This window comes from Plectropomus leopardus, chromosome 13 (assembly GCF_026936395.1).
Source record: "Plectropomus leopardus strain MGB_pleo_1.0 chromosome 13, ASM2693639v1, whole genome shotgun sequence".
In the NCBI taxonomy this organism is placed as follows: domain Eukaryota; kingdom Metazoa; phylum Chordata; class Actinopteri; order Perciformes; family Serranidae; genus Plectropomus; species Plectropomus leopardus.
In genome coordinates, this window is record NC_142188.1 from 29,744,318 (window position 1) to 29,888,496 (window position 144,179).

At 39.4% G+C, this 144,179-nt stretch overlaps 6 protein-coding genes and 2 non-coding genes across 11 annotated transcripts in view; 5 read left to right on the forward strand and 3 right to left on the reverse strand.

Annotated features, from left to right (window-relative positions):
• Window positions 1–6,299: 6,299 nt before the first annotated feature.
• pcgf6 (polycomb group ring finger 6) lies at window positions 6,300–13,789 on the forward strand. Its single transcript, XM_042502346.2, has 10 exons — window positions 6,300–6,778; window positions 7,074–7,173; window positions 8,247–8,343; window positions 8,619–8,674; window positions 8,777–8,836; window positions 9,847–9,964; window positions 10,899–10,926; window positions 11,014–11,112; window positions 12,741–12,827; window positions 12,934–13,789. The coding sequence occupies exons 1-10, from the start codon at window positions 6,701–6,703 to the stop codon at window positions 12,976–12,978; spliced, it is 768 nt and encodes a 255-aa protein (XP_042358280.1). The 5' UTR covers window positions 6,300–6,700; the 3' UTR covers window positions 12,979–13,789.
• A 260-nt stretch (window positions 13,790–14,049) lies between these two features.
• Window positions 14,050–23,183, reverse strand: inaa (internexin neuronal intermediate filament protein, alpha a). The gene is made up of 5 exons (XM_042502347.2): window positions 22,864–23,183; window positions 20,967–21,197; window positions 20,343–20,870; window positions 14,983–15,107; window positions 14,050–14,850 (listed from the first exon to the last, which is right to left on the reverse strand). The coding sequence occupies exons 1-5, from the start codon at window positions 23,152–23,154 to the stop codon at window positions 14,652–14,654; spliced, it is 1,374 nt and encodes a 457-aa protein (XP_042358281.1). The 5' UTR covers window positions 23,155–23,183; the 3' UTR covers window positions 14,050–14,651.
• A 2,437-nt stretch (window positions 23,184–25,620) lies between these two features.
• On the reverse strand, window positions 25,621–25,919 carry LOC148187745 (signal recognition particle RNA). Its single transcript, XR_015778582.1, has one exon.
• A 723-nt stretch (window positions 25,920–26,642) lies between these two features.
• On the forward strand, window positions 26,643–30,036 carry LOC121964963 (E3 ubiquitin-protein ligase TRIM39-like). 3 transcript variants are annotated; one of them, XM_042515133.2, is made up of 2 exons: window positions 26,643–26,773; window positions 27,816–30,036. In XM_042515133.2, the coding sequence occupies exon 2, from the start codon at window positions 27,818–27,820 to the stop codon at window positions 29,495–29,497; it is 1,680 nt and encodes a 559-aa protein (XP_042371067.2). In that variant the 5' UTR covers window positions 26,643–26,773; window positions 27,816–27,817; the 3' UTR covers window positions 29,498–30,036. The 3 variants fall into 3 exon arrangements, with proteins under 3 accessions (XP_042371067.2, XP_042371069.2, XP_042371068.2); XM_042515135.2 differs by having other exon boundaries at window positions 26,734–26,832; XM_042515134.2 differs by lacking the exon at window positions 26,643–26,773 and adding an exon at window positions 27,680–27,738.
• A 2,733-nt stretch (window positions 30,037–32,769) lies between these two features.
• LOC148187746 (signal recognition particle RNA) lies at window positions 32,770–33,068 on the reverse strand. The gene has a single exon (XR_015778583.1).
• Window positions 33,069–36,485: 3,417 nt separating this feature from the next.
• Window positions 36,486–82,512, forward strand: sertad2b (SERTA domain containing 2b). 2 transcript variants are annotated; one of them, XM_088086611.1, is made up of 3 exons: window positions 36,486–36,559; window positions 36,661–36,689; window positions 76,388–82,512. In XM_088086611.1, exon 3 carries the CDS (start codon window positions 76,392–76,394, stop codon window positions 77,658–77,660), a length of 1,269 nt encoding a protein of 422 aa, XP_087942737.1. In that variant the 5' UTR covers window positions 36,486–36,559; window positions 36,661–36,689; window positions 76,388–76,391; the 3' UTR covers window positions 77,661–82,512. The 2 variants fall into 2 exon arrangements, with proteins under 2 accessions (XP_087942737.1, XP_042358030.1); XM_042502096.2 differs by lacking the exons at window positions 36,486–36,559; window positions 36,661–36,689 and adding an exon at window positions 62,612–62,745.
• Window positions 82,513–88,580: 6,068 nt separating this feature from the next.
• On the forward strand, window positions 88,581–108,523 carry slc1a4 (solute carrier family 1 member 4). The gene is made up of 8 exons (XM_042502046.2): window positions 88,581–89,252; window positions 96,825–96,867; window positions 98,220–98,285; window positions 102,121–102,287; window positions 102,514–102,747; window positions 103,634–103,828; window positions 104,015–104,149; window positions 104,779–108,523. The coding sequence occupies exons 1-8, from the start codon at window positions 88,732–88,734 to the stop codon at window positions 105,017–105,019; spliced, it is 1,602 nt and encodes a 533-aa protein (XP_042357980.2). The 5' UTR covers window positions 88,581–88,731; the 3' UTR covers window positions 105,020–108,523.
• A 2,228-nt stretch (window positions 108,524–110,751) lies between these two features.
• Window positions 110,752–144,179, forward strand: part of LOC121954897 (stromal membrane-associated protein 1-like) — a 162,295-nt gene continuing 128,867 nt past the window's right edge. The window contains exons 1-4 of the mRNA XM_088086534.1: window positions 110,752–111,211; window positions 131,238–131,371; window positions 134,656–134,741; window positions 139,924–139,999. Coding sequence (XP_087942660.1) covers window positions 111,094–111,211; window positions 131,238–131,371; window positions 134,656–134,741; window positions 139,924–139,999 — 414 coding nt within the window. The 5' untranslated portion in view covers window positions 110,752–111,093. The remainder of the gene's footprint in view (window positions 111,212–131,237; window positions 131,372–134,655; window positions 134,742–139,923; window positions 140,000–144,179) is intronic.

Sequence of the window (144,179 nt, forward strand, 5' to 3'; positions counted from 1 at the left end):
CAGAACTTTTTGGGGACAGAAGCTCCTTATTTCACACAGAAACCATGGAAAGGGTCTTCAAATGCCACGTGGTTAGCATTGGCCAGCCTTTGTTTATTTGAAACAGCTTAGTTAAAGTTAATGTTTTTTCAGTTGGGTGAGCTTTAACTACAAACCTTTGCTACAGTCAAGACTGATGTCAGTTTGTCAAAACCAAAATACGAAGACTAAATTGAACAGAAGACATGATAAGCTAACGTTTCAAAGCTGAAGTTGGCCATAACATTAGCGGACATTAGCTAACTTAACCTAACGTTACCTAGCAAAGTTTGTTGAAAGATGAAGTTTTTCACGATGTTGCCAACATCATGTGAGGTTATACTTGTCACTTTGCAGCAATTTTTGCTAAAACTAGGTTGCCTTACCTTAGAAAAAATGAAGACATCCTCGTTTATCTTCTTTATGTTGAGTTGCCACACAGCTTAATCCAAAGAAGACTCTTTGCTCTGTTTGTGTGAGTTTTAGGGAACAGGATAAAATATACCCCTCTCAGGATACCTCGTATCAGCGTTACATTTACCCCATGCAGATTCTTTGAATATTTTTTGAAGTTATAACTGCATACATTTAAATCAAACGACAGGAAAATCAATTTTTTCTGCTTTTCTATGGAGTTCTACCAGCAGGAAGTGTATTGTGTAGCATAACAAAATGTGATTAGCTTGTGGCGTTTGAGGGAAGGGCTTAACAATAGTTCAATTCAGAAATAGATTGTCCATCCTCTAACAAAATTCCAGCAGGCTATTTGCTGGGAAGTGTAATGCTGCAATCTGTAACCTTCTGTTTATGTTTTATACATACAGCAGTATCCCAGTGATGGCACCACCTATCTGTTGGTCCAGATTGACCAACAACTCCTTTCTCAGCCCAGTCGCCAGCAGAAAGTTCTTGCATTGCATATTTCTGTAACACATTACATGTGAATGTTGACATAGTGTATGAGCTCATTTTGTCATTGGGTGGTGAAGGGGATGGTGAGAAAATTAGGCCTACAATATGTTACACTGTGGGCTTAAGTGGCCTGAATTTAGTTAAACAATTCCCTTTTTTAGTAAAAATTTCTCTTTTGACTTTTGAATGGATTTGCATTACATATATATATATATATATATATATATCGCCATTCAGTTACCCCTCACCAATGATCACACCAAGTGAAAGCAGTTTTATGGGGTTCACTTTTTCTTCCTTCCTGTAAATTCCCACTAATCCCATAAAAGACACTTGACTGCAAAGCTGTATTTACCACATAAATTAAACCAACAGTGAATTCCCAATTCATCCAACCTAAGTCTCAATGGGGCTTCCCCAAGTTCCGCAATGTTAAACTAAAATGAAGCGTTTTGAATGTCTTAACTCTAAATGGTTCTATCATTCTAAAATGTGGCCTCTGATCTGTTCTACATGATTTCACCATAACAAGCAAACACAAAGTTATCGTCCAAGTATGACGATGCACATGAATGCAAAAATGTGCACCACACAGACAACACAAAGCTATTCCACACAGTGAGCAGATGGCTGGAAATCCCCTGTTCAGTCATGACATCAGGGTATTTGCACAATAACACAAGTGTGTCAACGAAAGGTTTCCAAGGATGCTGATCTTCCATTATTGATATTGAATAACTGTGTGACTTGCAAGGCACTTGAAACACTAAGAGGCGGAAATCTCACTTGACTCCCCAAAACACAACACTACAAATGTGGCAGGTTCTTTATATTTCCACAGACATCCTTCTTCACAAAGAAAACCTCTCCAAAGTAAATATTTAACCAAAAGAAGTCCCAGATATGAGTGAGCATTTGATGTTTTGCACATCAACTGTTTGATCACACCAAGTGGAGAGAAGGTTTAGAGGATAAAGAGGATTATCTTGAATTGAGATAATGGAGAAATTTAATATTTTAAGGATAAACCCCTTTGAGATGCACCATTTTATTCTTGAAGGGGATCCCGAGCCAACATTCACAAATCAAATGGAAAATGGAACAATACGAGACACAAAAGTGACAAAACAAACTATAGACATATAAACAACTAACTAATTAAAACAAGGAAGAAAAAGGAAGAAAAGAGTACAACCTTAGACTAAACACACAAAAAACAATGATCACTCTCTAAATAGAGAGAGGAACACTGCTGGCATTCTGTTATAATATGAGAAAACAAAACATTTTTAACCCACTGAAACCTGAGCAGATTGATTTGATTTCTGTCAAAAACATGGGGAGAAGTGAAACCTGTGAAAGTAATGTCTTGTATCAAGAGGGAGCCATCTGAGTGTGTCTAATATTATGCAATGGTGTGTTAAAAAAACTAGTATGAATCTGCAGAGTCTGTTAAATTTAACATGGATGGGAAGAAGATCAGTTTTAGAAACATTCTGGTAAATATGTCAGCACAGTCCATTTTTACTACACACGTTGTGAAAAAGATACTTGGTTGACCCAACCGTCTGGTACCTTAAAATGTATGCATTGTCCACACTGCAAAAACGTTGTGCATACTAAATATTTTTAATATTAAAACAGATTGAACTTGTAAATAGGATGATTTCATAAATTGTAATACCACTTTTTGTCATATATTGTCTGATTTGCCAATGCATGGAAGGGTTTTCCCTCATATTTATATATATATATATATATATATATATATATATATAGCTCTGGAAAAAAAACACTGCAAAATGATCAGTTTCTGAGGTTCATTATTTTATAGGGGCAAGTATTAGTGAACTGAATGGCTTTGCCTTATTTTTTGTGAACTGCTAACAATATTTCTCCTAATTTCCAAAGAAAACTATTGTTCTTTAGAGCATAACTTAAAAGGAAATGACCATACATCAAAATAAGAGAAATTGTGCAGTGTTTGCAGAAATCCCCTGGTCACTTTTAAACAGAATGGTAATAATGTCTTGACTAAAGACCATTCAGAAATCAGTATTTGGGGGAATAACCCCGATTTGCAATCACAGTTTTCATGCGTCTTGGCATGCTCTCCAGCAGTTTTTCACATTGCTGTTGGGTAACTTTATACCACTCTTTCTGCAAAAAATCAAATAGCTCAGCTTTGCTTGATTGTTTGTGACCATCCATCTTTGTCTTGATGTCATTCCAGAGGTTTTCAGTAGGGTTCAAATCTGGAGATTGGGCTGGTCATGACAGCCTCTTGATTTGGTGATCCTCCATTCAGACCTTGATTCCCCTGGCTATGTGGCATGGAGCATTGTCCTGCTAGAAATACCAATCCTCTGAGTTGGGGAACATAGTCTTAGCAGAAGAAAGCAATTGTTCTTTGAGGATAAACTTGTATGTGGCTTGATTCATGCATCCTTCACAAAGACACATCTGCCTGATTCCAGCCTTGCTGAAGAACCCCCAGATCATCACTGACCCTCCTCCATATTTTACAGTTGGTGCAAGACACTGTGGGTTGTAGGCCTCTCCAGGTCTATGTCTAACCATAAGACAACCAGGTGTTGGGCAAAGAGGAAAATTGGACTCATCAGAGAAGATGACCTTACTCTAATCCTCTACAGTCCAATTCCTGTGGTCTTTTGCAAGTCTCAGCCTGACACTTATTTGCTTCTCACTGATGAAGGGCTTTTTTCTGGCTTTGCATGTTTGAAGGTCACTTGATGTCAGCCTACGGTTCTTGAGTGACATTCATATGAGTTTGTGGTCATCCCTCTCAGTGCTGATACATTTTCACCCTCTGCCAGACTCTAGCTTTGTTGTCCCCAGTGTCTGTTGCTTGACTTTGTTCTTCTGTACTGCCGTCTTTGAAATTTTAAGGATAGAGGCCACCTGACGCTCACTATATCCTTGTTCCAAAAAAGCCAGGATTGAGCCTTTCTTTTTCTCACTCAAAACTTTTCTTTACACCTATTTTGGCATGGTCAATAGTTATTTCTAAATTTCCAATTACCTTTGACGTACTTTTAGCACTGTTTTTGCCATCCAACTGTCCAACTGGTCACATATCTAAAGGAGAGTGTTGATTAGAGCAGTGTTTTTGTTTTTTTTTAACTTTTCCTCATTAAATAAGATTTAATTCAGGTGATCACCTAATCAGTACCTTATAAAGCAGAATGAAGTGTGCTTGTGCAGGAATTTAACAGACACTGGCATGGAATGGTTGTCATACTCATAGAGATGCTGATTAAAGAATAAATTGCAGTGTACTCTTATTTTTTTCCAAAGCTATATATATATGTGTGTGTGTGTGTGTGTGTGTGTGTGTATTATCTTTGATTCAAGCAAGGAAAATCTCCCCAATACATTCTCTGCACACACATATAGTGACTGTTCTTGTGGGTTTGATTCAGCTGCTTGTACCTGCTCATGGTCCTCAGAAAATATGGTGCAAAGGTACACAAGGAAACAGCAAAACGGTGAGTACCTTCACACAATCACACTGTATGCAAAGCAGACGAAAGGTGAAGGTGCAATGCTGCAGGCGCTAGATCAACCCACTAAAACCTGAGCAAATTAGATAAAAAAAAAACATGAAAAAAAGGTACTGAGCAACGAAAGAAGCAATGAACCCAAAACTTAGCGAAAAATAAGTGAAAGCAGAAGAAAATTACCTGAAAACTAGTAAAAAATTTTAAAAAAGAAAAGAAAGTTTAAAGTGCTTAAAAATTATAACTTGGTAATTTTGATATTTAGAAATATAGTTTCTGCCTAACTTTTTTCCTTTTTTCCCTAGAATTTTTTTCCCAGCTTTTAAAAAATTTTTTTAAATCTGCTATTTTTTGCAATTTGTGGAACATTTTGTATCAATTTGCTCAGGCATTTCTGAAAGCAGTACAAGAAAATTGATGTTGCTCCAGGAATGAAAAAATATGATTACATCTGAGGACACTGTGAGAGTTCAACAGGTGGACAAAAAGAAGATTGACCTTGATCGTCTTTCTCAGATTATGTGATGTAGTTTAAAAAGTGGTAAACCTGATAAGGGCAGGAGTGTAGAAAATCCTGGTTTTATAATATAACATAAACATATATAATAAACATATATAATTGAACAGAATGGATTCAAACACATCAGATGCTTTGCTGAGGTTGCTAATATAAGGGATTAGTTGTGTTTAAAATGAAAAAACTGTCCGTCTACCTGGTGTAAAATGCACACGCAATGCACAACACCTATAACCTTGTAGTAACAGTCTTACATCCATTAAAACTCACGTTTTGTGGCCATAAGCACAACAGCAACCGTACTTTTTTGCAGCCAATGACCTGCAACAGGGGGAGAGAGGTTGGGATTTTGATGAGCTGAAGCATAAAATTCACAATAAACCTGAGATGGTGACGGGTTTCCCATCTCCCGTAAACAACACGATATAAATTGTGTTCGGAAGGAAGGTATGAGCTGCTTAGACATGTAGCTGGGGTTGACTATAAAGGGATGTCCTGACTCTGCATGTCGCTGCAACACTTAGCACCCAATTCAACGGGTTTGGCCCTTGAGCTCTTAATCCTAATATTATGAAGGCTTTATTGTGTTGGGTTTTTTTTTTATTTTTGGTTGCTCATAACTCTCTTTCTCTGTAACTCTTATTGCACAGAGCCATGTGTCATTGAAGGAAACATCTCTTTGATATAGGTTAGATGATTTGCAACTTGTGGTCTATTCGGTAAATGTAGTAAGTACCATTTTCAAAACATGCATTTTACTTGTAAGAGAGTATTTGCACAGCTTGGTAGTAGTACTTTTACTAGTTTTTCTAAAGTAAAGGATCTCAATACTACCACCACTGACCAGAGCTCTGTTATATCCCTGATTCAGTTAACAGTTCACGTGACCACCTCTGATCCCCAGGTGATTACCTATATGTCAAAGAAGTACCTCCTCATTATGACACCAACAAAACCGAAATATATTAAAAGAAAGGGGGGGAACAGAAGAAATAATAAAAAGGAAGTGATACAGGAAAAACACGAATTACCTGTCTTCTTCGAGAAAAAAATGACTTTCTGTACGTCTATTCACCATAATTATATGCTTCGGGCTCTCCCTTCTGGTAAGATTAGAGTTGCTTGCCGGAAATTACGTAATCATATTTTCAAAATATTTGTGTTGGAATTGATCTAAAAATATTGACCCTCTGTGTTGTCTTATATGTTTTGTACTGGATGTAATTACTGTTTATATTCGTTAAAATTACACGCCTCTGTTAAATTAAGTGACTCCGTTTTTCATGTCCTGTTCAGATCACGTTTACTCTGAAAGACCCAGACCGGAAGTTATCCTGTTGTTTGTCCTCGCGGAACACGCGCGAAGGAAATTGAGTCGCTAACGTGAGTGTGAAGAAAACAGCAAAGTAGACAAAGTTAGGAAGTCGTTTTATTTCGTCTGAAAGCTTTTTTTTATTGTAATAGCAAGCGCTGGGCCCTTTAACCGTGCCGGTTGAGGTCGCAGTAGCAACTAAGGTGTAACTTTTTATCTTTAAACGCCCATGTGTTTATGTTTTTAGTATTGTTAGCCAGCTAGCCAAGCACAGCTAACTTTACCGGTAACTACAAACAACGTCGAAGTCTGAAGCGAGGTTGTACTTTAAAAAACGGTGAGTTTGCCGTTTTGTTGTCGTTAGTTAGAGAGAAAGCGTAGGTTTGTTGCAACAGTTGGTGTTGGTAGCAGCCGGTGGGAATGTCAGCTCCTCTGGCGTTACATGGACGCAGAAGTCATGAAGGGTCAAACTTACCGGACAGCGACTCAGAGGAAGAGGTATGTTTACTTTCATGTTCCCAAAGCTTTCTTCAACTTCATTCAAAACGAAGACGTCTTTTTTAACTTAGTTCTCTTCCAGACAACTCAATACATCAATACCCTGCGTCTTTGAGCTGTCCTACTTATTTAAATGAAACATGTAATAACTGAAACCAACTCGGGGGCTTAGTTACACATAGTATTCCCTTTTATCCAGACTTTGAGGTAAACGTGAGTTTATGTCATGTAGATTCAGCTGTATGGCTTTTTTATATCTGTAATCACCGACTGTCATTTGTTGTTTTTCCTACAGCCCAAGCTCCCCCTCAATCAGTTTTATCCTTACATCCGCTGTGCCCTTTGCTGCGGCTTCCTCATCGATGCCACTACCATCACAGAGTGCCTGCACACATGTGAGTTATAACCTTCCCCCTACTGCTGTCCTCACAGGACCTGAGAGCTTTCAGTGAGTTTCTCATGAACTTTGTGGTCAGTTTGATACCTACTTTCGTGCCACTAAATGCAAAGTATCCCTTTGAAATCTGAGAAAATTGGCTAGATTTTTTTTTTCAAAAACATGGGAAGAATGTTATGACCAACAGAAGAAGTAATGATCAAAAAATAAATAAATAAATAAATAACAGCAAGAAACTGGTTTTTAAATAAAGGATGAAAAAAACCCAAAGAAATGACCTGTTAAACTACCCCAAAATGATAAAAATTCTGTAACAGATTGTTCTATATGCAATTATGTTAATTAGAAATATAGCGCCCCCCAAGTTTTTGCCTTTCCCCCCTAGCGTTTTAAAATGAATGTCTACTAATGGTCTACTAATGTCTTGCAAAATGTGGAAATATTTTGCCAAGTTGCTCCTTTCTTTTTTTTCCATGGGCTCTAACCTAGTCTGACATCAGTTTTCTTGTGCTGCTTCCAGACATCTTTTACAATCATTGAAATGTTTTGTATCAGTAAACTGGTTTGATTTTTTTCAAAACGTGGAAAAAAGGCAATCCATCTGGTAATGAAATGTACAGCAAATTGCAAAAAAAGTAAAAGGTGACCAGAAATTGACCTAAAATTAATCCAATAATAAATACAAAAAAGAGAGAGAAAATATCTACAGAATTATCAAATGAGTGGAAAATTATCAAGAAAATGAATGTTATGATTATTGTTATTATATATTTAAAATTAGGTTATATAAATATATATTTATTATTAATAGTTATTATTTTCAGTTAAGATCGCAAAACATACTGCTCAAGAAATGTTCACAGTGCTAAAATATTTTCATTCCATTTAATGGATTCTTACCAAAAAATGTGCATGTGTTTGTGTTATGAAAATAATTTTGGCGGGTAGTAAATAGTTATAAGGTGTCAGATATTAATATATTGGCCTTTAGAGTCCATATTAATTCTGCTATGTATCATACATAAGGTCCTGACTGTGTCTTACATTGTGGTGTGTTTTCTCTTCGCCAAGTTTGCAAAAGCTGCATCGTGAAGCACTTTTTCTACAGCAACAGGTGTCCCACTTGCAGCATTGTAGTCCACCAGACACAACCACTGTACAACATCAGGTAGGTTTCTTAATTCTTGATATGATATGTTTCCTGTTAGATGAATAGTTGGTTGTTAACCAAAGAGGAAAAAGTATTAACAAGTGTGGTAAAACATCACATAACTATAATGAAAAGTTGAAGAAATGCAACAACTTTCTTGTACATGTAGTCAGTTTATTGTCAAAACCCTGACATTTTGGGATGATCAGTTCCAAATTTGAGGTGTGAAAATTTCTGAATTTAGATCTATGATAAAGCAGTCATTTTTAACCTCTTCTTCTGATTTCCTGCAGACCTGACAGACAACTGCAGGATATCGTTTACAAAATGGTTCCTTTCCTGGAAGAGTGTAAGTAAAATATGCTCATATGTAGTTTAACATAGTCATGTGACATTTTCTGTTTGAACTCTAAGGTGACCTCATTTCTTTTTGTTTTGTCTTTTACCACAGTGGAAAGAGAACAAATGTGTAAATTCTACAAAGAGAGAGGGCTGGAGGTGCCGAAACCAGGTAACAGTTCAGTCAAAGGAGTTTGGGTAAACAGCCTTGAGGCAGTGCAGGTGGACGCTTGTGATCCAGTGTGTGTAATGTAACATATCATATTCAACAATCTTTCTGTGCACATACGCAGCATATTGAAATATTTAGCTAAAATATTTGCAGTGTTATTCGCACAGTGTAGATAAGCTATCAAATATTATATAACATGATCACATTTAACACAGTGTTTGGGACCTGAATGACTCTGCACCGTTCTTTGTTAATGAGTCACAAATTAGTCTTCTCTTAATGCTGTGTCACCTTTGGCCGGTCAGTATTTTTGACAACAAAACATAACAAAGTTGAATCATACTGTCATCGGGTCGATTTATATTGGTTTTTCACTGCCGATACCGATTATTAGTAGTTAACGAGACACGTACTGATTTGGAACTGATATGCATTTACATTTACAATAAAAATGAAAATCTTTCTATCATTATTTAGAATTTGGAATATAACAAACTCCAACACAAAACTTTATTTAAATGCCTTTACATAATGTTTAATTAAAACTGAAACTTTCAACATCAAATACAGCAAGTTCCCAACAACTTTTTTTTTTAATAAATTCAATTGAAAATTTAAATTAAAACAAATAAAAATAGCTGTCTGAGGTTTTACAAAGTAAAGGTTCCTTAGTTAATTCATTTTATTAGCAGTCATGCCACAAAATGCCAGATATCAGCCCCAATAATCGGCCAGTTCGATAATCTGTCGACCTCTAGTCAGCGGTGCGTGCATTTGAGGACTGGACAAAAGAACAAATTACACTTTTCCCTCTTTTTTTGAATAAGAGGAAAAAAAACACTAACTAACCCACAACGTTCAGTTTTCGGTTTGTATATGCAGAATGTTTTTGACATTTTAACTTCAGTTTTTTCATTTTGAAGTTATTCAACTGGAGGTTCAAATTTTGGGATTTTCTACAGAGATTGAGATTTTGTCACTCAAGCAGTTTCCTCTTACTGGCTTTGCAGTGGTGGCCTCCCCTCCGGGTCCAGCTGTATTAAAGAGACAGAGGAAGGAAAACATTCCTCAGTCTGTCTTCACCATTCCTCCTGAGCTGGATGTGTCTCTGCTGCTGGAGTTTGTGGGGTAAGGATCTGATGCTGATGCTGATGCTGATGCTGGGCAGTTCTTTGTCCAGCCATAGTTAGAGATGTATTGGCTATGGATAGGCATTCTTGGACTCTTCATTAGTTAATTAGCCACACCTTGTGACAGGTTGATATGGAGAAGGTTCAGCCTCTGGTGTTTTGAGACAGAGTCATACAACAGAGCATTTGGCTTCTTTTCTTTTCTTATTTCTCAGTGTGATGTTGAAATGCAAACATTTTGCCGACTTTGGAAGGAGAACAGCCAACATGTTCTCGCTGTGTATTTTTGTTGTCTCTTCCCTTGAAACGGTGGTCTATCAGGCAATATTCACAGCAGACATTGCAGTAAAAGCACAGGTGTAAATAATAAGAATAGCTCTGCACCTACTAGTCATACTTCTAAGTCAGCATGCACAATACCAGGACCTTTGAACTCTCCTGAAATGGAACACAGCCATTATTAATGACACCTGTGCATTTGCAGCTGTGACATGTTCCAAAATCTTTTCAGAAAACACGACATGTTGTGTACTCTATGTCCCAAGTTCAGTATGAAGTAGCTGCACCGTTACAGTCAGGATAAAACAAAAACCTGCAGGTTAACTGCTGTTATTTGGCTTTGTGTCTCAGGTGTAAATCATTTTCTAAGTAGCAGTCAGTGAACCACTGCTGTACTCCAGTGTCTAAAGAGAGGTAACCAACTCTCGTTAAGAGAAAGGGACTTTGATTTTGGTCTGTAGACATAAATAGGACACTCCTGGTGACTGTGTCTTCTGCTTTGGGGAAAATGTGCAACGCAGTTTGAAGCAGTGAATGAATTTACAATGTAGTTACACAGATGTGCCACTAGATGGCCCCACTGTCCTAAATTAACTGTTTCCTGCTACCAAACAGTTCTCCTAACTTTATATTAACTTCTGTTCTGTTTGCAGGGCTGAAGAGGGCATCAACAACTATAAGGTAATTACTTCACATGTTTATTTGTAGATATTTAGATCATTGTATTAAAGAAATGTGATACAGTATGTTCCACTCTGTGCTGCTCAGCCGTTAGAGAGGCGCTACGTTCGTGTGTCGGGTGAGGCCACTGTCCGCCACGTGGAGCTGTTCATCAGGAGGAAGATGGAGCTGAGCTCGACCTGCCAGGTGAGTCTGCGAGGCTTACAGCTAATGAGTCCACAAGGTGACATGACCATAGTCTTGATCCTGATTGTTGCTTTAGACAGACTTGGCAGCAGGACAGCAAAGGAAGCTGGCATGGCAGCACAGTGTAGGCGTGCACGGTGATCAGGGTCATGCTGGTGTATGTAAGTGAGTGGGTGCCTTTACGGATTAGAAGAGAGCACTTTTGTAATGGTCAAGAGTTTTTCAAACTGGTGTGCAGCCACGAAGCATATGTGAAATATATACCTTAATGCACACTAATGTCCAAACTTTTGGGAAACACAGTTATTTCCCGGTGTTTGTGCACATCAGCTCTTACAAATCAACAATAGATTTTGCGATTTAAAACTTTTAAATTCATTTGAAAAGATGATTATATCCTTGTCATGATACCTTGCATAAAATCAAATGGATTATGTGTTAGTCACATGATTAATGAATTGCAAAGCGACTGCTGAGGTGACAGCTGACATATTGCGGTGCCACTAGATTCAGTGTGGACCCAGCATTGTGAAGAAGCAAAAGTATTCACGCACATTCAGTATAAACTTGGAGCAGCAGCTGAACCAAACAAGTGAAACGTTTAAAAAAATGGCTCCCTTGCAGCAGCGTTACGGCTTATTCAATGCACCAAAGTGACGCTTTGAGCAAAGTGACATTTCGAGTCATCAGCCTGATGATTGTGCATTAAATAAATGGTAATTGGAACCTGGTGTTATGTCAAAGTCAGCCCTATCCAAAAGATGCAGCATAAAAAATACTTACAAAAACATGAGCAGAGCACCAAGCAGCAAGTGAGGAATGCACATGTGTAAATAAGAGACACAAAACAACAGCTTATTGACTACAAGCAGAGCCCAACATAGAGGGGTCAGCTGCTCGGGTCAAAACTCAGCAGGGTGTCTGCATCTAGAGGACAACAGACAACCTTAATCTGATTATAATCAAATAATCGGTGATGATAGCACATGTTGGTCACAGAGCAGTAAACATGCTGGACGAGAAGGCTCATCATTCAAAGTCGTAGTGTTACAATCTGAAGTGTCAGAGCGCAGACGAACAAATATTAAAGCACGGTCAGTTTGACAGTGTTCAGGTGTTAATGTGTTTTGTGTTTACTAACACTTGAACAAGGATTAGTAGCTTATGTTGATTTCCTGGCTTCACTCTGCTGTGGGCTGTCTGGGGAGGACAGAGAGGGCTGATGAAGGCCCACTGTCCATTGTAGCAGAGGTCACAACAGTTGTGTAACGCATACCTTCAAGTTAGGAATGTCAGTTTTGTTTGATTTCGCTTTTGTACCTATTAACTCGTAACCAACTGTTTTTTTTTTTTTTAAAGAAAAAACTAGAAATACCGCCACGCCTCTGCGCACCACTCATGCTGCACTTACATTACAACCGTTTGTGAAAACATAATGCATCCAGAAGTTTTAAATCTGCCATTCTTCTTTGAAACCGTGGCCAATCACCTCCCAGAAATCCCTCATATGTGGCTGCTCTCACGTATAATGGGGTGGAAACCTGCCTGTTGTACTCGTGGGCTGCTCAGCTCTGTCTTATTGAATCTGGGCTGCAGTTGTTTTTGAAGTGTTTGTGTGTGTCCCACAGGTGGATGTGGTTTGTGGAGATCACCTCCTGGATCACTACCAGTCCCTCAAAGACATACAGAACTCAGTGGGTGAAGAGGCGCTACAGGTAAACTCCACACAAACACTGAAAGGAACAATCTACAATTTCAGTGATGAGAATTTGGTTGAAGGATTGCTCTAGAGTGATCCTGTTGGTTTCTGTGTTGCTTCAGGATGGTCTGCTGGTGCTCCACTTCGGCCTGGTCCTGCCCTCATAGTCTTGAAACGTGGATGTTACAAACTCCTGAGGAGATGGACTGTATTTTCGGACTTTGTTTCTCTTCATGGGACTCATAATGTGGAGTCAAATTTTTAACAGGTACTCCACAGCTGTCTCGGCTGGGATTTTGCTGGATCTGCTTACATTTGATAAAAGTTCAAACTGTTCACACTGTCAACCTCCAGGATCACCATTTTTTATTCAGGACATCCCATGTGTCTGCTGTAATGCTGGACACAGGTGACATATATTTGAGTGAAAATGACAAACACCTAGTCTTACTGCCAAGATGTTCCACGTGCTTCCACTGCACACAAGAATGTGACTGCTGCTGTAGATAAAACTTATAAAACGTCTCAAACTTTGTAGCCGTATGTCTGTGAAGCTGCATCAGTCTAGTTTACCCATCTTTATGGAAACCAGGGACTGATATCTTAATTTGTTTTCTATTTATGATCTCAAGGGCTGGGTGCGATTTTAGTTTAAACAGCTTCAAACAAAAATACTACCAAAGGTCTGTGTGTGTGTGTGTGTGTGTGTGTTTTATGGAGCTTAAGATTAACACCCTGTTTTTAAGTACAGCTTGCTTCTTCTCTGATTTACACGTTTAATTTAAGAGTGTTTGTAAAGACTGTCTGCTGGTGTAAATTCATGCGTTTGACTTAATTAAACCCGCTTTCAGTACAACTCAGAGGAGTAATTTAACGGGAGTTTTATGAATATGTTTTGATAGGGTTTGTTAAAAATACTGTTCTTACTTGCTTTGTCAGAAAGAATAAAAAAAATGACTGCACAACTGAAATAATTCATCCATTTTTTCCTGTTTTTTATTCAAGTGACCTAGATTAAATATAAAAAAAATATGAAAATATAATTAAACTGGAAACAGCTATCAACCTCTGGTTTAAATGCTCTAAGGATTAAAATGCTCCCATGTTGTTCCCACTTTACAACCTCAAAGCACATGATCACAACAAAAGTCGGACTTTCCAACTCGTAAACTACGACCCTTTGATATCAGGAATGCAGCATAAACTGACATGCATATGAAATCAGAAGAAACAGTTGGTCACTTATGTCATTTTATTTATTGCATTATTTGAACCAACAGTCTTCCAGTAATGTATACCTTGAGACTAAAGCCAGGTGTTCAGTGCAAACACTCGGATTACACGTATTATTTGATGCATTTTCATAACTAAAGCATTGTGTACATGGTAATACTCCATGATCTAGAATCTATCTGGTTATTTTATTGAGGGAAAACAAAAATTAGACAGGTGATACAGTTTTGACTAACTTCACAGGTTGTTGAAAACAAGCTGAAACAACAGAGAAATGGAACTACGCTAACATTTGGTGTCTTTCTCTAAAGAAAAGTAAATTGATTCCCAGACCCTTCAACACCTGGTGACATATTTACTACAATATTTGCAACATGTTTATTTCCTCTGGAGATGTACAAAACATTTGATTAAGATTTTTCAGGGTAGTTGGTTTGGTGTTGACGATTAAACTTTTTATTGTAAGAAAATGTGATCATTTTAGAGATCATCTATATACTGAGACTTCAAGCTCTAATTTTAAAATATACTCTTGGAGTTTCCCTCAAACACAGTATGTGACTATAAACTCAATATATGGTCTCCGGATTTCCCTGCCTGTCTTCCTTCAGTTGTTGGAGTTGATGTCTGCCTCGTCTTTGTCCTCACCGCTCTCCTTGAAGCTTTCCTTCGTGGCCCCATCTTTCTCCCTCTTGCTGCTCCTGGAGGAGCCGGGGGAGGCTCGAGTCTGGTAGCTGATGCTGGAGGCACCAGCACTGAACGACATCCCTGAGTTAAAGTGAGTCTCCTCGCCCTCCAGCAGTTTCCTCATAGGACCAAAGGAAACATATGTCAGACTGGACACAGACTAAAAACACCTCACAAAGCTTAAATACTGTATGTTTAATGAGTCTACTTCTCAAGAAATTGTTCAGTTTGTCCTTTAATGCAATCAGCACCTGTAGGCGGCTATCTCAATGTCCAGGGCCATCTTGACGTTGAGCAGGTCTTGATACTCTCTCAGGTGTTGAGCCATCTCACCCTTCAGGTTCCTCAGCTCGGTATCCAGGTGGCCAATAGTGTCCTGGTATATTGAAAATAAGAAAAAAGAGTATATTAAGAAAGTATTTGAGTATAACAGTTTCTTGAGTAAATTAGCTTAATTAGCATTTATTTGGTTCAGGCACAGTTCATCCCCAAATCAAAAATACATGTTTTTACTCCTACCCGTAGTGGTATTTATTAGTCTGTTAGTGTTGGAGATATCAGCCGTAGAGATGTCTGCCTTCCCTCCAATTTATCTATCGCTAAATCCTGCCCTCGAACGCCACGAGCCAGTCACATTTCACACAATGTACTCGGACATCCTGCTCGAAAACAAACCTCCACAGAAAAGCATCAGAAATTTTGATTTTCCTGCAGTTTTATTTAAATGTATGCTTTAAAACTGGTAAAATGATGTGCATGAGGTAAACGCAACACTGATACAAGGTATGCTTTAGAGGCTAGAGAACGGAGTGTGTTTTATCCCTTTCCATGTCTCATTTGAATTAAGCAGCTCAACATAAAGATGATAAACAAGGATGTCTACATTTGTTATAAGGTAAGGCAACATATTGTTAGCAAAATTTCCTGTAAAGCGACAACAATATATAACCTAATACATTATGTTGGCAAACTTTGCGAGGTAACGTTAGCTTAAGTTACGTAATAGCCGCTAACGTTATGGCTAACTTTAGCTTTGTAACGTTAGCTCATCATGTCATCTGTTCAACTAAGTCTGAGTATTTTTGTTTTTTGACAATTGAACATCAGTGTTAAGTGTAGCAAAAGTTTGTAGTTAAAGCTAACTCAACTGAAAAACCATTAACGTTGGCTATTACAAAGAAAGCAAAGGCTTCCTAACACCACGGCATAGTGAAGACCCTTTTGATGGCTTCTGTTTGAAATAAGGAGCTTCTGTCCTCAAAAGTTCTGTATAGCATCTTAGGGTACGTCACTGATACCGACAGCCGCCATTGTTAGTTTAGGCAGCGTGCAGATTGTTTTGACTGAGTGAGCTGAGGGGGCGAGGCCCTCGAATTGTGGTTCTCAAATCGCCAGAAAAAAACATTTTAATAACTCAACAGCAATGCCTTTTTTTTCCAGGAATCATGACCTGTTTCCTCAAGATAATCTAAAGACCTTGTTGATTAGGAAACTATTTTTTCATTCTATCAAACTACAACCGTATCACAGCGCAGAAGGAAGGTGCATCTACTGCTAGCTCACCTAGCACCACTGAGCTAGCTAACATCCACGAGGGCTGAACTGTAATGTTAGCTAGCACAGGGGTGTGAGGTGAGCTAGTAACAAAGTTGTTCCCTCATGAAACTGCTCATAAGGCCTGTGGATTATCTTAAGTAACCAAGTCACAATTTCTGGTAAGAGACTTTGCTGTTGAGTTTATAAAAATGTATTTTTTGGGGGTTGCCTAGTAGCTCGGTGGATGGAGTAGGTGCCCCATGACTACTAGCCCCAGTGGCTGCGGGTTCACTTCTGGCTCATGGCCCTTTGCTGCATGTCATCTCTCCCCATTTCATTCTGTCCTATTACAGAAAGGCAAAAAGCCAAAAAATATATAAAAAAAACAACAAACATTTGAGCGATTTGAGCACCACAAGTCAAGTGCCGTAATTGGAGAGAAGGTAAACATCCCTATGGCTGATATCGTCAACACTCGGCAACTCACACCAAAACAGTCTAAAGTGGTAAATAGCACTACGAGTGAGAGAAAAAATATGAATGATTGATTTTGGGGTGAACTGTCCCCTTAAATGTGAACAGAATCATAGAGTACATGAAGCTATTTGCTGCATGAAATGGTAGGAAGTCTTTAAGTCTAAATGTATGCAAATTTGCTTTTGCAACTTTGGTTACCATTTTAGCATGTTTCCTATTTTACCTCTAAAACCTTTTTAACAGGTTGCCCATTAAAATGAATATTTAACTCGTTATCTTCAAAGCCCTGGATGTAGCCTGTTTTAATGGTACAGGCTTTTCTTTCCTCAAAGGAATACAATAGCCTTTGGGCTTAGCTGTATGTTCTCTAAAAAGCCAGTGAAAGCAGATGGCCTTCCGGTATCCAATTTAGCAGGTTAGAGGTTAATCTAATCGGCACGCAGGGCCAATTCACTAAGAACTATTTCAGTAAGTCTCACAGTCGGGGAGCCTTGTTAAAGTGACTGGCACACACGAAAGGTCATGTTTTGACTTTAGACAGTCAACCTAAATTAGACGATCTTGACACGAAATTTTCAAACTTGCTTAAAGAAAGACCTAAAGAAAGTCTTTTGAGACGGGACAATAACAGGCAGGATTTCTTTATCGCCACTATTTCAAATGTAGATTTTGTCCTTGCAGCCATTTTTTGTGTGAATTTGCTGATTCTGCTTTTTGCTGTTAAATCAAACAGCTTTGACATTTTGGGAAATATGTTTAGTCCCCTTGTTGCTGCAAATTAGATGAGAAGATTGGTACAATTCTCATATCTGTCTAGAGAAAATGAAGCTACAACCAGCAGTCGGTTAGCATAGCTTAGCACAAAAACTGGAAACCAGGCTCACAGGAAGTGCGCCAATCTTTGAAGCTAATGCTCTTAGTGACCAAATAGTGGAATTACAACTTCCGGATACATAACATGAGGCTATTGGGCCTACAAAGGCTTTTTCACATTGACTTACATTTGGAAAGAGATGTCTGTAAATATGTAGGTACATTTCTTTGAGTGTCACAACAATCACAAAATGACTTGTTTCACTGTTGGGATTTGGACTATTTGGTCCGATAACGTTTCAAAAGTCTAAAGGAATGATTTTATCCCCAATCAAGTTAGCAGAGGGCTAAACTGTTAGTTGGCCCTTTGGCTTGTGATAATCTGTAGTGTGCTTGCTCCATGTACCAAATGATGCAGAAAATATGATATAAGATATAAGTGGAACTATTTTGGCTTCATGCACCATTGATCAACTTTTGAGGGAATGAAGGGGGTCTCGTCCCCAACGCTGTATCCACTTGTCCTTACACATCCACACAGGGAGCAAGGAAACTGCTAGCCTGACTCTATCCAAAGGTAATGCCTGCTGATCAGCCCCTCTAAAGCTCACCCAGTAACATGATGGATAGCCAATTTTGTTTGAGAACTTACTTCGTAGCCAAACTTGGGCCCATATAGGGACCTCTAAAATGGCGGGAGAATTTCACTCAAAGAGCGTATGACTTATTGTTTTAAATTCTAAGATGCTTAGTTTGCTGGATTCTTTGCGTCGACTCTGTCCTTGACATATAAAGGTTGGGGGTTCCCTGCTGTGGACAGTTAGCTAACAGCTTTACTCAAGCTGTGACATAATTCAAGAGGAACTTGACCCTAAGATCTGCTCCCATCAAATCCTATTATTCCACTGAGTTGTAGACAGAAATGACCTCCACACATACTGTGCCAGCAGGTCTGCAGCAGGTGACTGGGCATTTTTCCAGCACACTTGAACAGTAGTTGTTTCAGCTTGGTCCATTAACAATTCTCGTGCGTAATGTCTTCATTTCCAAGGACTGTATCTTTTAATGTATTACTGCCTGTTCAATAATTTGCTTTTGACCTTTCTCTGCCGGCCTATTTATCAATTATTAGGTCTACATCATTAATTTTGTATAAAGTTATATGCTGTTCAAATAGTGTTAGTGTATTTCCACAGAATAATTTTGTCACCACAACTTTGTATGCTATGACATTTTGGTGTATTTCTATGTAAAATATTAGTTCATACATTCTTGGAAGTTTGCTCACAAAATGATCATACATATATCAGTTACTTATCCTGTGTTATGCTGAATTTGTAAGAAACACATGCCTCCACAGTTAACAAAGAATCCAAAAGTTGAGAAACTTGGAGTAAAAGGGGTCCACGTTTACCAAAAGCAAAACTATATCAAAAAGTGTACAAACTCTAACACAACTTGTGCAGTATAATCAAAGTGTCCAACTTTACTGTTAGATATGAATGTGTTAACCGCCTGGTACAAAAAACAAAACAAGCGGTTTTAGTTTCTAAAGCAACTGAATTTGTGTATAATCCACCCGTTTAAGTGTTTTTAAGGCTTAAAGGGGTGGGGCCACTTTGAGTGACAATTGGGTGCCGTTTGCTGACAAGCTGCTACCACAGTGACAGCTTTTGTAAGGTAATGCAAATGTGGCGTAACCCCAGATCGACTGAATTCACGCATAGCCAAAGCTGTCAGTAGTTAAGTGTGTTTTCAGTTCATGAAAGTGAACTGTAAGGTTTGCTTACCAGAAAAGGCTTTTGTTTGGTTGTAAAATACCCTCTATGGATTCTAATATTAACTTTTTTCTGCCAAATACATTTTGTTTCAATAGTTTTAAACCTGTTTTCACTTGTGAAAATTAATGTTAGCATTATCGATGTTAACCATAGCTATAGGCTAAATAAAACTGTGCTAACCATCCTAGCAGCTAGCATTAGGGTTATCTCCACCCTCCTGTCCAAATATGGTCACTTCTTGTTTAAGATGCTAATGGCCAAAATGCCAAACTTAAGACATCAAAATGGTCCAGTGAAATGAGTCCCCAAAGAAATGAGTGATGTGATAGTGGCTACATCCATTGTTTTATAGAGTCTATGGATGTTCATTTCAGCTCGACTCAATGGAATGGACAAGAAGAGTTCAAATGCTTGCCCAGGCGCAATACTTGTATGCACGGCCACCTTTAACCCCGGTTCATAATTTTTAAAAATGTTTTTCTTCTGTTTTTGAATCTGTTCAACTTGATGGAAAAATAAGGTTTTCTTCACAAATTTAATGTTATTTAAGTAACTGATATACAAATGATCTTTTAGTGGAAAAAGAAAACCTTTAAAAGGTTACATCACCCAAAGAGCTGTATCTAAAATAGCATTCTATTGCCACTTGTTGTATCTGGCAGTGGGGATAGCAATGTTTGTTTTGTTTTTTTTTATTAGGGCCAATGCTACCACTAAGGACACCGGAATCACTGTCCTTGTTTATTTTCCTCTGGGAAATTGGAGGTTTTCAGTAACATTGAGGGAAATAATATTCTACAATTACAACTTTTGCATATTTTAGGGTGATTCAAGTATTTATAGACCCAGTATTTTTCCACTATGATTCAGTATTTCTCCAGAAGTTATTTCCTAGTGGCGTCTGGCTTTGAAATAGCACACAGATGTTAATATTTAGAACAGTAAGGCTTTATTTGATCCAAATTAGTGAAGACAATTCTTCATAAATTAATCTGAATACTTGCCTGCAGGGCTGCTACTTCAGCATTGTGTCCGTCCTCCATCTCTGCGATCTGCCTCTCCAGAGACTCGTTGGCGCCCCTCAGGGTCTCTATCTCAATGGTCTTGGACTGCAGCTGCCTCCTGAACTCACTGATCTCCTCCCTGCTGGCCCTCATGGCCTCGTTGCTCCTGGTGGCTTGCTCGCTGAGGCTGGCAAATTTGCTCTTGTACCACTCCTCGGCCGACTGCAGGTTTTTGGAGGCGATGGACTCGTACTGGTTGCGGATCTCCTTCAAAGCCGAGGTGAGGTCCGGCTTGGCAAGCTCAAGCTCCACGGAAACCTGCTGCTCCTCCATCATGCTGCTCAGCTCCTGGATCTCCTCATCGTGCACTTTCCTCAGGAAGGAGATTTCGTCCATCAGCGACTCCACGCGGCGCTCCAGGTCCAGGCGAACGGCTGTAGCGTCATCCACATCCTTCCTAAAGGATCTCAAGGTCTGCTCGGCTTCCTCGCGTGCCCTCGCCTCCTCATCATACTTCACACTGAGCTTCTGAAATGAGACATGGGAGGACGGGAGACGAGGGGCGTCACCAAGGTAAAAAAAATTACACCTCCTTATCCCTTTCAAACTATCCAGTTGTTTTACCTGCAGCTCGTCCTCCATATTGTTCCTCTGGATCAGGATGCGGTTCTTGTCTCTGCTCAGCTCCTCCACCTGAGACCGCAGGTCCCTCAGCTCCTGCTGGTAGAGATGAGCGACACGGGAGGGCTCGCCCTGCTTCTGCCGCAGCGTCACCAGTTCCATCTCTAACATCTTATTCTGTTGCTCCAGGTGCCGGACTTTATCAATGAACATGGCAAAGCGATCATTCAGACCCTATACAACAGGATAACACAAAATCCTCTATTAGGTTTCAATGTCAGACGGGCAGACAGGCAGCAAACAAGAGGCGCTGATTCACTTAATCCATAGTTGCTCAAAGTGCGGCCTGCAGGCCAGTGATCATCCACAGTCCATTTCAGTACTTTCACTTTCACAAGCTTACATTAAATACACTACTTGGAACGGCTGGTGGCACCTTGTGAGTGTTTTGGGAATTGCTCCCAGTCATTAGTGCTTGTGCTGTTAGCGTAAGTTAGTGAATTTGGTGCACAACTTGGCACTTAAATGTTGCCATGAGTTGTTGTGTGCAAATTTCCCATGCGGCCCACAATCATATTTCAGCTTCAACTACACTTAAAATCGAAGAAACTCTTAGAACTGAAGAAAGGCATCATATTTCACCTAAATGACAGCCTGATGATTTCTTTTAATACCTGCTGGCATTGCTGTGATGTTAACTGTAGGTCTTCTTCTCTAGTCAAAATTTCAGGGTAAACTCAAATCTGTTTCCTAAACAGCAGACAGCCATATTTGCAAGAGAGCTATTTTTGTCTGCCTCCTCTCTTTGGTATTCTTTGGTCTCAAACATCAAATGTTACTGACGTCAGCTTACAAGCTTTAATGTTATTAATAACACCTGTGCGTTTCCTACCACGACAGGTCAAAAAGAGGCCCATATCTTATGATGGCTCTGTTCCACTCAGCCTTTACGGTTGAGTTATTTAATAGTATGTTTTTGAAGGGCCATTATATTGGTTAAAGGCTTTATAACCACCGACCCAAATAAGACACAAAATTACCTCAAAGCAACACAAAACCACAAAAAGATGCAGAATGACTGCAAAGAGACACAAAATGTCAATAAAAACAGGTTAAAACAAACGAAGAGACAAAAAAAGACTACAATAATACAATAAGACACAAAAGAATTAAGAGACTTAAAATTACCAAGAAAGATGCAAAATGACCTCAAAGAGACGCAAAACCACAATAAGATGCATAACTATTACAAAGAGATACAAAATTACCTTGTAGAGACATGAAATTACCATAAAAGATGCAAAATTGCCACAAAAGGATGCAAAACAACTGCAAACAGATATGAAAGTACAAAAAAGACACAAAGTTGCCTCAAATAGATACAAAACTCCCAAAAGATGCATAACAACTACAAACAGATATGAAATGACAAAAAAAGACACAAAATTACTGCAAAGAGACACAAAACCAAAAAAGGATGCAAAATGGCCACAAAGAGATGCTAAGGAACTACTACTAAGAGGTCTGCTACTACTACTACTACTACTAAGAGATGCAAAACTACCTCAGAGACACAAAACCACAGAAAGATGCATAGAAGAGTCCAATATCAGTCTTCATCTCAGATTAACTGATTTAGTCCTACTCTGTCCAGTTACCTACAAAAACGGGACACTAGAATCAGTAAAAATGTGGACCGTACAAGTTGTTTCAGTGTTGTGAAAATTATAGCTATGGGATAAAATATCCTGGTTGCTGTTGTTGAACCTGAGTTTATCAAAATTTTAATCTAAAATGACAACAGACTCTATAGACCAATCATTTGAAATATTATATATAATTATATAAAGTTTTGGAGTAACTCAAGAGTGAATCATTTGTTCCAACCCGTCACACCCACCTGCAGCTGCTCCTTCTCGTTAGTTCTTATCACTTTCAGTTCATTGTTGACCACGGAGGTCTGGGTCAGGTCGAGGGAGTCGGTGGGCACCGGAGAGTAGGAGGCGGAGCGGCCGACCCGTCGGTACAGGCTCAGGGAGGACGCGCTGTTGCGGGACACAGCCATGGACCGAAGCCCGGGGGAGCCCCGAGGAGAGGAGCTGCCCATGCGAGAGGCCGAGACGGGGAACTTTGGAGAATCCCCGAAAATCTTCCGGTAGGATGACGAGGTGTAACGGTCTCCGTGGCTCATCTTTGCCGTGAGTCAGAGATAAAACTGAGGAGCTTAAAGAGCTTTGCGGGGAGTTTATAGCCCGCAGACTGCAGGTGGAGCGAACCATTTTACGCACGAGGGGATACGACATTTTACGCACGAAGGGACACATCTGTGCAACATTTGTACAGTGGGGTGAAGATGTTAAGTTAGGTTTTGATAGTTTAAGTGTTAAAATAAACAACAATTTATTTTGTTCTCGGATTTCATACATGTTTCTGGTTCATTTCGCGTGCGTAAAATGATGGAACAGTCCACCGAGGAGCGTCACCACATTCTGCGTCCGGTGTTTAATTTTTTCATACGAACAGGTAGAGCCAGATGGATAACAGAGTGGGTTCTATATGCAGTAATTCAATTCCCAGTTGTATGTATGCATCTCTGTGTCTTTATCACACCCAAAAAGGGAATGTACTTTGTCTATGGGAGAAGGTGGGTGGCTGGGGTGCGACCTCATTTTTTTTTATACCATGAGACTCCCCGGAGTTACAAATATTTTTTTGAGCAATTAGAAACCAAAAAAGATACAAAATAATAAGTAGAAAATACCTGAAAATTAGATTTTTGTTTTTAAAAAAGTAAAACCAACAACAACAACAAAAGAAATAACCTGGGAAAAAAATATATAATTTAAGCTACGTAAAAAATATAATAATTCTGAAACATAATTTAAAATATGTAATTGCGATAGAAATAAATACAGTTATAGTACTTTCATTATTATCTAAAACTTACCATTTCTAGCATTTGTAAATTATTACCACGTTGCTCATTGCACCTTCTACATTTGTTGAAAGGAATCTAATTGCCCGCGGTTTAAAGGTTTAAATGCCTGTTAAAACTGTCTGAAAGCAGCACAAGAAAAGCAATGCTTGCTCTAGGTATAAAAGCGTTAAATGCAACTCTCCCTCCACCATAAGTCACATTTCACAATTTCTGGCTATGATAAATGTTGCGATTTGGTAGAATTTTGAAGAAAACAGGTCTTTCAAACACATTTTGGGGTTCTGAGGGTATTCAATTAATATGAAACACGACCATTTAAAGTTGAATGTCCCCTCCCGAAATCAAATAAGAAAACACAACTGTCTCATTAGTGCTTCAAAAATATGTTCCTCCGCCGTTTTGCACCGCCCCTCTCCTCTCATAAATAACGAACAGTACCTTAATGTGTCTCATTTCTCTGTGATGTCTGCCATAGCGTTACGAAACGCAAGTTCAAATTGCGAGAACTTGCTATTAACAAAAACAGTTCGACAGATTTGATAGTTTAATATGCCTTTAAAATATTTCTGCCTTTGTGAAAACATTTTAACCCTTAATATACAAATTCTTAAATGATAACTAAATGATGTATCAGTTTGGGACTGTTTTCACTGATGGAGGATTCTGGTCTGTCTGCATCCTGCAGGAGATTAACTGTCCCAAATTCACCTGCACAGGACGCAGCTGATGCCACTGTAGTCCGACAGCTCCTCCACTCTGCTGCTATGAGCTCTGCATCTCGTGGAAACAGTGGGAGCATTTCATTTTCCTTCTATCGCATTAATAACAATACATTAAAACTTTCACCAAAGGAGTGAAAACAAGACGTTCTGGGAAAATGTATTTATACACTTCAATTTATTCTGACTAAAATCTTTCTTAATAACTTGATTTAATTGATTTGAGTGTGAACAACTCATAATCTCTAATGTAAAATAATATGAGTTTGTAATTTTAACATAGCGCATTAATGCTTATAACCTACATTTAAACCTCTCAATCACAGTACCTTCCTGATCCATTTGAGCATCTCTTGGCTGATAATAACAGACAGTTGAATAAATAAATAAAGAAATAAATAAATATTTATTTAAAGTGTCTGATGAGAACAAAAGTGCTAAAAAATATATTATTATGGCATATATTTGGGTAGGAATGAGGAATTTCACTTCAAGTTTTTTTTAGATAAAAAGAAAATAGTTTAGGGACAGTTCGCTGTTTATGAGAGGGGATGATGAACTAGGGAGGCACTTATTTTTTTTAAGCATTGAGGAGGGAGTTATGCCTTTTTTAACTGGCTTTAAATGGTCGTATTTTGTATTTATTTTAAATAACGTTAATGGCTTTTAACGATATGTTTTTTTTAATCTCATAACCACACCATAGATCACCAGCAAATGTGATATATGAGTATTTATGGTGGAGAGAGGGTCATACATTTACCCCAGTCCTCCAGGGAGGCTCATGGAAAAATATTTGTATCTCCACAGAGGGTCATGATGTCATTGCTCCTCTTGTCCAGGGGGAGGCGCTGCAGCACAAACAAACAACCTGTTTCTGAAGGTTTCCATTGGAACAAAATCATAACGAGTCAGTGAAGAAGCTGCAGTAGCACATAAAAACACTGTGGTTGAGTGTGTGTGTTGTCTCAGCTGTGTGTTGGACAGAGGACAGAGAATAAAAAGACTGGGTCCCGCTGTGTCACTCAGGCTGAACTACAGCGTCTATTCACGGGCGCGATCCCACTACTGAGCGGCACGGGGGCTTTGACCTGCTCCGTCTCCGACCTGGGCCGGTACACCCCTCCTTAGGCGACCTGGTGATCCCGGGCTCCCCCAGGAGCACCATATCGATACCGAACTTAGTGCGGACACCCGATCGGCACAGCCCGCTGCAGTTCAGAGCTCCTGAGCTCAACCGATTCGCCAGCCTCAGCCTCCCGGTGACTTGGATTACAGGCGCGCGCCACCGCACCCGGCGGAGAACTTTGTCATTCATAAGGATTTGGGGCTTTTACAAACATGACGTCATCAGAGCGCTCGCTCCAGTGGCATCTAGTGACGAAAATGAAATCTGCAGCTGCAGGGTTTAAAATCAACCTTTTAATGCGAGTAAAGTTTAAAATAGTTGAAATGCGCGTCTCCAAATTGAGAGGTACTGAGATACTGTGCGCATTTAACGCATGCCGCACAGCACCATTAATTTAATGAATTACTACTAATATATATATATATATATATATATATATATATATATATATATATATATATATATATATATATATATATATATATATATTAGCTTACTTATACATCAGACACTACTGCCATATTCCATGCCTCTACATACTGAACCATGTTAACCTCAACTCAACTTAAAGACCACACGAAATGGCCAAATATAAGGTACAGGGTATATTTATAAGTCAGTTAAAAAAAAAAAAAGTTTAAAAATTAAATTTTTATCACTTATTAAAATATGTATAATCATAATTTTCATATCATTAGAGACAGGGAATTGTTTTCCCTCAAAAAACAACAAGCATTTAACCAAACATATACATTAACGTCTGTTATTTAAAGAAAAATTTGCGGGTCGCATAAAAAACAAACATAATCTTTCCTCAAACAATAAATAATACAGTGCACACTAAGACGTTTAACTCCAAAGAAACAACCGTCAATAGTAAACAGACCTCAAAAAGCCTCTGATATTATAGACAAAAACGGTGTATCTGTCCCTTTAAGACACATGACTCGGAAGGAGGCATCCGGATCCCATTTCGCCTGCACCCGCCAACCACGGACTCACTCAGAGATCCGCTTTAGCAGATGTAAGTAGTCTCTACTGAGCTGAACTATCATATAACAGAAGGAGTGAAAACTGTCGTGCGTAAGTTTGTAGTTTCATCCCACGCGCTGCTTTCTGAACAGTTTTGATGGGAAATGCTGGACTGTTATTTCTGTTTCCGGTTCATTTCGCGGGTGTTTGGGAGTGATTTTTTTTTTTTTAGATAGCAAGACGTTTGCTGAGGCTACAAATGTTTTTCTGAGTGTATGGTTAAAATCCATGACCCTCCCTGCACCATTAATTACTTGTTAGTTTTTAAAAAGTAGCAAACTTTCAAATGAAACATGTAAAATAAAGTGATTTTGATGAAATACCACTATTTTAAGCTTAGATTTGGCTATTTATTTAACAAAAAAACTTAAAACACTGAAAAATGAAGGTGATGCTGAAGTGCTGAATTTATTTTAAGAGTTCACCAGTTTACATGTTATTAAGGCCCAAAAGCATGTTTAAGGGTGGCTACTTTAAATGACAGGCTGTCTGTGAGGCTTCATAATAAGTGTTGACAGATTATGGGCCTGGCCAATATTTGGCATTTTGCAGATTTTCTGTATTATTTTAATGATCGGCAATATAATTAATTAATTAAAAAGTGAAAAGAAAGTGTCAGCATGGGAGGAACTTTAACTTTATAAGACTTTAAGGAGCTATTTTTATTTTAATTTTCATTTGACTTTTTAAGAGCAGTTTCTGGGGACTTGCTGTATTTGATGTTGAAAGTTTCAGTTGGATTTAACATTTGCTAAAGGCATTTAAACAAAATTTTGTGTAGGAGGAGTTTGTTCTTTTCTAAATTCTAAATATTGACAGAAAGATTTTCATTTCTAGTGTAAATGAAGTACCATTGTCAGTCAACTCCTAATTTTAACATCTTGTAATTCCACGACAGCTGTACAAACTCCATCTGCTGATTCAGATCATGTAAAACTCCACAACAGCCATTCCAAGGTCAAGAACGAACTTCGAATATCTTTGTTTTTATGCAAAGTTTAGGCCCCGGTTTAACCGTTTTTGTTTGTTTTCAGAAATGGCCTCCATCAACAGTCTCTTATCTGAGGAGCAGCTTTGTTGTCACATCTGCCTGGATGTGTTCACTCAGCCGGTTTCCACTCCATGTGGACACAACTTCTGCATGTCCTGTATCACGTCTTACTGGGACGACACGCAAGTCAGCCGCTGTCCGGTCTGTAAGGACACATTTGAAAGAAGACCGGAGCTTAAGGTCAACACTTTCATCTCTGAGCTGGCGTCACAGTTCAAGTCGCTTCAAGTGACAGACGCTCCTATCATGAGCTCGGACCAGCAGTCAGCTTGCAGTGTTGGGTCCGTGCTGTGCGATATTTGCACTGATACTCAGCAAGAGGCGGTCAAATCCTGTCTGGAGTGTCTGACGTCTTACTGCGACGTCCATGTGGAGCCTCATCACAGAGCCGTCGGCCTGAAGAGACACACACTGATTAACCCCTTGGCGAATCTCGAGGACAGGATCTGCACGGAGCACACCCGACTCCTGACCCTGTTCTGTGGAGACGATGAGGTTTTGCTGTGCGACGTCTGCGCCGGTTTGCATCACGCAAATCATGACGTTGTTCCTGTGCAGCGAGCGTACTACCAAATGACGGCTCTCCTCGGGGACACTGAGGTTAAAGTGCAGCGGATGATCCAGGAGAGGCTGCAGAAGGTGCAAACCATGAAGGAGTCAGTAGCTGAAAGCAAGAAAGAAAGCAAAGATGTGATCACAAACTGCGTGCGGGAGTTGACGGCGCTGGTCTCTGAGATCCAGATGAGCCAGACGGAGCTCGTTAAAGTCATCAAGGAGAAGCAGGAGGCAGCAGAAAAACAGGCGGATGGGGTTATCGACAGCATGGAGCGAGAGATCAGCGAGCTGCAGAAGACAATGACGAAGATCAGGGAAGTGAAACAGACTGAGGACCAGCTTTGTTTCCTCCAAAGCCTGCCAAAACCATCCACCATACCACATACAAACGATCTGTCCACAATCAGGTTTAACAGACCGAAAGACATACACCACATGCAGCAATCTATGAAAAAATCCGTGTCTCAACTGCAAATGTTTCTGAGTAGAATGAACACAGAAATACAAAAACTCTCTGATGGCACATACGACACTACGTTGAGTTACGTGCAGCAGTACGAGGAGAACATTCTGCTCGATCCTGAAACAGCTCACCTCCGCCTGATCATATCCAGTGACAGGAAACGGGTGAGATTCGGGATGGACGCAGGTTTCAGGGGAAACCAGATCCCGAGCTTGAACAAGTTCACCGTAAATCTCGCAGTTTTGGGACAGAGAGGCTTTGTGAAAAGGTTTTACTTTGAAGTGTTCGTGGGTGGAAAAACAGAGTGGTGTCTGGGCGTGGCCAAGGCGTCGGTCCAAAGGTGGGACCGTGTTCCTCAGAGTCATGGTGTAGGACTCTGGGCCATCTGGTATCTAAAAGGTAAGGTTGAGGCCTACAGTTCTCCAAACGTGCCGGTGCACTTTGGGAAAGTGGAGCGGGTCGGCGTGTTTGTGGATTATGACGGAGGGAAAATTTCTTTCTATGACGTACAGACCGCAGCACTCATTCACTCGTTCGCTGAGTGCGTCTTCACCGAAAAACTGTACCCGTACTTTAATCCTTGCGACAATGAATACGGGTCAAACCTAGGGCCGATGGTAATTGTTCCTGTCAATCGCACGGAGTGAATGGAAGACTGTAAATGCATAAAAGGAGAAATTCGGAGAGAAACGATAACAACATGACTGCTAAGTGTGCAGATTGTCTCTGATTAACCCTTAGGGCCTGCTTTAACATTACACACACTCGTATCGCTCCACACATAAAATGTGCTTTTCAAAAATCAAGCTTTAAAAAATATTATACATTAATATTATTTTCTACTGTCATTGAGTTTATTTTTTTTTGAACATCAGTTCTAATCATAAATAGAATTTTAACCCTTAAAATGCAAGGTTTTTGTCATTATGCCACTATGTTTTTGGATTTTAAAAAATACAGAAAAAATGAATTATTCTCAATATACTACATACAAAGTAGATTTTTTATTGGGTGGGGGAATTGTCACAGCCTGGGATAATGATTTGCATCAACATTGTGACACTGCGACTAGTGGAAATAGCATGTATTGTCTCTGTAGGCCTGCATAGAAGTTGTTTTCACGATGAGTTTCCCTCCACTGGAGCTGTCCGAACACTTTTACCAATAAAGATTTAATCAAACTGTTTTTATGTCCAGTTGAATTTATTGTTACAGGGAGTTTTTAATTTTGCAGCAGAAATGTAAGGTGTCGCAGTATTCGCAGCAACTTCGTACACACAGAAGTGCACCATCTATATTCCAGATATCTACATACACATACAAAACTGCAGCTGTGTCATTAAACATATATATATATATATATATATATATATATAGTTTGGGGGGTGTTTCCTATTGTTTTTAAATAATTTCCAGTTTTTAGATTTTCCTGCATTGGGAATTGGGAACTTTTACATTGAATACTTAAAGTACTTTTTTTGAATGTACATTGAATTTTCAACGCAGGACCTTTACATGTTAAAAGTATTTTTGCAGAGTGGTATTAATACTTTTACTACAGGGGCTTTACCCCAGATATTTTTTTCTTTAGCCCCGAATAGTACTGTGGCCACAGCTGGGAGCACTTGCTGTACGCCATGGGCTGTCCCGGGGTGAAAAACACACAGACAGACTTAGGAACACGTTCCCTGCGTTCCAATACCCATACTACCATATGATTTAGTATGCCAGAAAAAGATTTAATATGTCCTAATACAAAGTATGTGAAATGCAGTATGCCAAAAATACCAGGATGTCCTTCTACATCAGGCCGTATGCAAAAAAAGCATACTTTTCTGGCTATTCTTACCCACAATCCTCTGCACAGCTGCAGATTCTTCACATCTTGACAGCTGGTTGACAGCTGACAGAAGCCGCAATGATGAATGACATGCATCAGTGCATTCAAGGGACTAAAGACCAGTCACATGGTAATAATAGCAATATATATCGTTTAAGTGAACAAAAACAATCATACAGATAACCACCAACAAAAATAAATGAAAATGACAATGATAAAAAAATGCATATGTAGGCTAATAAAATGAATATATAATTTTTGAATCCACAATGTATGCAGTTTTAACTTAAAAGTTACACCTTGTTAAGTAACAATAGCAGAGCTCTCCGGGTTAACCTCCGGCTCTGTTGAGTTTGGTGAACGGTGATTTGTTTTATGTCCATGATAACAGTTATATGAGAAAGAGGGTCAAAGTTTAGGGTGCAGTGTTATGAAGAAGTAGTATGTCCTGATTGTGTGCATAGTGCATGCAACAGTACATACTTTGCAAGGGCAGCCATAGTACCTACTATGTGATACAGAAGCACCCTTTATCTTGTAGCCAGCAAGGTAACGAAAACAAGCACTCCCAATAAACACCACAGAGAAAGAAGACGTGAAAGCTGCGGTTAGCATGCTGTTAGCAATGGACTTCACACGACAACATCCATAACCTGGATTAAAAGTCATTTTTATTCTTTTTGGGGGAGCCTTACGGAAGAAAGGAATACAAATACCGGGGGAAAGGACACACTATGACAGCTTCAGTCACAGGTAGGGAGTTAGCACTTTTTGTCTCGCTTGTTGTAAATTTAAATTCATTTTAGGCTATTTGGTGCTTATGGCTAAATTGAACCGGACGATTCAGTTACAGAGAACCAGCCACGCTAACATTTTTGTAGCCTGTCCATACCATACTGACAAAAGTAACCTTAAGCTAACATGATAATGTTTTGGTGCGCAATGCTAATCCGCTCAACCTCACAATTAGCATTAGCTTAAACATAATTGGGTCACGAAATTTGATTTATTTCATTTAATTTGAAGAAACAATGATTATGCAACATGCTAAAATATGTAAATGTAATGTACTGAAACCCTTGCTCATCGAATAAAATAAATAATTATTTAATAAAATAAAAAGATAAGTGATGTCATTGCTCCTCTTGTCCAGAAGGAGGCGCTGTAGCAGAAACAAACGCTACTGTTTCTGAAGAGTCAGTGAAGAAGCTGCAGTAATATAAAAACACTGTTGTTGAGTCTGTGTGTTGAACAGTAGAAAGAGAGCACAAACTCGTGATTTTTAATGTCAAAAGAATATGATTTGGTCATTTTGTGTGGTGCGTTAGTCCTTAACCGTAACCTAAATTTAAACATATCAATCACAGTAATTTGAGCATTTCTCAACTATGAATAACAGACAGCCGTATATATATATGTGTGTGTGTGTGTGTGTGTGTGTGTGTGTGTGTGTGTGTTTATAGATAGATTGAGTACCTGGTGAGAAAATTGTATTAAAAATATATTGTATTAAAAATGTATTATTTTGTCATATAATTGGGTATGTCTTAACCCTATGCTCACATTTCATGGTTATTATGATTCTTGGAGGAATTCCTGTTCTCCATGAGGTTTTCTAAAAGTTTAAAAGAAAACGGTTATTTTAGTTAGTTAGTTGTTAGTTTAGGGACTATTTGCTATTTATGAAAGGGGATTGTGTGGTGCAGAACTGAGGAGGCCCTTCAATTTTTTATTATTATTTTTTTTTTATCATGCATTTACCCTAGTCCTCCAGGGAGGCTCATGGAAAAAATATTTCTTGCTCTGGGGAGGGTCATGATATATATGTAAAGTACTTTTCCTAAATATAGTCCCTAACTGTATCCTATCTGTGGTGCTGCACTGACTGCTGTGGTTGATGGCCATTGCTCCTCTTGTCCAGGGGGAGGCGCTGCAGCACAAACAAACAACCTGTTTCTGAAGGTTTCCATTGGAACAAAATCATAACGAGTCAGTGAAGAAGCTGCAGTAACACATAAAAACACTGTGGTTGAGTGTGTGTGTTGTCTCAGCTGTGTGTTGGACAGAGGACAGAGAATAAAAAGACTGGGTCCCGCTGTGTCACTCAGGCTGAACTACAGCGTCTATTCACGGGCGCGATCCCACTACTGAGCGGCACGGGGGCTTTGACCTGCTCCGTCTCCGACCTGGGCCGGTACACCCCTCCTTAGGCGACCTGGTGATCCCGGGCTCCCCCAGGAGCACCATATCGATACCGAACTTAGTGCGGACACCCGATCGGCACAGCCCGCTGCAGCTCAGAGCTCCTGAGCTCAACCGATCCGCCAGCCTCAGCCTCCCGGTGACTTGGATTACAGGCGCGCGCCACCGCACCCGGCGAGGGTTGCTCGTTTTCACAGAGGTTTTGGGCTTTTACAGTTGGGACGTCGTCAGGGAGCACGCTCTACCGGTGGCTGGTGACGACAAAACGTAGTTGAGGACATTAGAATTTGCTTAATTTCCCGAAAGCTGCGACAAAAACAAGCTAGTTCATCCACAGCTGCTTTCACATGTCGCCTATAATGTTGTCAGAACTGTGGATGGATACAGACAGCTCCAGCTGTTTCTAAAAACACCCTCTGACTCTTGTTTTTTAAAGTAGTATAGCTCACGTCTTTAAGATTTTTTTTTTTTAATTGTCTATTTTATTATTTCTTTAAAACAGCAACATTTAATCATGACTCGCCAGAAATTCAGAAAGATGAAGAAACAAAATAATTACAAACACACTACATTTAACAGCTTTTGCTTGTTGGTGTTTTATTTACAAACTGGAATTTTGATCTTTCTTCGATAAACACATGTTTTGCTTTCTAAAGCAAGCACTTGTATTATGCAAGCACTTGTATTGCAAGCACTGGTAATAATAATAATAATAATAATAATAATAATAATAATAATAATAATAATAACAACCTTTCAAAATTTGTAAGAAATTAGTCGACTTAGAAAATGATTTTCTAAAAAGTATGAAAAAATTTCCAGGGGAAAAAAACCTATGGAAAACTGTTTTTATAATTAAAGTAAATATGTATTTGAAATTATGTTACAATAACATAATAATTATTAAGCACTTTTTCCAGGTCTTTTTAAAAAAATATTTATTTATTTTTAATTTTTTAATTTTTTTTTTTGTTTTTACTTTTTTCAGTAATTGTGTTGTAGTTCTTATTGATTTCTTGCTTATTTTGGAATCATTTCTTCATTCACGACTCATTTCCATCCTTTGTTTTTCAAAGAAATCAAGCCAATTTGTGCAAGTTTTAAAGGGTTAAACTCCTGAGTGCCTATTTTGTTCCAGTCTGTGATGATTTATATGAAGGCTTGTGCCAGGTGATGCAGAGTCCAGGACGTTTTGCAGTAGTATGGACTGGTGAGGTTTTTCAGCGATCTCTTTCACTTACAAAAAGGTTTTACAGCCTGGGATGCTGTCATGTTTCCTTCCACTTTATTCTCCTCTCCTCAACCCCACAGAGGAACTCTTTTCCTCATGGAGGTGCCACGTGATCACACGTCTCTCCTGGATGCTGTAAATGGATGTCTTGACGTGTACAGCATCTGCAGAAGACTGACGGACATTGATGAGGTGTGCACAAAGCTTCTCTCCCAGGTCTGTTAGAAGAGAAGAGAGGTGTGAGGTGTGGAGGAGAACATGTGGCTAAATGCAGAGACGGGGTTGGCTAGCTGCTGTACCTCTGTTAGCTCTATTGAAGATGTACACATATTGTGTTGCATAACTGGAATGACTAGTTTAGGAGGGAAAAAAGCCTCCTGACGTAACATTTCTGACTCTATACAGCACACTGCCAGGTAGAACAATCTATGCATTACAAGAGGTGACGATATTTTCCAGAGAATCCAGAGAATTTGTATGGAATTGTGTTGCAATTTGCACTGATTGCCAGCAGAGGTCGATGCAAATTAAGGATTATTTAATCTCCCAATTTATTAGTGTATAACCACTTTAAATCAATCCAAAACTAATCCATAGGGTGCTGCTGGAGCTGTGATTTTGACAGAAGTGACTGCAAGGCTGTAAGGAAACAGAAGGGAGGCAGTTGTGGCAAAATACTGCCTCCCATGTCATTATTATTAATGATGTATTTTGTCATGATTATTATTAAAATCCTTGAATAATTGGGGTTCAAAAACATGATGTTGCATTTTTTTCATTATGCGTATGACCCAATTCATATTACATATTTCACTCTCTGACACCTGGATCGACAACAGTTTTTTTTGTTTTTTTTTTGTTTTATTTTGTTTTGTCTGTTTGTTTTGCGCTGCAATCCTTTCACAAGTATTTAAACTTTTAAACCTGAGCACACTGGTGGGATTTCTTGCAAAAACATGGGGAAAAGGCAATGAGCAACCTGGCAAGAAATGCTCTGCAAATTGCAAAAAAAAGTAGATGTAGACATATAAGTAAAAAAAAAAAGCTAGGTAAAATGTAAAAACAAAGAAAAAACAAAACAAAACACACATTTATAATTAACATAATAATATATTTTAAATTATTTTGTAGAGCTTTTGTTATTTTTTTGCGTTTTTTCCCAGTGATTTCCTTTTTGTTTATTTTATTTTGTTTTATTTTATTTTATTTCTATTCTCATTTTGTTTTGTTGTTATTTTTGGGGCCATTTCCACCTATGTTACTCATTACCTTCCTCCCATGTTTTAAAATAAATCAAGCAATTTTACTCAGGTTTCGAAGGGTTAAATATCTCTTCTTATCGCATATAGCTCTACCCGCCCAGCTGTCCTCAGTGGTCACTGGGACTGATCTCCGGACATGCACCGGGAGTGTGCGTCCCTTTAAACCGCACACAGCGGGACTGCGGAGGGCTGCGTGACTGTACCCGCTTCCGCACGAGCGCCATTGGCCGCCACCGCGGTGTAGGCGGGACACGCGCTCTGACTCACCTCTGAGTCACTGCACGACACGCCTGTCACACACTGTTGCTGAGGCGTTCACTGACTGTGGGAATACATACCGTTTTTAAATTCGTGTCAAATAAATATCTTTACGGAGAGGGGAAATAAATCACAGAATAACCAAATGCCCCCAGGAGCAGCCTAAATGCACGTGTCAATATATCGTAGCTTACTATAATACGTATTAATAGTACATTTTACAGGCTTTGTATAGAATTGCCAAATGTTTATTTTAACACTCCCACACCTGCGGTAAAACATTTTCCCCATGCCTAAACCCTGCATATTAACCGAATTGTGTGAGTTTTTAAAGGACCTGTTCTTTTTTTTTAATCATAGGAAGGGGTGGATGAGGTGTGACTTCTTTGTTTTTGTTTATTTTTTTTACCCTCCGTTATTTTAAGATTATATTTGGTTACATTTTCGTCTGATGGAAGCATCTGTCTAACCTTAATCTGTTCATAGACCATCACATTAAAAAAAAAATCAATTGATAATTTTTGTTTTTACACTTGTGGCTTTTATAAATGGTGAAATTGAAAAATTTGGCAGTCCCTTTGTTTTTCTTTGATTGCTGCTTTTAATGTAGTTTTCCAGTTTTCATGTTGTTCTCCGTTCCTTTATTTGCCTTGAATTTCAATCATACATTTGGGAATGAAGAGTAGCTGCTACTCGGGTAGTGGATAACAAACAAGACCCCCCCAGTCCCAGTCCCAGTCCCAGTCCCAGTCCCAGTCCCTAACCACCTCCGGACTGAGTGCTAGGTTCACCGTATTTACTATCTGTCCCATGGCACATAAACGCAGCACCAGACTGGCTGTTCTTACATGACTTCGCATTGGCCGCGGTCTGTGACATTGGAGGCGTTGGATTCAGCCTGTCCATCAGTTTTTGGGTAAAATACAAATTAGACATCTTAACATTAACGACGTGATCTTTCTGCCAGAACCAAAAATCCCGAAAGCCATTTCTTTCAAATCTATTTTTCTACTTTAGCACCGTGCTGGACGGATCTGCCATAGAGGGTGAGTGTCTCAAACTGCATCTTCAACTCTTGCGTGGTGTCTGCTGCTCTCTGTTGTGATGTTAAGTTGAGTTTCATTGTGCCTCTCTAACTGTAAGTTTGATTTTATGCGTCCGCGTATTGTCTCCTTTTTTAAAGCACCTTAAACACGTTAAGAAAGTAGTTCTTGGTGTGGTAAACATATGATATGTGCGGGTCCAATGAATGGGCAGGTATTCTGGGCTGTCTACGTGAGGAAACGCTTTCACAAGTGGAAAAGCGCAGCGTGGAATTCCCGTTACGCACAATTGTATCGCGCGTGGACAGTGCACCGCCAAACTGCACTGAAAAAAATGTGTTTTAAAGGATCTTGCGCCTCGCTTAACGCGTATGTACTATTAAACGAGGCATCGTGTAATTCAGCGTATTAAGTTGAAGCTGTTCTTCAAATCGGCAGACAGCTGACACACCAAATGTGATTTATCATCATGAGATCTTACATTTTGGAAATTGTGCCCCTTCTACCGACGCTCTTTTTTCTCTTCAACGAGAAGAGAATGGGAATCTATTATTAAAGTTTAAATTAGAGGGAAATGTGTTATGTTCGGCACATAATTTGCACGCCGAATTAAGTAAAGGGTTGTCAAGATTAACATCCATACACCCCCCCCCCCCCGGAAGTCTAGTTTGTTAAGGTTTTCATAAGAGTGAGAATGTAACCGGTCAGTTGGATAAACCGGCCACGGTTTGCTCTCTTGTCGCTCCGAGGAGAGCGGCGCGCGCTCGCCGCTGTTCTGCTGCTGCTGCCTGCATTATATAACCAAGTTTTGTTTAAGCTCACACGCACACACACACACACACACACACACACACACACCCACACACACACACACACACACACACACACACACACACACACACACACACACACACAGCATCACTGACTGATTTGCTGCTGCGCTGCTCTGGTGCAACACAGTATTCCCTACTTGGGCCTGATCCACACACTGGTGTTAATAAGACTGTGATAGTGTGGATGCGTGCGTATATGCATGCGTGCCTGCGTGCGTGCGTGCGCTTTGATGCGTGCGTGAGGTGTCATCGAGTTCAAACTGTGAGGGAAAAAATAACTGCAGGGAAAGAGTTGTATTTGAAATCATATTTATTACAGTTAGTGTTAGTAGTGGTGGCAGTAGTAGTGGGTAACCTGGAATACTAGTTAATTCTCATGTTAAGCTTAGACACTCATTGCACATGCATCCACACACAGGCTGAGCAGGTCTGTCTTAATGCTGTTGCTGTACTTATCATGTTTTAATTGTGATATCATAAGTGTATTTGACAGAGCGTGCAGTTCAGCGTGGCTTTACCTAACTCCTGTGGCATCTGGTGGCATTTTGCACAAAGAGCTGGGGCCTCTCAGATGGTCTCCTTTAAAAAAATCAGGCCCAAAGATACAATATCATGCATTATTTCACAATAAAAGGCAAAGATTAGAGAAAAGTACCCCCAAAATATAAAGAAATGATCAGAACATTGTTTCTTCTTCTTTCCTCCACCCTTCATACCTGTATACCTGTACCTGTCTACATTCAACTCCAACTCAACCAGCTAAAACAATAAACCACTACATGTGCATCAGTTTGAATATTTTCAGAATTTCACATATAATAATAAATCAGTCACTGGAGCCTTCAAAAAAAGTACTTTTAGTGTTTATACTTAAAGTACATTTAACTGATAACACGTCTGTACTTTGACTTTACTTAGAGTGTTTTTACACTGAACTCACTGATATCACCTCAGTTTACTACCACATAAGAGCATTAAGGACAAAAAAATATTTTCCTCACTTTTTTGGATTAAATATTTTAATCAACTTCAGTCCTGACCAAAATGACCAAATATTTGAATATTTGGGGTATTTTAACCCTTTAAAAGCAAATTGATAACATGACGTCACCGTTGTTTCTTTGTGAATGATGGAGGGCTAGGGGACTTTTTTTTTTTTTTTTTTTACTCAAGTGTTGGATAAGATTAGCAACAACATTGATTTTGATGCATTGATAGCATTAAATGCATTAAGACCCCTAAAGCCATGAAGGATAAAAATGTCCACTTCCAAAAAACTCTTATAAAAATATTACAAATAAATGTTCTTATCATTTTTTGAGTAAAATCTTTCAGTCAACTTCAGTCCTGATCAAAACTACCAAATATTAAATATATTGTCCTTAATGGCCTTATGTGATAGAATATTTGTACACATTGTTATAGACCCATTAGAAAAACTGAAATTGGAACCAAAAAAAAAAACCTTCTTACCAAAAATCATGCCAAATGCTGTAACTCAGACAAATGATTGCCACAACAAAAGGGAAAATGACCACTTTGGATTAAAATGTCCATAATGATACCAGAGGATTAAAAACAACTGTATCTCCACTGGCAGTAATACTATACGATTTTCTATAGTAACTTTAATTTTTTTGCCTAATATGCATATTTTCATTGTATCCACATAACATGTACTTTCTGTCGGGGTACTGCATCAGTCATTCGCCCTGTCTGGCCCATGCCGGTCTGGCCTGGATGAAGCGGGTGCCGTCAAATGGCCATGGGGGCTGCCGGAACTTTGTCAACGGGATTACACAAGCAACCAGGCTTCTAATTTAGCAGCTAATCCAGATTAAGGTGCCGTGGTTCGTCTGTGCTCCCAGCCTGAGGCTCAGACGCCGCGGCCCGTCTGGCACACAGAATCAGCCGCCATCCAGCCTTCACTGTCTCTGTCTGAACACAGAACACTGAACTAAGGCCAGGTCCCTGCAGTGGCCTATATCTGATATCTTTGTTTTTCTAGGTAGGGTTCTTAAACTCACATTGTGGACAGAGTAAACTCGAGACTGATACCTGTCCATGGTATTTTATCAAATCTGGACTCAGACGAGAATTAAATTGGCAAGTGCTTCCCATGCCATCCTGAGCTGTTGATGCACAAGACAGAGCAGCTGGTGCTCAAAGTGAAGCAGGGCTGAGGTTGCTCTCACCTGAAATGAACCAAAGATAATGCTCTAGAGTTCAAATTATGGACTATATATAAAGATGGATGACGATTAAGTGTCACAACTGCTGTCAAGCAGTTGCAGGAACACCAGACTCTCTCTCACCTAACACTGAAGCTTCATGGTGCACGGTGTCTCTCTCTCTCCTGATGGCACAAACTGTCTGGGACATTCTTCTCTTGCCCCATGGTGTCTTCCCACCTGACAGTGGAGCTGTGAAGCTCATGGTCTGTCCCTCACTCACCTGATGGTGAAGCTCTGGGGCACAAGTTGTCAGCCCCGTGGCTGTAATCCCCCTCCTGCTGACCTAAACTCCGTTGATTCATGCTGAAGCTCCGAAACCCAAAAAATGTGTGTCTCAGTGGCTGCAGACCGCTGTCTTGGTGGAAATAAGGTGTTTAAAGAGACCACTCACAATGATTTCAGGCTTTGTTCCAGCCATGTGTCTGCTCAAAATGTCCTTGAAGAGGACTCTGAACTTGAATTTTCTCGCTCATTTTAAGTTGCTTTGAGTGGCATCCCAGTATCCACTGCATTCTTAACATGCAGATATCTTATAGTATCATCTTCTGTGGTGCAAACAGTGGATTTATGTGTCATAAAGGACAATTACCAACTTCAGATTGGCAGTCAGTGAAAGATCATGGACAGGCGCTGTATTTCTCGCTGACTTTAACACCACTAACTGCTGGTTCGTGCTTCTGTTTTTTCTGACCTTCTCGTTTTAATGCATTTGGCATTCAGTGTGGAGAATCTGACAGAGAGACTGAAAGAGACACAGAGAGAGAGAGAGAGAGAGGGAGAGCTCTGTGAACTATAAATAGACAGTGGGAGAGTTGTTGCGATGATAGCATCACCACACAATAATCCCTCAGTAGGACTGGCGTTGCTCCACTGCACTAACCCAGCCCTAACAGTGAGCAGGTATCCCCCTGTAAGCAGGGTTATCTGGTGACCCTGAGCCTCTGACCCTCTGCTCAGCCTCTCTGTGTGTACATGTTGTATTAAGCTTGTTAAGATGGACCTGTGGGCAAAGGAGAATGTTCCACTGTGGCCTCAACAGTCTAAATTCAGAATAATCCTTTTAAATTTGTCGTGTACGGGGGGGCTTACTGGTCAGTCAGACAGCAGGCGTAGGTGTAGACTATGTTCCTGTAATGTTGTGGGATTTAGCTGCTGTTTGTTGAATGCTGTGCTGGACTCTCACTGTGGCTCCCATCAGCTCTCACTCAGACGCAAAATATTGACCCTTATCAGCCCCCAGATACTGAATATTGCTCTTGACTTCTGTTGCTGATAAGGTCTAACTGCAGAAATGTAAAGGGATTAATCAACAAATTGGCTCAATTTCTTTTAAAAACAGACATTTTTCCTTTTTTTTTGATAATACTAATAATCCCCCCTCAGGCTCATTTCAGATCATTTTCTTATCAACCTTTATATACATGCTGTGGTAACTCTTCCATCAAATGCAGATTATCTGCTCCAATATGTCGATTTTTGCTTTTTTTGACCAATTAAATCATGAGTTTGAGCAATTTGTATGTGAGGTCATCAGTTTAGGATTTACAGAAGCATTCGCATCTTATCAATAAAGCTGTTTACGGGGAGACAACGGCGCAAAGATGAGATATGCAAGTTTAGTCAGCCTCATCTCTTGTTGATCCATCGTCACAATAGGTGATGTTGTGTGTGTGTGTGTGTGTGTGTGTGTGTGTGTGTGTGTGTGTGTGTGTCAGCTCTACGTTCTCTGTGCCTTTACTTTGAGCAGAGCGCTCACCATCACCCCACCCCTTCAGGCATTGACCTCCTTTTCATTACTCACACAAGCAGCACCTTTTCTCGCTTCTTTCCCTCTCTTTCTCTCTCACGTAGTGATTGTGTGTGTGTGTGTGTGTGTGTGTGTGTGTGTGTGTGTGTTTGTGACATTATCCAACTTTATTTGAAAGATTAACTGTGGGGGTATTTCAAGGAAAAACAAACTTTCTAAGCGTGGAAGTTATATGAGCTTTTTCAGGGCTTTTAGTCATGCCACATGGTCTTCATCAGGGGATAAAATTTGCTCAGTTGTACGATGACTCTGTTAACATGCAGCTCTGTAGGTAATTTCATCTAAATTATGTTCAGGACTTCTTGTCTGTGTTGGTTTAAAAAATTACAGTGAGATGATTGAAAGCTCTGACAAAAGCTAGTGAGAGAACCTTGAGTTAGTATTGTTATGTTAAGGTACAAGGTAGATTTATTAGTCATTTTTTAAACATAGTTATCAGAAAGTTATTAAAATTGTTATTATTACAATTGTTTTTATTTTTTTTAATTAAAAAACTGTAACTTCGATGTTATAGCCCAAACACTGGTCAGCTCACGTTACATTATACATTATTTAAAATTTTCTTGCTTTAGTGCTGTAGTGTAATTATTCAAATCATAATATACACATATATTTTCCATATATATTTTTTAATGTATTTGATTTTAATTCATTTAACTGATTCATTTATTGTTGTTGTTTTTTAAAAAAAAAAAGTTATTATTTTTATGTATTTTTTAAATATATATATATATTTTTTTCCAACAAGCAACAGTGTTATAGGCGCTTTAATATTTAAAATTCTGTTGTTGGAGGCAGCCTGTAGCTCCTAGGACAACCATCATAATATAATCATGATTCATTACAACATTAAACATGTTGTTTTCCGTGGTACTTACAGTATGTTTATGATGCGCATTACAATGCACTTAATGTCTAATGATAGTGAAAGAAGTGTGCCGCGTTCATAACGAGGAGACATGACTAAGTATAGATCTGAGGCACATATACTGTACATGCAGAGCACACACACTCACACACACATGAACAGGGGGATCGGATGTCAGAAGAGCAGCGCTTGCAGAGCAGGCCTCTTAACGAGAGCCAAAAGAACAAAGTATTAATAATAGATTAGCCTGCATTCACAGAGAAGAGAGATCTGGGGGGAGAGACAGTAGATAGATAGATGGATAGATAGATAGAGAGATATTTTTGAAGAATCTATCAAATGAAGTTTACATGTTTTGTTCTCTAATGTTGACTTGTTGAGATGTTATCATGTTACCTCCCTCAGCACAGTGACTCATTGCTCCACTACCTGTGTAGTAGTCCACGTTACATCATGTCCTCTGTTGGAATACCCCCTCCCACACACTCTTCCTCCCTCTGTGCATGTGTCAGTGAGAATATGCTGTTCAGTGTTTAACGTCATGTCGGAGACTCGCAGAACAAAATCAGTTCGAACATTAGGATCATTATGCTGCATTAATACCAGTGTGTTCAGCAGCTGGTTTTTTCATTGCCCTTCCTTGTTTTATTTTAGACCTGATGAACATCTGGAATCTTGCATGTTATATGGAAACAATGGTAGACATGAGGTTCCCACTTGGAAAAGCTGCTCATTTCAACAAAATGTCCTGAAATGACCCTTAGCTATATATTGACTTGTGTGTGTGTGTGTGTGTGTGTGTGTGTGTGTGTGTGAAGTTTCTCACTAGAGAGGTGTTTTCATGTCTTTGCACTTCCTTAAGATTCAAACGTATGCCGGGCAGCTATTTACGTCCTAAAATCAGGAAATGAGTTGGCATTTTCGCACTATGGGTTCCATCATCTAGAAAACAGTGGTGTTTTTTTGATGAGTTTCTGGTTAGATGTCTGAAATAGCTGAAACTTTCAAGTTCTGTTCTGTGACATAAATATGTCAATAAATACCCTGCTCGCACACTTTTACGCTTTTATGTGTCTCAAAAAGGCGGTTGCTAACAAGTGTCTAAATGAGACTACAGAGCGTCATCGTGTCGCACCGCGCTCAACAGCCCTGTTGTGATGACGACGTTAAATTGTGTGACCATGCTGGAGATCGTTGATAGCCTAACGTTAGCTTTTTACCAAAGGCATTATGGCCTCAAAAATCCAAAAAGTGATGTTTATTATTGAAGGTTATTTATTTTGAGCAAAACATGTATGCATCATAAACGTTTGTTATGTTTTACAATAATCCAAAATCCAATAGAAAAATCCCATAGGTTTTTTGACGAGGGAACCAAGGTGATGCTAACTTCCACATTGGCCAACCCAAAAACATTCCTGGAACATATTTAAAAGCCAATTGCTGTCGAATGCAGGGGACACATCTCAACAAGGGGGACAGACTTTGACACAACAGAAATCTTCAGAACAGAGTGAGCACGTCAGTACAGGGAGCAGAGTTAGCATTAGCATAGTGAGCATTTTTGCTGTGGACATAGCCACGTGAGCCGTTTTTGGATGTAAATCAAACCCTGGAACTTCTCACTGTCTACCAAAGCCCTTATTGTTATTGTACGTTTCACAACCGTTTCAACATCTGCCATTTAGCCCACAAGCTAACAAACAACATAAACAAGTAAAAGACGCTAACTACATTTACCAGTCTGATGTGTCTAAAAGTTGCCGTTGGTGCATCAGTCTCCTCATCTGAAACTGGGAGGCTCAGAGATGTTTGGCTGAATGGCTTTGATGTTTCTTAGCCATCGGAACATTTGTTTTCCGAGTTCTTTGTACTTTTTCCTTGCAAAGTAACATTATGTCAGTTGAGTTATTATAAGCTGCCAGCAGCTCTTGCTCTGCAGTACATGCTGTGCACAAAGCTTCTCTGTCTTTAGGACATTTTGTTACTCAGTGAATCTTAATCTGCAGAGCTGTGTGCCCAGATATTATCTGTTTTGTTAATGAGATGTTAAAAGTGTATTTATTGCTTAAATAGCAGATAATGAAAGTCTATACTTATATGATGTTCATATTTAACTGTGTGTTATACAGTACAATACAGTGCTCTGTTACCAGCACAATGTTGCATTAGGGGCCGTAGCCGTGGCAAATGTTCAATGAGTGGAGGAGTGTTAACAGGCCGGCCCTGATATTGGGTTATTTGGCTTGCAGCCGCTGTATGATTATGGCCTAATGATTATATACTTTGTTGTACACTGCTGTGTCAGCTTGGCAGCCATTCAAGTGGCCGATATCTGTGTCAATGGTACAGAGTAGCATTTGGGGAGATTACTGTTTGGGTGTCTGACTGAATGATGATGTGTGTAATACCATAATTTGGGTCTTTGTGTGGAAGCAAGTTGTGTGCTATGGGTAGAAAATTCACATATCTTTCCATGTTGGACACTGATGGTCATGTGTGTGCTGAAACAGTTGAAATGTACAAGCTGGTAGACGAGTGGTTTTACTGGGCCTTAAGCTGCGTTGCCCCCTCATGAGGGCAAAGACAGACATTGCAGAGGCCGCCAACCTGGGTCCCACTGAGAGGTCTCAAGGAAAACTTAAGGGTCATGTTTTTGCTTTAGTTTGGGGCTTTTTTTGGTGAATTGTTGGACAGTTCACTGCTTTGGGTCTGTAAATTCATTTAAATGACATAAACCATCAGTCTTTGGTTGACCTGGTCACCAGGGTTCCTGCGGATCCCCAAAAAGTCTTTAAAGACATTACATAAATCCATCTAAAAGATAAGGCCTTAGTTGGCTTTAAAATGTCTTAAATCATTCTTTTAAAATTCTTAAAAATGCATCTTTTAAAATCTAAAAAAGAAAAATTGACAATATGACAATAGCAAAACAAGAAGATAAAGGTGGGCGGCAGGCTCATCCTGCATTTAAAGTCTGTGTAAAGTGAATTCAGAGATTTGTTTCGAAACACATTCTTAATGTTGGAAACTGATTGTTGAAAACATGTTACATGACCCTTTGCTATATAGTACTGAACTGTGGAGTTAGACGGTTGACTGTTTTTTCATCATTTCCCTGTTTTAAGATTTTTTGGGCTTGATGATGCAATGGAGCTATATTCAGCATAATCCCGCCTCCGACAATGTAGCAGTATAAAAACGAGAAGCATCATTAGCATAGTCCTGCAATTGGGCGTGGCCCCCGCTCCTCCAGCAGAAAACACCGCCAGTGTTTCAGGTCAGAGAATACTGCGTATTTTTTCATTATTTAGAGGCCTTCTTTTGCATACTTGGTGATTTTTTTGGTAATTCAAATTTGGTCGGGTGTTTAATAACACATCTTTCTGTGATGTGACAAACTCAGAACACATTTTAACCATCACTTAACAAGGACTTTAAGCACTGTAGATCTGCTCTTTGATTTGATGTTGTTTAACTGTGTTTATGGTTGATTTGGATCCTTGTTTATTACTTCTTGAGGATGAAATTATTCATATTTTTTAAAACTTGCAAATTGAGCCTTGCATCCAGGAAATAGAGATCCAACTGACACATATATAGTTTTTAAGTTTCACTGTGTGTGTGTGTGTGTGTGTGTATATGTGTGTGTGTGTGTGTGTGTGGAGCTGAGGCCAGTTTGCATGACTCTTGGCTGGCTTGTTCTCTAGCGGATTTTTCTGTTCAATAATTAATGTGGAGGACACCACGTGTGTGTGTGTGTGTGTGTGTGTGTGTGTGTGTGTGTGTGTGTGTGTGTGTGTGTGTGTGTGTGTGTGTGTGTGTGATCAGGTGTTTGTGTTTGTTCTGGGCTGTATTGTGTTTCCTTGTGTTTACTGGGACTGTTGGCAGGGCCAAACTGTACTGTCCCTGAGGGGATTGGTTAAGAGGAGACTGGGATATCTGGTTTTTGACTTGGCCAGACTGGACCAGACAACGTTGGTTAAGCTTTGAACCAAACTGGACCACTCTGGATGCCAAAGCCCAGGTGAACCGGACTGGGCTCAACAGGAAGTAGACTGATGTTTGAGCAGCGTGTTTTCGCAGGATCAGACCAGATGAGCTTGCAGTTCCGATCATTTTCCCCCTAATTTTCCATCCTATTTGCTGTCACGTTCCCAAAGCCTGCAGAAGTGGTTCAGATTCTCAGGTTTTCCACATTGTGTTGTGCCCAGAAAAAATCTCACTCCATTTCACTTTCCCTCTATTTGTTTGTTTGAGCACTTTGGGCTGAAAAAGCTTGGAAGCAACACATCTTTCTTACAGGTTTGGTTTGGCTCACAATCACCGTGACGAAGGAGAAAGTTAAACTAAATATTTAGCAGTCCAGTTTGTTTTTTCCCCTCCAGTCATTGCCCTGCCCTGACTGCTTTTTCTCTGATATTTCAAAAGATGAATTTTATTTCGTTGCACAATAGCTGCTCCATTTTAGTCATACAGCTGCAGCTGTGCCTGTGTCTCCATGTCTTGGACATTACAGCTACAAATGGAAAGAGGATATAGAAACAATGAATTATGAGAGATAATAACACCTAACCAACTCCGTCCTCTAAAACAGACCATGTTTGAAACCAACCGGGAAGAGCTTGAGCTAAGATGTTTCCATTAAGCTACTGTCAAGAACAAACTTAAAATGCTCATCAGTAAAACTACCTTTCAGGGCTTTTAACTGCATTTCCCAGTCTTCATTCAGCAAACAGGACTACGGTCTCAGTTCAGCTGTCCTCATGTGACCTAAAGCGCAAGTTAAACTTTTTGTATCAGTGTTGCTGCAATTGTGTTCAAGGTTTAATGTGTCATAAACTCCAATTACTGCCAAAAATACTCACTGTACTGTACAGAACCGTACGCTGTCTGCTCGCACTTTTGAACTATTTCCAGCTCTTACGTGTTAAAGTTCTGTCATAAACCAAAATTAAGCTCTATTGTTAAAACCATCACCTTTTCCATCTTATTTGAGTTTGCAGTGATGAAACCTTATTGTGAGACCCACTGCAGGCCCGACGGCTCCTCATTCACTAAGTAGCAATTAGTTTGTGATAAGTTAATTATAAACTGAAACTTTCGGGAATTTAAAACAACACCTCCATCATAACTTGATCCTTTATCATTTATACATAAGAGGAACCTACAGTGTGTTAATTTAAACAATCAAGTGTAACTGTGATATATGCCTATTTATTATTACAGTTTAAACCACTATTTCATTATCGCTACAACTGCCTGCTACAAGTCAGCAGTTTTTCACTAAAGCGTTTTCCAAAACTTTGGACAGTATGTCTGAATGTGGAGCAGGTGCTGTGAAGAGTTAAATAGTGACAGTAGTCAGAAGTCCCAAAATAAGTGGTGGAATGCACTGACCATCACTCACTGATGATATATAACAGAGCATCTCAGGGGGGAGTTTAAGTGCACACACACGCAGGTTTCCTGGGCTGTGGTTTGCTACAGGCTACTTACAGAATTTAAAATAACAATGGAGCACTGTTTTGGTGCTCAGCTGCACTTTTTATGTATGTACGTAAATGTGTGTGTGCATGTGTGTGTGAGTGTGGACCGCAAACACAAACAGTGCATTTACTCTCCGCTTTGTGTCCTCTTGGACACATGTTCATCAGTTTTTCCCCCAAATATGTTTTTTTTTCTTGTGCCGAGCAGAGCGCGGACAAAGGACTGGGTGTCTGGAGAGGGTGCTGGGGAGGGGAGAAGGGGTTGATGGGTGATGGGTGGGGAACTGGAGAAAGGGATGATGGGTGGGAGTCTGCAGGAGACGGCTGGCTGGCTGTTTGTGGGTGTGAGTTTTGAGGGGGCAAAGGTGGGTGTGTGTGTGTGTTTGTAAATGTGTGTGTGTGTGTGTGTGTGTGTGTGTGTGTGTACACATTGATCTGCATATCTGTCTGTATGTGTCTAAGAACATGCATATACTCATCTGCTGGTGAACCCGTCTGTGTGTGCGCCCTGCCTGCCTGTTCAGCTTGTGTGTGTGTGTGTGTGTGTGTGTGTGTGTGTGTGTGTGTGTGTGTGTTCTTTTGTTTTGCTCTGGGTTGCTGGGTGATGGGACCAGCTGGGAGGGCTGAAGCCATTCACTTCCCTTCTGCTACCCTGAAGGCAGCCAGGAGGGGGAGAGGGGGAGGGAGGGAGGAAGGGAGAGAAAGAGAGAGGGGGTCGAAAGAACGAAATGGAGGAGAAAAGCGAGACAGAGGTGGAGGGGGGGTGTTACTACGTTATTGCCAAGAGATAGCGAGAGAGCGACCGCAATCAGATGAAACAGAAAGAGACCGACAGTGAAGGCAGAGGGGTGAGGAAGTTTTGAACGTAGCTCCGAGTGAATGAAGAGATTCATGAAGGAAAGTAAGGCGGGGGTGGGGTGGGGTGGGGTGGGGGGCTGAGGGAGGGAAAGTGTGTCAGGCTGAATCGTGATAGAGCAGCGGAGCTGACTCAGCCAGTCTGGTCTGGCGTAGGAGGGCAGCAGCAGGGGGAGAAGTAATAGATTACTGTTGTTGTGATTACTGTTTTCTAGAATACCAACATTAAAACTCTTTGGGTTAGGTTGGGTTATAGCTGACAAAAAGTGATTGTTGCTGCATCTGATCTCAGACTGTAAAATGATCTTCATTAAGCAGAGGAACTGTTCTCTCACATCAACAATTGTGCAGTTAAAGTGAGAATGTGTAACTTGTGCTGAATACTGTTTCCACATGTGAAAATAACAGAATAATGTTAAAAAGAAGAGTCAAAATTTCAGAACACTGGCTATGAATATTACTTTCACTGCAATATCCATTTAAAATTTGCTCATATTAGCTAACAGTGGCCACGATAAGCTATGGTCATATATGTAACAATAGAGTGTATTACTGAGCAGGGGTGCATTTAATGAGGCTACTTAAAGAGGACCTATGCTCATTTTGATGACTTCTTTTTCCTTCTTAAAAAAAAAACAAACTAAAAATTACCAAGAAATTACTCAAAACAAGTTTTGTCTTCGCAATAAAAATGAAAGGCGCACTGAATTTCCCTTCTGTTAATAAAGCAAAGTGAATTTTCCGTTAAAGAGCAAGCTGCAAACTTTGCTTTAAAAGTGCACTACGTACTTTCAGGGGAGTGGGCGTTGTTTACATTTGCTCTGAAGGCTGCAGTAATTTCACAAAACGTATTGACATGAATTCATTCATATCATATCTTTAGCGATATGCAACACGACTGCATCGGGAACTAGCTTTACAGCAGGCAGCTTTCTTGTCATACGAGACACAACAGGAAGATGATTCCACTAATGTCTGCTGCTGTTTACCAGGTGTTTGTGGGCTGACGCGGTCTTGACAAATTTCTTGTAATGTGCAGGACAATTGCTCAATATGCTCAGAGCCCAAAGGCTTCAATACTTGTTGAAAGTTGTCTGAATGCAGCACATGTAAAGTGATGTCGTTCCAGGTTTCAGAGGATCAGTGGTTTTGAAAGTTACAAAATCTGAAGGCCGAGGCCCCACGAAAACTGACGTCTGAAAGGTGTGGGGGGAAAAAGGGTTTCAAGACTCTGTTCAATGATCCCAAAAACTTTTTGTTAACCTTTATGTACTTTTAGAAAACAGGGGATAGTAGAATCCTACTCTATATACGTTTACTCCACTTATTTGTTTTTCCGGGTGACCTTTGACTCGCTCTTTGGTTTTGTGTTTTTCTGTAATTTGACTGATCAGACAATGCAGATGTTGTCACTGACATGAGCATAGCATTTCAAAAGGCCATAAGTGCTTCTGTTAGCTCCAACATTCTCACTACGTTGCAACAGCTGCGTTTTTGAGTGTTACCACTGAGGAGAATGCTTTCTGAAGAACTCAAGGTCAGAACTTGGGCTACAGCAGACAAAAATGTTCAAATTTAGCTTTCTAATGGATGTTCCAACACAGAGACATCTCAGATAAGAGATTTTGTTAGATAAGAAATATTTTTTAAAATGCTTGTCTGGTTCATCATGGTTCTGTTTAGGACCACAACATGAACCTCTACATTGCATTTCAAGTTGACTTCTGATGATTTTTTTTTTCTGTTTTCTTTGATTTTGTCTATCATTTCTTACTTTGAGCACACTGTTCTGGCTTTATCCCCCCCAAAAAACAGAAAAGTAACACCGGAAGCTCTCTGTGGACGTTGTGGCTGAAAGGTTTGGTAAAATGAAAATGCTAGAGGGCTCAGAAATAGAGAAAAGATAGATGGATAACCCGATAAACCGCAGTCGCTGGCTACCAGTCTGTAAAGCTGAACGGCTGTGGCTGCTTCCTTGTGCCACGGCTTGTGAGTCGACTCGCTCTCTCTCTCTCTCTCTTGAAGATTAATGACCTTCCTGTTTTCAGCCGCGGTATCTCCCTGCACAGAGTTTTCACTGCGGCTCGCTTTGACTTGAAGTGCGCTTTGAAAAACGCTGCAGAATTTATTGTTGTAGGCGAGACGGCGGCGAAGGTATGCAGGAGGGAAGAATGCACACTCGTGATGATACGGAGAAATGAATAACTATTATTGCTCTCTCTGCCGCTATGACTGTCACCTTCACTGCTGATAATACCACCACCATCACTTCCAGTATCACCAGCAACGCTACTTCCTCCTCTGCCTGCTCTCCCATTCAGACCGCTCACAACAGAGCTAACCTGTTACCCAAACTGCAAACAAAAATAAGTGTGGGAACTGAATTCTCCACCATCAATGTGTTTTTGTAGAGTTTCCCCCCAGTGGACAGAGGTATCTGTGTCCCATCTACTGCGAGACTATTGCTGAGTTGTCCTACTGGAATGTGTCATGCTCACCAGTTTGCTATGGATGAGCTCACACACACGCACACACACACACACACACACACACACACACACACACACACACACACACACACAGAGTAAAGGGTTAGGGTAAACTTTTTCACATAGCCCCGAGCATAAAGCATACAACAGAGCACTGTATGTCTAAGATGGTCATTACAGCGTCTCATAATGTCTGAACTGTTTTTGCATTATGCGCTTCAATTTTTACAGCGGCTGCTCCCAAATCAAATAATTCATGATTTGGATGTATTACCTCTTGCTTGTTTTTGACATTTGATACACCGATTAGCCGATAAACAACATGCCGGTAAAGTCAGTGAACAGAGAGAGAAACGATTCACTGCAGACTTTATGAAACGAGGAAAAAAAGAGGGCTCAAATGAAAGAGACACAGAGCGAGAGAGAGAGAAAGAGAACAACAACTTCTTTCCTGTAAGTCACCTGACACTGGAGGCGTCACACAGCCATGAGTAAACACACCTCCCTCCTGCTCCATCTCTCTCTCTCTTTCTGTCTGGGTCACCCATGTTTTTGGTCCAGACACAAGCCCTCTTCTTGCAAGAAAAAAAGTTTTGTTTGAGCGCCCTAACTAGTTTCTATTTATAGATCTATCTCCCAAATTCCTCAGCATATACACATAATGAGGAGGGCTCTTTGGTTAAGGAAAATAATGACTCAGAATATTTATATAATACAAGGTAGATTTATTAGGTACGAGGTGGATTATTATATTGATATTATGGTAAATCAAACAACACGTGTGTCATTTAAAATCCAAGGCAAAAAAAGAAAACTACACAAAAAGAAACAATCAGCAAAAAAAACAGGGATTTTTAAATGGCACCATTTATAATAACCACAAACTATGATCAAACGCTTTTCTAAAGAATGAGACAATAATCTTCTATAATTTTCATACTGCCAAATTCCAAAGTGTTAGTCATCAAATTTCAACTTCCTAACTTTTTTTTTATAAATAGCTCATATATATATATATATATATATATATATATATATATATATGCTGTAAAACTTCAAATGAAACTGTTGATGTGCTGTCAAACCTGAGGTGTGTTGACTTAGAGACACTAAAGGTCAGATGGGGTTAATCAGACACCGTAACTTATCTGATCACAGCCGAGCAAGAAGTCAGACACTATTGCACAACAAAGCCAGTCAGTCAGTCAGTGAGTAAATCTGATTTTGAGCAGCTGGACAAACTGTGCTTTTATGATTTAAGCCGGTGTGACATTGTTTTGATCACAATTAATCCATTTTTTTAAACAATGTCTTTGTTGGAGTTTTCACTTACAGATATTCCATATAAATGTATAAATAAAATAGTCTTGGCATCAAACATGGTATACAATCAAATGAAAAGTGAAAAGGCACCCCCCCCCCACCAAACTCCCCAAAAAAAGCATCAATAAAAAAATGTAATTAAGAATTTAAAAAAATATATAAAGAGGTGGAAAACAGATGCCATTAATGTAGTTACGATGTAGAGAAATCTTGAAGACTGCATGGGCTACAACACTTCATCTTCTTATTTCCGACTGCCCCGACCCCTCTCCCTTCTTTGGTTTTATTGCTCTTTATCAACATTTTGTTTCAAAAAGTCCACGAAGCTCACACATATAAATCCAAAAACAGCCCCCCTTTTGTAATATATGGTAGTGTTTCAAAAGCAACACATTGATAAATCCTAAATATATTGCTTTATACTTGGTTGGTTCACATCTTTCCATCCTTTAGCTATAAATTATCCATTTGTACCAAAGCCCGAAGCAGCAGTGGTTGCTGATAATATTTTGTGGCCAGTTATCTCAAGATTAAAATAAACTGTTTCCTTAGGATCAAAAGTCAAATTTTGTTTTGATATCCAGCTGTCATCCCAAAGATAAGGACTCATAATGAAACAAGCTTTGATGGATCACGGTGCACAGAAGCCTGTTATCCTGAGATAATGACATAGTTTTGTCGCGATTGTCTCGAGATAACATTTTTTAAAAGTGATGACAACTCTGTAATTAGTGTCACAAGCTTTAAAAAAAAAAGCCACCTAAAAAGCACCATTTGTCATCCTAACATACAAGTCATGACCATGAGGGAACAGTTTGCTATCTGGAAATGACACGATCATTAAGGGGTGTTTTCACTCCAAACCTGTTTGATTCAATTAAAATGAACCCTGGTGTGTTTTCCCGGTTATTACAGTTTGTTTGGGCTGGTGTGAAAGCTGGCATTGGAGCCCCTGATGCAGACCAAACCAACGAAAAAGAATGTCATCCAGGTTGCCCTTTCAAGTGGACTGTTGCGTGATTTGTTTAAAGAAACCAGTTAAAAAGTGACATAGTGATCCCACAGTTTGCCTCATGATAACCTCCATATAAATCCATTCTGTTATAATCAGGAGCTGAAGGTCACAGTATGGGCGTAAATGCTTAGATCGCCATCATCATAAGAAACCGCTAGTGTGAGTCCGACTACATTTTGGGAGCATATTTGACTAAAATGGCAGCACCACAGGAGGCTCACTCGCCTTGCTTACTCGTACTTCCCCTTTTGAAGTGCGTGAGTCAAGGCGCAAGTGTTTGAAGTGTCTTGTAATAAGAAGAAAGGAAGATGGTGAGACGTTTAGGGGAGGGAGGGGGGCGGATGAACAGAGAGATTCCACTTTGAAAACACCAACAGGCTCTGTCCAGCTTTTTGTTAACCCTTTGAAACCAGAGCATATTGGCTTGATTTCCTTCAAAAATATGGAAAGAAGGCAAGGAGAAACAACTTAACGAGAAAGGATCCAAAATAAGCAAGAAACTAGTTCATTTACAAGCCAAAAACTACTACTACTACTTATAACTACTTAGAATGTTTTTGTCTTCAACATATAATAAAAATAATAATACATTTTGTTTTCTTGATATTTTTCATTCTTTATTTGATAGTTTTTGCAAAGAGATTAAAAAAAAAGATTCCGTGGTGGGTGCTGGATCCAAGATAAACCAAAATGTGAAAAAAATAGAGGTCCGCACAACAGGGAGCTCCCCTTAAAGGATTTATTCTGCGAAAATAAGTGACGTCCCTTATTTCCGCAGAATAAAATCCTTTAAGGGGAGCTCCCTGGTGTGCGGACCTCTATTTTTTCACATTATTTGATAGTTTTCTGATGATTTTCTCTCCTCTAATGAAATTCTTTTTATCATCTATTACCTTTTTTTTTCAATTTAGGTGACCTGAAAAAAACCCTGCTAAAATAGAACTAATAATAATAATAGTTGCTGTTGTTGTTATTATTATTAGGAGCAGTAATAGTATTTTTTTTTTCTTTAACACAATTTTTACATATAATTTTAAACTTTCTTTTCTTGATATTTTTCCTGCTTTATCTGATAATTTTCTCTCTGTCCTTTTTTAAATTCTCCTGATTTACAGGTAATTTTATCTCTTATCTTTTACCCCCAATTTGGGGGACATTTCATGCCAGGCGGCTGAATGCCTTTTAATAAGAAATGTTTTTGAAGGAAATCAAACCAATTTGTTCACGATTCAAAGGTTTAAATGCTTGTGAAAAGCACCTGAATGCAGTGCAAGAAAACTGATGTCAGTCTAGGTTTCAAAGCTTCAATTAAAATAGTGTCGTTACAGAATGAATATCCTTCTTGTGTGTGTGATTGTGTGTGTGTGGCTGAGGCAGGAGCTGTTTGGGGCAGAGAGGGGGAATGATGGACACTGATAAAGAGACAAAGAGAGAGAAAAGGAGGAGGTAGAGACAAAGCGAGAGGGAGAGAGAATGGGAAAGAAAGCAGATGGGTGTTTTTGGTGTGGAGCCCTTCCCCTCCCTCTCTCTCCGTGTTGGGCTGGAGTGCCACTCCCATGTCTAATAGTATTAATAATATTCTCTGGCCCTCTTCACACACCCACAAATCTGCCTTCACACATGGATGTTTCCACTGATTTCATTCTGTTTTTCCTTTTCAAGCCAAATATCAAATGTTTGAGCTTTTCTGCAGCGAAAAAATTATATAAAAATGTATAGTTTGTTATTTTCATATCTTTATAATAGAAGCTGAAATCACCCAGCCTGTGCACATCCCTTTGGGGTTTTTCAAATGTGATGCAAGAGAGCTAAAATTTTCTTCCCAATCCACTTCAAACAAATCTGGAAGGATGTTGCAGATGTTTTTGGCATAAGGTCATAATAATATATAATGTCATCTGTAAGGTACAAGAGACTATGGTCTCAAAACTTGAGTTGAATCACCACCAACCTGAGACAATCTCAACAAAAAGTGAACGTTAATACGTTTAACCAAGGCGCTGCTGTATTAGGTTGTTCTTCATGATGTTGTGAAGCCTTGTATCTTTCCTGTGCAGTCACCTGCTGTTTTCATACACAAAAGCCGAGGATAGGGTTAAAAGAAAGAGTAAACTGTCTGTTTTTAATAGGGGTAGACCACCAATTTACACTTCTATAAAGTTTGGAGACTTGGGAAATACAGATTTTTTTAAATGAATGGTCTAAATTGAAGCAGCTTTAGTGTATCAAGCCAAAACAAATACCCCAAACACTGGATCCAACACTTCCCATAATGCAGCATCTTTTCTTTGAATCCCTCATGCCTGGTAAAAGCCATAGACCGTATAAATGCACCCACTGGTTTATGGACTGCTGCTTTGAAGCATTAGGTTCGGCATGTTGATGGATGTATTAAAGAAAGTTTGGATACAGCTGTGGAGGCGGGGCCCTGTTCATTCCCATGAGAGCTGCTCATTGGCACATGGAACAAGAACAGATCTTTTGGGTACAAAATACCCGGATCTACAGGCCCATGAGGTATGCGCTCTAGAGAGTGCCTGAGCGGGTAACTTCGGATGACGGAGCGACTGACTTCTGGTTTGGTGCTTTGCATATTTAATCTCTTTTAGACATTTCAGATGTTATTGAACTGGATGGCTTAAATCTAGATAGTGAAATGAGTCATTTCGTGGTGGTTTTGACGCGCACAAAAAGTTATCCACTGATTTACAGACGTCTCTTTCCTGATGTAAGTCGATGGGGAAAAGTCTTTGTGGGCCCGTGGGCATCACTTGATGGACCCGAATGGTGTAATTCCACTTATGGCCACTATGTAAAATTTGCATCAGAGGCTAGTGCACTCTCTGGGGGCTTGTGCCTTTTGGCCATTTGCCATCTTGGTTTTCTGGAGTTAGGAGTGCCCATATTTGGTTGAGAGGGTGGAGCTGTGCAGGAGCGAAGGGTGGATCTGACCAGACTGTTGGCATTCTGAAGTCGTCAAATATCGCTGGTTTTGCAGTGATTTGCATAAGATCCCAACACCACAAGTCACTTTTTGCGCATGTAATATACGCCACCAGGCGGCGTCAGCTGAGAACTCAGACGGTTCTCGAGGCAGCATAACGGCGTGATATTCCTGCCTTGAACACACGCAGTGTCAAAGGTGCTTATGTCTTTTAAAAAATGGCAGTAGTAATCGTAGTGGCATGTTGGATGCATGACGGATGATAACAGCATTGGCTGGGGTTGTCATTGTTTATGTAGTAATGTTTGTAGTAGCTGCAGTAGTAGTAGTATTAGTTGAAGTATTCATAGTTGGTGTCTTTACTGTAGTAGTGATACTCGCAGTATATATGTTATTGCATCGGTTAAGCCCTTTATAGAATCAAGAGCTAACAGTGTGTGTGTGTGTGTGTGTGTGTGTGTGTGTGTGTATGTTTATTACCAAGACAAATATGTAATAGAGGCCATAATCAATACTTTGTTCACGTAAACAAAACCAATGAGTAACACAGACACATGAATCAATCATTCCGGCTGCGTGTGTGTGTATCATCGTGGCATTTGTCTGCTCAAGTGTGTGTGGGAATATATAGCCTCTGATGATATAAAAATGCGTGTATGTTGTCACAATGAGTATAAATGGAACATGGTTGGCAAACTAATTCTGGCGACATTCGTAATGCTGTGCGTTACCACGTGAAGGTGCAACACGGTGACAGTTTGAAGCAACATGTAGCTACGCGTACAGGGCGGGAGCGATGAGTGGGACCAGTGAACTCACCATGAGTCAGGCTCACACTCAAGTTCACACTGATAGTGACACACACATGCAACCTGATACATGCACAGAGAAACGTAGACGCATAGTAACAGTAGAACAGAGCATTTACAGCTTTTGTAGCACAGCATATTCCCTGTTATTTCATTGTAGGATCAGATGATTATGATCATTTTTACATGGCATGTTTGGAAACAACAATTCAGCCTTTCATTTTGTGGTTTGAATGCATAAAATTCGGATGTTTTGCATTGTGCTTTTGCAGTTTTCCTTTTGATATCCACTGAACTGAATTTAAAACCTCTGAAAGAATGAAGTGAAAAAAATATGCAGAAATACAGAAACAGAGTGCCAAAGAGAAACAGAGACTAAAACATATGGAGAAAGCAACAGCAAAAGGGCCAGAAATACAAGGAACGGGCAGATTTTGCACACAGAGGGAAATAAAAGAAGAGCGAGGGAGAAATAAATAAAGATAGATGGAGAGGAGGGAGGGAGGGATATTGTGGGTGCCGCTCTCCAGTTGGTGTTGCTATGGCCCTGCCCTCCCTGCTCACTGAGCCATTTCCTGTTTTTGACCTGAAATCTTTATTTAGAGCCATCCCTCCTCACTGCTCAGCATTCATGAGTCAACTCAGAGTCCAGAGAGATGAACACAGAACTAAAATCAGATCTCCATTCACCACAGACACTGCGTATGCGTGCATGCACAGAGCTACCAGGGCTAACCCCGTCTGTTAGCTCTACTCCAGCTGAGGCTTCATTCAGCCTGGACGCATCACATGGATAGATTAAGAATCCCTGTAGCCAAGAATAGCAGTATATTTCTGTCTTTTATTGTTTGACAAGCAGTTTCCATCAACTCTTCTGTCTGCATTGATTGAGATGAGTCAGTTTGGCCTTTTGTTAAAACAAAATCTCATACATCATTCTGTCCAGTGCTGGAGGTTTTTGAGTCTTAGCCAATGATCACTTTAGGTCTGGTCACAGCAGTATTATACATGGCGAAATTTCAGGTCAAATCAGTTCATTCTAAAGCAATTGTTTTGAGTTGTGGATTCAGTCATACAGGCAAAATAAATCTGCATGAATATTTTCTGTTGGGTCAAACTTTGTTGACCTTTGACCTGCAATTCTGTACTATTGACCAATAGCAAGCAGCACTGACAGTGCTTACCTCTGAGAGAACTTGGGCCTTTAGACAAGACAAGCTCTACTAAAAACAGAAGTCTTTCTTTTGCGTTTTCAAAAACATCTGCCTTCTTATGATACCGTTGTGAAAACTGATGCGGTTAGCTTCGCCCTGGTTCCCTCATTAAAAGACCATGGGATTTTTCCATTGGATTCAGGATCATTGCAAAAAACAAGCTCTGTAAACAAACATTTATGATTCAGCAAGATAATCTTCACAAATGAACACCACTTTTATGATTTTTGAAACCTAAATGGCATTACCAGAAGTAAAAAGCTCACACTAGGCTATAAATGAAGTACACTAGGGTTGAATGGACACAGGCACATGGACAAGGCTGTGAAGCTGTTTGGCGTGATGACGTTCTGTAGTCTCATTTAGCCACTTGTTAGCAGCCATCTTTTTTAAGGCACATAAAAGCTATAAAACTTGCTAATGGGGTATATACTGGTATATTTTACGTAGTAGAACATGAAAGTCTCTTAAGCTCATGTTAACCACAGACCTTTCATAAAGGCACCAAACCAAAAACCAATTGAGTTTGAGATGAGGGAACCGAATGTGTTGAAATGCTAACTTTTTTCCTGGATTTTAGGACTCGTTCCTGGGGTTCTCTACAGAGCCAAAGAGTCTCAAGGCTCTGATGTAGAAAGCCAACAGTTGGCTGTCAGTCAGTGTTTGGACATCAGTGAGTGTTTGGCGCCCCAGTCTTGAAGTTGAGCTCTTAAGCAGAATCAGTTCCTGATGGTGTGTTATTGAGTATTGGGGAATGGTAAATTCGCTTTCAACATTTATTTGTGTTGTTAATGTGCTATTTGGCTATGTAGCATCAAGACTGTCTTCTCGCTTCCCTTTTCCAATAACGATTACAGACAACTGCCTTCTGCTGGTGTGTATGTACTCTTTGCAGTGTGTTAATGTGCAACTTTTTGGCCGAAACATGGCGACCTGAAGTGACGCCAACAGTAGACTTGGTCGCCGCTAGTTTGTTAATGTCAATTAAGTGTGTCTGGGCCTTTAGGCTACATTCAGACTGCAGGTAAATCCAATTTGTTACTCAAATCAGATCTTTAGGGCAGACAGTCTATACTGTTGTTTGCAAGTTATCATATTAGATGTGTATGTCCCAATATCATCAACCTATCTGCATGCGTTGTTGTGACGTAGGCATCAGTAACTGCAAAGCTATGCTGGGGATACGGCTTTCCGACGTGGAAACTTGAGAAATGGAGATCTTCATTTCACCCTCCTAACAGAATGGTGCAGAAATCCTCCGTCCCACCAGACAAACTCAGCAACAGACGAGGCTAACATACATCGCAATGATCTGTGCTGCAATGATGGTGTTCTTTACTGTGCTGCGAGAGGTGCGGTGCCATCCGCAACATAACGTTAGTGATTGGGGGGGATCATGTAATTCTTTGGGACCTTTGGGGAGGTTAGGTGGCTTTCCAATTTTAAAATGCACTGATGGACATTTGACATGCTCTGTGGCCATCTGGGAATAGGGCTGGGTATCTTTAAAAAAATTACAATACCATTATCCTGTAAAAAAAAAAAAAAAAATGATTGGAATTACATTTCAAACCATTACCAACTGTGGATCCTTTTTGCAATTTTATTTTATTTTTTCCTGTCCAGACTTTAAAGTCAATCTGAATAAATCTGGATATGGGAAATATGGAAAAATATGGAAAAATACCAAGCTCATGGTTAGCAAGCATGGGGAGCTGTTCAGACACATTAGTGTTAGCTCAGCTTCTAACAGTCGCAAAACTTTGCCAAGGTTCAAGAAGCAAATATTGCATGGATGCATTTAGTTGTGCCACTTTTTTGGAGAGTTGTAGTGCACAACGAAGGCCTAAATGCTGTTTTCCAAGAGGTGGAACTAAATGATTCTGTGCCAACAGTTCAGTCCTGTAAACACTGCACTCCAATAGATGTAAATACTTGTGACAGCAGGTTGATCCGAGGCTGTCCTGAGAGCTGGCAGCCTGTCTGGATAAACAGGGAGGCTTGTATTGTGATTGTGAGTGTATCAGTGCACAACTGGGTGAGTGTGCAGCAGGGGGCATCAGGGACAAACGGTCTGAGATGCCCATTTTCTGCCCTGCTCCACTGGCGTTTTTGTCCGTTTGGAGCAGACTGATGGGTTTTGTTTGAGTTTACTGGACATCTTCCTGCCATCTGCTGCAGGGTCGGACGGGCATCACTAAGCGGCCAAACAGCACCATCGCTCCGGTGCTCTTTTATTGACATCAGTCATAGAAATGAGTAAAATATTGATTTCAAGTTCGTAGTCCATGTCACAAAACACCAGCAGATACTAAAAAACCTCAGATAAGATACTTGAAAATCAAAAGCGTACAACTATCACAATACTGGTGGGGCATGTATCTAAAGCAGATACAACTTTAAATGTGAACACTGATACCACTTTGCACTTTCTAAATGTTTTATACAGAGAGGGAGAGCGAAAAAGATACAGTTTTACACAGCATAGGTTCTCTCTCTCTCTATCTGTGTGTGTGTGTGTGTGTGTGTGTGTGTGTGTGTGTGTGTGGGCGGAGCGAAGTTGTCGACGCCACTTCTCGGGGCAGCTGCTCGGATTCAGCTTCTCTTGTTGCCTTCACGTGCTCCTCGTAAATTTACATTCCGGAGCAAAATGGATCCTATCATGACAGTAATTACACTTTTGTTATGGTCGATACATTAAAAATGACCCCAGGATTAAGGTAACTTTCAAAAAAGTTGTGTCTAGGAAAAAAATATTAATCATAGGCTATTAAGAAAAATATCTACTTTATGGAGGACTCTAAACGGTTTAAGTTAATCGAGCACTGGGAAGTAATGTAGCCTATTTATTTTAAGGGACTGTTCATTATTCACGAGAGAGGAGGGGGTGGTGCAAAACAGGGGAGACACTTCAAACAATTTTTGAAAGCATTTTCTTTTGATTTTGTTTAGGGGAGGGATATTCAACTTTTCATATTTTGTATTTTGATTTTTTTAAATAGGCTAATTTCAGAACCCGAAAACCTGTAAGTGGGTTTTAAAGGCATATTTTCTTCATAAAAATCTCCCAAATCAAACAATTTTATCACAGCCAGAAACTGTTAAATGTGGTTATTTATGAGAAATCTGTTTATTTATGGTAATGGGAGGGTTATACATTTTCCCCCAGTCACTCAGGGATTACTTTTGGAATGTAATAGGCTACAGATTACTAGTTACCCTTTTAAGAAATGATAGTAACATTTTATTATTTTTTTTAAAATGACTTTTCTAACAAATGTTTTAAACACTGTAATAAAGCTGACCTAAAAACATAAGTGCATAAATGTTGTGCTCAAATTAGTGTCATTAGCCTTGCTGACCTGCGTTGTCCAAAATATTCTAAGAGATGGCATAGGCAAAAAGACAAAAAAGCAACAAAATGAATGTTTTATTAAAATGTTTTGGGGTTTTTTTCCCATACGTAACTGCTTTGTGATCACCATTTTGATTAGTAACTGTAATATAATTACATTTCTTCTTAGTATCTAATCACATTTGTTTATTTATTTTTTTGTTATTTAATTACTGCTAGTTAGCTACTCTCCAATAATATATTTATATATATATATATATATATATATATATATATATATATATATATTTATATATATATATATATATTAAATCAAAGCCCCTGCCACCCACCCACTCTGATAAATAAAGTACACTCCCTAACTAGGCTAACATAGTTGAAATGCAGCATTTTTGTTCTTTAAATGTCACATCTAGGTAGCTCCATAGATCTTCACCCAGCACTAGTCTGTCACATTACACTTTGACTACAATAGTGTGGCGCAAAACAAATGACATTTTTAAGAACATATCAAACCCTCGAAGCGGCGAACGCCGTCTTCCCGCGTGCAGCTCGTTATTACACTCGTCACACTAGTTAACTCAAATCTCGTTACGTTTTTTCCCTCAAACGACGCCGATTGCGAGACCCGAGCGCACGTGCAGCATGTCCTACGGCTCGTGAAGGCAGCAGCGTTCCTGTGCGCGGAGGCAGTCTTCTCCTCCTATCAGCGCCATTGTGTGACAGAGTCTCCGGGAGCGAGGACGGCTTGTTCTTCTGTAGCCGACAGGACTGTTTAAATACCCTCCATGTTTCTCTTTCAAACTCCGGCGGACCTGGATGTGGTAAGACACCGTTAATATCTTTCAAAGAGCGAAGTTAAAACGCGCCGAGGAAATACATTACGGTGAGGCGGCGTAACGCATTTCTTGTGAATAATAGACGCGGTGAATGTGTTTGAATAGTGCTGCGGGGTTGTGGGGTCTGGCTGGGGGAAAAAGTTTCGTGTGAAACGGATAATATTTGGCAGTACGCGTCCGTGTTTTATTTCCAGAGACCTTCTGTGTCTGTCTGCCGAAAACTAACTCCAGTTTACAGCCGAGGCAGCGGCCGCCACTTCACACTTCATCACCACGGACAAAAGTCTGTCTGATAAACTTTTTTTTTTTTTAACCCAAAATACTCCGAGTGTTTCCCCCAGTTACACTCACCTATGAGCACATACTGCTATAACGAATGACGAATAATATCACTGAAGTTATTCTCTTTTTTAAATGATATTTCATGTAATAGCTAAATTACACGGAATGACCTACATTTGTATCCTTCTTCATGTAAACCACACGTAATGACAATGTATTTTGGGCCAAATATAATGCTAATAATAATGTTATAATGTTGTCAGCTACAGAAAATATGGACTTTTTGTTAACACAAAAGTCAAATACAAGCACATATATGATACACTGAGTCTTTATTGACAACTTATGGGAAGTCGCCTATGTCCTTGTCCATCTGTAAACCTGTTATGAAGTAGCGATGTGTCTCTGCAGTGGAAGTGATTTGGTGTCCAGTGTTTGGGACTGTCTCAGTCAGTGTGGCTGCTGTTGTGGTGAGTGGAGGAGCCTCTGTTTCATAACGTGCACCACAACACAGCAGTCTGCTCTCATAATGACAGCACCTCTTCTTCAACTCTGTCGGCCCTGTGCTGTGACCCACAAGCAAGGTCCCCTCAGAGGTCCTTACTTTGTCTGGACCCACATTACAGACTCACGTCAGACCACAGAGCCCCGCTCCATCAGAGCTGAACCCAATCTGAGGAGCAGCCAGATGTGATGCAGGGTTATACAACTGTGTAGATGAGCAGATAAGCACAGAGGGGAGAGGAAAGCCTAGTTTTTGCTGAGTATGGTACCCCTTTAGGAAGTCCTCAGGCTCCAGGTAGGGTCCAGAGTACATAAAAATGACACATTGATTTTATGTTTTACTTTCATATTTACAGAAATATTTGCAGTTAGTCACTATAGTTCTTTTGACACAGAGATCGTGCCATAAGGCTGCAACTACTGCTGCATTCATGTGATGTCGGGAGGTCCAACCTAGTTGTGTTTATGTGCTTTGAGGTCGTAAAGTGGGAAGACCTTGGAAGCTGCAAAGAAGATGAGTTGCATTTGAATGCAAAGAGCGTTTCAACAAGAGGTTGATAGCTGTTTCCAGTTTGTTTGTTTTTATATTTTATTTTATTTTTTATCGATATTATATTTTTGTATTTCATCTAGGTCACTCTATATGGACAGCAGTTTACATTAATACCATTACACTTTACATGTGATCAAAATTGATAATATGTAATATGTAAATTCATTTTTAGAAAAGTTTCTTAGTATTGACAAAACATTGACTTTTGACTACCATGTTTATGCATTTATGATGCCAAGTTAGCAACTCATGTTATAAAATTGGCTTAATGTAGTTATAAATGTTAGTATACTCGCCTGGCATGCTTTAAAGTTAAAAGTTTGCTTGCCTGCTACAGCTGATAGATGCATATACTAAAATGTGCGACTCTTAAAAGTAAATGAGAGCTACTAGGAACAAAATAATGAGATATACAACTTTTTTTTACTGGCAGTTGTTGACATTTTTTCCATTCTTTCCGCTCTTTCTATCTATTTCTGATAAATAGATTTCTTGTCCTTTCCTTTTTTGGTCTTTTTTGTGGGGCTGCTCATTGCCTCCATCTCATGTTTTGAAAAACAATCAAGCTAATTTGCTAAGGTTTCCAAAGGTTAAATTTCGCACGGCAGGCGACATGCGTAACACACACACACATAACAGGTCGCATGTACCAGACGTCGCATGTACAACACGTCGCATGCACAACACGTTGCATGCACAACCCATCCTACTTATGGTTCCATTCTGCAGACTGTCCCTTTTACACAGACACTGTTTTGGTACCTCCCGTGGCAGCTGAAAGGCAAGACAACTCAGTCCCCCACTTTCTGGCTACATTCTGACCAGCCATCACTCCACACTCTACTACTGAAGCTCCTGAAACAAAATGAGGAAAATTAGTGGGCTTTTAGTTGTTTTGATGTACTCTCGATTTGGTTTTTTGCACCCAGTAGTCCCTCCATCCCGTACACTTCCCCTCAGCTCACTGCTATTATTTCAAACTCAATACATCAATACTGAGCTGGGAGGAAATATTTGGGGCATTTGGAGGCTTCAAAACATAATCATCCTTAACACAGATCTTCACAGGCGTTTTTGAAGGCCTTGATATGAAATACATTTTGAACATCATGAGGTGACAGCTGCAGGGTTTTATTTTCAATCTTTAAGTTCCGTTGCATCGGCTACCCCATGAGAGATGCATATATTCTATACTGCATACCTTCAGTAGCTGAATATCTATATCTAGTAATAGTACGGTGCAGCAGTAAAGCTCCAAGTGCAGTAATAAGGCTTGTACTGCATTCACAAGGATTATGCTTAAGTAGTAAGCGTGCTGCCTGCAGTAAAAATGATGACACTTGCAGCATTGAAGCGGGTGCTGCTGTAACAAGGTGGGCACTGTGGTAATAAGGCCCATACTGCTGTGATCCAGTGCATGCTGCAGTAATAAGGCAGATACTGCAGTAATAAGAAGGATACTACCATACACCCCAGTGACCAGATATATCGACGCTGTAGATTTCTGTGGCTTCCAAGGCTTCGTCACTGGAAGTGTCAAGCTGTGTTTCCCCCCCTGAAGAGGCTTGGTGGAAAGAGTGGAGCGCTCAACGGGCTGTAGACACGTCTGCTGACCTAAATCTGCTCTCTTCTTCTGCCTTTTATTTATAGACTTAAGCGTGTGTGTGTGTGTGTGTGTGTGAGGGAGTGAGTTTGTGTTGGGATACACTAATGACCAGAAATCTGAGATGCACACACAAACTAAATGCGCATGGATGTGTCATCGTGATTTACTGCATAATTTATCAATTGATGCATGATCTTAACTTTTGTAAAACAGTAGATTGTCCCTTTAATTAACACAGTACCTTTAGGCTCAAGGAATGAGGATTTTTTAGGCACCTGTCAGGTCTCTCATAGTGTTCTATGAACTGTCTGTGCAGAAATTTGGTTCTTGTTTCCAAATATTTTCTGCTAATTTATTAGGTACACCTGGCTAAATAACAGCCCTGTTATAAATCCTACCTCCTAATTAATATTATTAATGGTCACTTTGGTTGCTGTAGTTTCTGGTGTAGTTGAATTGTATTGCTTTACACAGAGTTTTTTCTTTTCTTTTTTTCATGCAGCCCAATTCTGTCAGTGAGGGAGGAATAAATATTAGGGGCAGAAAACACCAGAGGCCTAATGATACAACGTTATCAAGATACTTACGTCACCTTACATTATTTTTGCAATTTCAAACATGTTGCAGTATTATGAGTTTTGCAATAAAATATATTGTGATTTATTCCCTTTTTTCAACTGCAAATTATGTCCCTAAAGGAGAGCTTTGTCAACACCTGTTTTATCTAATAAGAGGAAGTTTTCAGTTTGTTCATCAGTTATTTTTATTGCAGCAAAATGTAACTAGTGGATTGAAAAAAGAATTGTTGATATTATTCTAATAGGCTACCAAAAGTTTAATTTCTGATCATGATATAAATTATTTTTTTACATAAAAAAAATCAACACTTTGTGCTTCTGTAACAATACAATATTGCCACACAAAAATATAGCAGTACTATGCGAAATTGATTTTTCCCCCCAAATCCCTAGTAAATGTTAAAAACTATAGCCCCCAAAATAGCTTTGCACCCAATGAACTTGCAGCTGAGTTAAGTTTCATTATGAGTCAGGAAGTAAGGGTTTACAAGTCAGCGACGTGTGTGTGTGTGTGTGCGTGTGTGTGTGTAATAATTTGAGACACCATAAATTGCACTTTCCGATTTTGTGAATTAAATGCAGATAGTCATTAATTTAGATTAATAAAGGATTGCTCTAAAAATGATTTGTAATACATTCATTGGTCAAAATGGTCAAAATAAATTGATTAAAATCCTCCAGATGCAGATGCATACCCCGACACTGTCTTTTTACTGGCTCAGTACACCCTGATGTTGCCATGCCGGCGCTCTCACCAGTGTCTCTTTATTAATGGGATGCTGCATGTTGCACAGCCGGAGCTGTGGTGTTTTGTAACCAGGTCTGTCATTACGTAAGAGATCGTAGTGAATTCCCTGTCTGATACCCAGCTGACCTCTGTCATGTGAGCATTTATGATCACTATGAGGGAAAACACATGCACACGTGTTTGCGGCACACACACACACGCGTTGTGTCTAGTCGTATGTTTGCCTTATTTATTTTGGTTCTTGCTCTGTTTTTTCCTCTGCTTTCTGTCCTCCCTTGTTGTTGTTCTACAGAAACATTTGGGTATATTTTTAAGCAATGTCAAAAGAAGGGGTTTTCAGAGTACTTAAACTTTTGGGGTCAAGTATAAAGGGTTTCAGGTCAGTGTTATGGTATTTGACAGCTTACTCTATCTAACACTAGTACCAGTGTCATAATGTAGCTAATATTTATGATAATATTGTAATATTTAACAAAAAAAGCTGCAGAATTTAACTTGCAGTCATTTGAGAAAAAATAAATCAATTTAAGAAAAAAAAAAAACCATTTAATATTTATTTAATCTGTATTTATCATCTCCAAACCTCATCTTTTACCATTTAAACCACACGTATGTAATGAACTTTTGTTTGCTTCGATTTTGAAATTCTGAGCTGGTACTCATGATTAAAATAACAACTTAGCTGATGCCAATACCAGTGTTTTGTTTTTGTTTTAATATTTTGTTGTTGTTATTTATTTTCCCTTTTGTGCCAGGGAAACAGAGAAAGCTCAATTAATTGAAAAAAATGCAATTTATGAAACAACCTTTATTATTTCACTTGAAAAAATCTTTCCATGTAACACTGCTTCAAGAGCTTGTTACCATATACATGTCTTACCTCCCTCTCTAAACAGCTGTATTTATTCAAGTTTCTTGCCCAAATCTACATTTACACGATTACATTTGTACACATCATGAGAACTTTATAATTTACCTATGCCTAATTCTCATTTTTACTGCATAAAGCTTGAAAGTATCATAATGTACTCAATGCAACCCCCTTTAGTTGGGTGCATCCCCTGATTTGTCGAAAGCAAGTTTAATGCATGGTTTTGTCCCTTAGGTGTCCAGGCGAAGATCTTCGATTGTCCCAAGCATGTTTTCTATCAACCTCACAACGGGACACCAATAATCTTAAGCCCGGCTTTTTAGTCTGCGCAAAATTTATGTTACACAACAGAAAAACACTGGCCACTGCCATTGGTAAATGTCATCTTACTCACTGACAAGCCAGGTGCTAACAACAAAGCAAATATCAGCTGATGCCCCTATATGCATCCCTATTTGTTTAATTACATGTCTGAAAGAGTTAAATGGAGTCACTTGAGTATTGCAAATAGTTGCAGTCTGTTTGAGAATAGACACGCATGCTATATTTTCCTGGTTGCAGGTATTTGCCTGTTTTATTGCAGGCTCATGCAAAAGAGCAAGCTAAAATTTTTATTGGGAAAATAGCCCGCGTGATGTTGATGGTGAATCTTGAAGACCAAGTTTTGCTGCATTATGAAGGCATTTATGCAAGTGCTCAAAATGTCATAGAGACAGAATGAATACATTTGTAGACAGAGCTGTAGTAGTAACAGCAGAGGTAGAAACAGTAGTAGTCATGCTGTAACTGTATCTTAAGTTGTGTGTGGAAGCGGAGCTGCTATTGAGCACAGTGGGTCTGGTCAGGCGAGCACTACAATGCACTATCTCTTCCTCTGGGTTTTGTCTGGAATGTGTTTACTAGTTCTACATTGTGAGTGTGTGTGTGTGTGTGTGTGTGAGAGAGCGAGAGAGAGACACACAGGAGTGAGTTGGGCAGCGTCGTCCTCATGTGCAAAGCTGGATGCATTACAGAAAGGAGGAGCATTGGAAGCACAGTCATGACTGCAAACGGCAAGTGTGCCGCTGTGTGCCCTCACATGTGAACGCCGAGATTAATACATGTCATACTGAACACACAGCACAGTGCTGCATTCATCCACCTGCAGCAGCGTAGTGTGCAGCGTGTCTCCATACTTCGTGCATCCAGAGAACCTGAAATAGCCCGATGTGGAGGTGAGGGGGAGGGGTGGATGTGCAGCTCAGGCATGGAAACCAGCGTATCCGGTTACAGGATCATAATATCACTGCAGAGTCCATCCACAAGCCCTGCACTACCGCACAACACACACAAACTCACCACAGCCAGCTCCTGGAGTAATATGCTCGGCCCACATGTCTGATGTGTGTTTTCAGGCACAGTTGGCAAGCCAACACACAGTCACATGCATGCGCACACCTGACCTTCCCTCAAAGTGTATGAAACACTCATGTTTTTTTATCTTTTGCACATCATTTTGTGATTGGATTTTAACTGTGCTTCCGTTCATATATATTAAAACTCAATGCTTGTTCTTAATAGTCTATTTTCTGTGCTTTCAGTTTTACTACCAAGGCCCTGAAGGCATCATGAACTTTTCATGTAGACTTATGTAAAAACACATAGCCACCAAGTAAGTCTTTATTTTTAAGATGAAATTTGAGATTTTATTGTATTGTGTCCACATCAGTTATAGTTAGTCTTCATCAGTTCTCTCATGAAGCTGTTTGGGCCTGTTTGTGCAGACAGTAAAATGTAATGTAATGGAAGGTGTTGAGCTAAGTCTGTGGTGGTTTTTTATTTTGTCTCGGGATATTTGGTGATTATTTTGGACTGCAGGCAAAATCCGAGAAGAGTTTATTTTGAGAAATGTTCTTTCCTTACGTCATAGATCAGACCACTCCGCTGGAAACAACCATTTGTGTATCGATTTTGATTTGTTTGGTATCTGCTGCACATTTTCAAAGGTGGTTCATTGGGTAAGAAAAAAGGAGGAAACTCTGTAAATGGAACACTTTTCATAAGATGTCATAACAGATAGATTGTTTAAATAGTAGGGAGATATTGAACTTTTATTAAAGTCCAATATATAATATAAAGTTCACCAAACTTATCTTTTTGTGCCTTTTTGTTTCCTTTTCAATGCATGTGTGTGCCTATGTATCAATCTGTGTCCCCTCTCTAAATTCAGATTTTTTTTGTCGGCCCATGAACTCAGCGCAGACAGAGCTCTCCATGAGTTCTTTTATTGCTCAGCAGCAGTTTGTAACTCACGTGAGGAATAACTGATCTGTCAGTCCGTTCAGAGCTGACCAGATCAGACTGATGGATGAGAGGAGCAGCTGCTGTGAGTAAATCCAAACTTTTAGACTCAGCAGAATGAACAATTAAGTTTCACTGTTAAGGCAGCTGATATTCTACTGCTCCGTCTGTGCCCAGAGTAAGCTCTGCACTCCAGGATTATGGTGCTGTGACCCAAACAGAACAAAAACAGACCCGGAATAGGACATCTGTGTGTGGTGGCAGAAGTGAAGTTTGTTTCGACCTCTTTCCCTGTTTGTTTACTTTTTCCCTTCCATTTCTCTTTTCGACGGCTGAGCCGAACGGCCAATCAGAGTGATTTGGGCTCCAGGGCTGCTGCCGCTGAGTCAACAGGGTGAATTGGTGTAGGAAAAGCAGATGAGGGCCAACTGTGCGGGACACACTGCGGCGACAGGCGATCGCTGTCTCTGATGGTTTGGTGTGTCACGGCCTTTATTGTGGCATACCACCACAAATAAATGAATGTGTGTGAAATCCCAAGTTAACGTTACCAGCTGCTGATATCATGGATATGATGCAGTTGGATTGATTCTGCTGTTATTTTGAAATTCATCACACTGTTGAAGTGTTGGAGGCACTGAACCTGAAGTTAATCTGATACATTTTGATTAGATGCATCGGCATCTCTGTCATATCTATAACAACAAATATATACCGTTGCTGCTAGTATTATAGCAACTTTTTGTCTAATTAAAAAGTAATGACAATTGAAAAAAAGATCTATTGTGAGCTCCAGTCCAAAAATGAGTAATGGTACTGACCTTCAAAACTGTAGGTTGGTTGATTTCTAGACAGAGCTGATTGTCTCTCAGGAGACCTTGAGCTATATTTACTTTGTGGAAAACCTTTTGGAAAATGTAGTTTTCGAGACAGTTCTTTGCGAGACAGTGAACAGAGGCACACTAAGTCATAGTGACCTTGAATAGAGACCGTGGCCCTCCATTTTGGAGTGCGGCACTCCTCCACTTCTGTGCGTTATCTCCTCCTCTCATTTATGATGTGTTTTTGTTCTTCAAGTGTGTTAATATCTAGACATGGCTCATAGGGTGTAGGATGGTTCTGGGCCTGTGAACTTTGTCAGTCAGTGAATGGAGGAGGGGGGAGGGTGTGAGGGAAAGAGAGGAGGGAGGATGAAAAAGATAGATGGAAAAGTGGTATAAGAGTGAGTGAAGAAGAGAAGAGGTGGAGGAGAAGGAAAGGGAAGAGGAGGATAATGAAGTGGAATGTAAGGGGTGGGGCACCTCTGGTATGTCAGCCCTGCACTTTTTTGTGTGTGTGTGTGTGTGTGTGTGTGTGTGTGTGTGTGTGTGTGTGTGTGTGTGTGTGTGTGTGTGTGTGTGTCTAAACACCCTGCCATGAGTCAGTGAGTCAGACATGCGCAGCTGCTTCAGCTCTCAATCACACACCCGCAAACTGCTTTGAAACTAACTCTGTTGCTCTCTTTGACTCTCTGTTTCTGTGTCTCTCTGACACTGATTCGCCATTTTCCTCGAAGCTCCACAAGCAGCTGCAGTGAACGCAGAAACTCAAGAAATGGATGGTTAAAAGTCACAAACAAGAAGTCTTTTATTAATGCCTCATAATACAATCTGTTGGGTTTTTTTTTTGCATTTCACACACATAGGCCAGAAAAACACATGCATTATAAACATGCATTAGTGGAGAGATGTCAGAGCGAGGAGGTTGCCATATAGTCAACACTCCACGCAATTTGGGGATCTGTGCCATGCTCAAGCTATCAGTCCACACTCTGTACCATGGTTCGCACAGTACTTGAACTGGCTACCCTCCTGTTCCCAAGCACAGTGAACTGAAAAAACTGGCTCTTGTTGGCATTTAAATGATCCTACTTCTGAAAATGCAGTTCTCATTTCTGTCTAGTTTTACACACAGATCGCACTATAGGGCCACAACGAAGTCCCTTCTTTATACCGGCCCTGCGCTTTTACAATGACCCAAACTACTGCGGCATCTTTCCGCTCCAGTGTGTGATTACACACTACATCATGGCATCCTGCAATCAAAGGAGGCATGACAAACGTGATGTTAATCACACAAACGCCTGCCTCTAGTGCAACATAAACATATGCGTAAGCAGCGCTTTTTAAACAATAACAAAGGCATAACATGTCAATCACAGTCAATCAGTCTACTGCATATTTTTTCCAGTTTGCGGACATTTACGGCCGCCGTTCTTCTTCTTTGTACTAGCCGTTACGCTAATGGCTGCTCTCTCCTGTGGTGGTCGCACACGTAAACACGTTGTCAAAACAGCACAGTCGAGCTGCCCATGGTCACGTCTTTACGTTACGACACCATGGTCAATGCTCTTGTATGTCCAGTCCGTACTCAAAGATCCCAGATTTAATAAACGGCAAAAACTCATCGAGCATCCTAAGTTTGTGCAAAAGGAAAAAAAGTATTGCCTGATATTTATCAGAGAAGAAGTGACAGATAGAGCATTTATGAAGAACGTCGATATCCTGGACATTTGTGTGTCCTGCAGGCCATCGATGGACATGAAAAGAAATAAAGACATGTAAGACATTAAAGACAATTAGAGACTTGTCACTGGAAATTGATGAGATTTTCATCACTTGTGGTACCTTACATTTAATTAAACAGGTCAGTGCCCTCTGGTGGACCATTAACCATAAACGTCACTGTTTGTAAACTAGCGTAAACATATGATAGGCATTGCTGTCCTGCAGTTAATTCCTTCTTCTTATCGGCTGACCTGTATACAGTTTTTGATGTATTTGCAATAAGATAGTAGTTGGCTTTTATCCTGGCTAATTTATTATTAAGGCTTTAATATCAAGATAACTTTTGCCAAGATAGTTTTAGCAAAAATTTTCATGTACATACAATTCGCATGTAATGGAGTTTGTAGATGCCGCTCTTTGTTTTGCCTGTTGAGCCAGGCTGACTGTCGCGGTAATGCTAACTACTAAGTTTTAGCAGTTATTTAATTTAGTGTGGTGGATGTTTAGCAGCTCATACAGAGCATTTCCACTGGATCTGGCAGTACACTGCTCTTCAATGCTGTGTATTCATTTCCAGTTGAGAGCAGAAGAAGCAGTTGCACAGTGCATGGAGGGAGTCTTGTGTTGAGCAATGAGGAGGGGTTGCAGTGCATTCACCGGTCTTTATTTGCATAAAGTAGACGAGATTCATCTTAATGCAAACGAGTCAGTGCGTCGCAGTGCGGCTGGCTCACGCATCTTGGACCAAGCTGTAAGACTAGCCGATTTAGTTCTGAAAGGAGACAAGATTCAGCAGTGGTATTACCTATCCCTTGCCTCAACGGTTTCAGAAATTTGGTGGATTGTTTAAATGCAAAAATTGAAAGTTTATAAGCAGGCTGCCATGTTGTTTTCCGGTTTGATGATTCAATGAGTAGTTCAACATTTTGGGGAATATGCATGTTTAGTGTCTTGCCTAGAGTTAGATGAGAAGGTTCGTATCATTGTCATATCTGCAGCCAGCAGATGGTTAGCTTAGCTTAGCATAAAAACTGGAAGCAGGTGGAAACAACAAGCCGTGCCCTATTGAAAGATACGTCTACCAGCACCTCATTAATGAACAAATCTACCTTTTCAGACAATTCAGTTTAACTTCAAACATTATAGGCAAATTTGTAAATCCATTTGTAAATAGTCATGCCAGGTCAACATCTGGTTTGTGACCATTTTAATGGAAAATGACCCGCTGTAAACAACAATGCCATAAAAGCTGTCTTTCCAGCACAGATGTTGAGGTACTTTTGTTGTTAACAGGGTAAAGAAATTAAGTTTTGAATGTTTTTTTTATCTACTAACATCAGTAAATGTGATTATGTAGAGCCAGTGAACCAACAGGTCTGCATCATTTATGAGCCAGTTTTTAAAGTCTCAAGTAATGAAGAGTTTCTAGCTCAAAGGCACCTCAGCAGTAGTTTGAATACACGGAGGAAAGAAAGTTACTAATTCCCCTCCCACCTCCTCCAGACCAATCTCTCACCTACTCATCTGCTTCCTCCTCCTCCTCCTCATCTTCCTCCTCTTCCTTTCTGCCCCCCAGCACACACCCCTCCCTCCCTCCCTTCCTCCTCCTCTTCTTCGTCTCCCCCATCCCATTCTTTGTCATCTCTCTGGGTGAATTCCCAGCTGACTCTGTTTGTCATGGCAACCAACCAGTCGTGGTGACTGGGTCTGCAGCTCACACTTCCTGTGTGTGTGGTTGTATGTGTGTGTGTGAGGAGACGCATGCGCAGTGTGAGTGTATGTGTGTGTAGACAGCAACTGGCTGCATGAGCCTGTCAGCCTGGATTAGAGTCAAACACACTGCAGCGATTCCTGTTCTCTTTCTTTCTTTCTTTCTTTCCATTTTTCTTTCTTTCTCTCTGCTGCCTTTCTTTCTTTCTCTTAGCACCAATAATGACACAATCAGATCAGTTTGATTTGCTAGAGAGATCTGTTAAGCTATTGGAATATTTTTGCATAAAAAATGCATGGTTGCGCTCTCTCTCTTTTTGCTCCCGCTGTACGTCTCTCGCGGGTCGAACACGCGTGCTGTCTGAAAGTGGTTTAAGTAACTCAATGTGCTATTCTAATATTGCAGGAGGAGGGAGGGTGGAGGGGGGCTGGGCTAAAAATCTGGCCTATGATCCTGTGGTACAGCAGGGAACGCTGCTGTTACATAACTCGTATGTGTGTGTGTTAGTGTGTGTTTGAGTGTGCTGGGCTACAGTATGCAGCGGTGAGGCTCCCTTTGCAGCTGCTTTTGGTTTCAATGTATGTTTTTTAAAATCCCCTGTTGCAGTAAGCTTGTTGTGTTTAAGCAGCTTTTTGAATCACCACGGTTAAGCTGCTGCATTTGAGTCTGCAAACTTCACTGAAGAATATATCAGTGTTTCAGTCAGGCAAGAGGTGGTATGATAATGGCAATCTAATGCAGAGATCTGGCAGTGTATTGGATTTAAATCAAAATGCAAATGGCTAGATGGGAATTTTTTCGGAATATCAAAATTGTTTGAGGCTTATTCAAGGCAGTGAAAATAAGAATGTAAAACTTCACCAATATAGAAATGATGCAATAACAAAGAAGCAGCACAGAAGAGATTTTGGTCAAGAAAGTGGTTTAAATTGTATGCAGAAAGGCATGTACAAGTCCATTAGGGGAAAGCCTTTTATTTAAATCGTGTTTAGTTATTTACTGTTATTAGTTATTTAATAACTTATTCATCAGGCATGGATTTGAATTTTAAGAAAACTTTCACCAAGCATTTTTTTAAAAAACATAGAGGGGTTACATTTAACCCATTAAAGTGGAGTGCTACAATTTCAAGTCACTGGAAGGTCATGTAATTGTTAGTGAAAGGGCCAAAAAAGGACTACATCGATCATTTTGGATGATGTTAGACCTTAAATTATGAGCTTGTAAATTGATTAGTTAATCAAGAAAAAATTAAATGGTTATAACAGGGTTTCCCAAACTCTGTCCATTTGTACCATTCTGTGTCCCCTCACTAAATTCTCGGTTTTTCTGCAGAGCTAGTCATGAGTTCTTTTTTTCCTCAGCTACAGTTTGTGACTCGCAGGGTAGATGATCTGTCGATGCATTCAAAGCTGAACTGATCAGATCAGATTGATGGATGAGGGGAGAAGCTGCTACAAGTGAAGACAAACTTTAAAACTAAGCAGAATGAATGGTTAAGTTTCACTTTAAATGTTCCTGACATTCCATAGCTCCATCTGTCCCCAGAGTACACTCTGAACTTCGAAAGTGTGAATCAATGGATAACTAAACTGTTCACATATTAAAGCAGCGCTCCTAATGAACGGTCCGGCTCAAAAAACAGAAGATGTGTTTGTGGTCGCAGATGTAAATGAATGTGTGGGAAACCCCAAATTACTCTGATGATTCATTAGTTTGAGCCATTTTCATGCAAAAAATGACAATTTTGCTCAGCTCAAATTGTGACAGACATTTTTTACTTATATCTGACATTTTATGACAAAATGATGAATCGAGAAAATAAGCATGTAAGAATAATCAGTTTCAGCCCCAGATGACATGCTTATTGAGCTGCTATGTTACTGACTTATAAGCTGGGCAACATATAAACGCCTTTCCCTTGTTTGTCTGGTTTTGTGTTTTCCAGATATATGTTTGGTAAAGGTGCGAAGCGGAAGCTGGACGAGGATGAAGAGGGGCTGGAAGGCAAAACGCTGGAGGCGTCGGTGGCGGGAGGGGTACTAGGCCTCGGTCCAGAGGGCCTGTCCAAGGTGTCGTACACCCTGCAGCGGCAGACCATCTTCAACATTTCCCTGATGAAGCTGTACAGCCAGAGGCCGCTCGGCGAGCCCAGCCTGGAGCGCCGCGTCCTCATCAACAACATGCTGCGACGCATCCAGGATGAACTCAAGCAGGAGGGCTCCCTGCGGCCACTGCTCCTGCCGCCCTCGCCGCCGCCCGACGACCCCATGGACGAGGGTTTCCGTGAGGCACCGCCCTCCTTTGGTGTTTTGTCAGCGACGGCAGCTCAGCCCTCTGCGTTGCTGATGCCGGTGATTGTTCCGCCGCCTTCGCCCCATCCGATGGTGCCTCCAAACTGCCAGGCATCCCAGGCCTGCCTCAGCCGTGCGGAGGCCTGCCCCGCCCCTCTGGAAACCTGCCTCACTCCAGCCTCTTTACTGGAGGAGGATGGTGGTGATTCAGCCTTTTGTGCTCCATCTCCACCCACTCCTCCTCTGTCGCCTCCCCTGGCGCAGCCTCCTCCGTTACCTTCGGCACTTCTGAGCCAGGCGCCCCCCAGGGTCCCTGTGCCCGCCTCGTCCACTGACGGTTTCCCCTCCGCTCTGAGTGACATGGAGTTGGGTCCCCCCACAGCCATAACAAGGACAGCAGCAGCTAATACTACGACCGTGACTACCTCCCCGGCTCCCATGCCACTCACCCCACCCTCCCACTTAGCACCCCTCTCCCCAGCACCCACGGGGCCACCAAGTGACTGCAGGACCACGAGTGCTAAACCAGAGGCAGCTGGCGCCTTGCTAGCAGAAGCCCGCTGTGCCGAGCTGCGGCCGATGGACACTCTGCCCACACTGCCCCCTGGTGGCCTCGCAGACATTTCCTCTTCTTCTTCCTCCTCCTCGCCCTCGGGGTTTCTCTCAGACTTGGCGCTGGACGATGTCCTGTTCGCCGACATCGACACGTCCATGTATGACTTTGATCCCTGTACGACAGCGGGGGCCGTGGGTGTAACGGCAGGCGCCGGCCTCACCAAACTGTCGCCGGTGGTGACGGCGGACGACCTCCTCAAATCGCTGGCGTCGCCGTACAGTGGCCCCGCCCCCCAGGTTTCAGCCAATCAGCCTTTCAAAATTGATCTGACAGAACTGGACCACATTATGGAGGTGTTGGTGGGGTCGTGACTCATGGACGCCTCCACCTCAGAAACACACAGACAGTTCAATACGGAGAACAGACTGGAATAAACTTTTGGGATCGATTGGGGGTGTTCCTGGTTGTTTTATGTTTTTTTTAATTTTTATCTCTCTTCAAAGGTCGGTAATTGTAAACATCGATAGTGATGTCAATTAGTACTACTATGACAACTACTACTACACAACACTGTGCATGCACTGTGCTCGCCTTTCCAAATGTGGAAATGAAGTAACCGGGAAACAAAGACACACATATGTTTGTATTTCTATACTTGTGAGGACCTCCATTGACTCCATTCATTCCCTAATCCTAATTTAAACCCAGTTTTAATCTCTAACCTGAACCTAAGCCTTAACCCTAAAATGTAACTGTAAATAGCAAAAATGAGGAACGGCAAATTGTCCTCATTCTGGAGGATGTTTGCCGTCGTTCTATCCTTGTGAGGACACTTACTCCTCACAAGTATCGTAATACACACAGACATGACACACACACAAACACACTGAATTCATGGCTTTTAGCAGACGAGTGCCTTTCAAAATGACCACTTCTTCAATTCCTGTTTTTACAGTATTTGTCCTTTTTTCTCTGTTTCACTTTAACAGCCTAGAGAGGTCACTCCTCTGTGTTTTTTTTTTTTAATTTATTGTATTATTTTAAAACTATTATTAAGTAAGGTAATTTCTCATGATCAAATAATAATTATTTAATCTTTATCTTATTACAGATAGGATGTTTTATTTGTAAAGCAAGCATAAAAAGGTTTTACGAGGAATACATTGTTTTATCAGTGTGCTACATGACATATTAGCTTGGCTATATAATTACTCTTTGTGAATAGCTCTAAAAGACATCGCCTGGGTTGTTTGTTGAACTCTTTTGGTAGAAGGAAATGTCTGTTCTTTTACACATCATGTCTATGAATTTAGTTCTTTTTTTTGTTCCCTTCCTTATTGGCAGGCACGTATAACTGTGCTGGATGCTGTTTTACATGAGCTCAAACTATGGATGAGATATCATGCTTCAGTCACAGCAGAATTCAAATGAGCTACGCCCACAGGAAAGCTTGATGTGTTTACATTGGAAGCGGCAGCTGCGCCACCACCAACTCTCGCCTCCCAGATGGTTGTAGATGATCTGAAAAGTCAAACCTCGGCAGAGACTTTAAGCTCTTAAATTTGGCTTTATAGGACACAAAACAAAAACAACTCTCACAGATTGCAAGAGTAGTCATTGTGGTACCAATATGACTCCAATAGAATTTCTCCGAATCACACAAAGCAAATTGAATATTTCAGTAGAAATGCCTTATTTTCGGTTTGGCTCCTACAGAGTTAGCAACATGAGTGACAGAGAAATTACAGCACAGCGTACAGTATTACACACACGCATCGTATTCGCAGAGTTTGTTTACTTGTGTTTAGAATACATACGATGGATACCAGGAGGGCTAAATCTGGCTGGCGAATCATTTGAATGTGGATTTCCACTTAAGTAGGGAACCCAAACCACAATGTCAACCTGATACTGCAACCATGCAAAAGACTCTGCTGTTTCAAAACACTACCCCCGCTGCACAGGCCACTATGCATGAGTTCTGGCATAAGTAGACAAAATGGGAAGGCTCAGTGCACCATCTAAGATGTGGGTCACAGGAGGATTCCTAAGGTCTACAGCAAACCACACAGAGTTTTAAATAGAGTAGAAATGCTCAGTTTATTAGTCAGATGTTGTGTCCACATTTAGAAATGTTTACACAAATTTCCCTTTATAATTTTTTATGTAATAATTTCATTTTATGTTTGATCACTTAGTAGTCAAAATTTAACTTACAGTTCACAGATTTGGCTTTAAACAATGGTATTCCATGTAAAAAGGGATACAAATGACATGTTAGAGCTATTTGGAGTTGAGGCAAAAGGCTGAAAGTGACTGACACGCGTGCCCCTATCTACTTTCTCAGCCACACAACAAGCTTTTGCAATTGATTTTTAGTATACATCACACATTTAGCCATAATTTGCACATAGCCTATTCTCATTAGACTAACATGTTGGCAAAAGGACAGCTGTAATTTGATAGGTATATAAGCCCCAATAGTGGACACTGGCAGAAGCAATTAACAAACCTTTTATGTACAGTAGAAGCAAACCAGAACCACAAGATAGAATAGTGTTCAAAGTGCAGACACATGGTTTTTTATTACAAGTTGATACAACAAAAAACAAAGTTATAGAATGCCTTTTCTTGCTGCAATATTCAGAAAAACAGAAGCAGTGAGTCAGCAAAAGTGCAACTCACTCACCTTGCCTCTCGACAGTGCAATGAGATTTTAACTAATAGGCTCAGACATTAAAGGAAAAATCCACTCTGGGATACTTTTACACATCGCCAGTCTTTAATGTACGATGCATTTCAGGACTTGCTGTGTGGTGAAGTGTTGTAATTGTCTTGAGGCTACTTTTAGTGAAATTGGATTCTGCCTCCACCTCACTCTGTAAGATTGTTAAATATCAATGCAATGGTGGCTTTCTGAAGTCCCCAGTTTCATGTTTAAAGCTGCATTCATCATGTTTTGCCACTTGTGGGCAACAGAATGAGCTCAAAACATAACATATGACACACTATTACCAAGTCTGTTCAGTTTTACGAGGGCTGTGACTGGGATTGTTGCGGCCTGAATGCCTGATTTCATGGCAGCTTTTTAGGCCTTTTTTTTCCAATAAATTTGCAAGTGAAAATTGTAAAAAAATATAGTTGAAATGCTCAGAATCAGTCTATTTTTATGAGTATTCAGTGTTTCCCACAGAGTTACAATCTAAAGCAAAGCAAGTAGGGGCTGAGCATATCAATATGCTGCACGTAACTTTGCAATGACATTAGAATTCATCTGTTTTGTAATAAGTGGAATCGTTTGCAAAGTTGTGCAGAATTTGCAAAATTGTGATATCTTGAAGAGGGCTGATAACCCTGTGAAGTTGCTTTGGCAAGTCAGTTGGCTAAATATTGCCTAATTACAATATTGCACATAAGCATTCACTTGGAGTTGCACCTCTGTCCATCTGATAAATTCGAGTCCCGTGTTCACTCTTTCTCGCAGACTGTTATGGTCTCTGCCAGGGAAATAAGGGAAAAAGGGAAATATTTGCCTCCTTAGCTGCTAACATGCTCAAATATGTTCACCAGCTAGCCGCTAGCTTTGTCTGCAGTTTGTTGCTTGAAAATTTTTTTCACAAAAAACTATAGCCTGCTTCAAGTGACAGAAGTTTAAAGAGAAAGAGTTATGGGCCAGAAAACCAAAACAATTAGCTAAAAGAAGCTAAAATGCTCCAAAGAACTGGAAAAAAATTGTGATAATTGACAGTGAGTTCAAAACTGCAAACAATCCCTTACCAATTATGCATTATCATTTGATCCAATAATAAAATAAAGTATTGATGAGTGCAGCTTTAATATTGACATTTTAGATCACTTTTGATAATTCTTCAACTATCATTTAGATGATAACTGTAACATATCATCTACATTTTTCCAACTATTCACAGCAATATAAGAAAAAAAAGACAACAGAAAATGCACATCACCAACTGGGTGGATTTTTCCTTCAAAAGTCGTTAAGTAACAAGTAACACAAGAAACCCTTAACACTTCTGTGTCTGCCAACACAGCCTTGCTACGGTGTAAAACGGTATGTTAATGGTATTTCTAGCAGCTGGTGGGACGCAGTAGTTGTTAATGGGACAGAATGTGTTATGCAGTCTGACTCATCTTACTGTGTTAGCTGACAGCAGTGAGGTCTGGGTGGTGTTAAAATTTGTTCCAGTGGAAGATGATTAGTTTCCTAGTGTGCTTTTGACCTCAGCTCGTATGTAAATGAACAGCTTTTGAACTGAATTCAAAGCGGAGTGTGAGGTGAGCAGACAGCAGCACCAACTAAAACTGTTTGTAGACGACCGTGTCTTGTTTCTTTCACTATGTTTGAATTTTGGAGTGCTTGTTTTTCTTTGTTTTTTTGTCAATGAAGTTATTTATTCATATTGTTTTTCTTTTCTGTGTAAATATATTTATTTTTGATGTGAAGTGAACATTTGGATTGTAAATGTGTGTACAGAATGTGTGGTAGGAATGTACTTCAGATAGGAATGTATCTGAGCGTGGAATTATGGGTGGAAGCCATTTTTTATACACATAGGTAGTTATATTATCTTGTTTATGTTTGTTTGTTGCTTTGATCTTTTTTTTTTTGTGGGGTGGCGGCCACAACTTTTTACATCTTTTGTACTTTCTTTTTTTTGTCCATCATTTTCCAGTTGAAGGCGAACAGTTCATGCAGCAATACTCAAAAACCCGTCTCCAACCTTCAGATGTCAAGACTCCAAAGCCTGTCATAGACGCTTCAATGCCAAAAGTAATGTACATAGTATGAACAACATTCGAGCTCCTGAGACTTTTTTGATCAGTGTTTGTTACCGAATCTGTTTTAAGCGCTGTCCGAGCATGCGGCGGTTCCAGTCACCGATAGACTGACCGCAGTTGAGGCTGATTTCCTCTACGAAGGCTGTATTTTACACAGACCTCAGAGCTGTGCCTTTTTCTATGCAATAGAACACAAACACAGAGAGAGAAACTATCAGCTGATCACTGTATTGGGATCCAAATGAGGACTGTAGATATTAATTATATATATGTACGTATATATGTATGTATGTGTATATATACATATACGTATATATATAGTATATGAGATAAATGGACAGCTGTCTATGAATTAAAACAGTCTTACTTTTGTAGTTTTATATATATATATAAATATATATATACAATAAACTATAAAAAGAGCAGATGTGTTTTGTCTCCTTACTTTCTATAATTGTGTACTGTCTTGTTTTTTATATGCTTACACATAACAGTGCACTTCATATTTATATAAGTAGCTGATGTTTTACCAACTTGTAAAAAATGATTTGTCTAACAAAATATTCCAAACTGAATGTCCACTTACTACCTTTTTTACTGGAAAACCTTCCTTTTCATGCCCAAACTTTAAAAAGCTTTCCTGATACTGCTTATGTTTAATACTTTTGGATGGGTTTATTGAAGCTTGTCTTTGGCCTTGAATGGTGCACTGTTAAATCCAGCGTGGAAAAAAAGGAGGAGAGGTAAAACCAAGCTAGGGCGGTATGTAATATTTCATACTTTCATTCCTTCCTGAAATTTTATCATGGTATGCCGTATATGGCAGTATACATGTGCAGCACTAACATGCTAGTCCTAAGAAAAGTAATATTATCACACTTATTTTCCTAATTAGACAGAGAAATATAACTGTACACCTCTTGAATTCAGCTTTCTCAAGGCTCTTCTGCCTCACTAACTCATTAAACACATTTCATTCAAACTCAACACAAACAAAATCAAGACAAACCATCTTGGTTACTCTTGGTTAGTTATCTAGTTAGTAAGTCCACTGTTCTGACAACTACCAGCTCTGGTTTGATCAAAATAAATACTTAATTCATCAGATTAGATGTAAAAAAAAACCAAAAAAAACCCAAACATGCCATTTTTCCCTATGACTTCTCTCCACCAGCTGTTTACAGTCCTGCAACTTGTCCCTCCAACACTAGAAAGAAGAGCTCCTGTATTTATGACGGTATTAAAAAAACATACCTTTGGGATTTCTAAATACCCCTGTATACTGTAATACAGTGATACTGCCTGAGCCTAGGTAATACAACCACTGAAGTGGTGCTGTGTCACAGTTCACATGAGGAAAAATGGTGGATGATTATTATAGTTAAGTCCTGAGCGAGATGGTTTAGTCTCGACCATTAAAACAGCAGTCTGGTAAAAACTTGTCTGTAATTATGCTCCCATGATAAAAGGTATTTTTATTCAGTACTGCATATACCTGCTAAGGAAGCCTGTGTGATTTGGCTGTACGCTTTGGATACATCAAGCAAATGAGCCATGTTGAGAATTTTAAGGTGATGATAAAAATAATGACCATATAATGTATAGCTACATTGTGGTGTGAAGCAACCCTTTCAAGAGGTGCAATTAACAATATTGTTTTTTTTAATCCTTTGAAACCTGGGCAAATTAGCTTAATTTCTTTCAAAAACATGAGAAGAAAGGAATGAGCTACTTAAGAGGAAAGGAAAATTAGCACAAAAAGGAAACAAAGAAACAAGCAAGAAAAAAAAGGAAAACAAAAATAAAAAAAGAAACAAAAGCAAGGAAATTACCATGAAAAAAAAACTTAAAAAATAATTCTGTAAGATAATTTTGAATATATAATCATGGCAATTATATATATATTTTTTCAATTATAAAGCCTTTTTCTAAAGCTACTAACTTCTTGAAACGTGAAATTTTTGCCAAGTTGCTCATTGTCTTTCTCCTCATGCTTTTGAAAGAAATCAGACCAATTTGCTCAGGTTTCAAAGGTTTAAATACTGACAGGTATCTAAAATTAGCACCAGAAAAGTAATTTTGCCCTGTGTTTAAAAGGGTTAAACTTGGTGCAGTGGTACATCCAGGTTAAAATGAGGAAATTGATTGACAGACCAAAACAACAGATCTTTTTTTTTTTTGTTTTGTAGTTTAATTTATTTCATAAAATTCTAGAGTATAAAAGATTCTTACCTTCTGAAAATCAGTTAATTCATGTGATTGGCGTAACTTATTTCCCATTTTTGTGCAGGATGCTTTTCAGAACACTTGTGGAGGCATGTCATCTTCCAAATGGCTTCACATTGTGATCCATTGCTGTCACTCACCTGCAAATCACCTCAGTCAGGATGGGTGACGCCCACTGCCAAGTCTATAAAGTGTTTGCTTGATTTCTGTCCCCTCTTTGGCTCCCTGATGGAGAACCTAGAATCGAAACAGGTCTGTGTTCTGATGCAGGCAGCCGTGTTTTGAATAAAGACTTTAGACCGCTTTATTCAAGTGCATTTGTTGCTGCTTCACGCACGAGTGCCTTAAGTTTGTTTTTTCCTTTCATGTCATAACCCTTTTCTTCAAGAGCACCTGCGTTATTTCCAGAGTTACACAGGATGAAGACAGGCTGAGAGCACACCACTACCTTGTTCTCACAAAAAGATTTACTTTGTGTTTGGTCTGAATGCACCTAAAGGCATATTCCTTTAAAACCAGAGCAAATTGGTTTGATTTCTTGCAAAAACATGGGAAGAAGGTGATCAGCAATGGCACATGGCCAGAAAAATGGCAAGAAATTAGAAAAAAAAGTTAACAGAAAATTATATGAAAAAAAACACAGATAAAATAAAAGAAGCAAATGACCCAAAAAAGTGCAGAAAATTTAAAAAAAAAAATGTATATATTTTTTTCTGAACATAATTTTAAACATAATTATTAACATAGACTGTTGTTTATAGTATTTTTTATTATTAAATTTTTATTATTAATTTAATTTTGTAGCAATTGTAATCCCTTTTTAAAAACAGGTTTTAGACCATATTCTTGTCACCTTTGACTCATTTCTTGCAATTTGTGGGGTATTTCTTGCCAATTTTGTGCATTTTTTCCCCATGTTTTTGAAAGAAATCAAATTTGCTGTTGTTGTTTAAAGGGTTAAACAGCTTGTGAGAGGCACCTGAAGGCAGCACAAGAAACTGACCACTCTTTAAAACCAGATTTTATGTAACATAAATAACACTTTAAAATCAGGTTTTTAAGGGTTACGAATGTTCACTGACTTTGCTCTTCAGAGTTTTCGAAGCGGGCTTAATGGTACTAAATGACCTGGTTTCCATTTTCAAGTTTCCCTGGACTCACTGCATGTTCTGTCTTTTTGTGTTATGTTTTCTTATGGGGACGGACTTTATTGCTTAACATCTAACTGACCACTCCTCATAAAACAAATGATAGATCCAACCACGGCGCAGCACATGTAGACCTAAGCAGATAATGCAACAGTGGCCTCGTGCTGTCGCATCTTCACAAACTGTAGATGGACCGCACTGCAACTTTTATTGGTTATATTACATTAAAATGTCAAAAACGAGTTCTTTTAAAGTGACTACACTGGATTTAACTGAGGTCATGACTCCGAGTGTCCCAATGTGACCCAAATTAAACTAGACAGCAAAAGGAAAGCCATTTCATAATTTTGATTTGATTTCTCAAATTCTATTCATCCAGATAAATGTTAAATTCTGTTGTCTATAAATGCATTTCCCTTCATCCACAAGCAGTCTACCCTGATGTACTCTCCACACCAAACATACATTACAGGAGGGATTGTTGTCTTTAATTTGATCCTGCAGCTTCAAAATGACTCAACTTCACTGGAAACATATAAAATCTGACTCTATTTATTTTAATGATTGTTTTGAGAAAGATAAGTGACTCTTTACGGAGAGTATTTTTACATTAAATCGTTGTTTAATGTTTCACAGCTGTAGAATCCAGTAGCAAACAAATATTTTTGCAGAGCTGCATCCTGTCACACACACGAGGATCACTATGACTGGATCACATTTGGTGCCAGCTTGCTGCACTGACTGCTCCTGGATGTCGTCTGTCTCTGGGTCACAGCTCAGTCGTCTCCGTTCTAAAGCTCAGCCTGACTCTTTCTCAGTTTTTGTTTTTTCCCTCCAGTTTGCAGCGGCTCAGTGCCAACATTTGCCACTGTTAAACAGCCATGACTCCTGATCCGCAGGCTGCCGGTTATTTCCAGCATTCAGGCCACACAGCTGTGAGGGGAAGGGGGACAATCTGTCTCTATTGGTGGAAGGAGGGAAAGTTTAGCTCAACTTAGCAACAGCAGAGCTAAGGTCACTGAGGACAGCAGGGACGACACAGAGCCACAGAGGGCTGCTCCTCTCTCTGTCCGTCCTCTGTCTGTCCTCTGTCTGTCTGTCCTCTGTCTGTCTGTCTTCTGCACGCTGATCCTCATCTTATTGCATTAACGTGGCTTTTATGGCATGGATTTTTAAAGCATGGCAATTAATTTTATCAACCGTCATTAACCCCCCCAAAAAATCTTTACATGTCAGCATCTTACAAAATCCACATTATTTATATTTTTGTATGATTATAATATGATAGAAAATGTTTAACATATATGAAGCCCCAAAAACCAACAAAAGATAGTGAAAGATTATCAGTCAAACATATATTAGATATACAATATAATAATTTAATTCATAGTAATCATAATTTATAATAATGTATTAATATTTCAAATGTTTAAATAAACTGTATATAAAATAGATGTATACATAGTCAATATGTATTCTTTATTTATGTTAAATAGTTAAGGTACCAGAGTGCATAAAACAGCATCAAAAACAGAGTTTGTTTATAAAACAGAAGTGCCAGTGAAGGATCCCCTGCACCCTGACAGAGATCCTGGCCAAGCCCCTAATGTCCTAAAATCTTAGAAATGTCCTAAAATCCTAGAAATGTGCTAAAATCCTAGAAACATGTTAAAGTTCTAGAAAGATCTTAAAATCCTATAAATGTTCAGAAATCATATGGGCTGTTGCGACTGGCTTCTTCCTGGCCTCCTGTTATTTTGCAAAAGTGGCCCCCAAGCAAAGCAAGATGAGTGTCTCTGGTATATGGTTTATGGCTGGCTGTCAGATTTCTAATCAATGAAATATAATATTGACTGATAATATTGATTGATACTGATTATTTTATTTATTACTAATTATTTTTCTTCAGCCTGTCCTTCTCTGCTGTGTGTAGAAACAAAAGCTGTATTATAGTGCCATCTGCTGGTCAAACGCTAGAGGTGCAACGAGGATTTACATGAGTAAATGGGGACAAATCTAAATTCCTTCATGTGCAATAATGTATAAATGCTGACCTCAGAAAAGAAGAGTATCATTTTGAACTCAGTGCCTTCTAAAATAATAATTATTTCATGAAGTTATGCATCTTATGTGAACTGCCACCCCCCCAAAAAAAGACAGAAACAGAGAAAAATCGAGCAGCAGCAGCAGCGGCCTGTAGGAGGCAAAGAGCTGGCCATGGTGCTGACACTGACAGACAGCCCTCTGCTCTCCATCCATCTCCCAGTCTGTGGACCTGATGACCTAAAATGGATGAATAAGGGGTTAAATAACCCTTAAGATGTTCTGTTTTGCCTTCTTACACACAATTTTGCAGACAGTAGCTTATCCTGAAGATTTCCCTCCGTGCAGTCTGATTTTATAATCAGCCATGGCTGCTATACAGACCACTGCTTCAATAACTACAGCAGTCCAGCGGCACTAAAGAACGGGTCTGTGAAGGGGTCACACTTATCATCACATCTCATTATCAAACCATGGGAAAAAAATGGCGCGCTTACGAACAAAGAAAAGCAAGAGAGCAGATCAGTCCTTCGCTGTGTTCTATAGAATGTGAATCTTTGGTGTTTCTTGTCATTTTAATGCTTTGAAACGTGAACATTTTTTTAAACATGGGCAGAAGGCGACGAGCAACTTAACAAGACATGGACCAAAAATTAGAAAAAAAAAGTAAAAGTAAAAAAGTAAAAACACAAAGTAAAAAAGTGTTCTATTTTGGATAATGTTCTTGTCCCCTCTTCCTTTTTTCAATTTGTGGGACATTTCTTGCCAAGTTGGTCACTGCTTTTCATCCCAAAGTTTTCGAAAGAAATCAGACCAATTTTCTTCGGGATTCAAAGGATTAGTTTGAGATAGGACAGATGAGAGATAGAGAGAAGCCCGGGGGCCAGAATAGTGCAAATAGTGTTCAGGACGCTGTCTTCTTCCGCTGTTTTTGTCCTGGCCTTTATTCAGCAGAGGAAAGTGTGCCATTGCCAGAGACCCTGGCAATCTCCCCTGCTCTTGCATCATTTGCTCTCAGTATAAAGTGCCGGCTCCTGTGCGCATGTTCCACTTGCTTTCCGTGTCGTCGCTCCTTCTCCATTGGCTCTCCCTCCGCCGCGCTCAGCCTTCACTCCGGGACCAGCCTTCATACGGCACAGCTGCGTGCGCCAAACGTGTGTGTGTGCATCCAACCCACGCTGCTTTGATCCGGACTCCCCACGCTGCTCACAGACAAAAAAAAAAGATGGAGAAAAAGAGCGAGATCAACGGGCACGCCATGCCCAGCTCGGCCTCCACCGACCGGATCGTGGAGGAAAGCGCGCAAAAGGAAAGGAGCTTCAGGGAGAAGCTGATGGAGTTCCTGAGGAAGAACCTGCTGGTGATCATGACGGTGTCTGGGGTGCTGGTGGGCGTCGGGCTCGGGATGATGGTCCGCAACATGGATTTGACCAAGGCGCAGATGACCTACTTCGCCTTCCCGGGAGAGATGCTCCTCCGTATGCTGAAGATGATCATCCTGCCGCTGGTGGTCTGCAGCCTCGTGTCCGGCGCCGCCAGCTTGGACACGCGCTCCTTGGGCAAACTGGGGGGCATCGCGGTCGCATACTTTCTGGTGACCACGCTGATCGCCTCCGGGATCGGGGTGACCCTGGCTTTCATCATCAAACCTGGCGTGGGCGCGGGAGCCCTCAATACCAACAGTCTGGGACTGGAGAGCGTCAGCAGCAACAAGGAGACCGCGGACTCCTTCTTGGATCTGGCCAGGTAACCATGACAACGTTGTAACCATTTTCACCATGTGGACAGTTACACTGTGATATGTAGGCCACTGTTGAATATGAGGCAGGCTGGTGTGATGTTGCTGTAGTTCAGAGGGGAATAGTGGCACAGTGCCTGGGGCGCATGGGAACACTGGTAGTTACATACAGGAGCGGCTCGACGCACGAAGCCGTCCGAGGCGTGCGCGCTCACAGCATGCAGTGACACACATTTATTTAAACACCCAACTTTTTCTTTGTGACTTCACCTGTGTGTTATGCAGATGAGTGACATTATAGAGCAGGTCGGTGCAGCCTGCAGCGCACTGAGTGTGTGTGTTCAGTGAGGTCAGGTCTTCAGGTCTGGAACACTGAAGTTCTTGTCACAGTGTGTAGACTGTCATGTTGTAGTCCTCCCTTTAAACTGCTGGAAAAAGTTAACCATAAGTGTGTTGCAAAGTGGGACCAAGTCATAATTTTGCAAATCGCAAGTATGTGAAGTCATGCACACTCATACCAAGTCAAGTGCCAAGTCAAGACAGACAAGTCCAAAGTCCCAAATGTTGGGTTTCGAGCCCAAAAGATACGATACGATACCATATGGTACAATAAGACTATTGATCCCTCACCAAGAAAATTCATTGCATGGAAAAAAACACAAAAAATAAAGTAAAAATACTACTATTCTCAGTAAGAATAAAGACCAAATACACTTTTGTTTACTGTCCCACATACCAGTGTGACCTATGAGGACAGAAAGTACACACCAGATACATTTTTACCAAAGATGGTTTCTGTCACAGAAGGTAGTTCTCATCACCCTGATGTTTGTTCAAGTGATTGTATTTATGATGGGAAAAACTGCTGATCAAACCCTGTCCTCCCAGGGGACATGTCCCCCTCAATATTTAAGATGTGTATTTTCCCCCCTTAATAAAAACATGAAAGTAGCAGAGGACTTTTATTTTGACAAAATTAAAGACATTTACACCGTAAGTTGAAGAGGCAAATGGTACAAATTGGTACACAAAAATGTATCCAAATGCATGAAATTCAGTGCTTAATATTCATAATTTTCTGGCGGAGGATCCCCCAGCCCTTTGTTTCACGTGTCCCTTCCAGTGTTGAAACAAAACTCGAAACAAAACCATTGACTCCACATGAGGCTCAGTCAGCAATGAAAGTAACTAACAATTTCGAGGTACTTGCACCTGCTGTAATGCTACTCTAACTCAATTAAAAGATCTTAGAACTTCTCCACACCACTGAGTTCAGCCAAAAAGCAATGCTGAAGTGCCACTTAGTCATGCTTTTCATCATGCTATGTCTCCTGAGTGGAAAAGGGAAAGGAGGAATTGCATAGTGCACTCTTGCCAATGTCAAGATCTTGCAGACTCATTATTGCATAATTTGCTTGCCAATGTAAAGAATTTTGTCTGAGTCCAAGTGGCAGCACAACAAATTGAGTACGCCTCATCACTGTCATCTTGTTGATGTTGTTACTATGTACACAGCCAAGTTTTTATGACCAGAAAATACCAGCTACTGGCTACAAACAGGCTGCTGAGAGAGCTGTGCAGGAGGACTCCTAAAAACAAGTTCCCACAGTGTGAGGGAAAGCTGACAGCTGTTGAAAGAGTGGAGTGTATTTTGAGGAAGGCAAAGAGGTGGAGGGATAAACCCCGGCAGCACCGTGTAGTACAAACTCAACCCCGTCCACTGCTGTCAGCATTTCTCTCTTGTCACAATAGCAGGTGGACGGGCGGCTTTTAGTTCTCAGTCTTAACTCTGTAGAGTCAGACTTTATTTTTGAAGTGGTGACCGGTTGCTCAAAGCATTTCAGGCATCATCAGATTAGTCCATGATTTGAAAGCTGAACTCTTAATGCTGATGAATTTGGACTGAATAGGACAGTCTGGGGTCTTAAAATAGGACAAATGTCATCCACAGAGGTTACAAGTATCAGTGTTTCCACATAGATTTGTGCAAGGGAAGAAAGAGTTAAACTTTGGGAGAATCTGGGATTTTATTACTTCTTGGACCTGATCTTCAAGCCAAATATTGTCTTTATCAGTTGCTCGCTATCTCTGTGAGGGATTTATATGATTTCTCTGTCCACACACTCTTGTTTTATGGACAATCAGATTACTGATCTCACTTTGATCTTCTGTGAACTGGAAAAAATGCTTCCAAAGTCAAGTACGGTCACTCTTTTTACAGGTTGGCTCCTCAAACAATATTCCAAGCTAAATGCCACACTCTTCCCACAGCTCTGTCTTCGTGATCTCTCTCTCTCTCTCTCTCTTTCTCTCTCTCTCACACACACACACACACACACACACACACACACACACACACACAAACTCCGAAAAAAGATTTACATTCCTTAATAGATTCATACCAGACATTCAGTACGTTACTTCCCAGTAATGTAGAAGCAAACTGTGACTTTTTCTTTGCAGAAGTATTTTCATCCTTGGACTTAGGAAACACATGTTTTTCCTTTTTATAACTGCACAGTAAAAAACAACATTTCAACAACAAATGAAGGATCAAATTCAATATAATGAAGTTTTGGAAAAATGAAAAATTTCTGACTCGTATGTCTATGGAAGTGTAATGCATTCACTCGAGAAAAAAACATCTACTCCATGTGAGAATTATGACAAAAGTTATCATGGAAAAAAATCTGCTCTTGTTTTCTGAGTTTACAAAATAATAATCTTAATATTTCAGAAAAACAAGAATACTATCTCAATAATTCAGTATAATGGGAGAAGATTTTTTTCTCTGAATTTTATGGAGCCCCTGAAGTCACAAAAAGTGATTTTTTTTTTAATCTTGTGAGCACAAATTTAATTTTGTTGTGCACATAAGTTATTTTCTTGTGCAAGATAACTAACTTACAAAATTACAGGACAGGACAGGATTATTCAGATTTTTTTAAAGCACTTTTTGGGACATTAGGGACTCACAATTCTGAGATAATAATCTTGCTAATTCAGAAAAATGGGGCAATTTTTTTTCCCCATGAAAGCTTTTCCCAGAATTCTGAAATAATAATCCTGTTAATTTATTAGAACAGGGCACATATTTGTCCTCAGGTAAATGCAAAGCACTTCTGCATATTTCTGTGTGGAAAATGAATTTTGATTTGAAAACAAGCGTCCAGCTATTAGAGAAGAGAACTCCAGACAGAAACCCTTCTCAGCACATTAGCTGAATGACCCGCATCTACTGTCTTGAATTAAAAGGATCATGAGTGATGTTTGGCTTCAGTTAATTAGGAAATCAAGTTGTTATGCAACAGCTTTAAAAATCAGTCCACAGAGAGACGGCAGTGGGGTTCCGGGGAGGCTCTGTGGGAACAGCATGCCAGCTCTCAGCTCTGGTTTCCCAGAGTTAATCCAGATCCTCGCCTCGCTCATGTGACAGCAGGAAACCTGACCACCTTCACGGAGAGAAGAAGAGTGTGAAACCTTGTGTGGGTGCAAGAGTTTAACCAAACTATTGCATTTCTTAGCAGCATTATCAAACAAAGAAATAATCATAAGTGGCAGCATCATGGCTTCTTGCCAGTGTGGTCAATGGAGCTGACATATCGAACAGCTGAAGCAGCATTTGGCCCTGGACGGAGGGCAGAGTTGACAAGGGTCATGAGGTTATGGGCTGAATTGCTTGGCTGTGGTCTGGCCATGGGAATAGATGTGAGCAAAGTCTGTATCTCTTTGCACAATACAGTGTGACTACAGAGGATAACGTTACAACAAACACACTAATACACGGAAAAGGCCTGCTGGCTTCCAGTAATCCCTCAATGCTTATTTTACAGTAGTGAAAATAAACTCAGCATGGTGCCTCTACAGACAGACTGTCAAGGAAAAAGTTTTCATAGTGGATTTATAACAGTGACAAAACGGTGATTTACCAAACTTGACTGTCCAGTTATGGGATAAATGACAAACTTCAAAATGCTCACAAATGCTAAATAATTTTATTTTTCTTTTGGCCAACCACTTTGGTCCACCCTACAATATCTCAACAACTATGTTTTGCCATTAAATATTACACAGGCATTCATTTTCATCACAGACTTTGGTGATCTTCTGCCTTTTCTTCTAGCATCACCCTGAAGTTGACATTTTAGGATTTTAGTCAAATGTCTTGACAGCTATAGAGCTAGTTCAATCCAGTTGCCAAAAAAGTTGGCATTATGTGTTTCTGCAAACCACAGATACATCACTTTTGCACATTATCCTGTAGCACATACGTTGAGACTTGACATTTCAACAACGCTATGGTTAAGGTTGAGGCAAAAAAACCCCACTTGGTTATGGTTAGGGAAAGATCATAATGTGGTTTATAATACAGATTTTTAAGGGGCACGATTTATGCTAAAAAGCAGCTACATCTTCATAAATACAACCTGCTGACAGGTCGCTACAAAATACCCAAGTTCAGAGCTTAAAAAGCAGCTGGAAAAACCCTGAAAGAACACTACAAAACATCCACTGCAACCACATCAACAAGCTGCTACGAAACAGCATCGTTTTAAATACAAAAAATCGTTGAAAACACACTGATAGGTCGCTACCGAACACCAATGTTTAGAAACTAAAAAGCCGTTGGAAAATAACAGATGGTTTGTTACAAAACACCGATGTTTAGAGCCTAAAAAGCAGAAGGACACACCGACAGATTGCTATAAAACACCCACATTTGATGCATAAAAAGTCACTAAAAACACATACGGGTTGCTACAAAACCCATGTTTGGAGCTTAAAAAGCATGGAAACATAGCGATGTCTTGCTGTTTGCTGCTCTCAAACAGTGATGCCAATATCTCCTCTGGTGACGGGGCTGGTCTGCTGGCAAATGTTAGCCTGCTGACATGCTAAACTAAAATGGTAGCATGGCAAATATTAAACCTGCAAAGCATCACCATGTTAGAATGTCCTTGTGAGCATGTTTGTTTTTAGCTGAAGACACTGTCATGCCAAGTATGGTCTCTCAGATCTGCTAACATGACTGCAGACTATTGCATTATGTCAATATTATCTGCCCTCAATAGCGAGCAAATTGCTAAGCTCATCTCATGAGTTAAAATAACTACATTTATTTATTTATTTCACTGATTTGATTACATTTTAAACATTTTATTTTTGGCTTAAAGTAAATGCTGCTCCCCCAGTTGGCTCTGGGCAGCAGCTCATGCAATTCAAGTGAGGTAAACCAGTTGACTGGATGCTTTCCAGTTCAAACGCTGGCCTGACTGGAGGGATTTCAGTCATTCTTTAGTGAGGTGAGCCAGTTCATTGGCCTTTACTGCTCTAACCAGGGACAGTTTTTAGTTTAATAACACTTGCCATAAAATACTTCTTTAATGGCTTTTATTTGTATGTCATACAGAAGGGAAATTAAACTTTATACAACACAGTTCATTTAGCACTCACTCCACAGTCTCTGCAGATTTGGTGGAGTACTGCACTTGTCTGTTAGACAAAATTTTGTACGTCATGTGCATGGATAACACAGCATTTGCATGTTCAGGCAGGAAAATACCCATCTATTACAGAACTCTGTTTTGTTGTTGCTAATAAACATACACTACACATCCCCAAACTCTATTGGGGAGAGTAATTTTATAAAGTGAAGTACGTATTATGGTCCGTACTTGACTTTATAAAATTACACTTGTGTGAATTTCACAGGATGAGATTAAATGTCTTTAGCTGTTTTCATGAGTTGACAAGTACAAGCAAGACTTTGCTAACTGAAGACAGACTCATGAAGCTAAAGTATGGCTTATGAATGATTGGTTGTGTTGTCCACGGTTGTAAACACAATAATCAGGTCCAGATGAATGTTTCACCCATGTAATTTTCTTAATCTTGAACTTTGGTTAACCCTGATGTGCTTCATGCTCTGCCAACACTGTTTTTTTTCTAGCATCCTCTGTCATTCATTATAGAGAAGTATGTGAATATAAACTGTCTGTGGGTAGTGATAGACAGAGACATCAAATGTGCCCAAAACTCAATCTTCATGAGTCAAAGTTGCAACACTGCAATATATTATATTACAGTTTGTAATATGGTATAGAGCAAAGGATGGTAAAAAAAATGTCTCTTGAAAAAGAAATCTCAGCTTGACTCTCCAATAAAGGCATCGTTAAAGGGATACTTAACATGTTTCAACCAGCTTTGTATCAAAAATGTGTGTAGATGAACTGAGGTAAAGTTTCGCTGGCTCTTGGGCTGTTGTTACTGTAGTGTACTGTACTGGTCTGTACTGTACTGCATTTTCACTGATCTCGTGATTTGATTTGATTTGATTACAATTATCATGTCAACAATTCAATTCGATTTGATTCCATGATGCATGGCGATGCATTGCATCCTCAACTTTCTATATTAATGCACTTTTCATACTCTTTTTCATCAATAAATACAAAAAGTCAGCTGGCTCCTTAACTTAATGTGACGTTGCTACCGTACAGCGCTGGCTGCTACCAGAAAGTTCTCTTGAACTGTAGAACTTTAGTGTCCAACCACAGCCGGAAATTCCAAAAAGATTTATGTAATCACCTCTATTATTCATGTTGCCCGCCACCAAGGATACAAGAGACAGTCTCACCTCTCTTCTCGAACTCGACCGAAATCTAATCAAACGGTAAAACTAGGCAGTGCTGATTGAATATGAATCAAGATTATGTTACTGCACTGACTATTTCTCTCCCAAAATGAAACAGAAACACATTTTAGTGCCATTTTTGGCTGTAATAGCGACAATTTATGAACAGGACATACTGCTGCCATACTGCTTCCTGCACAGTGAAGCCAAAGGCCAAAAACATTGAGATCAAAACAAAGCAGCCCTGATCAAATAAAAACTGAGATTCTGTGTCTGATTTGACTATTTCATGCTTCAAATGATCTCAGACACAAGTTTTAGCGTTCTGTTTAACCAAAATATGAGATTGTTTGTTGCCAGCCGGACTTAAGAAAGAGGTCATTACATTACCCACAAGCGGAAGCATTTATTGGTCTGATACTGCGCAGTGCATTCTGGTAATTGTAGGTTTTCCACCTCTTGAGAAAAAACGCCCTTTTCTCTGTTTTCTCTGGTCATGTAGCACCAATTTGAAATGTATTTGTGTCATTCTGCTGTATTAATGGCCTAGTTTTATGTGAGGACCCTCCTCATATTGGTGAAATACTTCTCTAAGAGTAAATGACTACTTTGAAGCCTCCAGGAATATCTAATCTTAGTAAAGACCTTTGAGTGTTGTCGTAATAAAAGATGAACCAGACGGTATGAGTGCCAGAACAACTGCTCTGTCAGGGAATTTAGGGAACAGTGGACTCAATGGAAGATCCTGGGAGAAGAGCCAAACTGTAGAGAGTGTGTGATGACAAACCAATCCTGTGAACAATTTATCATTCAGATGGCTCAACCACATGGGTTTGAAAGACTTTCTGGGACCGTTGTTGGCTTAAATATTTCCAGACCTTTTGGTCAATTACAAGCATCAAACAGGAAAAACAGAATCTAACTTGTTTTTCTCTCTCTTTCTCAGGAATTTATTCCCGGCAAACTTGGTGGCTGCTGCTTTCCGTTCTGTAAGTGCCAGCACCTCACTTCACCACACCACCTTCTCTGCACTATTTCATCAATTCCTTTATTTGATCAACACTTTCGGACCGTTTCTCTTTACCACCTGTGTCTTGTGCGCATTGTTCATCAGAATTTATTTCACCAACCACGCGGACACCACTCCTGGTTCATTTACAGCAGCTGTAAATCCCAGGCGTAGCACTGAGAGCCTCATAATGCCTCTTAATGAGGAGACGTTCAGAATAGAAGCTGCTGCTCTCCCCTGCTCGCCAAAACGCTTCTCTTCCTTGTCCCTTACCAGCCGTTACCATGGCGAAACCATTCCATTCCAGACAACCTAGCAACCCACCTCGCCTCGCTGCTCTTGAACGCGGCCCGCTCCACTTCCCAGAATTATGATCGTGTCTATTAAGACTAAAATAAGGACCAGGAAAGTTCAATATTTGGGGATGCAATGTGTGCAGTGGCTGTGCACACACAAAAAGCAAAGTACGCACACAGACACTTAGTCATGTGCTTTCGCGTATTCCAACCGATTGCCCAAAACTTGCCTAAAACCAGGCCAGTGAATTATAAACTCACAAACAAGTTAGTGACTCCTCACATGGAGAGGAAATGGAGTTTCAAAGTGCAACCAGGTCAAAGAGTTCAATACTCACCCATCCCACCCAGCCTACGGCAGAGCCCCTGTGGAATGGGTCCAACTGTGGATTACACCAAGAAAGCAGAGGAGAGGGGAGATTTACACAACATGACAAGCAGCTCGATGCTTAAACAGACATTTAAACTAATGAAGTGTAAGATTTAGGTGACGGGGAAGGCTGTCTTTTTAGTTTACGACTAAAGTCATGTGCTGTATGACTCTGCACGAATGAGTATTTTTCAAGAGCCTAAAGGCTAATTTAAAGTCCATAGATCTGTTGCGATGTTGGGAACCTTTATCCTACAGAGCTTTTTAAAGAAATGCAAAGAGAGGGGCCATTGTTGCAGTGCTGGTTGTCCCCTTTGCTGCTGAAAGACTGTCTGAACTTCAATGGACAGTGTCAAACTGGCCCCCAACTCGTTGCACATGCTGAATTCCCTATGAGACCAATGAACAGACTTTGCTCTTAAGTAGTGTCATTTTTTCCTCCATTTTCAGACAATGAAAATGTGAAACTCCACTATGCATCTGTATTCAAATATATAATTGACATGACATATATGTATATATATAGTTGACAATTAACATGTTAAATGCTCACTTACAAACACACAGGGAGTTGCCTGCTGGGATGAGACTTGTAAGAATGTAAAAATGTATGACTGAAATGTATCAGACAAAATTACTCACAAGTTTTCTTTCCTTATATTGCAGTATGCCACTGACTACAAGATGGTTGCTGTAGGGAACAACACTAATGGGACCACCATCTATCAAAAGGTATGAACAGGAGGCATTCTGTGCAAACACACAGACACTATACATGTTTAAAATGCTAAACCCTACACCTCTGAAAGGAAAAGTGCTTTCCACATGAGTGTCTGTCAAATTAAAAAGCAGGAGGTAAATTTATTTTGGATCCTTGGAAAACATGTTCGTGTGTTCACTCATGGGTGCAAACTCACTGAATAGGCACTATGTGAGAGACTAATGGATGACTTGGTTTCAGGAGAATGGATTCAAGGTTGATTAGTCATTATAAATAAGGCAGCATCTGTGATCTGTACTTCAGGTCAAAGGGTACTTGTTCCTTATTTAAAGATTAAAAAGTGTCTCAGGGATTTCGGTCCACTGGCGCCAAATATACATGAAAAGGTGTCTGGGTTTTAGAAATGTAGTTGTATAACATTACCAATTACTGAATGTTAACCTACAATATGTGTTAATAAATAGTGAAGAGATCATTACAATGCAAATCCTAAAAACTGAGGACAAATGCAAACATGCAAAGAGCAAATACCAGCAAATGACAGCTGATGTAGTCTGCAGAGTTCATCTTAATCAAACTGTTTTTTCAGTTCTGCCTTAAAGAAGGACTCATATACATGTCATATACATTTAAAAATTAATCATTCCTCTTTTCTACACTTTTCATGAAGAAATCTCTGCGCAATGCCGCTACATCAGAAATGGGAGACAACCTTTAGTGAAAAAATACATTTTAAAGTTCAGTTAACAATATAATAAGAGGCTTCAGCTGTCTGAGTTGGCCTTGGTACATTGCCAGTGTGATATCCAGGCAACAAACCATATGCCACTACCAGGACCTATTCCTCTGTCGCACATTAGCAAGTGCCCAGTGTCCAGGGAAACCCAAAGACTATTTTTTGAAGATTTGACTGACTCATGCTGACAAAATCTCATGTTAGCTTCATCAAAATCATGCTGTTCCATACACAAAATTTAGTTTGGGAATTCAGAAAAATTCTCTTTTGTACCCTGGAATACAGCAGAAATCAGCTCCACAGTGGCTTTTAGCGTCTTCCATTTTTTTGTGGTATTGTCTGCATAGAGGTTTAGATTAGTATGCTAGTGAATAAGGTGTCTGTGGTGTTTTGCATTTTTTCTGGATTCACGGTTGCCTGAAATTAAAAAACAGCATTGGTGACTCATTACATTTCTTTTCCATCTTCAGTCTGCCTCCACTCTACTGGATTTCTGTGGGGGAGGGAGATTCACTTTACCCTAACCAATCGCTAGAGACCAACGTATCCATTATGCTTATGTCATTTTACACTGATGTGTTGCCGTGCCAACATAACTGTTTTACTTGGGTTTTAAGAGTGCTGGGGGTGAAGTAGAATAAACTATATTGTTAGGTGTACATCTCTCTTCCCACCCTCGACCAAGCATGTTTATGACACTCAACTCTTGTCTGTGCTAAAGGCCAGAAATATATATTTTTTTAAATTTGTAAATGTGTTCAACTTTCTCTGGGAAGCGATTTTATAAGAAACAGTTTAAGACTATGTCTCTTTCTATGGGGAGATCTCTCATCAGTAACCACTCTTGGATGTATTTGTGGTAAACAGATGTAGAGTTACAGTTCAGTGTCTGGTTCAGAAGGGATAGGCACTGGTCTGTAGATCAGCGAAAGAAGTCTGCTTTATTTTTACACTTAAATCTTGGCTGGTACAACTTAAAAACAGGTCTATGAAGCCTGACAACATTGTTTCTGTTTTTGTAGTGTAATGAGCTTTCAGCCAGTCAAGAGTGTTGACCAGTAGACAGGTCAGCTTGACCCACCAGATATCCATTGGGCCTTTCAGGAAGATAATGTGTTCCTCTATGAATGGAATAAACACAGCCTGGCAGAGGTTTGATTACAGAGTCCTAGCTTATCCCTGGGCCTGTTAGATATAGCAGATGTTGGATCATAGATGAGTATTTGATGAGTTTGCTCGTTTGTCAGGAGGAGAGGCAGAAAATCAGAGGCAGAGTTACAGGTAGATGACAATATGCAGACTGTTGATCAAAAGCATCAGCAGCACTAAAGGCTTTTTAAGTCTTCAACACAACAACACCCTGGAAAACAGCACATTTTAAAGGTCCTCTGAAGCACAATGATCAATTATTAGATTCATTCATTCATTCTCTCTTTTGTAACAAGCTTTGTACAGTTGCCATTTTGTCTTACGTATGCTGTCCTGAAGACAATGAGGAGATACAGGCAGAGGGCAGGGTTTCTGCACATAAATACACAGCCAGATACTTCTAATGGTTAATAAGGTATGATTGAAAGGGATTACTTTTGAATTTGTTTATAGTTTATGTTTTTGCTTCTCGGAAAATCCTGCATAGTATAGGCCTCCCTTTTAAAGATGTTTTGAGTAATCTGTTTTAAGTTTAAGGAAACTTTATGGTAAATCTAAACTTGGGGGGCTTTTTGCAAAAGCCCACAGTTTTAAACAACTTTCATGACTGGCGGAGTTTTAAATAAGTTTCTTTATAATCTGTTTTGCTAGATTTGGAACATCAGTAAAACTCTTTTAGAGCCAATGACTTCTCCCCAGTGGCTATGGCTTTCCCCCAGTGACCCAGTAGAAGTAGAAGGGAACAGTTGGAGGATCTGATCTTGGCATCGGCCCATGGTATTTGTCTGTCGTGGGTCATGGTGGACAGTCCCCCCAGTGCCAGGGGATGAAGCTGGTAGAGCTGTGGGAGAGCTCAGGACAATGGAAGGGGATTGAGCTCAGGATTTGTCCCTGTCCCTATTAGTTATCCATCATCCAGTTCACTGAATCCTTCAACTGCCCCCAGATCTTTGCACCCACGCACGCACACTCTGTAGCAAGGAGGTGTTGTATAAGTGAGTGCAGAATACATCAGGACTATTGTTTCCATCTCCAAAATAAAAGGCCACAAATGAAGCCTCAGCCGAAGGTCACAGTATGTGTTGCCCCACCACTTTGGGACTCCAGACAGTCATGGTCCCCAAAGGTTTAATCCCAAGGACTTGAGTTATCCCCTGACTTGGCATTTTGGACCTGACTAAGATGTCCTCTTAACAACTGTTGGCAATATTTGCACAAATTGTACCACAGATATTCATGGTTCCTGAACAACGTCTCCTGATGACTTTGGTGATCCCTTGGCATTTTCTCTTGCACCAACACAAGACTGACATTTCTGGTTCATAGTGAAATTACTCAGTTACTATTGATTGCCCAGAAATTTGATAAAGACATTGATGTTCCCCAGAGGATAAAACCTCAGCTGTACTTTAAGCATCGTAGTTAAGCATGCTAATATGCTTACCTATGATGATAAACATGCTGCTAAACCAGTTTAACACCAAATCGTCAAGTCTTAATTTACAATCAGCAGAATTACAAGTGCAGTTGTTAGGAAAATGATTCCTGTTCTTAAGCTCCCTCTGACAATGCTAATATAAAACGTATGCATAAAAAAATGAAAATCCAACCAGCATGTTAGCATTGTCATTGCAAACATATTACCATATTGACGTTAACTTTAAGCTCAAAGATGCACTGTGCCTAAGTACAGCTATTAGCCCAGACACACCACACCGGCATCAAAGAATTAGTGGCAAAGAAGGCCAAAAAGTTGCACTTGAACACACTGTCAAGACCATAGCCCACTGTCAGCTACCACAGACATTCTGCGTCTGTGTGAGAGGAAATAACTTTCCCTTCCATTTTATTGAAATGATGACCATGTTAAAAGTCAGGCATTGTCTTACTGCACCTAATTCAGATGTTGCACCTTCTGCATGGCCAAGGATCTTACAGTCTGACTCTGGTGTTTGTTTCAGGTGCCTATTGGTACTGAAACAGATGGCATGAACATCCTTGGTCTGGTGTTATTTGCCATGGTGTTTGGCGTAGCGCTGAGGAAGCTGGGAGATGAGGGGGAAGAACTCATTCGTTTCTTCAATGCTTTCAATGAGGCCACCATGGTGCTGGTGTCCTGGATCATGTGGTGAGTAGAGTTAGATGCATATGGGAATTTACAGTGATATTGATAGTGGTATATTTGGACTGCATTAGATGGTATTTTCACATTCATTATATTAAAGGTTACAGTGAAGAAGGCACTGACTGTATATAGCCTCAGTGACCATTTGTTACTGTTATCATCCCACATTTCAACTGCTTTCTTTCTGAATTTTATCTCCCGTTATTTCTGCCTATTGTGTATTTCTCAGGTATATCCCTTTTGGCATCATGTTCCTAGTGGGCAGTAAGATTGTGGAGATGGAAGATGTGGTTCTTTTGGTCACCAGTCTGGGAAAATACATCTTTGCTTCAATCCTGGGCCACATTATCCACGGAGGCATTGTCTTGCCCCTCATCTACTTTGGCTTCACACGCAAGAATCCCTTCAGTTTCCTGTCAGGCCTCATCACGCCCTTCACCACTGCCTTTGCCACCTGCTCCAGGTATTCCGTCGCACCGTCCTGCACCAGGTCGCAAATGTGCAAATCCTAGCATTGGAAAGGAATCTCCCTATGATTGTCTGGTACTGGATGCCTTGATTGAATTGGTTAGGTTTAAGCAATAGGGATAGGGATTAGTTAGGGTTAGCGTAAGAATATCAGCATAAGCCAATCTAGGCAGAGTAAGGTAAGCCATTCTTTCGCAATCCAAGGAAACGCAAATTTGCCACAAGTCAGTTACCCACCAGTACCTACTGGGTACAAAATATGGATACAGGTACGGATAAAAATGAACTCAATGCGGACGGGCAGTGGGTAAGAACAAAAATAACCATCTATGCCTGTACTGGCCGTCTGGATGCCTAGCAGCTTGTCAACTGTATCACGCAGAAGACTTACAAAATACACAGAGGGTGTTTGGCAAAGCATTTTTCTTTAGCTGAGGGTGTAGCTGACTGATAGTAGCAGGGCAGTTACTTTGGCTATGTGGACAGATGATTACGGCAAAGTCGGTTATCTTTGTGTTACTTTGCATTATACCATCAAGTCGGAGCTGACTTTGTATATCTGAATGGGATAGTGCATTACAAATAACAGCCAGTTTAATCACCAGTCGGGTCACGCGATTTGACCTTTAGACAACTTCGGGTGACGGTCAGGTCCAGTACTGAGCTTTAGGGATGCCGTTTTGCAAAACTGGCCCATAAAGGACTCTGCTGTCACATCATATGGAAAAACACAAACAGGAAAAGCTGGTGTTACCTGTTTAAAACTAACATTGACTTTCTGAACCATGTTTCTGCACACTGTAATTTAAATATCAAAACTTTTAATCCATCTCAGAAAACACAGACACTGATTATTTTTCTCTCTTTCCTTTTCTCACCAGTTCAGCAACTCTTCCCTCTATGATCAAATGTGTGGAGGAGAACAACGGTGTGGACAAACGCATCAGCCGCTTCATCCTTCCCATCGGGGCCACTGTAAACATGGATGGGGCGGCCATATTCCAGTGCATTGCTGCTGTCTTCATTGCTCAGCTCAACAATGCTGAGCTGAACGCTGGACAGATCTTCACCATCCTGTAAGTTTAGTGGATGATAGCAAATTTTATTCCTGCTTCTTGGTATAAAAACAAACACCAAAATCATCTGTTTATAGATTTGTTCTCACATTTTCCAGTTATAGGTCAACTTGCTGTTCTTTTTGTTACAACGGTATTAATAGTAGCACTTTATTATTCATACGATTATTTCATCAATGTTTCTAGGGTGACAGCCACAGCCTCAAGTGTCGGTGCAGCAGGTATCCCAGCTGGTGGCATCATCACCATCGCCATCATCCTGGAGGCCATCGGTCTGCCGACTAATGACCTGTCCCTCATGCTGGCTGTTGACTGGATTGTGTGAGTCAAGCCTTTGAACACACTGATACATCAGAAAACACACACACTCCTACTTTGGATCATGTCTGCACACATGTTGTCTAACAAAGGCAAATGAGGGGAAACTGTTTAAAAAAATAAAGCCTGGAGGAACATTGGCTGGCAGTGGTAGCGCAAACACACACTTAGTAGCAGGTTAAACATCAACAAGCTGAAATACACAAATGCTTAACATCTGTTTCAGAAGACAGGTCCCAGGTGCTGCAAAATATTTTGGCTTCAAAAGTCATTCGAGGTTTTTATTTTTGTTCTCATGCTGTGGAACAAAAACATCTGTGCTATGACGATAAGACCCTCAGCCTTGTGCAGTGTTGCTGCGGTTTTATATATGTGCTGGTACTGGCTGATAAGAAGATATGTTCTTTTCAGTCATTTTTTTAGTTTTCTTAATAAGGAAATACTGTACATTTAACTCTAAATAAGGCACTCAGTTAAATTAGATTGTGTTAAAAAATGATTCTTGTTAGTGGTTGTTTCCAAATGGTTATAGCAGGTGAACGATGGTAACTTAAGACTAACTTTGACTGTCAAATCTAATTCTACATGTTTGCTGAGAGTAAATCGATATCTACTGTCTCTTATACATACAGGGATCGTACCACCACGGTAGTGAATGTGGAGGGCGATGCTCTGGGTGCTGGGATCCTCCACCACATCAACCAGCAGGAGATCAAGAAGCAGCAGGAGCTGCAGCAGCAGGATGGGGAGCTTGCGGAGGTCCGGGTGGAAGCGGTAGCCAATATCCAGGCAGAGGAAGAGACCTCGCCGCTCGTCACACACCAAACCAAAGCCTCGGCGGCCATGCCGGAAGCCATTGAGTCTGTCCTGTGAACTCAAAGACTGTTTTCTTGCCCCCTGACCTTTCGGTACTTTGGATGTTGCTGCTGATGGGACATCGTTCTGACTCAGTGTCCATTAAAAAACAAGGTCACTGATGGTTTCACTTGTGAGGAAAAACAAAGTGCCATAGTAGCAGTCTGTCTAGAGTATTGACAGTCTTCAGTGTACCTAGTGCTGCTGTTGAGCTTTCAAAATTCAGCCACTTGTTCTTAATAACTGGGTTTCCATCCAATTACACCAATGCTGATTAGGATATGATTAATTTGAGAAGTATTGATTTTAAAAAAATTAAAGGAGTCTAGCTACAGAGTTCTTCTATTATCACTTGAGGTACATTTTTTGTATTTTTAAATTTTGATCAAGACATTTTGCAATGAAAACACACTATGTGTTGAACATCCCTTGAACATTCCCATAGATGTTGTAGTTCTGTTTGTCTAATGTACTGTATGAGATGCTCACGGCCATAAGTTTGTACATGAGAGCATCAACAAGTGCATATCTTTGTTTTTATCTTCAGACAGCTAATGACCAACATTAACTGCAGAACACTAATCACTTGCCAAATGCTGACAAGTCAAAGGGTCTATCTAACACTTGCTTGACAGTGACATAACCTAATTACACCCTTCAGGATGTCTGTTCAATCACTTCACCTCAGCTGGTGGAAGCGTATGCAATGGGCATTTTATTTCTGCTCATTTGATTAACAGTCTTTGCTTGATGGAAACACAAATTTCTGTCTTTTAGAGCCCAATCAGATTGAAACGAGAGCTCTTCCAGGCTTAAAACAGCTGTTTGTTTGAGTTTTATTTGCTGACCAGCGAAGTCAGCAGACAATGTCAAACATTAACCCCTCAAATGACAGGTTAAGGTCTTGGCCTCATGCAACCTGTTTATTTAGTGACACACTGATCTAGTTTGAAGCATTTTGAACATTGGACAATGTGAAATAGTGTGTTAATGTTTGCATTGCCATTTTGGTCTCATACGGGGAAAAACAGCCATTGATTTGTGCTGTATCCCCCGACTAATCCTATTGATCCTCGAGTAAACAGAGCAGTGGGGTTATTTACATAACCATGGTTCTCTAAATCTCTAATACCATGGAAAAAGACCTCACAAAAAGCCAACGTTTTCCAGTTGATAACAGCATTTTTAAAGCACCTCTAAATTTGTAATGACAGCAGTTTATAGTTGCCTTAAAGATTTCGCCCTGGAGTCAATGTACTAAAAATGGCTACACACTGACCACCCAGCCGTATCAGCTAACATTAGCTAGCTCTCAGAAATAGCTTTCATGCCTCCGCAGTTTGATTTAGATGAGTTAGTGGTGAAAGTTGTGTGTGTTGGCATCTTTATTACCTATTTGTTGCAAAATACTCTCTAACAATACCTTATTGATTCATTTATAAAAGTAGCCAGTTGCTTTGTTGCTGTTTGCTTTGAGAAATGAGCTACCAAGAAGTCTGAAAATTAGCTAACGTTAATTTGTTTTGGGCTTTGTTTGCAAGCTAATAGCCAGCTAAGGCAGTGTTGACATGCAGCTATTATTAAACCATGATTAATACTCGTATTTCTAAGCTAGTGTTTGCTTAGGTAATTTGTCAAGTGTTGAGACTAAGTAATGGTTAGCTGCCCTGATAATCAAGTTAGCACACAACACTAAGAAACTAAACAAATAGTATAAAAAGACATAGTTATGGAAAAAAGAATCAGCTCCCAGTCAAAAAGATAACAAAAAATAAACATCCCATGTCCAATCCTGTATATAGGAAACTAGAAGTTCTGCAACCTGCTATTTTTGTCCAAAAATGAAGACCTCCAATATGGCTGCCAGAGAGAGAGAGAGACTTATTGTAAAACATTTTGGTGGGTTCATGGACATTTTTGGCGTTCAAACAAACTTGTGAACTCATTTTTACTATTTGGGAAGTCCTCTATACACAGTCTTGAACTTGGAGGTTCAAGAAAATGTCCACTTATGAGGTTGCTCATATGTAACCTTTTGTGAATACCATTAAAACACCCTCATTTGAACACAATAATAAATACAATTAATTGGACATTAGTTTGCAAATACTGTAAATACACTTGTTGGTTGAAAACACTCCAGTCTCCCACTTATTGAAGAACAGATGGTTGTCAGAGAGGTCAGTAGTTTAAAAAAAATCCCAGCAAAGAATTCATTCATAAATCAAAACTTCGTCAAATCATAAATAGGTTACTAGATCATGATGAGATCATATCAGACTGTATATCATTATTTTCCCTAATTTTCCTTTGATTTGAGTGTTTATTCAGTGGCTTTCATCACTTCATATAGGTCAAAGTTAATTTGTACATGAGGTGGTTAATTATCTGTATTTTAATTGTTTTAAAAGCTAAAAAGTTGGTTTCATCCCGAACTATGCCACAGGCCCTGACTTTTCACCAAAATCTCCTCCTCTCTTAATGCTTAAGGTTGTAATGCAGACATTAAGTTAATGATTGATGGATGACAGCATAGTTTGAGTTTGGTCTTGGCGATAAATTAGCTGTGGTTGCTACATAATTTTAAGGGGACACTGGTCATTACATGATAATAGGTCATTTTAAAGGCATAGATTGTCCTTGATCATGCCATAGTTGATGTCCATGAAGGAAACTGCCAAATTTCTAATGGTTTAGCAGAAAGCCTACCCTTACAATTCAAGACTTGAGTGACAGAATGAGCTTGTGCTTCCCTCTAGTGGTGACAGCCATTAATTGATCACATCAGAGCTTGTTTGTACCATTTTTATGCCTGTCTGAAACACTTGAGAGTTTTCAGCTGGCTTTGTTGAATGATAGTGTGGTAACATTTCCTATTTATTTAATCTATCAAGATGAGACTGCTCCAGTCCTGTGATGTTATACTGTAATTTAAAGTGAAACCTGCTAAGAGATGAGGAACATCATGGATGTGAACATAAGCTTAATGTATGTCGCTGTCCCCTAATGTCTGAGATGCTCACAATGACGTGATGGTGCTGCTTTAGTTTTGGATCGTGTGTGTGTTGAAATTTGGTAGTCATCGTTTGAGATTTAACAGACGACTTTTCTAAGCTAACCACTGCTCTGTTAACCTGCAGCTTCACGACTACATCTGGTACAATCACATGGAATTACATACAGTATAATGTGGTACATGTACTATATCTATATATATTTGATATTAATTTATTGTAATTGTTTTAACGTTTTGTATTATTTGTACTTTCTCCTTTTAACACTTTCTCTCAGTCTCAATTTTTTATTATGATACAATTTTTTAATGAACTCTTCTGCCAGTGTTTCTTAAAACCTGTTGTTAGAAATTTAATTAATTCATGTTGTGTGTTCTTGTTTTTTGGAATAGCTGCTACCTTGCCCGTGCCATGTCGATGTCTAACACTGTATGGCTGTCTCTTTGCTGTTGGTCCTGCTGTCTGTCAACATTAAAAGTGATACAGTACATTTTTCATGCAAACCAAAGGCTCCTGTTTTTGTTCTACTTATAAGGCCATATTATTATGTCGCCTATGGTATTAGAAAGGAGGTCTATGCCAACACAAGCTGTTTGTCTGATGCATATAGTGGAAAAAATGGCCTTTTGTAGAACTAGGCGGCCCATTAATACAGGAATAACTGATGCTATTTTAAGGGTTTATCATTTTTTACCATCACACAGCAGTCTGGGGTTGATAAGATTGTCAGTGCTTAACAGTATGACTCAGTGTACTCTGGGCTTGACGCTGGCTTAAAATGTCCCAATTTCTGCCAACCCTTTGTAACACATTACCTAATCCGTCTAGTCATTTCTGCCTAGCCCAGTTGCTAGAAGAAAGTTGTTCGCATTATATGTTTTTGCCAACCACAAATATGCTACATTTTCATGTTTCATATGTATCATATCAACATTTCTAAAGTGACGTAAAGTATAAGATGAATTTTGTCATTTGGATGTGGAGGAGATGTTGTGGCACCTAAGTGAGATGCTTGCCAAGTTACAGATCACTTTTTGAGACAAACAACAAAATTACATATTACGGCGTTTCTGTGATTGTGGCACCAAACCTGAGCGGTTTTGACTCACCCGTCCCTGCTTTTCCAGCAGCTTTTGGGCATGGAAACGGGTGAATGTGACCTGCAGTGTTAAAGTGCTCTGAATGGTCAAACAACTTGAAAAACACTTTACAAGTGCAGGTCCATTTGGTCTGATGCAAGTGACATTTCAACAGTCATGCAGTTCAGCAATGAATGTTAAATTAGTAACACAAGGAACGTATTTTGCATAATGTTTAACATGATTTGGGATTTGGATGATCATAGAAATTGTCAAATCAATATATCCAACTTTGTGTTCTTGGTGAAGCTTCCTGAAGGTCTAACCCAGAACCGTTTTCCTGTTGGTGTGCTGTAAGTAACACACATAAATACAAACACACACAAACGTCCACACACACAAGTATACCGTTATTAAGCTTCTGTTTTTATCCTCAAAAACATTGTTTCTGTTATTTAATGTATCTCTGTCTCTCTTTGTCTGTGTAGGAATGGAGATCTGGCGTACGAGATTCCAGCAGATGTTGTTGCTCCATCTAACCCTGCTGCTCCTCCACAAGCAGTAAGAACCTCTATATCAAAGTAAATAAATGCTGGCCGTTTTGGTTAAAATGTACTTTGATTTTTGTGACTGGCTCATGATATGTGGCAGTGGTCACCAACTCAAAATCAAACCACGTTCACATTTCCTTTTTTCCAACATTTTTGGCGATTTTTTAAAATTTGAGTCACAAGAGCAGAGCAATTTTTAATGCTCCTGTTTATGCGGCCTGTAGGTATGTGTTGTTGTATGTCCAAAGTGAAGAGCACTGTTGAAGGAGGAGTGGGCAAAATACTTTGAGGAGGTCGACAGGCTCCCTGAACAGAGATTCTCGGGTTGGTCATCACAGTCATGTATGTACATTTTGTATGCATGTTAACATTAATACAGTAAAGCTTATGAAACACTGAAAAGAGCCCGTAATTTATCAAATGATGTCAAATGGATAATCCAATGTGTTTGGATTTTGTGTACAACATAACATAAAAACCCCTCAAAATTATAAACCAACCTGAAAATAACACCTTCAAGACTCATAATCAATAAAAAAAAGACTTCAATGTCTATCAATATAGTCTGCATTTAATTTTTGGTAATTGACTAACTGATTAATCAACTAAATGTCGTAGCTGTGCTTGGAGAAACTTCAGTAATTTAATTTATAACAAAACATTATATTTCACTTTTTCAGGTTTTGGCACTGAACCAGTTGGGAATATTATCTATTATTATTATTAGTAACAATTGGTATTGTTAAGTATTTTTTTTTTATGTCCATGAGGTTTTTTTTTCTTCATCTTTTTAAAAATGGATTCATTATTTTAAATTATATGACATCAAAGGCCATTCTAAGCCAGTGGGGGTTGGGAGGGGAGGTTTCATTTTTTTCTTTTGGAGTGTTAATGATCACAAATGGATGAGATATGGCTGGGTGTATGCGATTCGCTATTGCACTGCTTGCTGTTATTTATTGTTATACTCTGCACGAAACTAAATACAAAACTGATAAATAACAAAACAAAACAAAAAACATTTTATTTCATAAAATCCTATATTTTCAATGCAAAATCTTTATCTGTAAAGTAATGAAAGCATTCAGTTTAATGCAGTTAAGCAAAAAGTACAATATTCCCTCTGAAATGTGATGGAGTAAAAATATGAAGTAACACAAAAAGAAAATACCTCAAAATCCTCAAATTCACAAATGTACTTGGTTATATTCTCCAGTGAAGCTGCTCCAGTGTCTGCTTCAAACGCTACTGTGAAAATTCCGACAGTCTTGAAGGCAGCAGTGATGCTGCCGCCTGGATCCATATTACCTTGTTAGCAGGTTGCTAGCTGAGCACGGACGCTACAGTGCGGCTTCCAGGGGATGTCCCACCCTTTCTAAGACACGCTGAGGACTCCGTGGCTTCTAGCGGCAACAAACGAGCAGGACTAACCCCCAAACTTTGGCAACATGACGACGCGGTCGGAGAGAGAAAAAGCCCAGAAACTGAATGAGCAGCATCAGGCCATCCTGTCTAAACTGCTGAGGGAAGAAGACAACAAGTACTGCGCTGACTGTGAGGCGAAAGGTAAGCCGGACAGTGTTTGCTGCACACCTCCATGACACTCATGAGACAGAAGCTGAGGACATGAGACGCTGTGTGGACTTGGCAGCTAACAACTAGCAACATATCTTAACGGTAATCAATGAGAGTCAGTTGTGTGAAGCTATGCTTACATCCCTGTTAGCCTAACTTAGTTGCTAAATGACAAAGTGTGTTATTCCGATTAAATGTAATTATTTGTTACATTTTGGTGTATTCTTGTTGCACAATACAAACAGATATATTGCTTGTTCAGTCAGAATTAAGGAAAAACGAACACTATTGAGCGACATTTTGTGCAAGTAACGGCAAAGGCATACAACTTCCGTTTGGCGTTTTCAAAATAAAATCCCCGTCGAGATCGCATTATGAAATGTGATAACAGTAGAACGAAGAGAGAGACATTTGAGGCCTAAATGACACAAGAAAGGAGCGGTAATGGTGCTTAGGATTTTGTGTTTTAAATTTTGTTTTGTTTTAGCAAGAAATTCTTCACTCATGAAATAGTACAGCAAAACAGAGCATGACAAGATGACGTGTGTGAGAAAAACAATTATACTAAATCCTTGTCAAATTAAGGGAAGAGCAATGTTTTGGACTTAATGGGGACTGATTGTATTCTTTTATTTACGATGTTTTAATATTGCGTGTTCGCACTTAACGTCATGTAAAAAATAAGCAATTAAGCCAACAATAATGATAATAACCTCTTAAAATTGACGCTTATTTTGAAACCAGTTGGCCTGTAGTTCCGGTTTTGTATCGTGTGGTTGCCGTAAACTTGACGCAAGATTTGCCCGACAGTATCGATGTCATGTCCTTGACTGGTTTATTTATGAGCGGAAAACGTGCGTGTCCGGTGTAGGCAACATTAAATTAGAGGTGTCGTTTGCTCGCTGAATGTCCCGCGCGGAGAAACACGTCAGCAGCTGGATGTTTGTTGCAGCTGCAGCAGCCAACACCTAACGTTCACCTGACTCGCGATGCTCTCATGGGCTAAACCACCCCCCCCAAACTCCATTCAAAAATCTGGAAGTTTGACACTGCCCTGCACAGACTGTGAAATACAGCATCACTGAAGGTGTTTTATAAATAATGAGGAACCAGTCTTTATTTCGGCATGCATCTAATGCACCAAACTGCAATGCTTTCTTAATGTTTTAAAAATGTGCACGTCTGTATTTGAGAATTCCAAGTGGTATCAACTTAAAAATAACATGCTCAACGTAATAATGCATTGGCACACTTGATCTTGCAACGATAACAAAGGAGTGTGACTGTTACCCAAACCTCTTTACATAATTAAATGTTTGTCGACAAATGTGGAAGCATGAAATTCCCTGACTTTTGAGTGGAGTTTGAACGGCCCGTATCGGGGCTACCTCTGACTGAGATTAAATGCCGTTTGCGTCATCACCATGCCTATGCTGCCATCTGACAAGTGTAATCTGTAGTAGCAGACCTCCCTCTGCATGTGAATCACTTGTGATCATAACTTGATACTGCCTGCTGCTGATTTTGATTTTGCAGTTTTACTTATTCCCCCCTTATACTTTGATATTAAAAGCATTTCATGACCCTAGCCAGGTGTTAAAGCTGCCAGCAGGCACATAGTTAATGCACCTAAACCCAATTTACACGGTTTTGCAGGATAGAGTATAGTAACTTTTTTAGACTAAATGCTATTTTGACATACACATACATTATGTTTCTAGTAGGCCCAACAAAAGATCTTAAATAGCCCTTTGTGTGTTTTAGTCTTATCTTACTCGTGCAATTTCATTGCTGTTATTTATTTAATCATTTTATCATTTTTAATGGTTATACTTCTGCTCTTCTTATTTATTTATCTAAGGCTTGTATTGTCTTTATTCTTCTTCTTGTGGAAATGATGTTTTCTCTCATGTCCGTACCTCTTGTTGTTCTGGGGTGTGTCGTCAATCCCAGCTTTCATCAGGCAGAAGGCGAGGTACACCCTGGACCAGTCGCCAGGCTATCGCAGGGCCAAACTTTGTTTAAAAATGACTAATAAATCTACCTCGTACCTTGTTAGCAGTTTAGTTAGTTTAGTTTGTTTGCACACAATTAAAAATGGCATGAAATCCAAAGAACAAACAAAAGTTAAGAAAAAACACACAAAAAACAAACAAAATCCCCAAAACGACTATTTTATTGAAAAATACATCAGAAGAGAAAATTACAAAAAGACCCAAAAAAGTAACCAGTTAGTAAACACAAATCCAACTAAAACCAAGAAGTACATATAGCACAATACAAAGTGTAAAGGAAAAAAGGAAATATATGTGTGTGTGTGTGTGTGTGTGTGTGTGTCTGTGTGTGTATGTATATATATATATATATATATATATATACATCCAGAAATAATTGCACATCATGAATTAAATGTAATGATACTTTCCTTTTAAAATTTTCTTTGAAATGCAGTGAGCTCTGGATAACATGTACTTTATCGTTCCATATCTGTACCGCGTGATATCTGAGAGAATACTGACCGTGAGTTTTAAATTCAATTCCAGCAGTTTGACAAAAACATGGCCAACACAAGCTGCAACTTACTTGGTCTTTATGAAGCTTTCTACCACATCTCATGGCCTTCCTCAGGGAGTCACTCACATGACATGATGACGATGGTTTAGCCTTTTCCTCCACACGTTATCGTATAAAAGTCCATATGAGATCACATAACATCAGCTTAACCATACCCATGACAACTGAGCAACCCCATCCACCAAAAGTAGCAATGTAGTTTTGGACAGTAAATCAAAATCAAATCCATATTGTGGTGTGAGACTAGATACTGTTTCAAATGTGTGAAATCGTCATAAGGTCAGTGTTGTCTTTTCCTTGTTTTAAAGGCTGCATTACAGTAAAGTGATGTAATTTTCTTAAGACTGTTGTAGCTGTTCTATTATTAACCTTCACACACTGAATCATAGGGGTGGGGCAAACAGATCAGAGATGATTGGAGTGACATGAACAGGCTAAAACTTTATCTTAACCCTTTGAAACATGTAACCAAATCAGTTTAGTTCCAGATAACTTTCATGTGTATTAAAACCTTTAAAAACGTGAGCAAACTGGTTTGAAGTCTTTTGAAAATATGGCTGAAAAGGCACCGAGCAACTTGGTGAAAGACGTCCTGCAAATTGCAAGAAATTAGGAAAAGACGAAGATGTGGAAATTAGTTAACAAAAAAAGGAGAGAGAAAAAGAATTATTAGAAGATAATGATAATTAACATGGGTAAAATGTCCAGAAAACTATATTTTCAATTATAATAATAATAATGATTACCTATTTCATCTATAGTTTTATTTATCATTTTTCTTTTAAAAAAAATGTATTTATTTATTTTATTGTTGTATTATTTTATTTTTCCCATTTTTTCCTGTAACTCGTAACATGTTACTTCTTCCCATGTTTTTGAAAGACATCAAGCCAATTTGCTGAGCTTTAAAGGGTAAATAGAAAAAAAAATGTTGATAAAGTTTTCCTTAGTCTGCAGTTGAGAAAAGGTGAGAAATCACCATATGTCGCAATATATGTTATCACAAGACTCAGAATACTGTAAAACATTTAGAATGGCAATAATAAATCCTGACCCAAGTATCATGATAATGTCATATCGGGGGAGCCTCTGATGATTCAGTCTAGGCATTATATACACATTACTGGTAATTGTTTTAGGGCTGCAACAAGGAGTCGATAAAATCGATTATAGTCAATTTTAATCGATTATTAAATGTGTTGACAACAAATAAAATTATTGATTCGTTGTGTCGTGCGATTATTCTGTCACTCGCTGTGTCCCGGGACTGTTTACGTCACATGCAGATGGGAGAAGCCGGTGTTTTCAAAAAGCATGGTGGAGGCAGAACGTTTTGTACAAAAACTTCAAAAGTTTGGGAGTACTTCATGTTTTCCAAAACAAGGAAGTGTGTTACCTACAAAATATGCAAAAAAAACCCGATGTACTTTCAGGTTTAAAGTAAGGAAACGTAAGGGTATGCTGTAAAAGCTGTTGACATTTAGTTTTTGAATTGTTTCATATTTGATTTTGTAATTATTTATAGTTTAATATTACTTTAACAGCTCAGGGATGTTCAAGCAACCGCCTGTTTATGCACTTTTTGCTCTGTTGTCAATGATAATCTGTTTTTCAACAAAGTGATGGGAGAAAAAAATGCTTATTTTATCAATATTTCTTTTTTCAAAATCTGAATAATCAATTAATCGAAAAAATAATCTACTGATGAATCAATTATCAAAATATTCGTTAGTTGCAGTCCTAAATTATCTGTTAAAAACCTCATTGTGTGAATAGTTTGTCAACGTGCCAAAAGTCAATCCCACAATATCGCTGCAAAATCGATATTGAGGTATTCAGTCAAAAACGTCTTTATTTGATTTTCTCCACATCGCTCAGTCCTTGTTCACAACTTTGGGCACAACAAGTGAGTTTTAATGTTTCTCAGCTGTTAAACAAACTCCATCCATTGAGGAGGACAGGGAGATGTGGTTGAAAGCTCTTTTTGAATTAAATTTTGTGTCCAGTGTCAGAAACTGTCACGCTCAAGTGTGTTACTAAATGGGGGTTTTGCAAGAAACACATATCTTCTAGCCCGTATAAACAAACAGTCTTTGCTGTTCTGCGTTGTTAATGCCAGGTATTTTGCTTTGCATGGAAACAGTGAGTGTGTGTATGGTTCCCCGTGTGAGTTGATTTACAACATTGTTCCTGCAAATCCTTCTTAAGAATTACAGCTGAGAGGGAAGTGTCGGATCTCGGTCATTTTTAGCCAAGCAAACTAATAATCCCAGCTGGCGTGCCTCATGACCTGTGTGAAAACAAGCAAATGTGAAGTTCACTTTTCAGCACTTGAAAATCAAACTCAAACTGAGCCTCAAGCACTTTACAGCCACAACAGTCTTTTAAAAAGCTCTTACTGTTCATAAGTCATCATTAATGAGTCCAAAAGTCTGATGTACAGATTTGTATTTTCTGCATCAGTCAGTGATCCTGCACCCTGCGGCTCGAGGCATGTTTACTTATATTACTCAGAAGCTGCAGCATCCAGCCGTGCCCTATGAATCACATTCGCTATGTCGCAGCTATTTTTACCCAAACAATATGCTGTGAAAAAGCCTTATAAATCCAAAGTTTAAAGTGGAAATCAGATAACATTTTGTTTCTTTTTTAGTCCTGAATAAGTTTCAAAAATTAAAAGACTTAAGCATCGTATTGTCGTGGATCATGAAAAAATCAAAATGACAGGTTTTGCTTAACTTGCTTAACTCTCAAATAAATAAAAATCTAAATAGTTTTTAACTGTTTTGTTTTTTTTCACGCTCTAAATGACAATCACTAAGTCAGTTTCAAGCGCATAAGAAGATAAGATAAGAAGTTGACCTTATGTAATGTGTCTCCCACTGAGGTCGTTTTCTGTTCATTTTCATTTAGTGTTTCATAATGAGTACTTATTTAGTAGTATTCATATAAATTAAAAAAAAGTAATTGCAAAAAGACTGCTGATTATCTTTCACAAGACAAGCAGATGAGCTGTAACTTGTATTTTGAAATTTGAACTTTAATTCCAAAATAGGGGAAAAATGTAATATTAGAAATGACCTATTCAAATTCAAAATGTACAGTCTATAAGGGCACTATACAATGTGATGTAGTTTACCTTTTAGTCCAGCAGAGGGCGCTCTTAAATCTCACTGTAAGCTTGACATATTGCAAACAGTACCATCTCACTTTACATTAAATGGGTTGCGTTCAACATATACACATTCAATTAAATTTGAATAATTTATGTGTTAGATTGAATCCTTTTTTACCTTGTGAAAAGCTGACAACCCTTAAGTGGATATACATTGCAGGTGATGTAATGTAATTTTAGTTAGACAGGGACAGTGCACAATAAAACTGTAACCTTATATAAAACATAGAGAGCTGGTTGCAGACTGGTTTATATATATTTTTTGAAAATATGGGGGTAAAAAAGGCAATGACCAACTTGGCAAGAAATGTCCCAAAAATTGCAAGAAGAAAAAAAAAAATTGAAAGAAATTAATGCAAGAGAATTATATGAAAAAAAGTTTTTAAAAAATGGATTTAAATTATCCAAAAAATAGGGAAAATGTCATAAAAACTAGTAAAATGATGCGAAAGAAAAAAAAAAAACGTAATTTTTTTTTTGTTGATTATTTGCAGGTAATTTTCTTGTAACAATTTAACTTTTTTTTTGTATTTTTTGTATTTTTTATATATGTTTTTATTTTTTGGCCATGCCTTGATTGATGTTTCCTTCTCCTCATGTTTTTCAAAGAAATCAAGCCTTTTAACAGCAGAGCTAATCCAGGTTCAGTCATTATACCTGAAAACACTTTGTTTGTTTGTTTGTTTATCATAAGGATCCCCATTAGCTGTAGCCTAAGCATCAAACTAGTCCTCCTGAGGTCCAAGACAACATAATATTACATTACAATAGAAACAAAAGTGAAAAAAAATAATAGTAATAATAGTAATCAAAATAGGAAAGTGAACAAAAAAATGTTAATGGTTATACAAAAATACAACTACACTGAAAATAGTAATCAAACATAATAAAGATTAATTCCCAAATATTCAGTCAACTACCAATAAAATTGTATAAAATAAACAGAATAAAATAAAATACAGTAGAAAAGAAACAATCAACAAAACCCCAAATCAAATATTACTTTTACCATACCAGGACAAATGCTGAACCTCTGTAAGTCAACCTGGAGTTGAGACTGTTTTCATAAACTTTTGCAGTCTGAGCGTGGCCATCCCCGCTAGATCCAGAGCTCTCCAAACACAGCAGTGTATTAGCTTTTATTGATTCTTAAAACAAGCATTCACTCCATGGCTGATTGACCACTCTGAGCACAGAGCTCTGCTTTGATTGATCAGTTTGTTTTAGGCTTTGGCCCAAACGCCGTGAGTCCTCCATACTGCTCGCTGCAGTCGCTGTGTCGGGGCGTGGCAGCCCTGCTATGACCACTGCAGTGTGGTGACTCACCTCAGCCTTTCGGCTGTAATTCCACCCTCACTCCTGTCTCCTGTCCACACACACTGTCCTATATTTCCTTTGTGTGTGTGTGTGTGTGTGTGTGTGTGTGTGTATGTGTGTGTGGGGATGGAGTCCTTATTGATTGCAATTTCCATTTTCCATTTTCCTGTCCTCCTTGGCATCTCAGTCCACTACTTAGAGTCCAGACTATAATTCTCGCCTTTGGTTTCATCACAATCCTTTTCACCAATGTGACTAAAACGCTACACACACACACACACACACACACACACACACACACACACACACACACACACACACACGCTGGCAGTGTGTCAGTGTTATGATTTGTGGCCGGGGGTGCTCTGACTTGGCACATGCTCTCTGTGCTGGCACAGCAGATCTTGGCAAGTGCCTGCGGGGTACTCAGCGCTTTGACGACCTGTCCTTGGTACCTCTCTGCTGTCACACACACAGACACACACACACACACACACTAATTTGGACCCAGCAGCTTGCATACACACCTACAATTGTGCACCTTTTAAAGGTGTGAAGGACAGGTTAGCCTTGCAGTGTTCAGGAAAGGAGACGGCGAGAAGCTGCAGCTCGGCCTGCATGCAGGCGGCTGCCGGTTGAGCACAGCGTCACATAAGTTGGGTTTGTTTCCAATTGTTAAGCAACTTGCATGCAAATTTTAAAAATACAATACAAGTTGTTGTGTTTTTTTCGCACAGTTTCTGCACAAGGGCGTCTTTACGTCAGGATGATGGAAGGAGACTTTTAGGAACTGATGTGTTGTTTTTGTTTGAGCTGATGTTGTCCATAAATCATGCTGATTAAACGCCACAACAAAGACATATACCTCAATGTTGTTACACAACCGCAAACAGCTCTGCGCTGACATTTCTCTCCGACACATTCTCATAGAACACATTCATCTAAAGACACGAACATTTTTAACACATTATAGTAATGTAGAGTATTTCTATCAATATTTAAAGGACCCCTCAAGACACAGTTTTTTTTTAAAAATGTTATTTTTGGGGGCTTTTATTTGATAGAACAGTGAGTGAGCTGACAGGAAAGGGGGGTGGGAGAGAGTGGGGATGGGAGACTCGAACCCCGGACCACTGCGATCAAATATTTCCCTCTGCTCATCATCCAGAACTCATCCATGGATGGATGGATGGTATTTTGCCTCTGTGCTCAGTGGCCAAATTAATCATCAGTATTGATGAAATAAAGCATGCAGTGTTGGATCTTTTAGGTTTCAGTGCAGTGGAGCTCTATGCTCAGTTGCCAGTCTGTTAGGTACACCAGGCTAAATCAGACCAGAACAATACAGCAGCTGTGAGGAGGGCTGTAACTAACTATTATTTTCATAATTTAATTTATTGATTCATCTGTAGATTATATTCACAATTAATTGATTCATTGTGTAGTCTGTAAAATGTGAAATAAATGTAGAAATGCTAATCACAGTTTCCCAGAGCCCAAAGTGACATCTTCAAATAGCAGTCCAAAACCTAAAGACTCTTCATTTACCATCATAAATGTCAAAGAAAACGGCAAATGATCACATCGAAGACATTTAAAATGTTTGACATATTTGCTTAAAAAAAACGACTGAAAAAATGAATTATCAAAATAGATGGTAATAAAAAATTTTGTTTGAAATTTTCCTCTGAATAATTAACCATAATCATTGCATCTATATAGTCCTGAAATAAATACTCCCGTCATGAAGATTTGGGTGAAACTGTTTTAGTTGATTCAGCTGTTGAATCAGTCAGTCATTTTTTAGTCATCTGTAAGGTTGAGTATTGGTACTCGAAATAACCCAGTACCAAGTAGTATCAAAACTTCTAAAGTCAAACAGTACCTGCATTGTTGGGACGCCCATTAGCTCACCTAGTAGAGTGGGCACTCCATGTGCAGAGGCTGTGTCCTCGCCACGGGGGCCACGAGTTCAACTCCAGCCTGTGGCCCTTTGCTGCATGTTGTCCCGCTCTCTCCCCGTTTCACGCTTAATCCGTCCTATCTAATGAAGACCAAAGAGTAAAAAAAAACGGTACCTGCAATTGATGCTTTTTGTACCCAGGTGTGAATTTTTTTTTTTTATGATTTGCTAGCAGCCAATCACCACAAGTGTTCTCTGATTTAATGCGACGTGTGATTGGCCCTCTACAGCAGCAGTTACAGTCCATCCAGTCTGATGTGTTGGAAAGTAGAGCTCGGTGTATTCGACTGAGTTGGCAGCTCAGCATGCTTAGATGTGGCCAAAACGTTCAGCAGTATGATTACTACATGTTTTATTCACATGATGGGTCTTCATGGGTACCGAAGACGTCACTTCAGAATCGCACGGTGCCGTATTTGTGAGAGACTGCAGACTTGTTGATCGTCACGACTGCAAACACGGCGCATCTAAAAGAGACAGAAGTGAATTCCCCATTATTTATTTGTTAAAAATAAGTTATTGCTTTTTGATTCTGTTTCTGTTTGTTTATTCTGCCGATCTGGCTGCTTTGGGATGGAATTAAAATTGTAGTTTGGGGTTTCTCTGACGACTGTTGTTACAGCCAACAGCACAACATATTCTGGGCATATTGTAGGAATTTAAATTTTCAATTTCTGATTCGTCGTACCTCCGTCATCTTCTTCTTAGTTGTGAGCGCTCACAAAAATGGCGGTGCTAAGGCACTGTGACGTCACACGGCCACATGAATAGAATGAAGCAGAATAAAAAAGGTATCAGATGAATAATTCTGTTAGTATCAGTGTCACTTGATGGAAACTGGCACTGCATTTTTTAAAACAATAACCAGTCCTAGAGGGTAGACTAAATATTTTTCCATTAAAAAAAAAACCCCAAACCAAATCTAAAGACAGTTGCCGGTGTAAGATCTGTCAGTTGACTGATTGCTTCAGCAGATGATTGCCATTGCCTCCCATCACCAGCAGATGGAATTATACCTTCACTTTCTCCATCTATCCATCCATTACTCAGCTGTCTGTTGCCTGAATTTGGTCTGCGGATTCACTAACACCCCATCATTCATCTCCTTCCCATCAAAAACATAATGAAACAAACAACATGCCAGACTGTAGAATAAAGTTCTTTTAGTATCTCTCTCTGTGTATATCCCTCTAGCTGTTTGAGTCTTTATTACCTTTGATATTGTTTTGAGGTGTCATGATTTACAGACTGTCTGGACCTTAACGCTCCTCTATTAGTTAAAGAACAGACAATAAGATAATCATTCCTCTGCACGGAGAGGAAAACATTTCCTCTCGCAGAAGCAGTCCATCCTGTCCTCCTCTTTGCTGCTGACACTGAGTCACATTAATGGACCAGCAGGGAGCAGCACAGCACTTTTTTCATTTTCCCCTCAGCGTCCGTCTCGTCACTCAATGATTCTCTCCACTCTCCTCCGGAACTGTGCTCACATTTTTTTGGCAGCCGTCCGATGATTTACTAAGAAGACATTTTATTAATTAGGGTCTGGAGGTCGTTAGCCTTCTTTTTAAAGGAGAATGACGCTGAATTTCAGCACCGGGATGGTTTATTTTCTTGCCTGTGGCACTATTTAGCCATTATGCAGAAACATTAGCTGTTGTTTCTTATTCCTAGAAGTAAAAAAGAGAGGATTTAAATTGGTTTCAGCCAGAGATCATTTAAAGAAGCATAAAGGGTTCTGGTAATGCTGAAGTTTCAGTGTATTTTACAAGGGGACATAAAGTTGAAATAAAAGGACATAAAACCTAAAGAGCGATTAGACTAAAAATGATGAAAAAGATTCAGATAAAAAGGTAGACAGGGGGGCTGTGACAGTAGCCAGAATGGGTTTTTGGGTGCTGTGGTTCAGAACAGATAAAGACTATAGTGTTATTAGTCCTGCAGGATTTGTATGAGTCAAGCCAGACATGGTTCAAGTCCACAAAGTCGGTGTCTTTCAGCCCTAAAGCTATAAACTCTGTATTTTTACCCGATCCCTGGAGAGAGAGCGGGCTCCGCTTCCCTGTCACAGACTTTTTGTTCTGGCTCACAAATATTGATTGAATGAGCTCGCAGGAATCGCATCAATAAATTGAGATGTTCCTTATTTATTTTTTATTTGTTGCTTGAAAGCGTTTTCACACAAACACCCATCAGCATGCGGTATGTTTGACGGGATTAAAAAGACGGTCACAGATTGGTCTCTGTGGAGGAAAACAACACCTCAGCGGACATCTATGGTCCCCGTCCCCACCTCGCTGCTACTGCCGCACATGTTTCTCTCTCTCTCTCTCTCTCTCTCTCTCACACACATACACATGCACACACACATGCGTCAGTCGTCGCTCTGTCCTCAGGTTGACAGTTGGGGCTTTAATTTCATGCTTGGCTGACTGTCCCCCCTCCTCCCAGTTGGAAAGTTCCGCTGTCACTCATCGTGGCTGTCTATCTGTGTGTCTTTCAGCTGGGATGTCTCCGTGTGTTTCTGTTCGTATGCATGCAGCTAATAATCTATGCTTGTGTCTGTGTGCATATTTATCAAAGCGAGCTCTAGTTGATGTAATCTCCGTTGGTATCTTCTTTCTCTCTGTGCTTGTGTGTTGCCATGTGTGTGTCATGTCTCTGAAGTCATGCTCGTGTGTGCCCTGCTTCATGGCCCCCCCCTGCAGGATGTGCTGGAATTTACCTCCATGAAAGTGCCTGAAAGTGTGTGAGCGTGTATATATGAGCAGAGCTCATTTGAGTCTAATCAGGTCAGCAGTCTACAAATTAGCATTGGTGTGTTTGTATTCTGTGTGTGAGTGTGAGTGTGAGTGTGAGTGTGTGTGTGTGTGTGTGTGTGTGTGTGTTGGTGGTGGTGGTGGGGGGGGCTGCAGGGCTTATGTCTACTGAGAGAACTCAATTCAGCCATCTATTTTTGTCCAAACTTCAATGCAGAGCAAGCGTAAAGATGCATGGCATAATAACACTGTTAATGAATCTGAATTATTCACATGAGACGCAGATGAACAGATACTAATGTTTCAGCAGCTACTGAGTATCCAAGTACAATCCTGAGCATCACTCGGGGTATCCCACACTTTAATATATTTGTGGCAGCCTGCCAAGATTAAAACATCTGCCACTACAAAGACATTCTCTATTTTTGGAGTTGGACCGTTCATTAGGAGCACTGTTGAAATATTAAGGGTTGACCGATATTGGTTTCTAAGGGATGATACCGATTATTAGTAGTTAATGTGACTGATAACTAATATTTGGAACCGTTATGCGTTTACAATAAAAATGAAAATCTTTCCGTCAGTACTTGGAATTTGGAATATAACAAACTCCGACACAAAACTTTGTTTATATACTTTTAGCAAATGTTCGGTCGAAATTAAGACTTTCAATAACATATGCAGCAAGTTCCCAGCTACTTTTTTATAAAGTCAAGTAAAAATTTAAATAAAAAATGAAAAAATAAAAAATAGGTAATAGAAATTGAAATTGTGCTATGCTACTCTGGGCACAGATGGAGCAGCAGAAGTTTTGAGGCACATTAAAAGTTAAACTTAACGGTTCTTGCTGGGTCTAAAAGTTTGCATTCAGTCGCAGCAGCTGCTCCTCTCATCTATCGATCTGATCAGCTCTGAACAGATCAATAGATCAATTATCCACCACGCAAGTCACAAGCTACTACTGAGAAAAAAAAGAACTGATGGACCGCCTGGGCTGCGTTCACAGACCCGCAAAAGCCTCTGAATTTAGAGAGGGGACACAGAATGATACAAAGAGACACTGTATTTAAAAGAAAAAGCGACAGCAACACAGTGAGAAACACTATCAGTTGTATTTATTCGTTCATTTGAAGTCTCAGGGAAGGTAGTTTTAGATTTGGGGTGGGGAGGGATGTTTTTTACACCGGAAAGTATTGATGATGTCTGAAAACAGTAGTTATTGTTTTGGAAAAGGTCAATAGATGGAAACAGCTGATTCAGAATAGCACAGCATCCAAACAGACCAGAATAGTAAGTTAATAGATACAGACCAGTGCAGCAGGTCAGCACTCATAAATCAGAGTGGCTTTTTCCCTCCACAGCCAAGGCTCCGTTTTTAAACAATTGCTATTATATTGCAGCTGCCACAAAAGTTACAGTTAACATTACAACAAGGTGCATGGAACTCAAGCAGAGAAACATGGCTTGTGTTGCTGACCCAAGTATTTTTCAGTTTAGACCCCCTGCTACGACTAATTTAATTGTTATTTTTCAGGCATAACACCAGTGACATTGTTATTTTCTCAAACAACCTAATATGACAGAAACCGTATTTGGGAAAAGTTAATTTGATGTGTACTTTTAGACTCTAGTTTGCCCGTATCCCATGCACAAACATTGAGAGGTTGAGGTTTATGACCTATACTGCAGCCCGCCACCAGGGGGCAATCAAACTGTTTTGACTTCACTTTTAGGGAGCTTTCATGCTGTCATCTTTAAAAGATAAAATCAGATTCGTTTTGGTTTTGAATTGAATTTTGAGTGGCATTAAAAAAGCCTTAAAAAGTCTTTTATCTACCATGCCTTCAACTGCAGGAACCCTGCAGTGTACAAACTTTTTTTTAGAACAACAAAAAGAACATTTTACTACACTGCTAACACAGTGATGCCTAAAGCAATAAAGGAATAACGGAAACCTGACCGCCCACTCTCATGAACCTCCTGAAATGTGGTCGCTGGCAAAAGTTAGGAATAATCAGATTACACTAAGTGACTCAGAGGGCTTGTTGGTCATCATCTACTCACACTGAACTCAGCAGTCTGAGAGCCAAAGAGCATCAGTGCTGGCTGCTCATTATCTCAGAGTGAAGCATGATTGACTGGTTGAAATAGCACAGCACAGTTTAACATGCAAGATGCAGATCATGCTTGTGTCTTTTTACAATATAGCGTACTTTAGAGTATAATTTGTGCAAGGCATTCACTTTTCTAAATACAGTCAGAGCCCGCTAAAGTGCTCCATTGATTTTCTCACAGAAATAGAAACTCAAATGCAGTGGAGAATGAAAACCCATTGTGAAAACCTACTGTTAGAAAAATGTCAGTGCATGTGGATGATTTAGATTTTCAACCCTTAAACAGGCATCGCAGCCGCATGGTTGACATTTATTTTTGCGATTGAATTGCTTCACTAAAAACCTTGCAAAATCTAGTGTGCCTTTATACAGACTTTTTTTATGCAATGCATTTTAGTATTTTGATTATTCTCTAATTCTATTGAATTCTATTTTCATTCCATTAAAGTGACTATTTTTTTTTTACCATACATTTTATACAGATTTTTTTTTTTTTTACCAGATTCAGTATTATTTGTATTTATTTTTGTCTGTTTATTTTATTTTTTCTATTGATTTTGTTTGTTCATTTGTTTATTTTATGAATTTACCTTTATTTTCAAATTTCTGTTATATAACATTGGCAACTTGTTTTTCACCATATATTTTGTTTTTTTAACACTAGATTTATTTTTATTTGTATCTATTTAATTTTGTTTATTGTGTGAGGTTACTTTAATTTCGAGATTTCTATTATATGACATGGACTTTTTGCACTTTTTACATGTTTCCATATTGGGAATTTTTTTCTTTTTTTTTCTTCAAAATGCATGCGTGTTAACATATTATAGGGCCTATAATGTTGTATAATGTTTTGCAAAGGCATTTCTTAGTGTGACTGTCAAAGTCTTAAGCCACTGCATGCATGCACGTGTGATATGTATGTTACTGTATGTTTGTTTTGGAGGTTGTGTTGAGAAAGGTTATCTAAGAGCACACCAAAGTGAGGTCCAATCCATACCGATAGAGTCCAGCTTACAATGGCTGAGCTGCTTGATTCAGGCTTAACACTCAGTCATCCCTGCCTTAATGCTCCTTTAGGCCGTCTAGCGCATTAGTGCCACTGCATTAACACACTGATGCTCTTACTCGAGACAGGCCAGCCCACTAGACTGCGTGCATCCCCGCTGCCATCTGACCGTCCCTGCCGCAGCACCATTATGTAGCCCGGATCCATAAAAGTTGATCCTTTTGCACTTGCTGTGTTCAAAGTCGCTTTCAATCGTCAAATTGACAGATAGTAAGCTTCATGGTCTGGAGAGGGATAGAGCCAACGATGGTGCTGAGGGACTGTGGCCACTAGCCCATTAAAATGATTTGACTGTCATTCCCGTGCCATCTCCCATTCATCCCCATGGAGATTTGGCAGTGCTGTGGATGTTTTGTGCTGCTTTATATATGATGGATGATGCATTTGGACATCAGATTTCTATAGGAAGCTCTTAACCTGAACTCACTCGAGCAAGATATTTATAAAGCTTCAAAAAGCATGCATGACTGTGTTAAAGGGACAGCCCTCCCCTAAATCAAAATTACATATATTTCCTCTTACCTGTAGTGCTATTTATTGAACTAGAATGTTTTAGTGTGAGTTGCTGAGCGTTGGAGATGTTAACCATGAAGATGTCTGTCGTCTTTTGAATATAAAAAAGATCTTTCACCCACAAACCTTCCAAGATTTTCCTTGAGTCCTGAGATAAATTAATAAATACGGCTTAGAGTGTTTCACGCAGAATTATAGTGTATATGTTCTGGTAACTTTTTCTTTCAAATGCGTGTCCCTTTTTTTTCCTTCTAAATGGGCGTGTGTCCCTTTGTATCATTCTCTAATTTGGAAGTTTTTGCCGGTATGTGAATGCAGCACAGGTAGAAATCTCTAAGAGTTCTTTTTTTCCTCAGCAGCAGTGTAACTCGGGTGTGATATGTCTATCCGTTCAGACCTGATCTGATCAGATGGATGGATAGGAGAAGCAACTGCCACAAGTAAATGTAAACTTTTAGACCCAACAGAATAAATGTTTAAGTTTAACAATAAATGCTCCTCAGTTTGTCACCGCTCCACATGCACTCTGCACTCCCACATTTTGGTGCTCCTGATTACAGAGCGGTATATATCCAGTGCCAAGAATAGAAAATAGATTTGTGGCTGCAGATGTTTTAATCGTGGCGGGTCACCACAAATAAATAAATGTGTTGGGAAGCGCTGACTTTTTGAATAGATTCAGTGTTTTTCTGGGCAGACTATATGTCGTCTCCCTTGAGGACCAGTGCCATATTTCTCAGTGGATGTGCTCTCATCAGCATCAACGAACAGCACCACAATCAATTGACCAATCAGCAGCCCGACTAAAGCGCGATTGAGCTGTGAATGTGCGCACAGACTCTTACAGAGTTTACAAAAGCGAGTTTATCTCAGTGTCAGGATCCTTTTTTCTATTCATGACCATTCAGCTCCAGTCAACAAGCTTCATAAAAAAGCTTTTGAAATTAGATGAGAGGATTGTAGATGGAAAAAGCATAAAAGGGGGAAAAATGCTAATAAAGCTAGTTAGTAAGTCGAGCCTGACTTTTTTACTTTCATTTTTTAATTCTTATGTGTGTGTATGTGCAGCACACATACAAATATGTGTATGTATGTACAGTATGTATGTATGTTGTAGTGTTTGTATATTTTGTATGTGTGTATGTTTGTATGAATGTATGCTCATATGTATGTAGTCATTTGGTATTGCACAAAGCAGGATTACTGTTAGGTGTGCAACTTCTAAAATAGAATGCAACAACTTCTCTGAACATTTGTTTATAAAAACCAAAAATAAATACTTTTCACTAATTTTGGTCAAATGGGATTTATTACAAGAAAGAAACACTGGTAAAAAAAAAATAAGTTAACTTCGAAAAAAAATGGCAGAAAAGGAAATGCACATATGAATATAGTTGAACTACCAGCAAGCTATACTGCAAATGTAGTTAAACAAGTGTAGTTACATGTAATTCACTACATAACATTACATAATGACATCTCCATTATGAAAATTAGCTCATGCAGTCATCTCGCTGGTCTTAGAGTGTGCTCTAGCTACTCTCTATTGAAACACTGATTTGACAATAACATGTGTGATTGGTTGTACCCAAAATACGATTGATTATTTGCTGAGACCCACCCTCCTTTATTACTTTTGCTACATGTGTCAGTCTGTTGCCTCATTGCACAAATTCAGTTTACAGTAATAACGGTGGCAGATTTACCATGCAAAATACATAGTCATTTTTGAAGTAAGGGGTCCTTGATTTCCGACAGAGGTAGACAAAAGCAGGCTCCTCGTTTTTAGCCGGTGACTGACACTTTTATCTGCTGCAAAGAAAACAGCTTGCTAATTAAGCTAGCTTCAGCATAGATAATGGAATACATGTTAAGACAGTCCGTCGTGGAAGACATTGATAGTGTTGCACTTGACATGAAAGTGACAGTGATACTGTACTTGAGCCAAGAATGAAAAAACAAAAAGTAAAAAAAAGAAGAAAAAGAACACAGTGCGTGTGACCGCTTGGCAAGACTGAGTGCTAAGGATAGGGAACACAGGCCAAATATACGTGTACTTTTGCTCTTGTGTCTTTGGTTTTTGGAAAAGTTAAAATGCAGAGTATCGCCCTGTACTTTGGCTTGTGGAGGAATCTACACTACCACCCTGCTAGGCCTAGTTACGGTTTGCTAACCTATTATTGGACAGTTGCCATTCAGGATAACAGTCGACTTTAGGGTCTTTGGTATTTTATGTTGGCGAGGTAAAGGTCTTAGCGTTCTGCTGCAGGACTCAACAGAAACTTGAGACCCTGCTTCAGATTGACCCATATGGGGCAGTTGCCTGTGGGATATTTCAAAATTTCCATCCCTCCTCTTAACAGACATCGCACGATCGCGTGTCAGCAGGAATCAAAGTCTTGTCTGCATCTGCCTGAAGGTTCTTCACTCCTTCTGGTTCTGTGTAGTAAACTCGTGGCCTTGTTTCTTCTTCTCTGGCAAAGCTTTTTATGTAACCCCATGTTTGGTTATTTTTGCCGTGGCCTCTCTCTAGCAAGCAAAGCTCCAAAATCCTGCTTGGACTCTTCCCAAATTGAGTTGGTTTCACTTTGGTGCCATGACGATTTGTACTGAGCTCGGATAGAATGGATTTAGATCTGCATTTCACCCTTTCGTCATACCTCTTGCAACAAATAATGTGGCAATTTTCTTGTTATTATTCTGTTTTTTTTAAGGATTAGGCTTTATGAATTTAAAAATTCTATGACCCCAAGCTAACGAAGGGTTTAGGAAACAATTTATTAATGACAAGCTGCTATTATTGAACTAAAAGGTCTGTTTTTGTAGTACCTTTCATATTTAGAAATTGGTTTTTAATTGTAGTGACATTTAACTCAAGGTTTAATAACTAAAAAAAGTAAATAAAAATACATGAAATAAAAGTACATGAAATGTAGCCTTTAAAGAAGAAAAAGAGTTTTGGTGCAATCTTAATCTTTTGCATTAAAAAAAAATCAGCTTTCTAAATTGGAGTTGACTAAATGCTGTAGCATTATAGACACAACTTATACATTTAATATGAAAAAATAAAGCTAAATCTGCACATTTTTTTGTGCTTCAAAATGACTAATAACTGAACTGTGCTTTTATATAGAAGAATATTTTGTAAACCACAGGAACTGCAATCAAATGAAACCTATAAATAATACAAACCTTACTTTGCTCCTTTGTAAAATCCCATTAACATGTATCGAAGGGATTAGGGATATTACTTCCAGAGCAATTTTGATAAGAATGTCTTCAAAATGTCTCAGGATAACCTAAAGTTGAAGTGTGTACGTTCTGAAATACTAAACTAGGGGTTTTTCAAGTGAGACAATTTCACCAAAGTAAGTGAAGGCTTTGAATGTTTGTGCTGTTTGGATTTTATCTTTTCTTATTAACTTCTTGAGTTTCTGTTCAACTCTGATAGTGTACTGTACCTGCGTGCTACTGCACTTTCCACAAATCCCCTGTCAGTCAAACAGTTTGTCCGAAGTGTGACTCCTGAGCTCGACTTTCTGTAGATGGGACTGTTCTCTTTATTTTATTTTGAGGACATCACTGCTCATATTGACTACAGAACTCTCACTGTATTTGTTTCTAAAAAAAAAAGTTACCAGAACCTAGAAAAGCTTTCATTGTTCAGTTACAAACTTGGTATTCAAAAAACTGTTCTTGGCAAATTCACACTTGGAAATGAGAGTAACCTTTGATTTTTTTAAAAGTACATTTTTAATGGACTGTGTTGAGTGAAGAGGTTCAGAGAGAATAGCGGTCTCTCGTTTGCTTTTTCATCTCACAGCCAAATTTAATTAATCACCTCCTGCTCTTTTATCATTTTCACATTTTAGATTTGAATTGAAAGACTGAATCTATATTGTCTACAAATGTCAGGGATGGTATCCTCCTCCATGCAGCAGTGCTACTGAGTCAACTGATAACACAGTACGCAGGTTTCCATGACAGATTTGTGCAAAACATAAGCGATATTTTCAAAATGTCAATAAAACACAATGGCGGGATGACTGCATTCCCATTGAGTGATGTTATGTGACTTTTCCTCTGATGATAACATTCCAGTAACCATGGCGATGGATGTTCAAAATATTAGCAGCTTTATTTTTATTGCAGCCACTAAACTCACCATCATTATTTCCAAAGGAAGGCGATGTAGGCATTTTAAGCGAGCAACAATATAAAGGTAAGCCCCTTTCAGTGGGAGCGACCACGTATGAGGGATTTCTGGAAGGTGATAGTCCACAATTTCACAGAGAAATTGGATTCAAAACTTCCAGGTGATCCACTCAACTTTTGAAAAGTTATGTGGTGCAATAACACCTCTTGTAGCTCCTGCTGCATCATGCTCGAAGGAGCCAGGTCTACAGACAAGCACACGGCCATCGTATCATGTGACCTAGAAAAGCCAAAAAAGTGTTTCCATCGCACTTTTGTGGAATATGGCTTTTCAAATTGTCTGAAATACCCCTTCATTCTCTTTCTTTCCCTTTTCAGGTCCTCGATGGGCATCATGGAACCTTGGGGTGTTCATGTGTATCCGCTGTGCTGGCATCCACCGCAACCTGGGTGTCCACATCTCCAGAGTCAAATCTGTCAATCTGGACCAGTGGACACCTGAGCAGATCCAGGTATACACGACATAAACAGGGACACAACTTTCTCACACAGAACCACTCACACCAGCATGGAAATACTGAACACGGATATTAGAGGAAAAACCCACCAAAAATTACATTTCTTACTGCTTGTTGTTACTCGGATTGGATTTGTGAGTTTGAATTGGTTTTTGTGATTTATGTCTGTGGTTCTGATCAGAACAATTTTGACTGAGTCTCTTCTAGTCCTGACCAGTAACTCCCAACAACAACAATCAGATGTTCCCACTTTAATAGTTCCAAACATGATTTACGTATTACATTCTGAAATTGGGACAGTCAACAAGCCAAGCGGCACAAACAATGAAAAAAAAAATAATAAAAAAAAGCATTTGGAGATAAAGGTCAACAAATTATCAGATAATTATTGTTTGCTTTGTGCAAGTTGGCCTTTGAAAAATCACTGGAGTAGCACAGTGTAATTTCAGTTGAACCAAACTGACCCAAATTGCTTCCAGCATTGGACCCTTTCCTCTCAGACTCATAGTCAAACTGAAACACACACAAGTCGTACACAGACTGCTGCAGAACTCTTTCGTAATAACAGTAAATTTAATGTCCAAAATATAGTTACGACTTGATTAGGGCTGCAACTAACGATTATTTTGATAATCGATTAATCGGTAGATTATTTTTTCGATTAATCGATTACTCGGATTTAAAAAATGAATAAAAATAGAAATTCTAATGAAGTTAGGAATTTTTTCTGCCATTACTTTGCTCAAAAATAGATTATCATTGACAACAGTGCAAAAAGTGCATAAACAGGCGATTGCATTAAGATCCCTGAGCTGTCAAAATAATATTAAATAGTAGTACTGTATTTCCACATTTATAAGCACAAATTCCTCTCATTTATGAAGTCGTGCAAGCTCCCGCACAGCCGACAGCACGGTCCTGTAAATGTTTCAAAATAAAATGCCTTGTGTCAGCAACTGATGGGATTCTGTCTACAGAGACGCTGTCAGAGGGCTTTTGTTTTGAAAGGGAAGCAGGGAAGTTGGAGTAAAAAAGCCGTCTTTGTATTTCCCCATCTCTGTGACAGAGAGAGACTTTTAAACTGCAGTAAAAAGTGGTATAGAGTCAATATAATCTTTAAAACACCATCTTCACTGTCTATTTCTGCTGACAAACCTGCTCACACGTAAAAAATGGGCAAACCACCGTTTCTCGAGATGTGCTGCCGCTGACACGCAGCTTAGATATGCTCCTGACAAACGCTGTTAGAGAAACAGAGAGTAATAATTGCGCAATACAACAAATCGATAACTTTATTCATTACCAACACATTTAATAATCAATTATAATCAATTTTATCGATTCGTTGTTGCAGCCCTAGCCTTGACGAAGCCTCATCTCACCTGTGCATTCATTATCTGTCCCGGAATTGCAATTATTCCACAAACTTCACTTTATATTTTTGAACTTTACATTTATGAAAAGCAGAAAACTCTTAATTATTGTCATATATATGATATATATATGAATATTAATTTTTTTTTCAAATGCAGAAATAACACCATGAACGTGGCAGCCTGTTTTTAGTTGTTATGAAAAACTGTTTCCAAGAGAGAACATGTCCCTCATAGGGTTAAATAAACAAGTAGTCTCTATAAGGTGGCACACACACAGTAATGTCCGTGTACACACACGCGCACACACGCACACACACGCACACACACACACACACACACACACACACACACACACACACACACACACACACACACACACACGCGCGCACACACACACACACTCACTCACTAAGAAATGCAGTATTTCTATTAAGTATTCATTCCGTGTGTACTTCCACATACACAGTGGATTGATATGCATACCTGCTCACATGTAAAACACACACCCTTGCTTGGGGAATATAGAGAACATAATTAGTCTTGTGTATAAGTGTGTTTTGTGGGAAACTAGCATGTCACATTGATTCAATTACACGCATTAAATCTGCAGAGCTGGTGTGTGTGTATGCGTGTGTGTGCGCGTGTGTCCGTGAAAATCACCTGAGCATGCCTGTAATTTATTCAATCATCCACTTGTTAATATATCCAATTGTTGGGTGTGTGTATGTGAGCACAATGTTAAAGGTGCATGTGTGTTTCTTCAAGGCCGTGCCTATCCATCAGCTGAGTGTGAGTCAAAAGGGTCTCACTGTGAATGTTAATCACTGTTTTCAATGACTAATTAATTCTGGATGGCTGATTATTCTGACTCCATCTCCTCCACTTCTCCTATCATCACCCCATTTATCACCCTCCTCTTAATTTAGCCCTGACACATACGGCCAGCGTGTCTCTCACTCTGTGTGTTGGCATGTGTGTGAGCGTGCACGGGAAGGAGTCAGCGGGCAAATTGAGTGGAATGCAAATGTGATGAATCAAAGAACTCTTGTTCTTAAAGGCACTTTGCTAGAGAACTGAGCAGATCGATGCTTCGAAGCGTTATTCATAATGTTGACATTCAAATTCTAAATCAACATTCAAATGCTGCACAGCTGTATTTATTTGTTTATTTTTGCGCATTTCCATTCATCTTATTTTCAAAGAAAATACAGACACGACCAGTTTAAATTTTTATATTTGCGAGACTTCTGGTCAGAAACTTCTGGGCTAACTCATTTTTCGCCCTAGCAACTAACACAACAACACTTAGGACATGGCCCAAGTACATGACCTAAATATATAATATATATATGTATACATATATATATATTTTTTTCTGTGACATTGTTTAGAATATAAAGTATATAATTATAAATATGGCTTTCTGGACATTTTCCCCCCTTTTTTTGGGATAATTTTCTGATGCATTTAACATTTGATTCCAGTGGTGGCTGTGTAGGATGTTGGATGGACTTGTGTAATCCAGACATTTGTTACAACTTGAGAACACTGTAAAAAGCCAAAAGTAAAAATTAATTAAAAAAAAGATTTGCGACATGCACCTTTAACCAAGCAGCCTGACAGCACCATAAATGACATTTATTCAGTAAAGAAAGTTGGTTCATAACTAATTTGATCTGATAAATCACTTTATTCAAATTGAGGATTTTGTTTTGATTTTTTTTTATTTAGAGTGATGGCATCATAAAATGCGATGACAGATATTCAAGCTTCATTCGAATACCTCAATAGAAGCTTTGAATGAAAAAAAAAAAGAAACAACATTTGGTTCAGCGCTACCATTTCTAAATTGCTGGTATTAACGCCACGTATTTTTCTTTCTGTCTTCTTCTCTTCTTGCAGAGTATGGTGGACATGGGCAACACCAGGGCCAGACAGCTGTATGAAGCCCACCTACCAGAGAGCTTCAGACGGCCACAGACAGACCAGTATCCTTCTCCTGAAAGCGTTCTGTGTGTCTCCGACTGTCTTATTATTGCTCCCAGCATTCATCTAAACTAGGGCTGGGTGGAATCAAATATTCTAACTTTCTGTTTTTTTTTCCGACATTATTTATGTTTTCAAAATATAATCATTTGACATGGGAATCCATGTATACCTTAATTAACACAGACGCCTACCCACACCCTCCCACCCAGGTTTACACAAATAACCAAAATAGGAATAATAACATAAAATGAAATTAAATAAAATTAAATTATAGTAAAAATAAAATAAAATAAAATAAAAAAAATAAATACATTGAGATAACCAGACCAATCTTAGGCGATGCATGTTCAGTACATAAGTGAACCAATTCATATATGACAGCTACATATCATTCATATGACAAGGTTTTAAAATAGCTAAGGAAAGATGTTTTCATTAAACCTCTGGTGTGACCCACCTACAGTGTACCTGACCTTCTCTATTATTGACATCACCTCTTCAATCCAATGTTTAAAACGTGGTGGATTTTTTTGCCTCCCGGTAAAGCAAAATAATTTAAATAAATATATATTTTTAAATAATGTGCAATGATAATTATATTTTATATATATATATATATATATATATATATATATATATATATATATATATATATATATATATATATATATCACAATATTTCTGTGTTCTATTTGTGCTTTTAAAAAAATATTTAGGCCTCACTTGTTGTCATCGCTGGCCTCTTGTGCAGCTATAATTGCCCTAAACACAGCAATGGTTTTATCCTCCAGGTTTAAGGACTCATTCCCGTGGTTCTCTCTGCTGCTAAAAAAGAAATTCTCACTCAAAATGGTATAATTCTCACTGATTTACCGGTTGACTTCGCTCCTGCAGTGGGCGCTTTTGCTGTGTCAAGGTTGAAATTACATTCTAAAATCTAACTGGTCAAAATCCAAACTTCAGCATCGTCTGCACTTTTCTGATCATATTCCTGCAGCAAATTAGAAGTGACAGGCTCTGCTACTTCAGCATCATTCCACACATTTAATCAGGACACCTCTAGCAGTGTCTGTGTGCACAACGGTGAAACAGCGGTATCCAGTTTGCCCTTTTCCACGATACAAGACAAGACAGCTGTGTGGTTAACACAGCAGCATATGTTCATATTTCCACCAGCAGACTGAAATAAATAATCTCCCTGTTTGAAATGCTGCTCTAATACCCTATCTTGTATCTGGCAGGCCCATTTGTGCGGGTGGTCATCATTCTTCACTCTTTTGAAGTCCATTAGTCGTTCTGACAGCAGCGCCGCTGGCTGAAAACAGCAGATAACAGACCCTGGATTAGAGGAGCTACCGCCTGAACGTGTGCGAGCGTTTTTTGTGTGTGCCTCCGTCTGCATACTTCCACATCACTTTGGCCCGGCTATTTACTGTGCTATGCATGTAAAATGACAAAATGGAATCTGATTCCCCCGCCGTATTTGCTGTTTTGTTTCAACTCTCACAGCATTGTGTATGTGTGTGTTAAACAATGTTCCTCCCACGCTTCACACCAGTGTGTACTCCTTCATGTTGTTTTGGGTGTATTTGCATTTGTAGAGTAACACTTGACTATTGCTGATTTTTAATGGTTAACAGGAGTGTTTTGTTTCTGAAAATTAATACAGTAATTAGCATTATTCTTACTATATCCTCCTAATAAAGCCAAATTGAGAATTTCTATAGGTAACCTCTATATCATATATCATATAACATATATATCACAACCATGCAAGTGTTTGTATGATCAGAAAAAAAATGGAAAAGTCATGGAATTGCCAAATAGCAATTTCCAAGGCCAGCAAAAGTTTGGGAAAACTAGTTTTGGAAATATGTGCTTAAAGTTTTGGAAAAGTTATGGAATTTTGTTAAATTTTTTGTTACACAAACCTGTAGTAATAGTAATATCTGGCTATGATAAATGGAAATTATTGTCGATTTACACGGGTTTGGAAGGCATGTTTCTTTTAAAAATAGCCCAAAATATTAAAGAAAAAAAATGACCAAAAATAAAAACATTTTTTATTGTGTGATGCAACACAAGAAAAGTGAGAGACATGACAGGGACGACAATGTGTGTGAGAAAAAAAGACAAGACCTATTAATTGAAACGGGTAAAAACAAATAGGTACATTGCGTTGTGTGTTGAGGGTGTTGAAAGGCAATTTTGCAGTGTGTGTGTGTATGTGTGTATGTTGGAAGTAACTGGGATGGCTGACAGGGAAAGCATATCAAAAATATAGAGAATAAACTAAATATATATTATAAATATATGTGTGAAAAAAGGGGAGTAATAAAATGTTATATATATATATATATATATATATATATATATATATATATATATATATATATATATACAGAAAAGCCAAAATTCTTAAGAGAAGAATTTTTTTTTTATGTAAAAGAAAACAGGCATGTTTTTTTTTTAAAAAATCACCAAAACATTTTTTAGGCAAAAAAAAGTTTTAAAGAAGGAAAAAAAAGGCATTTGTGGGTTTGGGAGGCATGCTTTCTTTAAATCGGCAGCAAAATAAATGCAAATTTAACTTTTTAAAGTTGTTGTGGCCTCCTCTAAAGCCAAAATAAAAAACACAAGTCCCTCCCCAGTGCTTGAAAGTTATTTGACATGCCTCCTCCACTTTTTTTCCCCCTGCCCCCTCCCCTCTCATAAATAACAAACATTCCCTAAATTATATTTAAATATTTAGTTCTAATCCTGTTCTGAACTCATTTTTATTTAAAATAATATATATTTTAAAAAGCTATTATTTACTGATGAAAAAGAGTAGAGTATTAGTGGTTGTTTAAGAGAATGTACAGTCTTAAGAATTTGCCTCATAGTCATGGAAAAATTGTGGAAATTTATGGTTGAAAATGTCTGTGAACCCTGAATAACTGACATCAGTAAGTCTGTGTTGGGTTTAGTGGAAAGAATATGATGAACATTAAATATGGCATCAGTGCATCTTCCAGTGTGGAAATGTCCTTATCGCAGGTGTAACCGCCTGACTCAGCATTCATTGTTATTGCCGCTGCATGCCAGAATTTTTATTTCTTTTTCGGCCCATCGGTGTGGCAGCTGTTAACTGCAGCTCCTCAAAAGAGATAATAAAACATATCAGCAGCTCTAATGTGTTTTCAGTTCAGGTCTTCCTGTTTATGGCCGATATATTGTTGCTCACTTACACAGTATGATAGATAGTCCAGCTGTATGGCATCCATCTCCTCGGAGCTGGACAGCACTAACTGGACTGGATATAATGTATGGCAAAGGTCAGTGTGGGCCCATATATCAGTCTATCTGCTCCATTAAAAGGAGTGTCATTGCTGTACCATCAGTCTCCATCTGAATTTCCATTGTGGTCATGTTTACAAAGCCACCATTTCTTTTTTAGCACACATTTATCCCCTGTTGTTAGATCTGCTCTGCTGTTTCTCGGCTTCAGTAAGTGCTGTGTTTGAGATGCAGCTCCAGCAGCCTGCCTCCCCCCATCTCTCTCATAGCTCGACTCGTGCGGGTGGTCATCATTTTTCAATCTTTTGAAGACTATTACCCGATCCGACAGAAGCGTTGCTGCTGAAATACGGAGATAAAACAGTCGGGATTAGCGCCTATGGAGTGCTTGGGTGAAATGGCAGCGTATGTTTGGGAGCGTGTGAGTGGGAGTTTGTGTGTATGTGTGTGTGTGTTTGAGGTCGAGTGTGCACATGCTTGCACATCTATTATAGGGTTTTGACAGTGGCAGGGATTTTAATGCAAACACCATGGCCACCCATAATTCCTGTTGTTAGCGAATGCATTTTTTTTCAATCAATTTAACAGAACAATATCAGTCATGTCACTGATGCCATTTTGCAAGGAGATATGATCAGCGTCTGCATGCAGTGTCTTCCATCAGGGGTCCCACTAATGATGACGATTTGAGAGAAGCGTTCTACACAGAGAAAATTATAGAGTTTGAAACAAGTCTGAGAAAAACGAGGAATATCAGGGTATTTCACAAACAGGGTTTTTTTTTTAAAAAATGGCTTGTGCATTATTTTTTGCGCTTTATTCTTTTATGCTATGAGGGCATCCCAAAGTCTTTTTGGATTTCAATCCTTTGCAGACTGGTTTGGTTTCTTTGAAAAAATGTAAGGAGAAGGCATTAAGAAACTTAAGAAGACATTGTCCAAAAAATATCAAAATATTAGTAAAAGGTACAAGAAAACTACCTGAAAAAAAAATCTAGAAAATTGTCTTGAAAAAGTGATGAAGTAAAAAATAATTGTAATAATTAAAATCTATGTTTCTGGATAATTTTCCAATACTCCTCCTTTTTTAAAAGTTTTTTTTTTTTTAAAAAAAAAACCCTTTTCACAATTTGCCAAGTTGGAAATTCCCTTTTTTCCAATGATTTTGAAAGAAATTGCACCTATTTGCTTGGGTTTCAAAGGGTTAAATTGTCTGAATGCAGCACAAGAAAACTGATGTAAATCAAGGTTATAAAGGGTTAACACTTGTGAATTATATCAAACTTTGATTTTCGTCATCAAAGATCAAGGTCACTGACCTCATAAAACATGTTTTTGGCCATAACTGAATAATTCATGCGTCAGTTATGACAAAATGTCACACAAATGTTTGGTTTCCATATGTTTGTCTGTCCTGTTCTCATGAAATATCTCAAGATGGCCTTGACGTAATTTCCTAAAATTTGGCACAAACGTCTTCCTGGATTTAATAATAAATTGATTCAAATTTCGTGGTCAAACATCAAGGTCTCACCTCACAAATCCTGTTTTTGGCCATAACTCAAGAATTCATTCACTAATGATGACAAAACTTCACACAAATTCTAATTGTAGTCTTTAATAAACAGCTGATGCAGATTATCTTTACCTATATTTTGAATCTCATCCAGGGATTCAAATTGGCAACCTCCTCATCACAATTCTTTTGCCCTAATGCCTGCAGCATTTCACAACCATGAAGTCAGGAAAGAAAAAGTTGGAGACTATGTTCTTTTTCCCCACTATTTCTTAGAATTAGTGTGTTGATGATTTAAGCATGTGCTGTATGTTTATGTTGCGTGTGTACATAATGGATACATGGATATGTTTGTGCAGTATTTCAGCCCTTAATGCTACCCTTTAGAGCAGTGGAGGTCTTCATCCGGGACAAGTACGAGAGGAAAAAGTACTACAACAAGGAGGCCCTGGCTGCAGCTACCGTGAGTATCATCACTTCTTTTGAGTTTTCGCCTGTCAGTCCATGTTACTGTTACAAAGCTGCCATGTTTAGAGGCCATTTCATGAATGCGTGCATCAGTTGCTCTTTGTTGCATATATTTGATGTGAGGCTGTTTGATGCCAGTGTCTGAAGACAGAAGCCAACTTTACATCTTACTTATGTGTTCCTTTCTTTTTGAAAGTCTCTCACCAACTAAAAACAGAGCAAAAATCTGCATTCACATGCTTTTATTCAAGAAGATTTCATATTAATGATCAAATATGACTGATTTCCCATCTTTTGCAGATAATGGCAAGCAACTGAAAATGAATGCTAAAAAGCCAGAAACTGCATCAAAGCATGTGTGCATGGTGTTTGGCTGCTGTTGTGTTAAAAGTTCAAAAGTGCTTCTTATCACATTTGGCATCCTTTGCTTACACAAGACATTTAAATTGGTTTCAGCACCGACTTGTCTGTGCCAAGGCCTTATGGCTGGCTCCCAGTATCCTTCATCATCAAGCCTGTAAAGTTTGTATTTTTACAGTCGCTGACCTTCTCTGCACTCATATCTATCACGCTGGTAATGTTTTCGAAGCTTACATGTGTGGAAAGGCAGCGAAATCTCTTTTAACCCCGACTTCAGCCCCAAACAGTGCAGTCTTATTGGATCTGATAGCGATAGAGAGTTGGTGCACACGGTGGAGAATAACCTTTGAGAAACACTGTTATCTTCTGATTCAGGTCTTTATCAGCGAGGAGAGACGCCTGTGTCTGTGTTTGTGTGTGTCAGTGTCAAAAGTGAACCTTCTTTTGTGTGGATAATGGGAGATTGTGTAGGTGTGTATGTGGGTGGGCGGATGCACATCTCCTTGTCTTGTTCCCAGAGAGATTATCTGTGTGAGGTGTGTGTTTTTGAGTGTTTCAGCGAGTGGGCTGCTTCTATACGGAGAGTTATGCAAGGCGGTGTGAATGCTCAGCAAAATATGTGTGTGAAGCAGTCTGTGTGTGTGTGTGTGTGTGTGTGTGTGTGTGTGTGTGTGTGTGTGTGTGTGTGTGTGTGTGTGCTCCTGTGTTCCCCACAAATATTACACTCCTTTTTCCACTCTAACAAACACTGAAATGAGTCACCTCCCTCGCAAATTGACTCAGCTGTCCTAACTGTGCTACTTGTAAGGTAGAGCTGAATAATTTTAGTTCAAATAAGCTTTTTTTGTTTTTAAATAACACCTTAACACCTAATAATTCAAAGATTATTTAGAGAAATAATTCTGGTTGAGCTGGAAACTGAAATCCATAAAGATAATGTACTTTTTACGACCAAGTATTATCCGAGTAAAATGTGCATGTCCATTCTCGTGCTGTAGGAAAATCCTCGTATTGGTAGCTGAGCTCATGATCAAAAATATTCTGAAGCTCAATCCTGAGATTGTTCTGTTACAGTTTCCACAACTGCTATTTTTTCACATTTCTTAAGGTCCTCCATGTTTTTTTCTTTGTTTTTTTTTTTTGAACTGCAAACACAAAGCCCAGTGTTCAAACTACCTTCACAAAACAGGCAAAATCAAACAATCACACCAAAACAGTTTTTATCTCTGCTCAATATCAAACAGTGTTTTCAGATCATACACACAGCAGTTGGAATAAAAACACTTCTCAGCAGTCAGTACACACTGCATCAAAATACAGGAAACACACTCTTCACAGATGTAGCTCCAGCAGTGATGTGTCCAGACTTTTTTTTTGTTGGGGTAATGGGGCAGCGACTTATGCAGGGATGGCATGACGTGTAAGCGCTGCTGTGTGCACATGTGTCAGCAAACCTTTATTTGCCATTTTTGACTCCACTATCCATACTATGATTACTAACATTACAGTGTCTTGCATTTCTGTTTATAGTGTAGTTTAAAAGTAGACCTACCAATCGCAGCACAACAGTGTGTCACCACACAAATGTAAAATAAAGCTTCCATTCCTGATTAAAGAATTTGTTCTTCCAAAAGTAAATAGTACAAAAGCAATAATGTGTATACCATATTTGCCATTGTTTATTCCATAAGTTACACTAGAGACAAATCTATTGTGTTCACATCATGCCTCTTTTGCTTCTGGGATGCACAGCCTCTATTGAAATTTCACAGTTACTAAGCTAGTAACGGAAAATCTTTGGTTATGTCGAGAAAGACACATTTCTTTGTTGTCTTTTCAATTATTATTATTACACTTTTTAAGACAGAAAAATCAAATGATACAGAGGGTTGTCAATTCCTTAAGAAAACCATGTTTGCTTGAGAGTTTCAGTTTTTAGTTATTAACTAACTGCTGCTGTGTAAATGTGCTGGCAATAGTTACCATTATAGCAGGAAAAGCAGACAATGATTTTTTTTCAACCTCTACAGCTGAAGAGCTTGTTAACAATGTACTGTAAGTCTCAATGTAAATATCTACTGTTAAAAGGGGTAATCACTTGACACAATACTCTATCAAATTGCGGTTTCGATCATTAATTGGTGAGCCCTGATGTAAGGTGTCAAAGTTTTACACACAGACACACACACACACACACACACACACACACACTTAGATCAAATATTGTACAGTAATATGAACAATGAAATGAATGAAGCCCAGTGGCAGATATTTCTATCCAGGCACACACTCCACTCAAACTAGCATGACTACAAACAGAAAGGAGGGTTCACACAAACTGAAAAGCATTTTTTTTTTAAGTTGCAGAAATATGAAAACACTTTCAAACATTAACACTAAATGCGTTACATTAATGCTCAATGTCTTGTTCACAGCAGTCTCTCTCTGGCTCATCCTTACTTCATCTTTATGTTTCTTTCTCTCATTCTCTCTTCTCTTGTTTCCCCTCATTCTCTTATTTCTGTTTCTCAGTTTGTCTTTTTCTTTCTCCCTCTCGCCTTCTGCCTCACTCTCTCTGTTTTCTCTGCTTTTCTCTGAAGCATTGCCAGCAGCCAGACTGTGATCTAGGATCTGTTTCTGCCACCCACACAGACGGCTCGGCTTTTATATGCAAATCAATTATTAAAAACAACTCATTATCACTTTAAGCAGTTTGGTGCAGATGGAGAAAGAAGAGGAGAGAGCGGGCTACTGTAACCCTTAGCTATGGTTTGTGTGTGTGTGTTGGAATGAGAAAGAGGAATTTGTTGGCTTGTTGGCTTATAGAAAAATAGTTTGGGTCTCTTCATGCCTCTTCACTGTAATTACATCATCCTACTGTACTACAGTTGTTTACCAATTTATTTAAGTGATATATGGATAGATCGATAGATAGATAGATAGATAGATAGATAAAATGACGGCACACTAACACAAACTTCAGTGGGAATTTGATCATTTTGAGTTACTCTAAGCATCTTTTTCTTCATTATGTTCTGTAAAAGTGTAAAAATACACTTTGTATCACCCATATATGGGTAATGACTTTTGCCAATAATTGATACGGACGTATCGATTATTGGCAAATAATTGAATAGAGGATACGCTCAGCGTTAATAATTTAATATGATAGAGAAGTATAGAATTGGAGTAAAAGGATGCAGTATTTCTTGAAGAAATTATAATTTCTGTATCGGTTGTCCAGGAAAAAGGCATTAACTGCAAACCAAACTGATGCTGTTGAGACATTTTCGACTGCTTTCCATGTGTTTAACCAGGACTGCCATCAAGGGTGCTACTGTTTGGCTGAGTAACAAGCTGTAACACTTTCTGACCACATAATTTAGTTGTATGAATTACACTGACTATTGAAAACTGACAAGTACTGTGAGATGGCAACTGCTCAATCAAATTCTTCATCAGTTGGTATATGTTTACTGCCACATATAGATGAAAGTTTGCTGTCACTTTACTTAAGCATTCTGGCTTCCTGTTTTGAAATAAACACTTGTGAGAAAATTGGGTCACTCGCTAAAAGCAAGGCTTTGATTAAATAAGCCAAATGAGCCAACTTTTGTAACTTTTGGTAGACATCCACAAGTTGTAGTCAACAACTTGATTACTTTGATTTTCAGTGTATTTTGCCAAGATTCTCTTGAGTGCAACCAGCTGTAATCACAACACATATTACACGTATTATCACCTTATAAACATCAGAAATGTTATTTACACATCAAGCAGACACAAAGTGTTATCATCCATTGGAGCTGTGTTTC

Coding starts and splice junctions, on each gene's coding strand:
- pcgf6 (XM_042502346.2), top strand. CDS start 6,701: ATGTCAGCTCCTCTGGCGTTACATGGACGCAGAAGTCATGAAGGGTCA. Junction 7,174..8,246: donor CACAGAGTGCCTGCACACAT/GTGAGTTATAAC, acceptor CTCTTCGCCAAG/TTTGCAAAAGCTGCATCGTG. Junction 11,113..12,740: donor AGCTGAGCTCGACCTGCCAG/GTGAGTCTGCGA, acceptor TGTGTCCCACAG/GTGGATGTGGTTTGTGGAGA.
- inaa (XM_042502347.2), bottom strand. CDS start 23,154: ATGAGCCACGGAGACCGTTACACCTCGTCATCCTACCGGAAGATTTTC. Junction 20,871..20,966: donor ATATGGAGGACGAGCTGCAG/GTAAAACAACTG, acceptor GTCTCATTTCAG/AAGCTCAGTGTGAAGTATGA. Junction 14,851..14,982: donor ATTGAGATAGCCGCCTACAG/GTGCTGATTGCA, acceptor TGGTCCTATGAG/GAAACTGCTGGAGGGCGAGG.
- LOC121964963 (XM_042515133.2), top strand. CDS start 27,818: ATGGCCTCCATCAACAGTCTCTTATCTGAGGAGCAGCTTTGTTGTCAC.
- sertad2b (XM_088086611.1), top strand. CDS start 76,392: ATGTTTGGTAAAGGTGCGAAGCGGAAGCTGGACGAGGATGAAGAGGGG.
- slc1a4 (XM_042502046.2), top strand. CDS start 88,732: ATGGAGAAAAAGAGCGAGATCAACGGGCACGCCATGCCCAGCTCGGCC. Junction 103,829..104,014: donor GGACAGATCTTCACCATCCT/GTAAGTTTAGTG, acceptor CAATGTTTCTAG/GGTGACAGCCACAGCCTCAA. Junction 104,150..104,778: donor CTGGCTGTTGACTGGATTGT/GTGAGTCAAGCC, acceptor TTATACATACAG/GGATCGTACCACCACGGTAG.